Here is a 144,179-nt window from a genome sequence, read left to right on the forward strand (position 1 = left end):
GAGATGGGAATCCTCTAGATTTAACATCTTTTCCAGGTAACATTGAATCACCTCCTCCATAACTACGTTCAGTGGGAAGAACAATGGAATCAGCCATAGTCCTGGCTGCCTTATTCATAGATGAGGAAAAGATTGAAGCTCTGTTGTTTGCTTTCTCAGTATTTTTACCAATGAAGGGAAGATCATCATCAGGAATGACATTGAACTCAGCCAAAGGAATAATGTTGTTCTGCAAATGAAGTATATCTGCCAAGTTTGGTTTACGTTTATTTGCATCCAATTTGGCTGATATAGTGGCTTTTGCTTCTTCGGGTACATCATTATTATAATAAGCAAACGATACACCTTTCCTGTTGAATTGGTTTTTATAATGTATAGGATAGGTGATCACAGCAGGATCAGTGGAATCAGTGAATATCTTGCTCCCTCCCATTCTTATCATTAGTTCTGGGTCTGAATCAAACAGGTACTCCATTCTTTTGCCTTCAGGGATAATGTTGATGGTGTTATCACCAATTGGAGAAGTATTTTCCACAATTGTTTCACCTAGAAACTCAGGTAAAAAAATCCAACTTGAATCAGTAAGAGAATGAATCATGGATCTGGGAACCTTAGTATTAAAATTGACAGAAGACCTTTTGAGAACAGTAGCATCATTGTCAAAATTAAGGTTTTTATCTTTGGGAATGAAGCCTTGGTATTTTTTGGTAGTTTTGATAACAGTTAGAGATCCTTGGGATGCATGTTCAGAGGCTGCAGCACTGGCATGGGGTGAATGAGAGTCAAATACTTTGGAGTCTTTCCTAAGTGTGGTTTTTCTTGTAAGGGGACCATTTCCATCCCTCACTAGTTCAAAGGCATAGTTATCTGCAACATACTCAAGGGCATTGTCAACGGGTATAATAGTTACTATGTCCTCATCACTTGGAATATTTTCCCTTGCCAAAAAGGTGTCATGTAATTTTTCTGAAATGTCTTCTGTAATAAGAACTACTTCCGTGGATATATCTTTCCCTATTGAAGTCTCATCTCCAAATTTATTATTATTATTAGTAGTAGTAGTATTAATAGTGTTTTTCATGTCTTTTTTTGAAAGAATGGTAGTAGGTGAGATAATGATTTTGTCAGATGGAGTATTTCTTTCTCCAGGTGGAATACTATTATTAGTCTTTGTTGTGGTATCTTTTTTCCTCTTGATAACTGGATCAAGTTCAGAATACTTAGATGAACTCATGAATGTTGTGAAATCAGAAGGAATAATTGACTTCCATGGCGGTAGGTCATATGTCCCAATGGGAGTGTTTGTGATGATCCTTTCTCCAGTAGCAACTTCAAGCGAAGAGCTTTTATCATTAGACCTAGATACTTCTGGAAGGGTTAATGTACCAACTGTAATGATTCCTTTTAAATCGTGGTGTGCTTGAGGTTTAGTAGAAGTAGCATCATATTTAACAGTGAAAGAATTATCTTTCAATGTACTTGCATCTTTTGGAAAAAAATTGTCTGCTTTAGAAATATGTACTTCCTCTTCCACATTGTTGTTACTCATTGACAGAGTATTAAACCCAGTTACTGAGGGAAGGATTTTCCTCATAGCTGAATTGAGAATGGTTGCATTTGCAATGTGACTTAAATCAAATTTAGTGGCTGGATCTTCTTGATCAGAAAAAATATCTATTTTTCTTCTTTGAGAGACCATATGTTGAGAGACTTTTGTAGGAGAAAAGGCATTCATGATTGTTCTCTGAGGCTCAGAATATATTTTATCTGTCTCAGTTTTAGAGACATCAGTAGTTTCTGTATTTACTGAGGGCAGTGAATCAAACTCATTGTTTGTGGGATTGTCTGAAAAAGTAGTAGAACTAATGGGAAGTTTTGTTGAGGTTAAGGAGTTGGGCTTGGGATCAGTTTTATTTTTAGTGGAACTATCACCATCATTAACAGAATTAGCGTATTCAATCATTGTCTTAAACATGTTTGACAATGCAATTGAAGAATTAACCAAGGAGTTATTTGTCACTGGGTCAGAGATTTCAAGATTTTCAGTTGAGGCATTAGGATTGAACATGGACTTTTCTTGGATTTGTAGAGCTAGGAATCCCCTGGACCCAATATTGTCTTCTGGCGGCATAGAGTTACCTCTTTCATAACTACTCTCAGTGGAGGGAGTAGTGGTGTCATCCACAATGTTCACTGTATTCCTAGATAAAGAAGAGATTGAAGCCTTTTTGTTTAAAGTTTTAGTATCTTCATTGATGAAAGAAAGTTTGCCCTTAGGGATGACATTAAACTCAGTCAAAGGAATAATGCTATCCCATGAGTATTGCATCTCTGCCATATTAGTTTTACCTTTAACATTGTCTGCTTGGGATGATAAGATGTTTTCTGCTTTACCTTGGGCATCAGTGTTATACATAGCAGATGAAACGACTTTCCTGAAGAACTGACTCTTATTTTTTAATGGAGAGGTGATAACAATGGGATCTGTAGGTTCATCTGGGAACATCCTTCCCTCTACCATGATTACTGTTTTTTCTGGGTCTGGAATAAGGGTGTATTCCATCATTTTGTCTTCAGGGAAAACAGTGATGGTGTCATCTCCTCTTAAAGTGTCCCTTTTAAGAGTTGCTTTACCTAGAAATTTGTGAGTACTTTCACTTGTGTGAGTTAGGGGGTGAGTCACAGATTTGGGAGCCTGAGAATTTGAGTTGTCAATGGAACTTTTTAGAAAAACAGCATCAATGTCAGAACTGGTATATTTTTCTCTAGATACCAAATTTTGTAATATTTCTTTAGTTTTAACCTCATTTGGGGCTCCTTGAAATAAATGTTTAGAGACATCAGCACTGGAGTAGAGTTGATGAAGCCCAACTATTTTGGGGTCATAAGTGAAAGTAGTTTTTTTCATAATAGGATTGTATTTTTCTTCCTGTGGTTCTAGGATATATTCATTTGTGACATACTTAAGAGCTCTGTTGTCAGGCACAGTGTTTATCACATCCTCAATATTTGGAATATTTTCACCATCTGAAGTAATGTCAGAAATATTTTCTGTAAAAGGAACTATTTCATATTCAGTGATTATATCTTTCTGTAGGGAATTTCCGTGCACAAATCTTTTATGAAAAACAGTATTCAACATGTCTTTTGTTGAAGTATTAATATTAGGTGAAATGATGGCTTTGTGAGATGGAGTATTTCTTTCCTCAAATGGAATATTATTATACATGTTTGTTGTAGTATCACTTTTCATTTTGGCAACTGGGTCAAGTTCAGAACTCACAGACATTATGAAATCAGGAGAAAGGATTGATTTCCGTAGTGGCACATAGGATCCAGTGGGAGCATTATGAAGCAAACCTGCTGTGCCTGCATCTCCATCAGGAGGAGTGGAGTTTTTATACTTAGGCTTTAAAGTCTTTTCCAGAAACATGGTGGAATCAGCTGAAAGGATTCTTTTTAAATTGGGTGGAGCTTGAGGTCTAGCAGGAATATTAAATTTACCAAAGAAAGGATTATCTTTCAATATCCTTGAATCTCCTAAAACAAAATTGCCTGCTTCATAACTATTGAGTTTCTCCTCCTTGTTATTAGTCTTGGAGAGACCGTTGGGCTCAAGGGTTGGGGGAAGTGTTGTTTCCAAAGTTGGAATGAGAACTGTTGCATTTATAATGTGATTTAAATCCAATTTAGCACCTGTGTCTTCCTTAGCAGAGAGTTTAGGCATTTTTTTGATTTCAGAAGGGAAGGAGTTTATTTCTGTAGGCAAAGGAATTTGCATCATTGTACCCAGTGGTTGAGCATCTGTGTTAATTTTGGAAATGTTGGCAGTTTCTCTCTCCATAGTGGATGCTGAATCAGCCTCATCATCTGTGGAATTCCTGATAAAAGTTACTGAATCAATAGAAGGAATATTTGTGTCCAATGAGTGGGACTGAAGTTCCATTTGGATTTTAATGTCCTGATTTTTTGAAATATCAGTTCCATGAATGAAGTCAAGGTATTCAGTCCCTGTCTCTGAGTCTACTGATACTGGCTGTGAGGGTTCAGACAATAAGTTATCACTCATTAGCACAAAATTGTTGGTTAAAACTTTAGGCATAAGAATGATACTTTCAGTTGTTAGTAGAAATGGAAATTCTCTAGACCTAACATTATTTTCATTAGGTTGTATAGAATCACCCCCTTCATAACTGTCCTTAAAGGAAAGATAAGTGGTATCAGCAACAGTGTGAGTTGTCCTCACAGGTAGAGAAGAAATTGAAGCCCCGTTTATTTTATTCCCAGAATTTTCATCAACAAAGGGAAGTTCATTGTTATCAAGGTTGACATTGAACGTAATTGAAGGAGCAGTGGCATTCTGTGAATGATAGCTCTCTGCCTTGAAATTTTTATCTTGATTATATTCTGATTTGGGTGACATTGCAGGTTCCCTTTGGTAATAAAGAGCACTGAATGTGACATATCTCCTATAGAGTTGGTCTTTGTTTATTACCGGTATTTTGCTAATGGTGAGATCAGTCATTTCATCTGTGAACATTCTGCTTTGTCCTGTAGTTTCCATTGATTCTGGATCTGGAGCACTGATATGCTGAATCCGTTTGCCTTCTGGAAGAGTGATGATGATGTCATTTCCACTTAGGGTGTCCTTTTCCAGAGCTAAGTCATCTGGTGGAAGCTTGAGGGAAAATTTTCTATTTCCATCTGTGGGTAAAGGAGTCATAGTTCTAGGTGACTTGCTTTTGAATTTGGCAGAATAATCTTTGAGAAAGGTGTCATCTTTGTCAGAGTCAGGGTTTCCTTTTCTGGAGATCAATATTTGGTATTTTTGTTTAGTTTTGGGTTCTACAGGATTTTCATTCAGGAGACTCTCAGTGACATGTGCAGTGGGGAAGAGAGCATGAGATCCATATCTATGGAGCCCTTGAACAGAGGTAGGTGTCTTTGTTGTGGAGCTCTCTCCTTTTTCTCCAACATAAAAGGTATTTTTCTCCAATATGTATTTAAAGGTATTGTCATCAAGCCTAGTGGTCTTTAGATTCCTATTATTTACATTGTTTTCCTCTGCCAGAAAAACCACATCTGACTCTGCTGAAAAGTCATTTGTAAAAGGAATGACTTCATATTGAGTTACATTATCATTTTCTGTAGAATCTACGTGCCTTTTTTCATTTATAATGTTTCTTATATCATTAGTAGAGATAATATTGTGAGACAAAGTGATTTCTTTGTCAGGTAGAACAATGATATCTCTAGCTATAATAGATTCATCAGTCACTTTTATGTTTCTCTCTCCTTTAACAAGCACTGGATTAGATGCAGAATTATTGATTTTAATAAAATCAGCAATAAAATCAGTAGAAGGAAGAGTTGGTTTCACGGATAGATGTGATTTATTATGAGAGTTTGTGATAGACCTCTTTAAGTTATCATTACCAAGAGAAAATGAACCCCTAGCCCTGGCCTTTGTCTGCTTTGTTGTGCTCATTGTGGAAGCAGGGTAAAACATTTCTTTTAAAGTTCCAGGTGCTTTCTGTTCAGCAGAAGCAACAAGAGGCTTAAGAATGAAAGGATTAGTGTTCGCTGAATTTACATGTTTTAAGATTATTGGAATTTTGGCTTCAGAAATATAGGATTCATCCCCTACAATAGCCTTATCTTTCCTGAGGAATGTATTAGCCCCAGTTCCTGAGGTAGTGATTTCTTTTGCAAACGGATTGATAACTGCTTTATTTATATGGTGATTTATAGCATAGTCAGGACTTTCATTTATCTGCTCTTTTTTGTGGACTACAGGTTGAAGAACTGTATTAGGCACAGAGGCTATGACGCCAGTTTTATCATAAATGCTCTCATTTTCAGTGATGGGTATGCCCATGGCTACATTTATAGGGTTATCTGAAAAAGTAGTAGGATCTTCCAGAAGAACAGAGGAGACCATGGAGAAGGGCTGAGGGTTACTTTGCACCTTGGTGATTTCCCAGTTTTGGTCAGTGATAATAAAGTGTTCACCCAATGGCTTTAAGGACACTGATTTATTAGGTAAAGAGTCATCATTTTGACTAAGAGCATCCGCAATTCTAGGTCTTTTCTGATTAGGAATTAATAGAGATTTTAATTTTATGGACACAACATCATCTATCTCAGGTATGGTAGAGTCACTATTTTCATTGCTCTCTTTAGAGTCAAAGGCAGGAGCATTAGGTGAAATTGTGGTAACATTTATTGACATTTCGGTGTCCCTAACAGGATTAGGAGAAACTATTGAGGCTTTTTTGATTATACCCTTAGTAACTTCACCAACATAGGAGATATTCTTTGCTTGGGAGGCAATATCCTGAGCCAAGGGGTAAATGTGATCCTGTGAAGGCATCACTTCAGCTAAGTCCAATTTGTTTTCACTGACATTTGAATTTTCTGATTTGATGGTGTCTGCCAACTCTGGGGCAGCTGTGTTACCAACTTTGGATGAAATGCCATTGCTGTAGGAATGACCTTGACTTTTTATGGGGTAAGTGATCATAGCATGATCTGTGGGCACAGTGCCAAATGCAGTTCTCTCTCTCATAGTAACAATTGTTTCTGTGTATGGTACAAAGAAATACTCATTTTTTTTATTTTCTAAGCCAGAAACTTCAGGGAGAATGATGATGGTATCATCTTCACTTAGAGTTTTTTCTGCAGATGATTTTTCTTGAAACTCAGAGGGAAAAGTCTCAGTAGCATCAATTAGGGAGGGTGCCATGGTTTTCAGATGTTGAGTGTTGAAGTTTTTGAAAGAAGTGGCAACAATACCAGAGTCAGAATTTTCTTCTTTGAGAATAATAGTTTGATATTTTTCTTCAGTTTCAAACTCAGGGTGAGTTATTCTATACAGAAGACTCTTTGAGGCCCCACCTTCCGGGGAGGTTGTATGAGATACAAATCCATTTGGTCCGTGTATAAATGGAATAGGTTTTTTAATAGAACTATTCTCTTCCTTCTCTAGTTTAAAGCGATGCTCATTTGAAATATATTCATAATCACTTTTATCAGGTTCAATGATGATCAAGTCCATAGCATCTAGATTATTTTCCTTTGCCAGAGTAGTCTCAGGCCTAAGAATAAAGGAATCATCTCTTAATGTATTTGCATATCCCAGTGATAGAGGAGTACCTGTTCCAGATATATGGTAATAATTTTTCATGTTTGAGTCTTTAGAGGAGATAGGAATGAAGACGGTCACAGGTATAATGCTTGTGTGAGAATTTGTTGTGTTACCTGTGGCAGTTTGGTCTTTTTCTGTTCCTGGATCAGTTTGCTCATCAGTATAGGATGCATAATTTTTGTTGGAGGTTTCTTTACCTAATAACACAGTGTCTTCCAGAGCAGGGTTTAGATTATCTTTCATTGGAGTTCTAAACTCTGGTGTTGTAAAGGTCGATCTTCTTTCAGGGGAAAAGAAGCCTTTGGGGACATTTTCTTTCATCATTGGATAAAGAATATCACCACCAAAGAATGTGCCATGTTCAGCACTACTGTTAGTGTTTCTTATAATTGCTTTTCCTTGAGACTGAGGAGTAAATTTTCTAAGTAGAGTATTTGAGACTTTAGTCATATAGGTTGATGCAGGATTCTCAAATTCAAGTTGGTCAGCTGTGGTTTTGGTTGTTCCTTTGAATCTGGTGGAATTATATACATCAGAGTTAAGAGAATAATGTTTAGATGTCAAGTTGTTGCCTTTAGGAACATTATCACCTGCAATAGGTGTAACATAATTATTATCCCTCACATTTTCTTCTTTAAGTATATCTTCTTCCTTTGCCATAATACCTATGTCTTTTTGGGGGTATGCTTCATAGTTCACTATTATATCTTCCTTAAAAGTGTCCTTAGATTCATACTGTTCACTGTAAACCATGGTGTCAACATCTTGAGAAGTGTCAATGACAGCTATTGTCAAAGCTGCAGGGGTGGACTTATTATGAAAAGTCTTTGGTACTATGGTATCTGCTGAGGAGATCTTTTTTATAGGGTTTGTTGCTTGAGGATGATTGAAAGGGGCAACAGACTGCATAGAAGCAGAGGAACTAGCTACTAATAAAGTTCCATCATCTCTGTACACACTGGGACCTCTTCTGGACGTGGTAAAGTCATCTCCTGGTTTATTAGGTTGATTGTTAAGAGTATTAACTTCGTTCATGGTCAGAATGCCTTTCCTTATTGGCGAGGTGGCAGCTATTGAAGCCAAGTCTGTCACAGCTTCAGTATTTTTATCCTCTTTGGAAATATCATCAACTATAGTAGGACTGCCAAGAGAGTTATTTGTTATTTCAGTCCCAAACATTTTGCCTTTATTGAGCAGTTTCTTAGCATTGCTTGATGTTATGGCAGCAAGGGTTTGATAGCCATCTCTATAATCACTAAGGTCTGCATTGTGCATTGTGAAGACTGACAGTTTATGTTTCTTAATGTTCTGAGAAACATTTGGGTTCTCTTTGGTGATATGGAGAGGATTATCAGTGATTATATTGTAGTATAAGTTAGAGAATGTAGGGTGATCTCTTCTACTTTGAGGGATAGAATTGCTAGATGGAAGGAATTCAGTGCCATCTGCTGCTTCCACATTCTGTTTCATAGCTGCACTTTCCCCCACACCATTAGTTATTGTTTTGGTGGCTATAGTATTAAAATGTATTTTGCCATTTCCAGGCTTAGTGACCTCATATAGAACATCAACATTTTCTTCCCCAGGAGTGGTAAGGTCTCCGTCACTTATTGTTACCTCAGCAGTAGGTATACTACTACTTAATGTGGAAAGGGACTTTGTGCTCTCCATAGCCACAAATCCATTCCTTTCAAAGCCACTGTTTTCTGATTCAGAGTACTTGAAATTATTTGAAGGTGGAAGGTCTTCTTTTATCTGAAAAATGCCATCTTCTTCCATTGAAGATTTTACTTCCACATAGGGAATTGATTCCTCTTCATTATCCCTTTCTTTGTCTAGCAAATGTCTAAATCTTTGTTTCGGTATAAGAAAACCAGCTATTTTTGTACGCAAGGAGTTAATGGCTATGGTGGGCCTTCCTTCTGGTATGCTGGCCTTCTTAATCATCAATTCAGAGCTGTCAGTCATATTTGTGGTCCTCTTACCTGCACTGGCAGTGGTACTGTTTTCATCGGTGGGAGAGGTGGAACTAGCTGTAAGGAAAGTAGACTCCAATGGAATATTCAAAGGATTTACTGGTACTTTATCAGTTTTCCACTTTTGTATAATGGCATCATTAATGAGATGAGGACTTTTAGCCACAGGATCTGATATCCAAGCAACAGCCAAGGAATCATCTTTAATGAGCAGGGAGTTTTGAGCTTGATTATTTTGGGCTTTGGGCATTAGGGTAGGTGATTCAGCTATTGATGGAAGAATGTATCCTTTGTTCATAGGAAAGTTTGTTTCAGGGTTGGGACCTGTACCACCACTGGCATGATTATTATTAGTTTGGAAACTAATTGTTTCATCCACAGAATCAGTAGATTTATCTGAAGAAGTGATACTGAGCTTTGAAGGTGAGGTCCTGTCAGCTACACTGTCTTCACTAAAATAGACAGGTCCGGTAGTTCCAGGGTGAGTGATGATAGGAGTGATATTGCTCTGAAAATTGGCTCTTTTAAACACACTAGTTCTTTCAATATCCATTTTGACTTTGGCATCATTTGCAGTAATTGAGGTGGGGGTTCTATGGTTACCTCTCTTGGTGATGAGGTTTGTGCTATCTATTGTAAAGGGCTTTATTTTATTTTTGGAAAGGGGATTGAATATTTCAGGGATGTCAGAAAGGAAGATGATTTTGTTTCTTGATGTTTGGACATAATCTGCATCAGGGTTATGAGAGTAAACTTTTCTTCTAATTTCTGTTGTGGAAGAGTCTGGATGAATAAAGATTACTTCCTCTATAACTACATCATCTTGATCCATATTTACAATTTCTTGGACCATAGGAATGACTTCCTCAATTTCATCACTGCTCACAGCCTTAAAATTATTCCTATTAGTTTTAAAATGTACACTGGCAGGAATATTAGAATGGAGCTTAATTACTGAATCAGTGACTTTAGATCCAGTTGCTCCAGCAATATTGTTATTGTTAGGTGTTGTGATGTTTTCCACCTGTACAGTGTGTCTGCCTCTTATTATTGTATCTTTCTTCAAAGGCCAGGTTATTTTAAAGTTAATGTTGGTGTTCGTTGTTGGCTCCATGGAGTTAGGATTAGTGTAATGCTTTGTAGAAGTGATGCCATTTGTTTTGGAAATAATTGAATCCACTGGTTGCATAGAATTTTTAGCTACCTCCAACATTGTCTTGGTATCATAGAAATTACCGATAGCATTATTGCTTTCCTTATACGTTCTATAATTAAGAGAATTTGTAGTATTAATGGGATTGATATTGGAAGTCGCTTCATCAGTGTCAGTGGCAGTCATGCTAGGTTTGGTATCAGCCTTGTTGTAAGTAATCAGAATAGGAAAAGATTCAAAATCATTGCCATTTTTTGCAAGAGAAATGCTAGGTGTTTGAGCATTAGCTATAGTTCTATGATGATTCTTCTTGTCTCTGGCATCAAGTACAATAGAATGGTCTTTCTGTGGAACATCTGGAGTACTGCTCACAGTTTTGCCATATTTTTCCAGATAAGTAGTGTCAATTATAATTACGTTTTCATCCTCCATGTCAGGAACATCAAACAGAGTTGTGTAATCTTCTAGAATGTCTATGGCACCAATGGTGGCTGTATCACTTTCTTTCATAAGAACGGTAGCACCAGTAAAGGATACACTCTGTGGCCATGCTTCTTCCTCATGAGAAGTGGTGTAAGTTCCAAGGAGGTTGTTTGCATCTGTTGTGACAGTGGTGCTTTCACCTGCAGAGGCACTGAACTCATTCTTAGCATTTTGTATATGTGCAGTAGGATTAGGGACAAAGAATGGTTTAGATCTTCCAGTGGGTGGGAAGAAGCGTTCAAGACTCCGAGTTGTTTTGGAGTCTGTCTGAAAGTGGGGAATAGCAATGGAATCAGACTTATACTGGTGGGTGGTTATGGACACAGGGGCCGAGATGTTATTTTCCCCAGAAACAGCCATCCTGCTCTGTGTTATTGTGGAGTTGGGGGCAAATCTGGAATTTGTGATGCTGACAGCAGAAGTATCCTGCACAGCAGCAGATGAAGGTGAAGCATTGCTCCCTGGAGCCTCTGCCTGAGTAGAGTTGCCTCCTATACCCTCAACATTAACAAAATTAGCTGAAGTCTGGTTAGTTGAAGGGTTACTTGGTATATCGTCCCCAAATGGGGGAAAGTTATATATCCTAGCTTGAAGAGTCTCTGAGTGGTTTCTCTTTGAAAGAGATCCAGAGTGCCTTGTTACTGTGTCAGTAGACTCAGAGTAGCTATTTGGATCATCTGTAGGTGCAGAATTATTTTTTGTTCTGAGGATGGATGAGAGTTGACTTGCTCTGTGGCTCTCTGATGCAGACAAAGGTGGATTGGCAGACAAATGATTTGTGTGATTGTATGTTTCCTCATTCCCATAATACTAAAGGGAAAGAAGTATAACATTTTGGTGAGGTTCCTCTTGCTGATTATATTTTACTAAAAACCTGAAGTCAGTAGTCACAGTGCTAAATTGATCAAATAAAGCAACATTCTGTAGGTCTCTGCTTTCTTTTTTATCCCTTAGTTGTTAGTTTAATCAAATCAGAAATATACAATATCAATGTAAAAAGGAACAGCTAGCATATTAGGGTTAAGTAGCCTCTGCAAATATAACAAATATAAATCCAGGTGTCCCATAGCAAACTTTCAGTATAGAATCTCTTAAAGTATGAAAAGTATAGAGAAGCCCTTTAAATTATATACTATCATGCATTATAGTTTCTGTTATCTTTACTTCATTATGTATGTTATTTATTTTAAGGGAAGGAAGTTTATAAATAGAAAATAGAACATTAAAAATACAATGATGTTTTGTTTAGCAAAATATTCTTTCTTGCATTAAACATAAGCTAATGATATCAATCCATGTTTTCCCTCCATCTAATTTTTAGTTTCATAAGGATACTGTTATTCAAAATACTGAAACTTACCATGAAGCAAGCCACAGAATTCAAGATGGTCACAATTAAGACTAGAATCTTCATCTTGTCCTGCTATTCCCTGCAACTAAGTGCAAGATTGTCCTATGTTACATTAGCTCATTGACAACTTGAATGACAATTTAAGAAACATCAAAAATAATCTCTGTTATATTCTAATATTATTAGTTAATTAAATAAACATTAACTAAATGATGGCTTGCCAATAAGATAGACAATGCCCAGCTAATTCTAGTGCATTATCAGAAATGACAATATGTGGGATAGAATACTGTTTGCTAAGGTCAATTTTAACCAATCAGTGAGAATAGGAAGAATTTTGGCTCTTTTTTTTTATAACTTACAGAGAATCAAGGAGTAAATATTTAAATAGCAAGTACATTTTGGACAGAGTTAGTTATTCAGTGGGGACTTCATCATACAAATTCATCCTTATTCTCATGATGATATCTATTTGTTGCATTTTTTCAGGACTATTTAGACAAAAGTTAATTTATTGAATCTTTCTTCAACCAGAGTTTAAAATTTATCTAAGTAGATCCCTTTACATAAGAGTTTAAAGAAAGTGTAGGTATTTGAGGAAAGAATGGCTCCAAACCTTCTGATTTATTCAAGTATTACCTTGCAAAGGAGTTTTTCCTGTCAGCCGCCTTCTAGCTTTGACTCTTGATCAAATCAGCCTGGCTCAGCAGTGCACGAAGATCAACTCCATGATGAAAACGTCTAAATCTCAGACAGAAACACAAGCTCCTCTTTCTTCCTCCTTCTTTATTTCAATGGGGAAGAGAAAAAGCTTTTTATATAAGGGATTTCTTCTGACCTAATCCCAGAACAAAAGAAAAGAGAGGAGGTGTCTGTTGGCTTTTGTGCATGTATCTCTCAGGCACAAAGTGAACCTATTAGCTTATCTACAAATTGAAAGGGCCAAGGCTCATATTTTAAATATTATGAAGTCTTTTATTTATTTTTTTTTATTTTTATTTTTTTTATTTATATATGAAATTTATTGTCAAATTGGTTTCCATACAACACCCAGTGCTCATCCCAAAAGGTGCCCTCCTCAATACCCATCACCCACCCTCTCCTCCCTCCCACCCCCCATCAACCCTCAGTTTGCTCTCAGTTCTCAACAGTCTCTTATGCTTTGGCTCTCTCCCACTCTAACCTCTTTTTTTTTCCTTCCCCTCCCCCATGGGTTCCTGTTAAGTTTCTCAGGATCCACATAAGAGTGAAACCATATGGTATCTGTCTTTCTCTGTATGGCTTATTTATGAAGTCTTTTAAAAATTAACTCTCTAGGGAAACAAACCACAATTAAGCTCTTAATGATAGAGAACAAACTGTAGGTTGATGGAGGTGGGTGGGACATGGGCTAGATGGGCGATGGGCACAACGAGGGCACTTATGATGAGCACTGGGTGTTGTATGTAAGTGATGAATCACTGAATTCTACTCCTGAAACCAATATTTCACTGTATGTTAACTAAAATTTAAATAAAAAAAGAAATTATAGAATAAAAAAATAGTAAAAAAAAATGGCACTAGCATCTAGTGCCATTTCCTCCTTTTTCCTGTTTTGTTTTTTTTTTAAACATTGCTCCTTCTTCTGCTTCCACAGCAAAATTTTGCTTCACTATAATCGCATTTAACATGTATTGTCACTAGTTAGTTTACATTAGTGACAAAAACCCCATGAGGCTGTGGTTTTTGTAAGGACAGAATTGTGTTTGGTTGAGTGTTTGAAAAATATGTTTCTAGGAGAAGAAGAAATTAAAAAAAAAATAACATGCCCAGTATAATCTTGTTTTTTCTTTTCTACATGATTTATATAGATACAGTGCTGATCCCTCAGGCATCAAATTCCTGGCTGATATAGCTGTTAACTCCAGTTTCTGAAGCTAATTGTCCATTTACATGGAATCCACCAAAATCCATCATCCCTGCTGTGTCACTTGCTGAGGTGATTCATTGGTATATATTCTAAAACCTCCATAAAAATCTGAACTTAAGTTGTTACTGACTTTCAGTTTATGCTATGCAAGGCATACATAGAACTTTTATGAGGCACAGAGACTCAGTCTAAACTTAATTGGCTTGCTATTTCTTCTCATTTGAAGACATCTCAAAAATTTACTTACCGGCAATTACATTTTTCATTTTTTTAATCCTACATTCTTTCATATCACATAACCCTAAAATTCTGTAATGGTTGTGATGTATGGATGTTACTAAGTAGAAAGACAAAGTTGAGCTTTTTGTACTTTTGTTTTTCCTTTAGGCTTCCTCTATTGTCCCTATTCTCTGGCTCATCTTAATACTTTTCTGTAGCTGACATTCTTTTATTATGCATTGGAACAAATACTGAATCCCCAAGTTATATCCCAGATTGTCACTGGATTGTTCTTTTAATCAGGCAGAGTATTGATGTACAAAGCCTCTATGTGCACCATAATTACCTTCAGATCAAAAGCAATGTGTCATGAGTTGAACAATTATAATGTTATCACTTTAGTAGCTTGGAAATACCATTCCCATGACATTAAATATTGCTCTTTATGGCACTTGAAGTAATTGTTGGAAAGCCAGTGCAGTAATATGTACTTAAAGATGGAATGTTTATTCAATTAGAGATAATATTTGCAGGTCTTTTTATTTCAAGTAGGCTGCCAGACTCAGATTCAGAATCTCTGGCTGGCACTAATTCATCTTTATAAAATCTAAGGTAGCAAAGATTTCTGCATCATGGTTTTCAAAGTTGAACCTGGGACGATAAAATCAAGGCTTTGTTAAGAAACTTCATCCTTAAAATTCTTCTTTTCCTCCTCCCCCTCTTCCTCCTTCTTCTTCTCCTCCTCCCTCCTCCTCCTCCCCCTCCTCCCTCTCCTCCTCCTCCTCTTCCTCCTCCTCCTCCTCCTTCTTCTTCTTCTTCTTCTTCTTCTTCTTCTTCTTTCTTCTTTCTTCTTTCTTCTTCTTCCTCTTCTTCCTCCTCCTTCTTCTTCTTCTTCTTCTTCTTCTTCTTCTTCTTCTTCTTCTTTCTTCTTCTTCCTCTTCCTCCTCCTCCTCCTCTTCTCCTCCTCCTCTTCTCCTCCTCCACCTCCTCTTTCTTCTTTCTTCTTCTCCTTCTCCTCCTCCTCTGTCTCCTTCTCCTTCTCCCTCTCCTCCTCCTCCTCCTCCTCCTCCTTCTTCTCTTTCTCCTTCTCCTTCTTCTTCTCTGTCCAAGAAGTTCTAATCCATTGCTACCCTTCATTGAGGTGAATAGTTCATTTATTTTTCCACATACTTTCTAGTTTATGATCTACTCACTAATTCTGGAAGTTGTCGTCTATAATGCATAAGTAGGCTAACACCAGTGCTTTTCCATACACTACAATAGTTATATTGAAGGAGGAACCACAGATTAGAAAACAGGTTATTGACATCCACATGCAGTTATCATTCTTACATGGCAAAAGTGAAACCTACAGGCATGGCTCTAATTAATTTTTATAAAATGCTTGTTTTATTTTATTGAATCATCAAGCTTATTGGTACCATATATTTAATGGATGAGGATACATATCAATTCAACAAGTATTATTTAGTGTCTGAAAGGCACTGGTGGAAAAACAGAAGTAGAAGATATAACACTGATTCTCAAAGAATTTATAATATATTCTAGGAGGAAAGGAATATACAGATAACCATGTTTCTTGCCATTTATTTATTTATTTATTTATTTATTTATTTATTGAAACATTAATTGAATGCTTACTTATTTAAGGTTCAGCTTGAGGCTCTGAGTGACATGATGGGGAATAAGATAAGCAAAATCTGGTCTATGAGTCACATAATCAAAGGACTATAATTTTGGGGTTTTACCAGAGAAGAAGTGATTGTTTGAAAGGCTCTTAGCTTTGAAGTTTGGGTGTTTGAGACTGGAGTTGGGGTCAGGGGGACTTATTATGTGTAGGAAAAAGTATGAAAAATGGCACAGAAATGAGAATGCTCACACACAACTGGGGTTAAAAAGAGAGAATGTCTGATCTCCCATACTTCTTCCTAGCATCCATGGCCTGGGACAAGAGTCAGATCATCAGAGACCTACAGGCAGTCCTGGGAACTCTGTAGTGAATAAGTCTTCCCTTTTCCGTGTCACTACACTCATGGTGCTCAAGGGCAATAACACAGGCCTTCAAATGTCAATATATAGGAGTGAATTCAAGGCTCCAAGACTTCAACCCCTTCCTGGTCCCAAACTCAACACCGATCATGAAACTAATCTTATTTTGTCCTTTATCCCTTGTGATATCCCAAACCTAGCTTCCCCAGTCTGAAGACACAATTTTACCTGTCACTATTTTAAGTCTTGCCTCTTTGCTTTTCCATATCCCAGTACCTTTGAACCTGGAGGTGAATTAAGAATCTTCCTTGTTCCTTATTGATGCTTCAGACCATTTGCATCTCTCTTCAAACTTTTACCAGCTTAGACTCTTGCATCATTATATATCTTCCACTACATATCCAGTTAGTTATCTAGGGATGCTCAAATCACTCTCCCGCTTCGTGTAAAGACTTTGTATTCATTATGGTTCTCCAGAGAAAGAGAACCGATGGATATATGTATGTGTATACACACACACACACACACACACACACACACACACATATGTATAGATACATGTACATATACATATATATATACATATGTATGTATATGTATATGTACATGTATCTATACATATATATGTGTACATGTGTGTGTGTGTGTGTATGTGTATACACACACACACATACACCCACATAAATATATGGAGATATTTATTATGAGAAATTGGTTCAAATGATTATGGATGCTGAAAAGTCTCATGATTTGCTATTTGCAAGCTGGTGATTCATGAAAGCCAGTGGTGTAATTCCAGTCCAGTTAATAGTATATATCCTGGTTCAAGGGCAGAAGAAAATGTCCCAACTGTATCCAGTCGTAGGAAGCAAAAGGGAGCAAATTCGTTCTTCCATAACCTGTTTTCTTCTATTCAAGCCTTCAAAGGATTGGATGAACCCATCCTTTGGATTGGATGAACCTTACTGAGTTCATTGATTCAAATGCTACTCTCATTCAGACACAACCTCACAGACAAAACCAAAAATAATATTTAATTTGGGCACCCCTTATCCCAATCAAGCTGACACAAAAAATTAACTATCACAGATTTCATCTCTTGGTTTACTGTAACTTTTTTTATGCTGTAACTTTTTTTCATACCACTGCTTTGTCAATTCATGGTGATTTCAATGACATAGAAGGTCCTTTCAATATTTTGTTCTCTCAGTTCCTTGAGTCCTTTTTTCCTATATGCTTACTGTTTACTTTTTTTTTTAAACTATTCATTCTCATGGCCATAACTAAAACATACCATTACTAATAATTCCTGTGACAAACAGCTCACTTTCTAATCTCTATCTGGTGCCCTGATTCTAACATTTCTGTAACCTCATGGATTCCTACAGTCTGTGAATCCTACCAGCTTTTAACACTTGGTTATTCCCCAAGTTCTCACTGTTCTCCTTATCCAGTTCACATTTTATAAACAATTACTATAATCTCTCCCTTCTGCATAAATCAAATCCTTTGTCTTTTTCTTGCTTTATTGTACTTGCTTGGAAAGCATCAATTTAGAGTAAACGTAACTCTCCATCCACTTTATTCCTGTGCCCAGAGAAAACAATACTTGATTATGACTTCTAAGTGCTTGTTAATGCTAACTGGTAATCAGAATGGTCAGTTTGAATTCATTCACCTTCTCAATCTTCTTTTTTTTTTTCTTTTCAAATAGTTAAATTCTAGTTAGTTGGCATACAATGAATGCAATGTTGTTTTCAGGTGTGGAATTCAGTGATTCATCACTTACAGCATTCAGTGTTCATCATAAAAGTGCCCTCCTTAATACTCATCACCCATCTAGTGCATCCTCCACCCACCTTCCTCTATCAACCCTAAGTTTGTTCTTTATGTTTAAGATTCTCTCATGGTTTGTTTCCCTCTCATTTCCCCCCTCCCATATGTTCATCTGTTTTGTTTCTTCAATTCCACATGTGAGTGAAATCATATGGTATTTGTCTTTCTCTGACTGACTTATTTCAGTTAGCCTAATACACTCTAGCTCCATCCATGTCATTGCAAATGGCAAGATTTCATTCTTTCTGGCCACTGAGTAATATTCCATTATATATAAATATCCCACCTCTTCTTTATCCATTCATTAGTAGATGGACATTTGGGCTCTTTCCATAGTGTGGTTATTGTTGATGCTGCTGCTATAAATATCAGGGTGCACATACCCCTCCAAATCTGTATTTTTGTATCCTTTGTGTAAATACCTAATAGTGCAATTGCTGGATCATAGGTTGGTTCTATTTTTAACGTTTTGAGGAACCTCCATACAGTTCTCCAGAGTGGCTGCACCAGTTTGCATTCCCACCAATGGTGCAAGAGGGTTTCCCTTTCTCTGCATCCTCACCAACACTTGTTTCCTGAGATGTTAATTTTAGCCATGCTAACAGGTATGAGCTGGTATCTCATGGTGGCATTGATTCATATTTCCCTGATGATGAGTGATGCTGAGACTTTATTCACGTGACTGGCAGCCATCTAGATGTCTTCTTTGGAAAAGTGTCTATTCATGTCCTCTGCCCATTTCTTCATTGGATTATTTGGTTTTTTGGATGCTGAGATTTGTAAGTTATTTATAGATTTTGGATCCTAACCTCTTATCAGATATGTCATTTGCAAATATCTTCTCCCAGTGTGTAAGCTGCTTTTTAGTTTTATTAATTGTTTCCTTTGCTGTGCAGAAGCCTTTATTTTGATGAAGTCCCAATAGTTCATTTTTGCTTTTATTTCCCTTGGCTCTTGAGATGTGTCTAGTATGAACTCGCTATCGCCAAGGTCAAAGTTGTTGCTGCCTGTGTTATACTCTAGAATTTTAATGGTTTCCTGTCTCATCTTAGGCCTTTCATCCATTTTGAATTTATTTTTATATATTGTGTAAGATAATGGTCCAGTTTCATTCTTCTGCATCTTGCTGTCTGGTTTTCCCAACACTGTTTGTTGAAAAGACTGTCTTTTTTCCATTGGATATTCTTTCCTGCTTTGTCAAAGATTAGTTGACCGTATAGTTTGGGTCTATTACTGGGTTTTCTATTCTGTTCCACTGACCTATGTGTCTGTTTTTGTCTCAGTACCATACTGTCTTGATGACTATAGCTTTGTAATATAGTTTGAAATCTGGAATCAAGATGCTTCCAGTTTTGTTTTTCCTTTTCAGGGTTGCTTTGGCTACTTGGGGTCTTTTCTGGTTCCATAAAAATTTTAGGATTGTTTGTTCTAGCTCTGTGAAACATGATGGTGGTATTTTGATGGGGATTGCATTAAATGTGTAGATAGCTATGGGTAATATAGACACTTTAATAATGTTTGTTCTTCCAATCCATGAACTTTTCCATTTCTTTGTATCTTCTTCAATTTCTTTCACATATGTTTTATAGTTTACAGAGTACAGATCTTTTACCTCTTTGGTTAGGCTTATTCCTAGGTATCTAATTGTTTTTGGTGCAGTTGCAAATGGGATCGATTCCTTGATTTCTTTTTATTTTATTTTTTTAATGTTTATTTATTTTTTGAATGAAAGAGAGAGATACAGAGAGACAGTGAATCCCAAGTAGACTCCGTGCTGTCAGAGCAGAGCCTGACCTGGGGCTTGAACTCATGAACTGTGGGATCATGACCTGAGCTGAAATCAAGAGTTGGACACTTAACTGACTGAGCCACCCAGGCACCCCTCAAATTAATATCTCCAGGTCAAACATCTAACCTAAATTCTAGACTATTATATCCTACTTCTTATATGACAGAGCCAATTAGATGCCGTGTCCAAACAAAACTTCTAATATACTCAAAATACCACCCAATAAAAAAGCTCCTATAGTTTCTCCATCTTGTTTGTTGACAACTGTTAAGAAACTGAGTTGAGCATCCCTAAAATTTATATGTGAAGCCCTAATTCCTAATGTGACTATGTTTGCAGATAGTGTCTTTAAGAGATAATTAAAGTTAATTGGAGACATAAGGGTGAAGCCCTAATCTCGGTCTGGTGACCTTATAAGAAGGAAAAAAATTTTTTTTTCCTCCATGTGCATGGTAAGAGGTGAAGCCATGTAAAGACATAATGAGAAGGTGGCCATCTACAAGATAGAGTTCTCACCAGAAATTGAATTGGCTGGCAACTTGATCTTAGATTTCTAGACTCCAGAACAGTGAGAACACAAATTTCTATTGTTTAAGCTACCCACTCTATAGTATTTTGTTATAGTAGCCTGAACAAACTAATATAGCAAGTCAATAATTCCAGTTGTTCAGAAATTTTGGAGTCTTCCTTGACTATTCATTCTATTTTATACCCCAAATCCAATTCTTAGGCAAATATGGGTGGCTCTGTCTCCAAAATATACCTGGAATCTGGTGACTTTTCTCCAGCAACACCACTACCATCTTGGTCCAAATTTCAATCAGTTCTCACTTTGCTGCTTTTTAACTAGTTTTCTGCTTCCACTTTCTCTTATATAGTGTTTCTTTTAAGTATTAGTCAGATTATGCTACTCTTCTGTTCAAAGCCTCCAGTCATTTTTGATCTTACTACAAATAAATCTAAACTCTTAAAGGCCCTAGAGAATATTATGCCCCATTACCACTCAGAACTCATTTTCTGCTTTCCCTATTTCTCACTCTGTCCAGCCGTGTTACCTTGTTGTGGTACCTAGAATATTTCAGTCATTATTGGCCTTAATGATGAGAAGGAGGAATGAGAATAATTAGAAACAGGAAGACTAATTTTCAGATCATTAATCATGACAGAGGTCATGAGTCTCTGTAAAGGGCAAGAAAAGAAAATATCACTTATTTATTTTTTTTTTAAATTTTTTTTTCAACTCTTTTAAATTTATTTTTGGGACAGAGAGAGACAGAGGATGAACGGGGGAGGGGCAGAGAGAGAGGGAGACACAGAATCGGAAACAGGCTCCAGGCTCTGAGCCATCAGCCCAGAGCCTGACGTGGGGCTCGAACTCACGGACCGCAAGATCGTGACCTGGCTGAAGTCGGACGCTTAACCAACTGCGCCACCCAGGCGCCCCGAAAATATCACTTATTTAAAAAAAAATAACAAAATAATTGGGAGAGAATCAACAGAATACAGTGGGGATTAAGAGGAGTTGAGGATAATATTGAGATTTGTAGCTTGGGTAACCAGATGCATAACAGATCATGGTAGAGATGGACCATAGGACAGAAAGGTGTGAGAGGCAAAGATAACATGTTCCTTTCCAATGTGTAGTATTTGAGATAGATCTGGATAGATACTTTCAGTTCATAAAGCAATTGGAAGTGGGGATTTAGAACTAAAGAATGAATTGATGGGGCACCTGGGTGGCTCAGTTGTTTGTCAGACTTCAGTTAAGGTCATGATCTCACTGTTTGTGGGTTTCTGTCAGCATAGAGCCCACTTCAGATCCTCTGTCCCCCTCTCTCTGTGCCCCTCCCCTGCTCATGCACTCTCACACTCTCCCTTTTTCAAAAATAAATAAACATGTTTTAAAAAAAAGAATGAATTGATAAAGGAGATTAAGAATACACTTATCTTGGAGAGAGGGAAGATGGCGGCGTAGGAGGACGCTGGGCTTACCGCGCGTCCTGCTGATCACTTAGATTCCACCTACACCTGCCTAAATAACCCAGAAAACCACCAGAGGATTACCAGAACGGAGTCGCCGGAGCCAAGCGCAGACGAGAGGCCCACGGAAGAGGGTAGGAAGGGCGGCGAGGCGGTGCTCGCTCCACGGACTGGCGGGAGGGAGCCGGGGTGGAGGGGCGGCTCGCCGGCCAAGCAGAGCCCCCGAGTCTGGCTTGCAAAAAGCGGAGGGGCCTGACGGACTGTGTTCCGACAGCAAGCGCGACTTAGCGTCTGGGAGGTCATAAGTGAACAGCTCTGCTCAGAGAGCGGGAAGGCTGGAGGACAAAGGGAAGGAGAGCTGCTGAGCCCCCGGACGACAGAGCTCAGTTTGGTGGGGAACAAAGGCGCTCGCCAGCGCCATCTCCCCCGCCCATCCCCCAGCCAAAATCCCAAAGAGAACCAGTTCCTGCCAGGGAACTTGCTCGCTCCCCGCAAACACCCAACTCTGCGCTTCTGCGGAGCCAAACCTCCGGCAGCGGATCTGACTCCCTCCTGCTGCCACAGGGCCTCTCCTGAAGAGGATCACCTAAGGAGAAGCAAGCTAAGCCTGCCCCTCCTGCCCCCGTGCACCTTGCCTACCCACCCCAGCTAAGACGCCAGATCCCCAGCATCACAAGCCTGGCAGTGTGCAAGTAGCCCAGACAGGCCACCCCACCCCACAGTGAATCCCGCCCATAGGAGAGGGGAAGAGAAGGCACGCACCAGTCTGACTGTGGACACAGCGGTGGGCTGGGGACAGACATCAGGTCTGACTGCGGCTCCGCCCACCAACTCCAGTTATACACCACAGCACAGGGGAAGTGCCCTGCAGGTCCTCACCACGCCAGGGACTATCCAAAATGACCAAGCGGAAGAATTCTCCTCAGAAGAATCTCCAGGAAATAACAACAGCTAATGAGCTGATCAAAAAGGATTTAAATAATATAACAGAAAGTGAATTTAGAATAATAGTCATCAAATTAATCGCTGGGCTTGAAAACAGTATAGCGGACAGCAGAGAATCTCTTGCTACAGAGATCAAGGGACTAAGGAACAGTCACGAGGAGCTGAAAAACGCTTTAAACGAAATGCATAACAAAATGGAAACCACCACGGCTCGGATTGAAGAGGCAGAGGAGAGAATAGGTGAACTAGAAGATAAAGTTATGGAAAAAGAGGAAGCTGAGAAAAAGAGAGATAAAAAAATCCAGGAGTATGAGCGGAAAATTAGAGAACTAAGTGATACACTAAAAAGAAATAATCTACGCATAATTGGTATCCCAGAGGAGGAAGAGAGAGGGAAAGGTGCTGAAGGGGTACTTGAAGAAATAATAGCTGAGAACTTCCCTGAACTGGGGAAGGAAAAAGGCATTGAAATCCAAGAGGCACAGAGAACTCCCTTCAGACGTAACTTGAATCGATCTTCTGCACGACATATCATAGTGAAACTGGCAAAATACAAGGATAAAGAGAAAATTCTGAAAGCAGCAAGGGGTAAACGTGCCCTCACATATAAAGGGAGACCTATAAGACTCGTGACTGATCTCTCTTTTGAAACTTGGCAGGCCAGAAAGAATTGGCACGAGATTTTCAGTGTGCTACACAGAAAAAATATGCAGCCGAGAATCCTTTATCGAGCAAGTCTGTCATTTAGAATAGAAGGAGAGATAAAGGTCTTCCCAAACAAACAAAGACTGAAGGAATTTGTCACCACTAAACCAGCCCTACAAGAGATCCTAAGGGGGACCCTGTGAGACAAAGTACCAGAGACATCACTACAAGCATAAAACATACAGACATCACAATGACTCTAAACCCATACCTTTCTATAATAACACTGAATGTAAATGGATTAAATGCGCCAACCAAAAGACATAGGGTATCAGAATGGATAAAAAAACAAGACCCATCTATTTGCTGTCTACAAGAGACTCATTTTAGACCTGAGGACACCTTTAGATTGAGAGTGAGGGGATGGAGATCTATTTACCATGCTACTGGAAGCCAAAAGAAAGCTGGAGTAGCCATACTTATATCAGACAAACTAGACTTTAAATTAAAGTCTGTAACAAGAGATGAAGAAGGACATTATATAATAGTGACAGGGTCTATCCATCAGGAAGAGCTAACAATTATAAATGTCTATGCGCCGAATACCGGAGCGCCCAAATATATAAAACAATTACTCATAAACATAAGCAACCTTATTGAGAAGAATGTGGTCATTGCAGGGGACTTTAACACCCCACTTACAGAAATGGATAGATCATCTAGACACACGGTCAATAAAGAAACAAGGGCCCTGAATGAGACATTGGATCAGATGGACTTGACAGATATATTTAGAACTCTGCATCCCAAAGCAACAGAATATACTTTCTTCTCGAGTGCACGTGGAACATTCTCCAAGATAGATCATATACTGGGTCACAAAACAGCCCTTCATAAGTTTACAAGAATTGAAATCATACCATGCATACTTTCAGACCACAATGCTATGAAGCTTGAAATCAACCACAGAAAAAAGTCTGGAAAACCTCCAAAAGCATGGAGGTTAAAGAACACCCTACTAACGAATGAGTGGGTCAACCAGGCAATTAGAGAAGAAATTAAAAAATATATGGAAACAAACGAAAATGAAAATACAACAATCCAAATGCTTTGGGACGCAGCAAAGGCAGTCCTGAGAGGAAAATACATTGCAATCCAGGCCTATCTCAAGAAACAAGAAAAATCCCAAATACAAAATCTAACAGCACACCTAAAGGAAATAGAAGCAGAACAGCAAAGGCAGCCTAATCCCAGCAGAAGAAGAGAAATAATAAAGATCAGAGCAGAAATAAACAATATAGAATCTAAAAAAAACTGTAGAGCAGATCAACGAAACCAAGAGTTGGTTTTTTGAAAAAATAAACAAAATTGACAAACCTCTAGCCAGGCTTCTCAAAAAGAAAAGGGAGATGACCCAAATAGATAAAATCATGAATGAAAATGGAATTATTACAACCAATCCCTCAGAGATACAAACAATTATCAGGGAATACTATGAAAAATTATATGCCAACAATTTGGACAACCTGGAAGAAATGGACAAATTCCTGAACACCCACACTCTTCCAAAACTCAATCAGGAGGAAATAGAAAGCTTGAACAGACCCATAACCAGCGAAGAAATTGAATCGGTTATCAAAAATCTCCCAACAAATAAGAGTCCAGGACCAGATGGCTTCCCAGGGGAGTTCTACCAGACGTTTAAAGCAGAGATAATACCTATCCTTCTCAAGCTATTCCAAGAAATAGAAAGGGAAGGAAAACTTCCAGACTCATTCTATGAAGCCAGTATTACTTTGATTCCTAAACCAGACAGAGACCCAGTAAAAAAAGAGAACTACAGGCCAATATCCCTGATGAATATGGATGCAAAAATTCTCAATAAGATACTAGCAAATCGAATTCAACGGCATATAAAAAGAATTATTCACCATGATCAAGTGGGATTCATTCCTGGGATGCAGGGCTGGTTCAACATTCGCAAATCAATCAACGTGATACATCACATTAACAAAAAAAAAAGAGAAAAACCATATCATCCTGTCAATCGATGCAGAAAAGGCCTTTGACAAAATCCAGCACCCTTTCTTAATAAAAACCCTTGAGAAAGTCGGGATAGAAGGAACATACTTAAAGATCATAAAAGCCATTTATGAAAAGCCCACAGCTAACATCATCCTCAACGGGGAAAAACTGAGAGCTTTTTGCCTGAGATCAGGAACACGACAGGGATGCCCACTCTCACCGCTGTTGTTTAACATAGTGCTGGAAGTTCTAGCATCAGCAATCAGACAACAAAAGGAAATCAAAGGCGTCAAAATTGGCAAAGATGAAGTCAAGCTTTCGCTCTTTGCAGATGACATGATATTATACATGGAAAATCCGATAGACTCCACCAAAAGTCTGCTAGAACTGATACATGAATTCAGCAAAGTTGCAGGATACAAAATCAATGTACAGAAATCAGTTGCATTCTTATACACTAACAATGAAGCAACAGAAAGACAAATAAAGAAACTGATCCCATTCACAATTGCACCAAGAAGCATAAAATACCTAGGAATAAATCTAACCAAAGATGTAAAGGATCTGTATGCTGAAAACTATAGAAAACTTATGAAGGTAATTGAAGAAGATTTAAAGAAATGGAAAGACATTCCCTGCTCATGGATTGGAAGAATAAATATTATCAAAATGTCAATACTACCCAAAGCTATCTACACATTCAATGCAATCCCAATCAAAATTGCACCAGCATTCTTCTCGAAACTAGAACAAGCAATCCTAAAATTCCTATGGAACCACAAAAGGCCCCGAATAGCCAAAGTAATTTTGAAGAAGACCAAAACAGGAGGCATCACAATCCCAGACTTTAGCCTCTACTACAAAGCTGTCATCATCAAGACAGCATGGTATTGGCACAAAAACAGACACATAGACCAATGGCATAGAATAGAAACCCCAGAACTAGACCCACAAACGTATGGCCAACTCATCTTTGACAAAGCAGGAAAGAACATCCAATGGAAAAAAGACAGTCTCTTTAACAAATAGTGCTGGGAGAACTGGACAGCAACATGCAGAAGGTTGAAACTAGACCACTTTCTCACACCATTCACAAAAATAAACTCAAAATGGATAAAGGACCTGAATGTGAGACAGGAAACCATCAAAACCTTAGAGGAGAAAGCAGGAAAAGACCTCTCTGACCTCAGCCGTAGCAATCTCTTACTCGACACATCCCCAAAGGCAAGGGAATTAAAAGCAAAAGTGAATTCCTGGGACCTTATGAAGATAAAAAGCTTCTGCACAGCAAAGGAAACAACCAACAAAACTAAAAGGCAACCAAAGGAATGGGAAAAGATATTTGCAAATGACATATCGGACAAAGGGCTAGTATCCAAAATCTATAAAGAGCTCACCAAACTCCACACCCGAAAAGCAAATAACCCAGTGAAGAAATGGGCAGAAAACATGAATAGACACTTCTCTAAAGAAGACATCCGGATGGCCAACAGGCACATGAAAAGATGTTCAGCGTCGCTCCTCATCAGGGAAATACAAATCAAAACCACACTCAGATATCACCTCACGCCAGTCAGAGTGGCCAAAATGAACAAATCAGGAGACTATAGATGCTGGCGAGGATGTGGAGAAACGGGAACCCTCATGCACTGTTGGTGGGAATGCAAATTGGTGCAGCCGCTCTGGAAAGCAGTGTGGAGGTTCCTCAGAAAATTAAAAATAGACCTACCCTATGACCCAGCAATAGCACTGCTAGGAATTTATCCAAGGGACACAGGAGTACTGATGCATAGGGGCACTTGTACCCCAATGTTCATAGCAGCACTCTCAACAATAGCCAAATTATGGAAAGAGCCTAAATGTCCATCAACTGATGAATGGATAAAGAAATTGTGGTTTATATACACAATGGAGTACTACGTGGCAATGAGAAAAAATGAAATATGGCCTTTTGTAGCCACGTGGATGGAACTGGAGAGTGTGATGCTAAGTGAAATAAGCCATACAGAGAAAGACAGATACCATATGGTTTCACTCTTATGTGGATCCTGAGAAACTTAAGAGAAACCCATGGGGGAGGGGAAAAAAAAAAAAAAAGAGGTTAGAGTGGGAGAGAGCCAAAGCATAAGAGACTGTTGAGAACTGAGAACAAACTAAGGGTTGATGGGGGGTGGGAGGGAGGAGAGGGTGGGTGATGGGTATTGAGGAGGGCACCTTTTGGGATGAGCACTGGGTGTTGTATGGAAACCAATTTGACAATAAATTTCATATTAAAAAAAAAAAAGAATACACTTATCTTGAGTACTGAGAAATGTATAGAACTGTTGAATCATTATATTGCACACTTGAAACTAATGTAATGCTATGTTAATTATACTTGAAATTAAAAAAAAAAGAATGAAAAGATGTATATCAGAATGACGGTTGCTTTTTGTCAAGGGCAGTGACTGGAAGGAGGCACATGCAGTCTTCTGGTGTGCTTGTCAGGTTCTATTTCTTCATGTGGGTGGTAGCTTGTTACATGGTATGCTCCCTTGGAAATATTAATTGGATTGGGCACTTTGATTGTACTTCCCCCCTTTTTAAATATCCATGTCATCAAGGGCTAGATGTGAATTTCTGTAATTTCGAAATGGATGTTACAAGACACTTCTTTTCATGTGTGTTTTAAATGGAAATTTAACACAAACAATTCTTCTCTTATACTGAATAAATTCCGGGATCAGATTTGCTCCTTTCAGTGCCCTGGGTATTAATGTTTATACTCTCAAAGATTATTATCTAAGTTTGTCAGATTTTCAGGAAATAGAAATTCTAAGTAATATTTTCTTAATGCCATTTTTTGAGGTACTTTCTCTTATATTCAGCTGTCTTTTTTTTAGTCCTTTAGTGGGATGAAAATATTTGAGTATCCAGTGTAATCATCTGAACCATCTTGCCATGGACCATGTATTAAAAATACCTTAATTTATACACTTATTTCTTTCAGGGAGGATCCAACTTCTTCACATGCATTGAGTCAGCTTTTCTATGCCAAAGATGTTATCTGCAATTAAATTACTTGTGTGTTAATCTTCATTTATTTTATATAAATGTCGATGTATTTTATAAATGCTAGATCCACTTCTTTCTAGTTCTTTGACCTTGAACAAAACACTTAAACTCTCCAAGCCTCAATTTCCTCATATATAAAAAGGGCCTAACAGTAGAACCAACTTCATAGTGTTGTGATTAAGATCTATTGAAATTTGATGAATATGTAAAATGCTTTGCACATATTAGTGCTCAGTGATTGTCAACTATTATTGTTATTGTTTTGGAAAGTAAATATTAACCTGGAGAGTATTTAGATACACAGACAAGCTAGGCAATATTAAAACTTCCAGGATAGCCATTATTCCTGTGATGTTGATTTATTTGTGAAGAGGGTGTCTCTGAGTCAGGCCTGGTCTAATGGATTCACTAGAGCGATTAATGTAGATGGTCCTTAATTTATGATGGCTCGATCATGATAGCGCAAAAGTGATACACATTCAGTAGAAACTGTACTTGAATTTCGAATTTTGATCTTTTCCTGGGCTAGAGATGCTCTCCCTTGATGCTGGGCAGTGGCAGGGGCTGCAGCTCTGAGTCAGCCATGCAGTCACAAGGGTAAACAACCAACACACAACCATTGTATACACATACAACCATTCTGTTTTTCACTTTTGTATTCAATAAATTACAGGATCTTTTCAACATTTTTGTATTAGATAGGCTTCGTTTAGATGCTTTGGCTCACCTGTAGGCTAATGTAAGTGTTCTGAGCATGTTTAAGGTCATTTAGGCTAAGCTCTGATGTTTGGTGGGGTCAGTGTATTAAATGAATTTTCAACTTATGATATTTTAAATTTATGATGGTTTTTATCAGGACATAACTCTATCATAAGTTGAGGAAGATCTGTAATAAGATGCTGCTCAAGGGGAAGATTAGCTGAAGATTTATGCATATTCTTTGTGTGATAAAAATGTCAACATGTTTGTTATTTTAAGAAAAAGGTGAATGAAATGACTGGTTCTCAGTCCTTATACCTTTGATTATTGCCTCTGTTCCTATGTCTTTGTTATGTTATTGGAAGGAAAATAGGCAATCTCAATCTACATCCATTATCTCTTAAATTCTCTTTAGTCTTTTAGACTCAAGTGTGTATAGCACATTGTTTCTCAATTGCCTCTACCAGTGTTCAAAATGTTTTGAATCCATTTAAAGGATGTGGCTTTCTGAGAGTCCCAGGTTTATGTAGAGAGACTCAGTTCCAACTGTTTGGAGTGGGCTCAATGCCCATTCTTTTGTCTTCATCTAAGTTTTAAAATTGAAGCCCTTGAATTACCAAGACCAGCCGCATCCTTGAGGGTGACCTTAGAGTCCATGTACAGCTCCTCCCTGGATTATATTTTCATTTTGTTTTTGCATTATAGGAGTTTTCCTTGCTATTACTTTCTTTCAAAGTCAGCTATACATTCAAAATTATATTTATTATACTTAATTCAGAATTTCTCAGCCTCAAAAATTTAATATATATTTTTCATGGTGTTAAAAGTAGACATAATATGAAAGTCATTTCAGATTATGTTAGTGAGCCTGACCCTGTTTTTCATTTCTTTTATGTTTTTGTGGAGCTTGAACGATGGAAGTTTTCACCCAAACTTTGTTTATAGTTTCTGCATTCCACGTTTACCTTATCAAAGCAAAAATTGCAGGATAAAGTTAAACAGGCAAGGAAGACTTCATTCAAGACTATTTCAGTAGCCAACTCTGCAGAAACAAAGGTGAGAGGTATTTTAGAGCTAGGGTGAGCTAGTGGAAAAGTACCTGGAAGATGTTATGGGGATGTGGATTGATGGAAGGTGTAGAGTAAATTATGTAATTCTGGAGCCTGCAAATGTTTTACTGTGATTTAGACAGTATGTGCTTGCTAATTGGTGCTTATCTAAATAAGCTCCTACCCTCCTGCAGAGACTGGGAAAGGGGGCACTATCTTCCTTGGCTCCCAGGTCCTTAGGAAAGATATTTCTAGGTTGTAAAATTAGAAAAGAGGCTTTTAAAAATATTTACATCTCAAAAAACTAGAGAAAGAATTTACAATTGCAAGTGTTCTAAATAAGTATTCTAAACCTCCAGGGACCTAGAGTCAGGAAGAAACCTGTCTAAAATTTAGTCACACTGAGGAGAATTTTAAGGTCTTGCTCAACCTTATATTTTTCTTTTCTTTCTTTCTTTCTTTCTTTCTTTCTTTCTTTCTTTCTTTCTTTCTTTCTTTCTTTCTTTCTTTCTTTCCTTCCTTCCTTCCTTCCTTCCTTCCTTCCTTCCTTCCTTCCTTCCCTTTCTTTCTTTCTTTCTTTCTTTCTTTCTTTCTTTCTTTCTTTCTTTCTTTCTTCTTTCTTTTTTTCTTGAGAGAGCGAGATAGAGCATGAGCAGGGGAGGGGCAGAGAGGGAGGAAGACAGAATCTGAAGCAGGCTCCAGGCTCTGAGCTCTCAGCACAGAGATTGATGTGGAGCTCAAACTCTTGAACTGCGAGATCATAACCTGAGCTGAAGTCAGCTGCTTAACAGACTGAACCACTCAGGTGCCCAGGTCAACCTTATATTTAAGTATTGCTCATAATTGGAATCCCTTTTAGGGGGACAGGCATATTAATCTTTTCATTCATTTCCAAACAGATGAGAGTGATACAAATACGCACAGGGAACAAATGATTTTCAAAATGATTTATTGAACAAAAGCTGAAAAATTAAAACTGAACACACATAAGAAGTGAGAGAATGAAAGTAGAATTTCTAGAGTTGTCTTATTTCTGAAGTGAGATGGCAGTCATTTCTTGAGGCAATATTGGCAGAGGTTAAGGTGAGAAGTTTAATATTTAGGAAAGTTATGACCTAGGAAAAATGTTGAGAAATATAAAATTAATTTCTACAGTCCTATAAATATCACCTAGTCAGTTTAAAATTACTATTTTCCATTAATTATTTGAAATAAATTCCAGTCTATATACCCTCCCTTGCCCCAGCACCGCTCTCTTATTTTTATGATAGTTCATGATTCTATTGTAAAGTAAAACATATCTAGTTAGATGTCCTGTGTTTAAAGCATAGCTACCTGCTGTACTCAAGCCCTAGTTCATCATTATTACAACCTAGAATGGTTTTATCCGACTTTAAAAAAACTTAAAAAAAAACCCCAAAAAACAAAACAAAATAAAAAATAAAAAATCCTTGTAAAAAATTTTGATATTATGTGTTCTAGCAATACTTTCTCTGAAATCATCTTAGACCTGCTCCTTGTATTTTAGAGTTTTAGATCATGGTTCTAATCGCATGGTTCATTGTGTTGTATTGTTCTTTTTTTTATTTAAAATTTTTTTTAACATTTATTTATTTTTGAGACAGCGAGAGACAGAGCATGAAGAGGGGAGGGTCAGAGAGAGGGAGACACAGAATCTGAAACAGGCTCCAGGCTCTGAGCTGTCAGCACAGAACCCGATGCGGAGCTTGAACTCATGCACCGTGAGATCATGACCTGAGCTGAAGTCGGCCGCTCAACCGACTGAGCCACCCAGGCACCCCTTGTTGTATTGTTTTTAATGTTTATTTATTTTGAGAGGGAGAGAGGGTGGGGGAGGGGCAGAGACAGAGGGAGAGAGAGAATCCCAAGTAGGTTCCATGGAGGGAGGGCTTGATCTCACAACTGGACATTATGACCTCAGTGGAATCAAGAGTCAGACACTTAACTGACTGAGCCACTTAGGTGTTCTTATTGTGTTGTATTTTGATAAAAGTTTACTTTATACATTTTTCTAATTTTGTTTTGTTCTCCATGGATTTTTCTTATTAATAGTAGTAGTATTCCCCCATTTCCATCTAAGCTTAACTGAGGTGGCAATTTTGCTATAGTCAAGTTCAACTATTTACAGTAAATTGATTGTGATACTCATTCTTGTGTGTGAGCTTGTATACTTCCCAGTTTCCCTTTATGAAATACTGTCTGCGTGTTTTTACGTTCATAACCTCATCAGACTCCTCACCTCCCAAGAATTTTCTTTAAAAAATGTATAGTTTCTAGGTTAGTGGAACTCAGCAATCTTCATTTTGGAAAAGAAACCAAGTGACTGCGATTTAACTATCTACTAAACTGTCTTCTGGGCTTACTGTTCTAGAATTGTAAGCTTTCTGACAGTTGGCTTAAGTATGAAGACACTTGGATTTTAGTCCTGGTTTTGCCACCATGTATTCTGAATTTGAGCAAATTCCATATCTCTATATCCTATATACAAAATAAGAGACTGCTTTCTCTCATAGAATTGCAAAGAATAAAAATGTATGCATATCAAGAGTAACTAGTTATTAAAGTAAGGTGTTTAGAGAAATATAGAGCACTATTGAATTTCTTCATCTAATTCTTTGCATGCATGATTTACCTGTTTTCAAGATGCTCGAGATGCACCACTGCATTGCTCTTACTATGGGGAAGTAGTGTCAAGGCCAGTTGTAGGTATACTGCTTGTGGTCACAGTAGCAGGTGATGATTGTGTGCTGCTGTCAACAACAGAGGTGGTTCCAGCTGAGCCTGTATTTGTGGGGACTGTAGTTGCGAGACTGGTGGTTGTCACTGGGGCAGTACTAATGGCATTAGTTTCAGGTGTGGTAGTTGCTGCTACTGTTGTGATAGCTGGAGCTGTGGAAATCCCTTCTGGAGGTGGGGTGGTAGCATCTGCTGCAAGTGTGGAAACCTCAGGAGGGTCTGTGGATTCTGCAGAAGGAGTCGCGGCAGCATCGGTACTTGTTGCGGCGAGAGTAGTATCATCTGGTGTGGCAGCAGTGACCTCATCAGTGGAGACAGCTGTTTCGGGTTCTGTGGTGGCAGAGTCCAATTCGGTGGTTAAATCTTCAGGTACAGTGGTGGAGGTGACACCTGATGGAGTTGTAGTGACAGTGATACCTAAAGTTTCTGTAGTGTCCTCATCCACTGGAGTTGTAGCCTCACTGGCTGAAGAACCAGGGTCAGCAGGGAGGGTGGTGGCTGGTATGCTTGTACTGGCAGTAGTGGTAGCCTCTGAGGCTGACGGTGTAGTTGCAGCCCTGGTGGAGCTTGCAGCTGTTGCAGTGGTAGCTGTCATAGGAATTGTGGTTGCAGATGATGTAGCCATTGCAGTAGTAGCAACAGAGGTAGTGCCTACTTCTAAGGTTGTGGAGTCAGCAGAACGGGTTGTGGCACCTTCAGTTGAAGTGGTAGCAGCTTCCGTGGTTGTATTATTTGCCAACTCAGGGGTGGTCTCATCCCCTGGGGTTGTAGCATCGGAGGTCCAGACGGTGGTTTCACTGTTGGCCAGTGCACCAGATTCAGTAGTAGAAGCAGCACTTGGGACAGCTGTGGTGGCACCAGAAGGAGGTGTGGTACCATCAATGGAAGGTGAGGTAGTGACACTTGTGGTGGCATCAGCCCCTGGAGTTATGGAGACTACTGTGGCTGTGCTGGTAACTACTCCAGATATTATGGTTGTAGCTGAATCAGTTGTACTCACGGCTGGAGGTGTGGAATCTACTGCTGAGGTTGGAGGGTTAGTTGTGGAGGTCGTGGCATCAGCAGGTGCAGTTGTGGCAGCTTCAGTGGTTGTGTCATTGGTCGGTTCAGTGGTAGCCTCTTCCCCTAGAGTTGTAGTTCTAGAAGCCTGGGTGGTAGTTTGACCCAGACTGGTCAGCACAACTGGTTCAACAGTGGAGGCTGAAGTCACAGGGGTTGAAGTGGCAACACCTGCTACCGTTGTGCCGGCAGCTGCAGCTGTATCATTAGTGGCTGAAGTTGTGACTGCACCACGGGTGGTCGTATCCAGTGATGGGGTTGAAGAGGCCGCTGCTGTGGTGGTGGTCATTGTCCCCACAGATTTTGGGTTTGAGGATCCTGCGGTTGTAGTAGCAGTGATTGACGAGTCTGTTTCTGAGATTGTGGAGGAGTCTGTTGCACCAGTTGTTACCCCATTGAGTGAAGTTGTGGTGGCAGCTACGGTGGTTGTGTCATCGGCTGTTTCAGTGGTGTCCTCATTTGCTGGGGAAGTAGCTTCAGTGGTTGTGTCACTGGTTGTTTCAGCGGTAGTCTCATCCGTTGGTGTGATGGCAGAACTCGATGCAGCTGTGGTGGTGGTACCAGGTGCACTGGTGGTTGCAGAACTTGGTGCACCTGTGGTTGTGGCACCACGTGTAGCTGGGGTTGTGACAGAACTAGAAGCAGTGGTCGAAGTTCTGGATATTTCCATGGTAGCAGAAGCAAGAGTTGTGGTAGCACTGGCTGATAATGAAGTAGCACCAGGGCTAGTGGCCCCAGTCTCCGGGGTTGTGAGGGCTGTTGCACCTGTGGCTCCAACATATGTGGGAGTTGAGGCTGCAGCAGTGGTGACAACAGTAGTAGCAAGGACTGTGTTTGCCGAAGTCGTAGAGGCAGCTGGAGTGGTGGAATCATAAATCATTGGGAGAGTGGTGTCATCTGTTGTGGTTGCTTCATCTTCTGAGCTGTTTGTGGTGAAATCAGGTGCAGTGGTGGAAGCAGAGGTTAAGAGGGCTGTGGAGTCAGCCCCTGGGTTTATGGAGGTGGCAGCACTGGAAGCAGCAGACGCTTGGGACGTGGATTCCACTGAAGGTGTCTTGGAGGTGACCACAGATGCTGGGGCAGTTGTAGTGGAGGCAGCACCAGTTGCAGAGTTCATGGTTGGTGTCACTTGGACTGTGGTGGCAGCCCCTGGGGGTAGAGTTTCAGGTGCTCTGGTGGTTGCATTTGATGCATTAGTTGCAGTGGCAGATGGACTAGTTGGGGCAACTGATATAGATGTTGTGCTATGGGACATGGTACTAGCAATGGTGGCTAAATTACTAATAGTTCCAGCTGCTGCAGTGATTGCATTGGTCGGGCCATCAGTTGTGATGTCTTCTGTTCCTGTTGGCCTTGTTGGAGGCCGTGGTTTACCGGGTGGCTTATGAGGCAAATGAGGGTGGTGATGCTGCTGGTGGTGTGTATGAGGATGTTGTCCACTTGGCCATGGTCTTGGTGGCAGTGGACAGAATTGATGAACCTTCAGTGGACACTTACGTGGTCGATTTGGTTGTAGACAGGGAAGTTTATATTGATGAAGTTTAGATGGAGCATGTATCGGGAACGGTTTTGTGACTTTGTTGTGTGGACGCTTTTTCTGTGGAGTTTGAACAATTTTAGATCCTTTAGGTTTAGATGATTTCAACCTTTTTTTGGCAAGTATAGATTTCCCTTTCTTTGGTCGTTTTACAGTTTTGCCTGCTGAGAAAGGTGGTCTTTTTTTTCTTTGAAGGGATTTAAGTTGATTTACACCTTTCTTACAGGGCTTAAAGGGTCTCTTTTTGGATTTACTTAGCCTTTTCTGTGCTGCTAGAGATGTGGGCTGCCTTTTTTTAGATGGTTTTATAGATTTATTTGCAGGAACTGTTTTTGCAGTCTTTTTACCTGCTGTGGGCTGTTTCTGTGTAGATTTCTTTTGAATTTTCTTCTTGGCTAGAGATCTTTTTGGTCCTGCTCGAGCAGATTTAGACCCATTGAGATTTCTGGCAGCTAGTTTAGATTTTTTTAGGTTTTTCTTTTTGGCCAGAGTTGTTTTGAGGGCTGGAGATTTGCCTTCCTTTGTTTGATTTGACTGCTTCCTGGCAGTTTTAGACAAGGAGCTTTTCAATATCTTTGGTCTTTTCTTTGAGGCTGGTTGTGTTTTTAGTACTGATTTAAGTGCTTTAGGCTGATTCACTTGTTTTTTGGCAGGTGTGGTAAAGTTTTTGGATTTCTTTGACACTTTATTTTTGGCTATAGATATTTTCTTTTTTGTTGCAACTTTTCTTGGCTGATTGAGCTTTTCCTTGGCAGATGTAGATGCTGTCTTTTTAGATGTAGTTGGATTTTTCTTTTTGACTTTTAAAACTGCTCTTGTTGCTGTTGCCTTAGCTGGCCCTTTTTTGACTGGAGTTAACAGTTTGGTTTTTTGATTCTTTAGAGTTTTCTTTTTGGCTAAACTTTTTTGGGGGGCTGCTTTAACTACTTTCGCCCGATTCTGTTTTTTCTTGACAGGCGATGACAGAGTCTTGTGAGATGTACTTGGTCTTTTCTTCGGAGCTGAAGAAGTTTGGGGGGAACCTCTTATTGCTGTGGATCTAGATTGTGTTTTGGATACAGACAAGTTTGGTTTATAAATATTTTGAGATTTCTTCTCAGTTAGATATGTTTTTGGAGCTGATTTGGTTGTGCGCAGTTTTAACGGTTTCTTAGTAGGCGTAGACTGGATACTCTTGGATTTTTGTGGACTTTTCTTCGAAGCTGAACTTCTTTTTGATGCTGCCTGAGGTACTTTTGGCAAATTCAACTGCTTCTTGGCAGACGTGGGCAGAGGTTTTTTAGGTGCATTTTGACTTTTCTTAACAGCTAAAGATGGTTTTGGTGCTGCTGGAGTCCGTTTTGACTGTTTCTTGGCAGTTGTCTTCCGACTTTTTTTAGGTTGTTTTAGAGTTTTACTTGTACTGCGTGGAGCATTTCGTCCTGTTAAACCAGATGAAAGGGGGGGCCCTTTCTTGGCAGAGGCTAACGTATTTTTCTTAGACCTGACTTGTAGACTTTCCCTTTCTGATGGCAGGGTAGGTTTTTTCTTTTTACTTGATGTCCTAGAATTTAAAGATAATTGGCTGGCTGCTTTGTTAGGCAGTGCAGGTGAACCAGAGGCATGAGAACGGGTTTGAGGTTTCCTAATGACTTGGGTAGATGGAGGTCTGTTTTGTGATGTCCTGGCAGGGGAACTTTGCACTGGCTGACGGTTAATTGTTTTCCTTGTTGCCTGGCGCTGTGATTGCTGACTCTCACTGAACTGCAGCAGGAGAGAATAGAAGATATCACCAAGTGAAGCATTCAGTCAATTATTGTTTTGTATTTTCACTTCAGTTCTGGAAACTGGTCTGCTCTTTAGTTTGGAAAGTCCTTTGGTTTCAAGTGTAATATAAATTTACAATTAACTGCACTATAATTTAAAAGAACAAGGCACAATATGTGGATGATTAGAGAAAGTACTGGGTGTTACTTTCAATGCTTAGAGTATTTTCTAAGAAAATCCAACAAAATACAGAAATCTAATTTGGGGAAATCCAGTTCATTGGTTTTATAAAATACCCCATTAAATCTATGAAAACTTGTTTTTCACTTAAAAACTGCAGGATGAAATCATTGTCATCTCCTTTAGGAATTAACAAAAAAATCACATAGTTACCATGTAAACATGTTACATGAATCTCAATGAAAGTATTACATCTAAACCTTAGTTTAGAAATTATATAAAAGAGAAGTATTTGATGTTGAATTCAGAAAGTTGGATATTGAAAAACTGCAACAACAACAACACCCCCCCCCCCCCCCAACCATGAGTTTCTCTTGTTTGTAAAAGCTTTGTCTGAGGCATTAAATGTTCTGGGAAGAATAGGACAAGGAAATAATAATAATGACAGAAAAGGAAAGGATTCTTGAATGAAGCATTGCTGGTTAAATAGCATGAAACAGACACTTGAAGACTGCCTGTAGTTCTAAAAATAGTGGATACTGTGCTCTGAGCAAAGAGAGAGATAAGCATATAGTAAATAGTATATGATTAAATCAGAAGAGCAGAAGAAGGTATTAAAAACAAAACAAAACAAAACAAAACAAAAAAACTCTGCCAGAGCTATAAAAGGGAAAAGCAAAAGCCCACAAAGTTCAAAAGACCAAGGCTCACTCAGAAAAGTACATAAAAACCATGTGCACAAGTCATGTTTCAGATGAGTCAAATATGTATGACAATTGTTTATTTTAGATGCCAATAGAAGAGACTATCTTCTTTTTCACTGTGTTTATGCCTTATGTGGAAGAATATACTACAGCGTTTGATTGTGAGAATATAATAATAGATCCAGAGGCTGAGTGACAAACAAGTTAGAGAGAAGCTTGCCCTCATGTTTCATCTTCACAGGGTTATCTCCTTGTAATGGAAGTAGTGGGTGAACATGCACGGGAAGGAGAAGTGGGAGTCTTGGTAATTTCATTGCAAGGTTAGTTGTAGTGCTCCAAATTTATTTGGGGATTTTCTCATGTTTATCCTCCTCAACTAATAGTCATTCTCTTCTGCTTCTCTCCCTCTTTTTCTCTTTTTTCCCTTCCACATCTCCCTTTGCTTTGTTTCTTCTCCTCAAGTTCCAGGTGATTTTGAATAAACACATTTTTATGAATGTTAGAAGTAGAAGGTAATTGTTTCCGTTTCTTTCCATCTCATGTGACTGTATCTTGATTTTAGAAATACAATCCCATAATCTCACTCTGATCCCTATCTCAGTGTTAATGTAGCTTTCAATTTTAGGTAGTTCTTATTTCAAGTGTATAGAATCTTACCGGGAAACAAATGGCAAAGACCAGGATGAGCCCCGTCAGGATTAAACCCTTCATGTTGTCCTTTTAACCCCTATAATGAAGAAACAAGAGAAAAGATTTGCGATGTGCTTGACAATGAAAGAATAGGTTTTACCAAACTGCCCAGTGATATAAAATTAAAATTTTAGTAGCAAGTTTAAGAGCTAAGGAATTTTTTTTCCTAAAATTAAACTTCAAATGTGGATGTTAAGTGAAAAGATACCTATATATTTTTTGAAAACACTATCATTATTTGAAACCACTAAAAATCAGGTTTCTCCATTTGGTTTGCCAATAGGATTATTATTTTCCTTTAAATTCTCATCTAAAAGGAGACCTTCATCTTCTATCAGAAATTATATTAAGCAATCCCTCATCTATCCATTATCCACTTACTGCATGTGTATTTACTCTCCCCCCCCATAGCCCCCCCTCCACACACACACTACTTTCTCGCCTCTCCCAACTCCCATCACCGTCATTTAGGAAAATCATAGCAGTTGTGACATAAAGAGAGTTCCAGGAAGATACATTGTATGCTCTTAAGTTGAGTGGCCAACTTTATTGAACTCAGATCCTATATGTATGATGGATAACACGGTGCACTATGTAATATATTGCAAGGACAGTTTCCACAAAATCCTGAGATTCTCTGATGCTATTTGACTTTTGCCTTCCTCCTCCCTCTAATTTTTATTTTTTAGTCTACAAGATCCTTTACCTGAAAATGTTTTATAAATTTTTTTATGCACTTTGCCTATCGATAATTCATTTTTATTTAAAAAAAATTTTTTCATGTTTATTCATTTTTGAGACAGAGAGAGACAGAGCATGAATGGGGGAGGGTCAGAGAGAGGGAGACACAGAATCTGAAACAGGCTCCAGGCTCTGAGCTGTCAGCACAGAGCCCAATGCGGGGCTCGAACTCACGGGCTGCGAGATCATGACCTGAGCCGAAGTCAGCCGCTTAACCGACTGAGCCACCCAGGCGCCCCTCAATAATTCATTTTTAGATGAGGGGTATCTCATCACAGTTAAAGTTATTGAATATATCAAATCTATTTCTTACCTGCATTAATCTAATTTTTAAGAACCTCATGTTGTTTTTCCTAATATAAGATGGTTTTATGGGTGGAAAGTGTATGATGTTTCCATGATGCCAGTATATAGGCAAAAAGACTTGTAATTCCAGAATGTTGTGAAAGGAAAATGGAAAATAAAGGCAGCCTGTATGTAACTTAGGGAAGCTCAGTATAAATGAACTGGTCTCTGGTAGCATATGGCTTATGATAATGTGATGGGGGCACCCTCAGCTTTAGTGGCTGTCAGTGCCAACTGGTCACCTTTTAGAATCATCATCAGAAAACTCTGAAACTACTTGGTGTTTTAGTCTGAGTCTGAACTGAATCAGTCTCCATCAACATCTTCCCCCATAAAACAGTCTCTTCCATGTGTCCCCATTTCAGTGAATGACACAGTATTCACCCAGTAGTTGTGTAAGCCAGAATCCTGAGTCAGGCTTGACTCTGCCTCTCATTCTCCGGTGTCCATCCATCACTAAATCCTCTCTATGTTTTACTTCCTGGACAGTTTTGAATCAATTTGCTTCTCTTCATCTTCACCAACAGCATCCTAGCCAAGTTAGCATCATATCTCACTTGAGCCTCTCCTTAGCAAATATTACCTATTAAGTAGCTGGCACTGTTCTAGGATATGCAGAGATAGGGGAGATGGGTTCAATATCTTTGACTTGTTAGAGGTTTCATTTTCATGATTATCAAAATAGTCCCTTAACTGACCCACAGCCTTGCTTTTAATTGACTAAAGTCACTCTGATTTTTATAAAATACAAATCTGATTATTCTAGTTTCCTCATTAAAACCTTTCACTGGTTTTCCGCTGATCTTTATCTTAAAGCCCTCCCTCCAAATTCTTCAAGTGGCTCACAAGGCCCATGGCAGCCCCACTTCTCCTTGATCTTCAGTCACATCTCTTTTAGTGTCACTCACATTGTATGTGTGTGTGTGTGTGTGTGTGTGAGAGAGAGAGAGAGAGAGAGAGAAAGAGAGAGAGAGAGAGAGAGAGAGAGAGAGAGAGAGACTGTTTTCTTCCTCGAAGGTCCTTACAAATTCTGTTACACAATTCAATGCAAAAGGCTTTTTATTCCCACCTGCCTACTGGAACAACTTCAGTCAAGTTAGCTAATGATGTGTTTATTGCCAATCTAATTCTTGTCTTACAGGATGGAATTCTCCTCAGTGTTTGACAAGTCTTTCCCTCTTCTCTGGGTTTCTGTGGAACCAACTTATCCTTCCTGTGTCTCTGAAGGGTTTTTTTTTTTGTTTGTTTGTTTGTTTTTTTTTAGGTTCATTCATGGATTTTCTTTCTTCTCTACTTACCCAATTATGGTTCTGACATTCACCCTATTTTTCTCTCATTCTATAGCAACATCTCTGCCTTTCCTTGGTGGCTTTCTTTCCTATGCTGGCTTCTAAGTTTATTGATCAAGATTCATATATCCAACTCTTTCATGGACATCTCCATTTGGTTGTACCATTGCACCTTTAGCCCAGCCTGTCCAAAATTGGATTTATTAGTTCCCCCAGCCTCTTCTCTTGTCATTTGCAACTATGTGGATGGAACTGGAGGGTATTATGCTAAGTAAAATTAATCAGAGAAAGACAAAAATCATATGACTTCACTCATATGAGGACTTTAAGAGACAAAACAGATGAACATAAGGGAAGGGAAACAAAAATAATATAAAAACAGGGAGGGGGACAAAACAGAAGAGACTCATAAATATGGAGAACAAACTGAGGGTTACGGGAGGGGTTGTGGGAGGGGGGATGGGTTAAATGGGTAAGGGGCACTAAGGAATCTACTCCTGAAATCACTGTTGCACTATATGCTAACTAATTTGGATGTAAATTAAAAAAAAAAAAATGAAGCCTTAAAAAAAAAGAGAAAAGAAACCACATGTTAATAGAAAAAGTAGATTCTAGAGTAAGAGTGCCCTAGCAGCATTGTCATTTATCCACACAATTACCTTGAGAGGGGTGTCTCCTTTGGATCTTGGTCAGGACTTGCTTCTTCTTAACTCAGCAGTGCCTCTAAGACTTGATACCTACAGATGTCAAGAGAACTTATTGAATGATTCTTCCACCTAATAAGGCAGCCATGCCTTCCCTTTGTACCTCCTACTTTTTGCCTATTGGTTGTAGTAGAGAGTGGGGGCTAGGAAAAAAATGTGTATATGCGATTATTTCAATTTAATCTTGAAACATTTTCCCTTTGGATTTTCTGACTCAGGCACGTTGAGAACTCTATCTTATCTTTTACTTGGAAAAGGTAATGATAAAATCTGATAGTTAACAAAATTTGTAAATCAACACTACAGCTTATATGTATATCACTTATTTTAAGAAAACCATGGTTTGGTTTCTTATTTGCAGCTATAGAATAATTTGTATATTGTCTGATGTTCCCCAATTTTTGGAATTTGAACAACTTTATTTTTGCAGTTTGTTTCCATATTCCAAAGTTTAATAGACTCAAAGACATGAATGTCTGAGAGAATGTAATAGGAGGTTATAAATAATCTTTCCTCCATTGAATTAAAACACAGTTATTTAACACTTAAAGTGCCTGCATTAAGGAAAATTTGTGAAATATGTCTACCTTGCTGCACTCCCGTTGTACTCCCTCATGATCCTTTTAACTTAGAATCTCCCAGATTTTGAAAATCACATGTTCAGTTATCTAATAATCTACTTTGTAAATACTTTTTTAATTGTCATGACCATGCAATGGAAGAAATATACATAATTTTCCTTAAGCATACTTTTGTTAATTTTATACTGATTTATTTACCATGTTTACATATTCATCTGTATTAAGCCACATACCAGAACAAATGGCAAATACATTAATTCTGAAGAAATGTAGCTGTGAGAAATCACTAGTGTATTTAAGAAAAAAATGGAAAGAAGTTTCTAAAGGCAATTCTAGAATGGTACAAAGAGCACTAAACTTGAAATCAAGAGGTTTAGATTTAACTCCTAGCTCAGTCATTTTATTTCTGTGTGACCTTGGTAAACTTATTTGCAAATGCCATTTTCATATCTATAAAATGGGAATCCTGTTCTATTTACCTGAGTGTGTTGTTATTAGAATTAAATTAGAATATTTATTTACCTTGTAAACTCTTTAGCACTATGTGACAATTGTTTGTAATATAATTTATTTATGTATTAAATTTTAATGTATTATTTACAGATGTATCTAACATAACTTTTAATCTCAGCATTACTAGATTTGAAATGACAACTTTGATTTATTTATTCATTCAACAGGTATTTATTGGACATCCACTCCATAGAAAGCATTGTGGACTCAATAGGAACAAGAGAGACCTGGTTCTTGCCTTGAGGGTCTAGGGATTTATTGGAAAGAAATATTATACAAACAGAAAAGAGTGACTTTGATCTATTGATATCTGGTTAACAGAGAAAGTACACTTCCACTTAGCCATTTCTTTTGGACAAACTTTCTTCATTCATCTTTTCTTCTAAGAACCTTGTGTAGGCCAGAAGTCAGGGTTTGGCTGCACTTGAATGACTGGGTGCCTGCGTGATAATCAGTATCATAATAAGAGCTGTGCAATAACAATATACAATATTGTCTTTTCTGAGAATTGAGGTAATCACTTTAAAGTTAATAATATTATGTATACTTAATACTGATACACTAATTTGACTCAGAATAAGGTTGACCTCCTTTCTCTTTTAAGTTTGTCATTACTTTGGAGCATTATTCATAACACTCTCCTTTAGGAAGTCAGTACTATTTTAGGAGTTCCAATTTATGGTTTTTATTTTAAATGAATATTGGAATATGGTAGAAAGGACTTTGGAAGGTAAGAACTTTGGTCTGCATATTCCCTAAATTTGAGTTTATACTTAATTTTGTAAGGACAGTTCACATACGGAAATTGCATCATGTAACATTATAAACTCTATGTTATATAAAAATTATTCATGCTTTCTTCAGTGTGAACTGAAAGATATTTTAGAAAAGTAGGCCAACCTTCTTGTAATCATGAATACAATGCACAGTTATTAACATATTATTGATATGGAAGAGATTATTAATCACTTATTTATTAATCATTTATTTATTAACACCAATCATGATTAAGTAAATATAAAATATCTGGATATATTCTTATCAAAATCATTGGTATTAGCATGACCTTAGACATTTTTCTATCAGGTTGTTTTGAAAAAAGTAGGAGAATAATCGCTGACGTGTGGTTCATATGCAATTCTTACAGAAGGGAGTTTCGGACCAACTTGGCTATCTGTTCTAGTTAACAGTGAGTGTGAAGTAGGCCTAGTTGAGACTGGAGAAGAGTGTGTCTCATTTATGAGAATGAGGAGTAGCCACTTCTTAGTTCCATTGATACTCAAAGGACGGGTCAGGGCTTAGAAGAAGAACTTGCACCACAACATATTGCGTTTGTCAGCAATAAAGTCTTGCTGCTAAATGAATGAATGAAAACATGAATCAATCAATTAATATAAAGGAAGCTGGAAAATGTGTGCATTGACAACATTGATTTAAGTCCTTCACTCTTAACTGATCTGTAACAGTTTGTGGATTAGCAGCCAGTTTGCAGACCACACTTTGAGTAGCACTGCTGTGGTTGACAGTTGTCACACGAGAGTGCCTGCCCACACTACCAGATCATTCATGTTTTGGAGGAAAATTTGGACTTTCATATGAGTTATATATTTTTTTTAATGTTTTGCTTATTGGTAACATTCAGTTGTTAAAAGTACTCTTTAAATCAGAAAAAAATGAGAGAGTAAAAAATTCAACCCATTCTTTAACATCCAGCTCAGATACCACCTTTTTCCTACACTTTTCTATTTTTCCTCTATTACTGCCTTGGTCTGTAAGAATTCTCTACTATTTTGGATTGTGCCATCATTAGTTATACATATGCTATGTGCCCACCTTTTGTCTTAGCTCCCTTAGACCATTGTCATTATTTGGGGCTTTTTTTATTGTCTCAAAGCACTTAGCACAGAGATTTGTTTTGCTATTTGTAGATGCTCAAACTACGAGGTTGACTGTGTTAATTTAATATATTTAATTATCATAAAAACTCTTTACGTAGTAAAGAGTCTTGGACAAAATTTTAGGTGTATAAAAATTCATAAATGTCTAGGAATGAGAAGATCAGTTAGCAGAAATCTTTTAGACGTATGCATTTATGGAGCTAGTGAGCAGATCCAAATTTAAGCCTGTGCTTAGTAGATCCTTATGATATTTCTCATGTACATGTAAACTATCTTCAAAGGCTGTAAAAAGAAGGGACATCTTATCTACTAATTTGGTTTGCTTTTATAAACCAATCCAGATTATGACGGTGTTCCCATCCAACATCATGAGTACACTGATTTAAACATTTTCTGTGGGATAGTCGTGAGGAAGAATGTTTTAAGATAAAAATTGATAAACTTAAAATATGCTTGGCCTGAGGAGAAAAGTAGTCTTCGTTTATTTTTTCTTTCAGTTCTAAATTCCTGTCGCATATATGCTATTGATTCCACATTGTATAAAGGAAGAAAGCACTTATGGTGGGAAATGGAAAGAATAAATATGAGGCAGCCTTTCTCATGAGCTATAGTTTGACAGGCAAATTCTCCTAACCCCTCACCTCCTCTCTTTCTCTCTCTTGCACACAGACACATACAGACCCAATAAAAGTAGATCAATCCCCTACTTATTTCTCAGAGGATATAGAGGGGCTTTAATGAAGTGGTCATAGAGAGAAGGGACAGGGGCAGAATTTCTCAGTTCAGTTCTCCTTGGATCCCAGTCTATGAGTGTGTGGTTATAGTGATGCCAGTGACATTTTCCACGCAAGACAGCTTCTTGTTGGATTTAAAAAACTCTTTTTGCCTTCCAGTGCTTTATAGGTCAGGAATAATTTAGTCTTTTCTATATAAGGAGGTATCTACAGACCTCTGGAACCCTTTTGGTATGCACCAGGGTCAACTTTTCATTCAGGGAATGAAAGCTTGTTGGTTTTCTGGGTTTTCTGAATAATATCTCTGCCTCCAGTTTTACAGTATCCTAGAAATCTCATATCCCCTATAAGGGATTTGTATTATTCTATAGGTAACACCTGTAAGTGTTCATTTCCTTTCAAAAAAGTTAATAAATTATTATTTTAAGCTATAAATGACAAATTTGGGGGATAATATAGTCAAAGTCAGTGAATGAGAGATTTCGTTGCTTAAGAGGGAAATTAAGAGGAGTTAGGGATTCTTGCTTTTAAGACATCAAGGACAATAAAAGACAAATTTCTTCTTTTATGTCAAGTATTGAGGGCTATGAAATGAATTCAGTCATCATGGTAAAATACAATGACAGTTATTGGGGCACCTGGCTGACTCAGTCAGTAGAGCATGTGACTCTTTATTTCGGGATTGTGAGTTCAAGCCTCACATTGGGTGTAGAGATTACTTTGAAAAAAACTTTAAAAAAACGCAATGACAATTCTTATGGTATTTCAAATATGTGAAATGATTTGTTGGTGCTAGATGAAGAAAGGTTAAAATCTACAGGATAGTATGCTTAAAGAATTGTATTTTCACTGTTCAAATCTTCAGTATTTCATACCTTTGATTATTCGTTGGGGTATTAAGTCAGTATTCAGGGGGCATGTGTAGTAGCTATCCCTTGTAGGTTCTACGGAGTGTTGTCAGTTGTAGGTTCTGAGGTATTTTATTTAGGAGAAGTGGCCGCTGGAGTTGAAATGAGTAACAGGGCATGTGGCATTAGATTCTGGAGTTGCTGTGGAATCTTCTGCAAGCTCTGGGATATATATTCAAGGGCTGAACCATATTATTCAGTGCCATAGCAATCCCTTCAGGGTTGGTGGCATCTTTGGGCAAAGTGTCAGCAGTTGTTTTGGTAGCAGTGGTGGCATCAGGGGGAGCAGAAGTGCTAACAGTCACAAGAAGAGTAGTGCTGAGGTTGGACGCGTTCACCCCTGGAGCAGCTGCGGTGGTTTTAAGAGCCTCTGCAGTGGCTGCAGGGTCAGTTACAGTATGACTTGCCCTGTTGGTGCTCACCACAGTGGCTGTGGGACTAGTCATGGGAGCAGTCGCAGCAGTACCACTGTTAGTAGAGGTGGTGTCAACTGCAGAAGTGGTTGCCATAGCAGTAGTGTTAGTGATGGTAGTAGCTGTGTCATCTTCAAGGATAGTGTCTCTTGTCTGGTGGTGGTGGTGGTACCAGCAAACTAAGTGATGATTTTACATGCAGAGGTAGTAGTAGCAGCAGATGAGAAGGGAGTAGTAAGGGCTTTTTCATTGGGTGTAATTTGAGCTATGCTAGCAGTAATGTCATGAGTACCTCCATTGGCTATTGTGGTGATATCTGCAAAGACAGTAGTTGATGCTGCTTGTGATGCAGGAGCTGCTTCTACAGAATTATCGGAGGGCTGCTTTTTTGGTTGACTTGACAAGGTTTATGAGGTTCAGATGTATGAATTTCAAGTTAAGATGGAGGACATTTTATTACACAAGGTAGTGATGAATGAGGTTTGCATACATGGCACTTGGGAGCATGTAGTCATGCTGGATCAGATGGAGATTGGTTAATGGGATGCAAGGGTCTCATCTTCTTTGGTTTGTTTTTGGAAGCTAGATGGTGGTTTCTGGAAGAATTACATCCTTAGGAGTTGTCTGTGGACTTAGCAATTCCTCTTGAAGCAGATCTGGAGACTGATAAATTGGTTGGTGGAGACCTCTTGTAAGAAACTCTCTTTATCTAACTATTGGAAACTTTAGACTTCAGCCATTTAGACTTAGGAACCAGATGGCTCCTTACTGCACCTTGGGAAGACGACACCTGTTTAAGTGCAAGTATTGCAGCTGGAACCTTCTATTTTCCTGTCTTTACAGGTGATTTTTGTGTAGTATTGGCAACTGAAGACCCTTTTCCTGTATTGTGGGAAGATAATGTCTGCTTGGGTATAGCCTTGGAAATTTTTGACCATTTCTGTTTCGGATTAGTAGTTTTCATCCTTTTTATAGCAGTTTTGGAGGATGATGACTGTTTGAACTCAGTCTTGTCAGCTGAAATCAATTTGTGTGCAGACTTGTGGATTAAGTTCTCTTTTTTGAAGTTGGTTTTAATTATGGCTATTTTTGTACATTGTTCCTAGGTAGAAATCACTTTTTGGTAGAGGTGGGCCTTTTTGTTGCATCTTGGGAAGATAATGAGTGCTTGGATGTTAACTTAGAAGTTGAAGATTTTTCAAACTTAGATACTAGGGATTGGTTTGGTGTTGCAGACTTTTGAATCTGGAGTTCTCTCTTATCCAGCAAGAGAGCGGACAAAGAATTGAATATGAGAGAGGCTAATGTCTGAGAGGAGAAAAGAGCCCTGAGTAAGGCTCCTTGCTCCACATTTATTAGGATCAGAAGGCTTACAAACATAATGGGCATGCAGAAAGAGATAATGAAACAATGATCATTAACTCAAGTGTGTGAGAAGAAGGGGGTTTCAAAGATACGTTGTGTTAGGGGTTTTGGGTCAATGCAAAACAAAATCCTGGCACTAAGCAGATGGCTGTTAACAGCAGGCACCAGGTGCTGTGTCTGTTTATCTTAACTTGCCTAGGAGATAAAACAGATAAGCATGCTACCTCGGGGTCAACAAGGCACTTTTCTTTTGCAAATTATCTCTGGGCAATTTCACCTTGCTGCTGTGGTCTGTTGCCCTGTTTTTCTGTTCTTGGACGCTTTCATCCTGTGGAAGCAGCTTTTTGCTTTTGTCCTTTGCCGGGGGTGCTTTCACCCTGTTTACTTATTGTCAGATACTTTTGTCGTAAGCCTTGTTAACCCATTGGTGCGAGTCCAAGGAATTCCTAAACTTATTCCCCACAGTTTGGTAAAACTGATAAAGATGATTTTGGTTGAGTCTCAATAAGTGAAGCCTGGCTCAAAGACTGTGTTGATGTCTGGGCTTGGGCTTGTCTTAGTGCAAGGGGGGCATGTGAGGACTTGGTTTTTCTGGTTTTGGTAGGTGAATTCAGCCTCAATAGCTTTTGTCTTGACTGGTCATGAGTTTTAAGACATTCAGCTGTCTGCAAATACAAAAGGATACAAATAAAAATATATGTGTGGCATCAAGTCACATGGGTCATATTTAAAAATATTCACTAGTAAAAACAAAAAAGTAACCATTTTTAACTTTTTTCATATTTTATTTTTTTAAGTCTACTTTTTGGAGCAGTTTTAGGTTTAGAGCAAAGTTGAGTAGCTGGCACTGAGATTTTCTATATACTCCCTGCTTCTACATATGCAGTTTCTTCCACTTTTAGTATCCACACCAGAGTAGTACCTATAATAATCAGTGAACTTAACATATACATATCATTATTCAAAGTCCATAGGTTACATTAGATCTCAGTCTTAATGTTGTACATTCTGTGGGTCTTGATAAATGTATAATAGCATGTATTCACCAGTATAGTATCTTATAGAATGGTTCACTACCCTAAAAATTCTTTGTACTTTACCTATTCATTCTTCCTAACTCCTAGTGACCATTGATTTTTTTTTTTTTACTATTTTCATAGTTTTGCTTTTTCCAGAATGTGATATAGTTGGAACTATGCATTTAAGTTTTCTCCATAATTTTCATGGTTTGATAGTTCATTTTTCTTTAGTACCAAATAATATTTCATTATTTGAGTATACCACAGTTTATTCACTCACCACTGAAGGATATCTTGGTTGTTTCCAAGTTTTGGCAGTTATGAATAGAACTTCTATAAACATCCATGTGCACGTTTTTGTGTGGACATGTTTCTGATTTTTTTTTTAAATTTATAATCTGCTATGTGACTATATAGAAAGGGATATAATAATCAGAGTTCATGGTAAATTTTTTTTAAAACAACAAAGCTTTCCTTATCCTGGTTATAAGCACAGTGATATTTTACTCTAAGATTTTTTTTTGTATATGATTGATATGAACCTCTTTATCTTTTTTTAAGTGAAAAAAAAAAATTACTTGTTGAAGAGCATTGAAAACTTACCAATAAGAATGTAGTAAGGTTCAAGGTGATCATAGATAAGAGGAAGATCTTCATCTTTTCTTCATGGACTTCAGAAAAAAGAAAGAGAAAAGAAAAGAAAAAAGAAAATAATCCATATTAATAGTGCATATCGTGTAAATTATTTTAGTAAGTCACGATATTAAGACTTCTCAATGACCAGTACTTTCACTAAATAATTTGCTGGTTACCCACAGACTTTCTGCACCCTTTATAATTTCTAATAACATAAGCATAATTAGAGTAATTGGAGTTAACAGTGTAATTCTTCTTTAAATATAAGAAAAAGTCCATTATTTAAGTAAAAAATATTTTTAAATTATTTTTAAATTATTTATGCTTTCATAGAGTCCTGAAGGGTTGAAGAAAATATTGAAGTTTGCACCCATTCTATCACCAGGGAGTATTTTAGGCAGAATGAAGCATTCCTATTATAGCAATTTTTACTTAACAAAGACAAGCTTGTTTTATGATTTTTACTTAAATTATGCTTGTTTTATCAAAGATTGCTATTTGGCCATAGAACTTGCACAATTCATAGGAATAAGCTTTGATTAAACTGCAGAGAAAGTGAAACTCTGGTCTTTGAGGATATATGATGAGTTGCCATAGTAATTAGTATAATAATGCTAGAAACAAATTCAGTTTGTCTAAGTCAACAGATCATTCCAGTGATAATTTAACTGTTACACTTATGTCCAAACTGTGGAAAGCCGAGAGCCTAATAAAGAATCTATGTCCCAAACTCTTACCTGTGTAGATACCTTAGAAGAAGGTTTCTCCTCCTTGTTCTGGTCAGATTTTTAACTTCTGTTAACCAAGCTGACTCTTTTCCAGTAAACAGACTCTGTCTCCAAATGAAAACTAGTAAGCACCCTCTGAATAAATAAACCTTTCATCCCTGGATGTCCCTCCTACTTATTCCCTACTGTGGAGAGACTGAAATAACTTGAATATGAATATTGTTGGCAAGAGTTAATACTGATTAAAAGAAAGTCAAATCTGCTGGCAAAATCAGCTGCTTGCATGGATTCTTTTTGTGGAAATATGTTTCACTGATAAATTTTAGAAAAAAAGAATAATTTTATTATAGAGTTTTATTATTTGTGCTATTACTTGAAATCATTAGTTTAAAATTTATTGTCTAATGGCATGAGATATTTCAAGGTTTTATTCATTAAGGTCCTATTTTAGCCTCCCCAAAATGACTGTAGACATTTTGTTATAAATTATTTTAAAGAATGATTTTTAGATATGGAAAAAACTATGTTAATGCCAAATATTAATTTTATAGGAATGTATCAGAGTTTAATCTTGCCTTCAAGAGTTTCTGGGATTTTTCAGTATATTCCAATAAAATATGTATATAAAAAGTATACAGTTGATCTTTTAAGTCTGCTTTTGTTCATCAGCCTGACTATTAGCTTTATAGCCATGATTTCAATAATATGGGCATCTGGCCACTACTAAAGTATATCATGTTAGGAAGATTAGGAAGAGAATATGCCATAATCTCCTTCTTTTAAATAGTGTGCTAAAATTAAGATAATGCATAATATTGATATCACAGTTTAGTTATCATTCTGTTGACATTCAGCTTTCTTTCCTTGAAAATTGAGAGTAAGTTATAAAAACATCCTCTCTGTATACTTTTATATTGCTGTGATTGCTGACAATTATTTGTAGTAATTTTCTTTTGATTTAAAATTGGTTTAACAATAATCACTGATTTTGGTAGTTTGATTTGTGATCACTAACTGCTAAGGTCAGAATTTATTTTTTTCCTAGATTTTGGTAAGAGAAATCTAGGTTATTTAATCTTATTATATGGGTATTCAACTTCAGTCATTAATCCACTATTCTTCTGTTTACTCATTTGTTTAACAAATATTTATTTGGTTCCTACACTGTATCAGGCCTAACCTTGGACAGACAATAGTGAGCAGGATATAAGACTATAGTTCCTATGTTTATAGGGCTTGTAGGCCGGCAAGAAAGATAGACAGGCAGGTGTAACAGAGTTTGAGGAGTAGTAAAGGAGAAAGAACTGGCAGAGGCAGGATGCTATGCAAGCACATTAGTGGATCATTTGATCTTGGAAGTTCAGGAAAGGTTTTCTTAAGAATGTGATATTTTAGGGGCGCCTGGGTGGCTCAGTCGGTTAAGCGTCCGACTTCAGCTCAGGTCACGATCTCGCGGTCCATGAGTTCGAGCCCCGTGTTGGGCTCTGGGCTGATGGCTCAGAGCCTGGAGCCTGCTTCCGATTCTGTGTCTCCCTCTCTCTCTGCCCCTGCCCCGTTCATGCTCTCTCTGTCTCAAAAAAAAAAAATAAATAAATAAAATAAAATAAAAATTTAAAGAATGTGATATTTTAGTCAAGGAGTATGTGTATGTATGGGCATAAGTTACACTAGGTACCTTGTACCTAGTAGGTGATAAATTTTTTTAATTAATAAAATAAATTCTGCCTCTTCCACATTTGCACTTTGTTTTTCAAGAAATTAATAATGTTATTAATGGTCATAGCAAATGAGGCCCAGCTATGCCATGCTTCTGACCATCCCTCTCTTCCAAACTCTAGAATTTGAGCGAGAGAGCAGGTAAAAGGCTAAAAATCATTCCTAATAATAGCACATCTGTTGAGGGTTTCGGCAAAAGATTAGATGGGTGACCAGTAAGCCCTTTGTAAGGGTTGAGTGATTTGTATTTTCTCTGGCAGGATGTGTTAAATATGGAGCAAGCAAATAAGCAATCCACTTATTTTTGCAATATTTGTTTAAGAAAAAACCCTTATTTTTGGACTTTGAATATTTACCAATGTTTGTATACTGGAAGATGTCAACTCTAGAAGCTTCCTGTGTGTGTGTATGTGTGCACGTGTGCACACACGTGCATGTTTATATTTGGACAGATGTGACACTGTAGCTTCTAGTCTGGAAGAATCTAGTCTAGTTTCCATCAACTTCATAATTTTCCTATGTATCTGTGTTAGCAGTAGTGGTCATCTATAGTCTGCCTGTGCCCAGAAATTGCTCCTGGGAATGATCTTATCATTAACGATACATTGGAACACTTAAATTTAATGTTAACTCTAGAGTTTCTAGGGCTCTCAAGAGTCACTTTTGTGGTCCCTGGGACTGGATTACCATGGCTTAGCTTTTTCCTGATCCCAATGACTTAGTTGTAAGTTTAGATGTTCCAGTGTCATCCTGGAGAAGATGTTCTTAATCAGTGTTAGACCATGTACCACTTTGAGAATTAGATGATATTTTGAACTTTGCCCCAGAGAAAGTTTGTTTACTCAAACTCACACTAAATTTGCCTTGGACTTTCAAGGTTTCAAAGATCCCTGAGGTATATCCACAGACTCCTCAATTAAGAGATCTGCTTGCATTCAAATGGCTTTATTGTGCAAGAAACAAAAAATTAAATGAGACATGGATGTAAAATGTAAGGGGAGAAGAGAAAGGAGCCAAATCCATTGAAATCACTTTCTCTTTCTTGAATGAAGGTGGATGGGTGACCAAAGAAGAGTTTGGAGTAGTCATTTGGTTTCGGCAAGACCTATAAAAAATGATGACAGATTAGGAATTTAATGTATAATGTGTTAACAGTTTTCATGTACACTATTATTTAACTTAAATGATTTATCTCTTATGTCTGTATCCAAGGATTTTATCAAATTAAAAATTTAAATATAAATATTTAAATATAAATATTTAAAATTGGCTTATAGTAACTGAGAATAATTGACTTCACTGAATATTTACACCAAGACAATGTCCTTTACATGCTTCTTTATAAGTGATATTATACACTGGTTGTAGCTTAGAAATCTAGGTTCATGAGTTTTGAACAAATGTAACTATTGAAATAATGATTATTCCATTAAAAATATAATCATGTAACATCTTTTGAATCAATAAAATATGTAACTGTGTACTACTTGCTTTCATGTTGTCTCCATTAATTTTCTCATTGTGTTTTCTAAATTTTAACAAGTCAAAAATTTATCCAGCATCTTATATTCTTTTTCTTACCATATGTCCTATTAAATAGCAACCAAATATTAAAATTTACACATACACTGATCTAAGGAAACCATAATGTATTTTCTGTTTTTCTGCACATTAGACAGCCTGTATGGAAATAGATGGCATAGTAATTAAGCTTTATCGTCTGAAATCAGACAGTTTTGGTTTGGTTTCCGGTTTTGAACTTTTGAGCTATGGTAATTTAGTTAAGATCCATAGGCCTGTTTGTATTTATTTTTTATTTATTTTTTTATTTATTTATTTTTTTTTCCAACGTTTTTATTTATTTTTGGGACAGAGAGAGACAGAGCATGAACGGGGGAGGGGCAGAGAGAGAGGGAGACACAGAATCGGAAACAGGCTCCAGGCTCTGAGCCATCAGCCCAGAGCCCGACGCGGGGCTCGAACCCACGGACAGCGAGATCGTGACCTGGATGAAGTCGGACGCTTAACCGACTGCGACACCCAGGCGCCCCTGTTTGTATTTATTTTTGTGTGTGTGAATTCAACATAATATAATCTGTCCCATATGGTTGCTATAGGAATAATCAGAGGTAATTATATAAAGTAATTACCATTTAGTAAGGACAAGATGTTGGTTAAAAATAAATTTTATTATTTATTATTTTTATTTTTTTCTAATGTATTATGTTTTGTAGACTGACCAGTTTTTACAATCTTTTCACAATATGCATTGCCACTTGAGTCTCATAGAAACCACAATTAAGAGAAAGTGAAAGTTCAGAGAGAGTAGTGACCTGCCCAAATTCACACAGATGGAAGAAACAGCCCTCTGTGGTCTAATGCTATTCCAGTTGTAACACAGATTACTGTGTTGTATTTTAGATTACATAACATATAGGCAGTGTGATGTACTGAAAATATTTATTGCAAAAAAACTCCAAATTTCACAATTTTCTCCCCAAATTATTTAAACTCTTTGGTTATTTTCTATTTTATTGATCTTTCCCTTTAACTTCTTCCCATAAGTTGCAAGTTATTTTAGGCTCACCCTTATTATTGGATCCAAATAATAAATGGGAATATTGGCATCACATTTAAGATTCTGAAAATATTCTTTTAGTATGTATGTGCTTTTTAAATTAAGAATTACAATTCTTTCATGGGTTTATCTTACAATATGAGAAATTTCGGGTGCCTAACTTCATGGGTCCTTTCTGAAATGATGTCTGAAATAAAGGAATGTATGGGAAATGTATTTCCTTTTATTCAATTTAGGGCAAAATTAGAGTGGAAGAACATGATCACATGTTTAAAATATATTTAAACTCACATTCTGTATAAATGTTCTAAGAAAATTTATGTCTGAGATAAGAAAAATCACAAGTTTTTACTTCATGTGTGAACAGAAATAAAGTAAAACTAATCGATTCTAGTCGTGTTCCAATTGTTGAAATTAAGTTTGATAATAAAAGCTCAAATTTTTCTTCATTTTGTAAAATAAGATATTTCATTTCTTACTGAAACAGAATCTACTATATCGATGGTATGGCACCACCAAAGTAAAATGATAATGAACCCGTTTTGACTGCTCCTGTAACAGACTTAATTTGTCTATTGTACTATCTTAGATGTTATGATTGTACTGATGAATCCATGGATCTTGTCTGTATTATTTTTAAAAAATTTTTATTAAATATTTTTTTAAAGTTTATTTATTTATTTTGAGAGAGAGAGGGCGAGTGAGCGAGTGGGAGAGGGACAGACAGGGAGAGAGAGAATCCCAAGCAGGGTCTGCACAGACAGAGCAGAACCCAATGCAGAGGCTCAAACCCCTGAACCCGTGAGTTCGTGACTTGAGCCGAAATCAAGAGTCAGAAATTTAATCTTGTCTTTATTATTTATTTTTGTCTTTTGCTCATTTACCTGTGATGTCATCTTCTTTGACGTTTCCTTAGAGTTTTTAGACCATGGTTGAAGCCACTGGAACTGTGGTAGTTTCAGGTGTGCTTGTGATGGTGAATTCTGAGGATGCTTCTGTAGTGACTACAGTGTTCACTATTGGTTCAGTGGTAGGAGTAAGTGTAGGCTCAGTAGTAGCAATGGTATTGATGGTAGGGTTGCCTGCCTTATCCTGAATTTTCTTTGGGGGAATGGCAATAAATGATGCAGGTAGGTGTGGGTGACGTACCACAGTGGGTGTGTAGGTGTTTGGCAGGACTTGCCACTGAGGAATTTGGACATGTGGCCTAACTGCAACTGGTTTTGCATAATATGGATAGGGCATATATTGATTATTAACTGGTACAGCTGGTTTATGTGGGTAGTAACTGGGCTCATAGTGAGGATAGTTACTCAGTACATAATGAACTGGGATATACTTGGCAGTTTTCTGATTAAGCAATCTTTCATCATTTTCACGGCACTGCAAAAAGAATACATTGTGCAGATGGTATAATTGTAGGCTGGAATCTTAAATTAGAACTTTTTGAAGTAATATATTTTAGTATTTGACATTGAAGAAATACAATATTGGAAGCAGTGAACTCAACAACCATATTATTTTACAAGATACGGATTTGTACACTTCTCTTCCATTTCTTGATTTTCAACAAATATTAAAAATAATATTAGTTTCAAACAGATTAGATGAAGTAATCCATAATGTAAACCACATTGCCAGTTCTTGGCATATATGAATAGTGCTCAATAAATGTTGGGCATTATAATAAGTACAATACCTAGAAAAGTCTCATAGAGAGCTTTGACATATTATGCACAAACATAGCACATGCAAAGAAATATATGTGCACATATAGCTTTTAAAATATGTGTATATCTGTGTTCTTACCACATATTTGTAATTGTTTACAAATTTTATTTATCTAGAGATTAGGTTGAGGGCACATTTTTTTTTCTAAACTAATTATAGCAGAATAGTAAAACAATGTGATGTGGGAGGATTCCTGGATTTATACTTTGGATTCTTTATTCTTTTATTCTTTATTACTTTGGATTTTATTCACTAAAGATCACTTAGGGAATTTTCTGTTTTTATTTGCCTCTCTTCTATTGGTTATGTGAATTTATAAAAATATGTCATTAAATCTTCCCATGTAAATAAAAACAAATCAACAAATTACACTCCAAAGCAACTATTTCTCATGAAAGGAGACATATCTAAATGTGTTCATTCAAACATATTTGGAAAACAAAAAGAGGAAGTAAATGCAAGTGTATGAGAGGTATTCAAAGATGGGTCAGAGAAGATCCTTCCCCCAGTCTTTAGTCAGGAGAGATATTAAACTTTACATTTGTTTTCCTTTTCTCCCCAATATTAAATTCTGAGCTAATTTTCTCATGCTGCAAAATATACATGAAAACCAAAAATACGTGACTCGGGTCATAAAAAGAATCCAAGATTTTCAGGTGAATATTGAGGTTGATTCATACGATTGTTTGCTGAAGTGATTTTTTTTGGTAAAGATTATCATTTTATGGGGTTTATTTATTAATTTTTAGACAGAAGGCATTTAAGTACCATTGAACTGTGCATAATATTATACTTTAGAGTTCATGTCTCTACAAGAAATAATTAAAAGAAACTTACAGTTGGTTGTTCTTGGTTTTGCACCTGTGCACCCTGCTGCAGTTCACAAAAATGAGAAATAAGTTTAAAAAAGCAAGGCAAAGTCCAGATTTTTTGTGGTTTAAAAATCTTTTGTACTAAAGACAAAACATTGTTTCTCTGTTTTTGCTTTAATATTGTAAAATGTTGTAATGCATTCTCCATGGTTGTTTAATCTATAGGGTCTGTGAGCCACTCAGGAAGTGATAGCAATAAGCTAATTAAAATCTTTAAAAATCACCACCTGGGGAGAAAATTTTAAGGTTGAAAATAGTATGATCATCTGACTCCCATGCCAACAAATATACATATTTGTTTAAATGGAAAATATGAATAACCTGTATTCAATTTGTATTGAATTTACATTGTGTTTTTGGTTTCTTTTTTTGTTTGATTTTTGAACGTACATTATTATAAATAAGAGGGGCATTGAGCATAGTTTTTTCTGCTCTCCTACTAAGATAATTTATGAGGTTTATTTCGATTAAAGAACGGCCTCTTGTATAACATTAATATATAATGTTATATAAAAAATATTGTTTTTTAAATCAACTTTCATTTGTTTTTATAATACTTTTCTTAATTCTGGATTGCAACATGCATAGGGAATCAGGAGTGAAAAAACAATTTCCATAGGCATATATATAGAGCTTTAAAAACTCACAAAGTTTATATAAACTTTTGAGATGAGGTTATAAGATTAAACATTTTTAAAAATGATAGATCTAGTTTAGGACAGTTCACACATATCCTTTGGATATAAAAAGACTCTTTTGGATGATGTTGGTACAGAAAATTAGAAATTTGATAAAATAATAAAACTCACGTATGTTGAGATAGAGATTTCTTTGCTCTAAATGCATTAAATTACTAAACTTACTAAATTACTAAATTAAAACTTAAAAGGTAATATGAATATTGTAGAAAGTTTGCATATACCCCCAAATTGAGATAATCTAGACATCTTCATATTATATCAATCTGTACATATGTTCCTAGTATATGTTCCTGTTAGTACACATATTGTATCTTGCTTTTTTTCAAGAAGCAATATCTCATCTTTTTTTTCCCATTTATCATATAGTTTTTATACTCAAATATCTATATTCGAAAAATAAATGATAAATGATTCTGTCATGAAATGTTTATTCTTTATTGTTAACCGTTAAGGCTTCTTTCAAAAAATGTTTTATTAATAGATAGATGAGTAACATCTGTATATCACTGTCCTTTTTAATAGTTTTCATAGATGCCTTAAAATAGTTTTAAAAAATATAACTTTTGGGGGTGACAAAAATCCTTTAATGGGAATTATCGGATTGCTGTACAGAAAAGTTGTGCCAACTTATAATTCCACCAGTAGGCTATAAGATTGTGCAATTCATCACATAATGTTAATAATAAACATTATCCTAACTATATTTGGAGAGAAGGGACAAATTAACATGTATAAGATACTATCACAAAATATGTATAGTTTTGATTGTTCACAAGATTGAATGGTAAAATCTATAAACTTTCATTCTTTTTGAATTATTTATTCATGTCCCTGGGGCTTGAAGCCTTTGTGAAAATGGGAAGAAGTGTTTGGGAGCTACAGTAAGCTCAAGTAGCTCAGGAAGAGGTTGCTATAGACCAGGCAGTTGTGGATCATGTGATACTGCGATTTATAATAAAAAATATATATTTGGTCTTCATTCCAGGTTCTGGCACAGTGCTGCTCCTAAAACCCTTGTGATTTCCTAAGTGATGGGCATGGGGTTGGGAAGAAGGTGTCTTTCATTATGTTAATGAAGTGGACCCCACCTAAGGATGGAGACTGGTTGCCAGAGAAACCAACCTTTTTTTTTTTTCAATGTTTATTTATTTTGAGAGAGAGAGAGAGAGAGAGAGAGCTCCAGCAGGGGAGGGGCAGGGAGAGAGGGGAACAGAAAATCCTAACTAGGCTCTGCTCTGGGAGCGCGGAATCTGACAGGGGGCTTAAACCTAGGAAACAGGAGATCAGACCTGAGCTGAAACCAAGAGTGGGATGCTTAACTCAGTGAGCTATCCAGGTGCCTCATGAGAAACTAACCTTTTGGTTTGAAGGTTGGGGCTTTCAATCCCACTCTGTAATCCTTTAGGGAGGGGAAAGGGATTGGAGGTTGAGTCAGCAGACAACAACCAATAATTTAGGCAGTCATCCCTATGTAAGGAAGCCTCCATCAAACCCCAAAAGGATGGGTTCAGACAGCTTCTGGGTTGGTAAGCACATGGAAATTCAGGGAAAGTGACTTTCTTGGAGAGGGCATAAGACCTCTGTACCCCTTCTTACATACCTTACCCTATGTATCTCTTCATCTGACTGTTCCTGAGTACATCCTTTTATGATAAACCAGTAATCTAGTAAGTAAAACATTTCCTGAATTCTGTGAGCTGCTCTAGCTGATTAACCAAATCCAAGGAGGGGAATGTGGGAAACTCCCATTGATAGCCAGTCTTCAGAACTACAGGCAACAGCCTGGGCTTGTGACTAGTGTCTGAAGTGAGAGCAGCGGGACAGTCTGAACCCTCAACCTGTGGAATTTGACACTGTCTCTGGGTAGATGGTTTCAGAATGGAGTTGGAATCTCTGACACACTGCTGGTGTCCAATAATTTCTTGGTGTTGTGTGAGAACTCCCGCTCCCAAACACATGTTGGCAATGTGTCCAGGAACCTAAAATAATAATTTTCTTATTTCAGTTTTAATCCTGATTATTCAGAGAGAAAACCTAAGTTCAAAATGTGCTGGTGGGCAAAGTAAAATGGAATTTCAAGGAATAAATGAAGTAAAATAAATGTAAAAGTCATAATAATTCAAAATTTTAAGGAGTTTGACTCTAAGAATTTACCTAATAGAATTATTTAATAAATATTAGCTTAAAAGGAAGTCTAAATTGAATAATACATGAATTATGAAACAAAGACTAGTACCTTCCAAAATTTATAATCTAAGAGATGGTCATCTAACATCATCTTATGTTTGTTTTCTTGTTCTTGCTATGGGCAAATAAGTGCCTGGGATCCCTGGATAATCTCTCTTTCTTGGATCTCTCTCTCTCTCAAAAAAAACAACACACTAAAATTTTTTTAAAAAGTTAAATAAAAAGAATTTATGATTCTGGGTTATGACTTACATATTTATTCTTTAGGAATTATTTTTAGAACATTTTATAACTTAAAAATATTTCCAGAATTGTTCTCTCTTTACCTCCCCAATGTATTTTCTGTATAGTATGAGAATTTTAAGGGTTTTTCATACATGTTAAAGTGTGATTTCTTAATTCCTGGGAGCTAAAATCATATCCAGAAGAACATGACTCTAATTTTATAATATAAAATCAATAAAACTTTAAGAAAATATAGCAAGTATGCAGTTACTTTGTTACATGAAATATAACTTCACTTTCCACAATAGAACTTTCAAATAAAATTTTCTTAAAATCTTAATACAAATTGATTAGATGAAATCAACTCACCAAAAATGGCAAGGTTAATGCAAGGATATTCACAACTAGGAAAAAAGTCTTCATCATTGCACCTGAAAGTAAATTAAAAAAAATTAAATTAAGAGGATCTGTTATAATTTAGGACTGATTTGGGACAATATTTGCTTGCTTTGTTTTCTTTTTGGTTTAAGGAAAAAACCAGATTTATGGGTAGATTTAGCCAGTGTAGAAAATATTTTATTGTATATTTAAAAAACAACAAACTTGAAATTAACAGGGTGAGTCTGATACAGGCTTTGCCAACAACTAGCATCAGTTTTAGGAAGAGAGTTACAACATACACAAATCAGTGTAAGAGGAAAGAAAGAAAGTGGAAAGTTCCACAAGTGTTTCTCTACAGATAGAGGGTTTTGGTTAAGAGAATCATCAAATTCTTTGTGTAGAAGATGACATATACATAGGACTTGTCCATGGAGAAGGATAGGGACAAAAACTTTTCAAGTAGAGGAGAAAGCCTTGGGAACACCCATGGACACTTTGAAGGGAGTGGTATTTTATAAGAAGGGAAAGATAAAGTTGAAAAGAAAGTTTAGGGCAGCAAAGGAGAGGTCTTGAATGCCAGGTGAAAGAGTTAGGCATGGCTTTGTAAACAACAGAAACTAGTTGAGAGGTTTTAGACTGGAGATGTTGGGACTATACATTCCTTTGGAAGACTGAGTTCAAGTCCAGTCCCTATCTACTTGAGTAACTTTAGCCAAGTAATTTCTCTTGCCTAGACCTTATCTTTCTAATCTATAAACTGAAGGTTTGAACTAAGTGATTTCTAAAATTCTATTAATTCCATGATTGATCTAATGGAAATAGGTAAGATGGAGGGAAGGGGTGGGGCCTGAGACTGCATTCTTTATAATATACTTCGGTAGTAATCATAAATGATATTATTAACTTGATTGTTTTAATAAGAAATATAAATATCATAATTACAGTGGTTTTGAATATTTAAAAAAGTAAATTAGTTTTATCCTTCTAATGGAATATAGGGTTGTCACACCTACTTATTTGACCCTTTTTTTTTTAAAGTTTATTTATTTATTTTGAGAGAGAGAGAGACAGAGAGTGAGCAGGGGAGAGGCAGAGAGAGGGGGAGAGAGGATCTCAAGCAGACCCTGTGCTATTAGTGTAGAGCCTGACACGGGGCTTGATCCCATGAACTGTGATATCATAACATGAGCCGAAATCAAGAGTCAGATGCCTAACCAACTGAGCCACCCAGGCCCCCTATTTGACTCTTTTTTAATAAATTGTCTTTTTAGAAAGATACATATAACACTTCAGACTTTTAATATTTAAGTGCATATCACGTTTGTGAAGTAAATACTAACTACATCCTGTTGTAGCTATTGTTTTTGCCATATGTGTAATAAAATTGAGTCCTACCAACAGTTGTACAAAAGAGGTTCACAGAGTTAAAGCCCAGGGTTGGGAAGGGGAATCACATCAGACTCTATTTGCTTCCATTCCCAGGTAATAATGATTTGGAAGACTGTCTACTAAACTGACTTCAAAACTGCTGATAGGGTATGAGTGGATAGAAAAGAACTCCTATGGAATCAAATCTGAACAACCTGCAGCAAACTCAGATTTCATTGAGAGAGGTGGAGTTCCTTATTAATTATTTACATGCCAATTAATTTTTTAATTAAAATATATTTGACATACAACACTGTATAAATTTACCATATTGTAATATGGTTGCCATTGTAGTGATAATTAACACTTCTATCACATCACATAATTACTATTTTTTTTTGTTTTGGTTGGAATAATTAAGATCCAGTCTTGACAAGTATCATGAATATAGACAACAATATTGTATTGTAATCACCAGGTAACTTAAAATTATAGACTGAGCAGTAAATTTTTATGATGAATAAGACTCCAGTTAAGTTCTCACAAAATTATAACACACACATGCACACACGCACACAAAAATTCTGTAAAGTGATAGTAATTCTTCCATTTTTAGCATAAATAGATATCAGAGAGATAAGCCCATACTTTTCCTTATCAGATGCTTAAACCAATGAGTACTTGAAATTGCCTTCATCACTTTGTAAGACAGAAATAATTTGTGACATAGAATTATTTAGCTTTCATGGGAATACAAAAGGCATGTTTTAAAACAATAGTTATACTATAACAAATAAAATTAAGACCTTTAGATATAAATATATTTGAAATTAATTAAGGGATCAATCGAGATTATTATTACACGTCCATCTTGCTGAGAAGTTATCCCTTCACATTTGTCTGTAGGTTCTTTGTCTTGAATACTTTCTTTTTTATTTTGGTTATTATTTTTCTAAGTTTCAATGATTTTTTAAAAAGTTTTTATTTAAATTCCAGTTAGTTAACATACAGTGTAATATTAGTTTCAGGTGTACAATATAGTGACTCAACACTTACATATAACATCCAGTGCTCATCACAAGTGCACTCCTTAATCCCCATTACCTATTTCACCCATCTCCCTGCCTGCCCATCTTCTCTCTTGTAATCATAAATTTGTTCTCTATAGTTAAGAGTCTGTTTCTTGGTTTAGCTCTCTATCTTCTTCTCTAGAATTTACATTGTCTTTAGTAGTTTATCATATCAAACCTTGGCCTTTAACCCAAAGTGAAGTTAAAAGAAAATTGGATCATAACACCATTCAGAATCTACGGTTTAGGTTAGAAACTAATATCAAAATGAAGCCAAGACATATTCAAACTTAACAATAAAAGCTAAAAGGAAGAATATGTGCTTCTAAAATAACTTTGGTGGTATTATTTCTATTGTAAAAAGAAGTCGGCCTCTCTGGATATTTCAGTATGATTACCTTTCCTTGTGTCTGTCAGGTCTTGCTTGGCAGTAGGTTGAGGTGGCCTTTCAACTGTAGAGAAGACCCAAGGTAAATAACTGAAGACTTATTAAAGGGTATTAGTCGCTTGTGTCATGTGATTTATTTTCCTCCTACATTTCGCCGAATAGGAAGATGACAAAAAGGAAAGATTTGATGACAGCCAGGTCATCTTTGCGGCAATCTTTGTGAAATGCAGAAGGGGAAATAGAGTTGTCATTCATAAAGCTTGAAAAAAGACTATTCACACTTTTTAGAGAATGAATTTGTATGTTTTGTAAACAGATGAGTTCTAAAAAACATTAATTGCATTCTTAATTAACTAATCCTACCTCTTTGAATTTAAAGCTGTTGTAAAAATGAAAAATAGCTACCCATAACACTGTCGTATTTTAAGGATTTTTAAATTTAAGAACCTGGATATCAAGTGATACTACATATATTATTAAGTCTACTTGGTCTTCTTCAAAACTATTGATTTTTAAAAATTAGAAAGATGATCATTTATTGCACACCCAAGAGCAAATTTTTAAAAGTTAAATCTAAATGTGAAATATTTTAATCAATATAAAATAGTCATTTGCATTTGAGCTACAAAATAGAGTTTTCACTAAGCTCATGTACATTCAATACACATTTGTTCATTGATTAAGCTCTTATGAATGAAATTTTAGTTTAGATTTTTAGTTTTCAGGAATATAGGTGACTCTGTATAAACAAAATTAAATTATTGAATTGAGGATAATTGTTCTGTCTCAGAGATAGCTCATTCTGACATAAAAGTAAGTTTTAAAAAATCACCAATATGGGGGCCATTTTGGTAAAATACAGCTAACCAAATAATTTGCCTAGCCAATTCAGAAAAGGATATTTTATTTTGTTTATGCTTCTCTGGGGAAAAATGTTAATTGTGACTTCACTTTAGCTGTGAGGTCCTGGCAAGACTGAAGTATTTACAGGAATCAGTGTAAGACTGCCAGAATATGAGAAATAATGTGAGCATTGTAGTATTCCTATATTCTTGTCTTTTTCTTAGAACTATTTCATGCCTTAGAAAGTTAGGAACAATGTTCTGAATCATAGAATGAATGCTTATTGAGTTTGAACAGAGTGAATTGAGATTTTCCATTTCTCAAAATAGTTGGCTTTTGCTGTTTGAAGAAAAATGGCAGAGATTCAAAACTGCTAAAACAAGCTGCTAGAATAATAAGACCAATCATTCTATATGGTCTGTTTAGTCTCACCTTTTTTCTTTGGTTGTGAGGGTCAAGTGATAGTTGGAAGATTATGGACTGGTCAATGGGGATTGACCAATTATGAAGGTATTCCTTTCTACATGGTAATTTCTCAGTCCTTGATTTAGAGCCATAAAATGATACTTATTTTCAGTTGAGCCTTTATTTACTTAATTCACAATTACAATAATTTATTTATTTATTTATTTATTTAATTTATTATTACTGTTATTATTATTCACCAAAGGCTCAGAACACTTTTAATAACATTGTTTTAGTGGGAAAATATATTTCAGTAATTATATTTCCCCTCAGAATGCTAGGAATCTTTATCCATACCAAGAGAAAACCATTTCTACAGTGGGGTCACCCATCTACCTCAAACACTACTCTGATTTTTTTGAAAAACTGGATATTATTTGTTGAGTACTTAAATTAGCGCAGGTACTGTTCCAGGCCTTAGGGATAAATTAGTAACCAAAGCAGGCAAACATCCTTGCCATTGTGGAGCTCATAATCTAACATTGATTTGAATACTAGTGACACTGAATATTCCCCATATATATATTGACCTAAGGAATCTAAGAGAACCAGAGTTTCTAATGACTGGTATAGATGAACTAGGTGAACTCTACATTGGAGCTATTCAGATACCTTGATGTTTTTCAAAGAAAAACAAAAAGGAAGGTCAGAACTCCCATGATATGAAATCTCTCAGGAAATTGGGATAGTGATGAACAAGATCTTAAAACATAGAGAGTTTGCTATCTGGAATTGGTTCTCTAACCTCAATCTAGTCATAAATTCATTTTAGGGGTCATAGTCTACTCCTGAAACATCCCCAGAGTATGGGAGGAAGACCAACAGGGCTTCTTAGTCAAGCTACAGCTTCTTTCTGTTTAGGTCCTGATAATCAGCATCTGTATAACCATTAACACAGGGAAGCTCAGTAAGAGGCTATTGTGGATTCATAAGTTCAGGTTTCAAGCACTATGAAATAATCATTTTGTGATCAGTGATATGATTATTGACACAAATGCATGCTTTTATCCATAACAACTTCTTGTTCTGTTAGCATTTCTCACATCTGATATGTACTTTATCTCTATTTTCTTTTCTTTTGGTGGTACTCACATGCATGTGGGTTTTTTTTTTCTGTCTCATTTTATTTCTCAGCTACTTCATTACTACCAGGCTGATCTCAATACTGTATCATGTGCTTCAAGTACAACGTTTGTGACAGTAGTGGCAATGTAAATAACTAACATAATTTTCTACACGATTAATTCTTAAGATATCATAAAGTTAACATTTTAATGCAGAAGCTTGTATGCTTTTGAAACCTTTGCAATGCATGAAAATTCTTGGAAAGTAGCATTAAATGCTCCTAAATTTTTTAAACATTAACAAAACAGAATATCACGATTTTTCTCTCCTGTAGAAAATTTATTTAAATAAACTGTGCACAATATATAGTTCTTATTGAAAACAAGGCACTATAGGGCACCTGGGTGGCTCAGTCAGTTGAGCATCTGACTTCGGCTCAGGTCATGAGCTCATGGTTTGTGGGTTCAAGCCCCATGTCAGGCTCTGCACTGACCATGTGGAGCCTGCTTCGGATTCTCTCTCTCTGTCTCTCTCTACCCCTACTCTCTCTGCCCCTCTGCCATTTGCATTCTCTCAAAATAAATAAATAAACTTCTAAAATTAAGAAAAAACAAAAAAACCCCAAAAAACCAAGGCACTATGTTTGGAGAGTATAGTAGGCAGTCACGGTCTCTGCTTGCAGAGAACATATGAAGACATAACGCTTTCTGTTGGATGTAGATAAGGAGACTCTTTTGAGGCCTGAGAATACATTTGATGTCATCTAGAGCCCATCTAGTTGTTATGACTTTAGTATTAGTGCACGTATAAATTTATGCTTTAGCAACTTTTAGAATCCCAAAGTTTCTGGGTCCACTATAATAACACATTAAGAAATACAAGGAGTAATCAAGAAAGCTTTCAATTTTTGTAAAGGATCCGATATGTATCAATTTTGTAAAGGATCCAATATGATCCTAGCACTTTCTGTAACTCTGTTCTTTATTTACTCCAATAGATCTTTTATTCCTCTCATACCATTCAAAATATCCAGGTCAACTATGACATCCATGTGGTCAAATCCAGTGCTACTGTTTAGATCCTTCTCTTCATCAATCTCAGCAGCCTTTAGCATGCTGATTCGTCTTTCTGACTTGTAATGATTTATTCTTTTGGTTTTTCCTCTCAAACCATTGGCTGCTCTTCATTTCTCTTTTGGTTCCTCTTTTTCTCAAACTCTCAATTTGGGAAAACGTTCATGGATTCTTCCTGGGTTTACCACCCTTTTACCTTTTTTCCCTCTCTATCTTTTGTATCATTATACAATACAGTAGTTGACCTACTCCATTCCTATAGCTTTAAATATGATACACATACTCTTAACTTCATTGAACTACATATTCATGTATCTAGCAGTTGTGTTAGTATTCCCGTTTGTATGTGAAGGGGACAACCCACATTTATGAATAAAGCAGAATATTTGATTTTTAGACACATCTCTTTTCTCAACTCTCCTAGTGTTTCCCCTTTTTAATAAATGAAACCATGGTGCTCTCTGTGGATGAAGACAAAAATCTGTGAGTCATTTTTTTTTCCCATCCTCAACAGTCCATTAGAATTATAAGCTCTATCTTTGACGATATACCTGGAATCTGCCAGCACTTTCTAGTCTTAACATTTATTGCTCCAGTCAATCCCAGCTACTGACATCACACACTTGACCATCTCAGTACTTTCTGGTCTCCCTACTTTTACTCTTGTCACCTTGTAAACATTCCTTACACAGTTATAAAAATGTTATTTTTTGAACATATACCTGATATGATTATTCTCCTGCTTAAAATCTTGCAATGACCTCCTCTAGCACTTAAAATAAATTCCAAGCATTTTCTCAGAGCCTATTAATTTCTATAATTTATTATCTCTCTATCCCTCATATCTTATATTCCACCACTTTTTCTCTCACTCTGTGCCAGCCTCAATAAACTTTCTGTTTCTAGAAGGTGCCATACTCTTTCCCAAATCACTTTTTACTTGTGTTCATAGTCTCTGAAATATTCTTACCCAAATTCTCCTCAAATAGTGTCTTCTTTATATCAGAGATGTTTCTTGCCACATTTTCTAAATAGCCCTTTCCTTTTCATCATCATTCTATTATTTTATCTTATTTTTTCCATAACACATTATGAAATGATTTTCAAAATTTATATATGTCCATTCACTATTCTCTGTCTTCTTTCACTAGAATCTAAGTTCCCCACTGCATAGAATTATGTCAAACACATTTTAGACATTCAAATGTTTGTTGCACAAATTATCTGGATACTTGTTTATGTTGCAAATTATTATGTCACTGCACACTTCTGAGCCATAAGTTTCAGGGGAGTAGTGTCCCTGGAAATCTGCACAGGAAATATGCACCTAGGGATGGCTGGGTGGCTTGGTTGGTTAAGCATCCAACTCTTGACTTCCGCTTGGGTCAAAATCTCATGGTTCATGAGTTTGAGCCCTCCATCAGGCTCTGTCTGTACTTGGGATTCTGTCTCCCTCTCTCTCTGCCCCTCCCCTGCTTGCTCTTTCTCTCTCAAAAAATAAATAAAAGTAAACTTAGAAAGTTAAAAAAAAAGAAATAAGCACCTAAATAGTTTTTTATATACTTGAAAGTTTGGGATTCACTACTTTCTTCTGGATGAAATCAGAACCTGTTCATGAAGAACTCCAGAAGCAGACAGGCATATTCTCTGTTATCCCTGGGATTCGGATTTCCTACACTGAAGAGCTAGTGGATAAGAAATAGGTTTTCTGGGATTTTCCTGTAAGAGCATTAAAACCGACTTCCCTTTGATTGTCGGTGGAGCTGGGCTTTCACTGGGCTCTCACTTGGAGTGATTGCTGCTAGATATCCTGGTTGTATTTCCTTCCCCTACTGAAGTCTTGGATAGTTGAGAGAAGTAATATGCATCTTAAGCTGTTGGAGGGAGAAGTCCTTCAGCTGATGGTGCCTCACTTTCACCTTATTTTATTGCAGCTAATTTCTTTCATCTGCCTTGGTTTGACCAAACTTCAGCCATAAGTTTATCCACAGGAATAACTCTGCAAGGTATTATTGAATTCACATAGAATTCTGGAGAAATACTGCCTCCTGGATGTCTTAGTCATTTACATAAGGAGATGACTCATCAGGTGATATTTGTTCTCTATATCTATATGAAAAATTAACAGAAATGTTATGTACTGAACAAGAACATAGTAAGATATTTACCACCTTCTCTTTTGTTTCTCAGATCAGAGGTTATCCCTAAAGTTAAGAGAACTTTATATATTCACTTTTTATCCATTAGAAACAGGTTATAAATTATTTTAGTCCCATCTTTTGTTCTTTTTTACTTTGCCCAATGAAGCGAAATGTCATTATAAATACTCATTTGGGTACAGAGTTTATCCATTCAGTAGACATCTGTTTAAACATTTAATTTGTACTTACTTGTCAATTACTGTTTTTTATCCATTAAGGTTCAGCTCCAAGTCACCTGTGGGACCTTTCCTAATTTGTGTAAGTAAGTCTATTTTCCCTTATACTTTAAAGGTTTATTTATTTAGTTTGAGATAGAGAGAGTGTGCATGAGCAGGGAAGGGCCAGAGAGAGAGGGAGAGTGAGATTCTCAAGCAGGCTCCGTTCTGTCAGTGTAGAGCCCAATGTGGGGCTTGAACACATGAGCCATGAGATCATGACCTGAGCTGAAACCAAGAGTTGGACACTTAACCGACTGAGCCACCCAGGCACCCCTTCCCTTCTGCTTTAAAAACAAACAAATCCCTCTCCTCCCAAAAAGCCTCTGTGAATACTTTATTGGAACACTTATTACATTTATTGAAATTGTATACATGTTACTCTATTCTCACTAGACTATAAGCTACTTAAAGAAGAAAAAAGGTCCTTTTGTCCAAATCTCTAGCATTTAGCACAATTTTTGACACAAAATGAATATTGAGTTTTTAGTGAATGAATGAAATATGAAAGATTATATGGGTAAATGTGAGTCTTCTTCTCAAGGAGAATAATGGAGATAAATTCAGCTTTTTGTTTACTTTTCCATAAAAGCCTTTTTCAATAGTTGGTATATAAACTCCATGTGAATGTGGTAAATAGTGTCTCTACAGCTGATTACGTTTTAAAATAATAGTGTGTTCAGGGGCACACTAATTTTATCATCTATTTTAGATGAGATGGTAAACATGCTATAATAAGGTCAGTTTAGTTTGGGAAGCATAGTTAAGCAAAAGATGTGTTAAACTGGCATTTCCAAGAATGTTATATATGTTTGCTATAAATTTTCAAGAGATATTTTGAGTTTGAGGGTGAATATTTAATTTGAGTCCACCTGGTAAGATTCATGCTTCAAGATACACACTTTGGGAGGGGCGCCTGGGTGGCGCAGTCGGTTAAGCGTCCGACTTCAGCCAGGTCACGATCTCGCGGTCCGCGAGTTCGAGCCCCGCGTCGGGCTCTGGGCTGATGGCTCAGAGCCTGGAGCCTGTTTCCGATTCTGTGTCTCCCTCTCTCTCTCTGCCCCTCCCCCGTTCATGCTCTGTCTCTCTCTGTCCCAAAAATAAATAAATGTTGAAAAAAAATTAAAAAAAAAAAAAGATACACACTTTGGGAGACAATGTTCTTGTGAATCCTATTCCCATAAACCAACATTAGATTACAAAATAAAATGGAGATTTGATTGACACTCTCTTTGAGAAATTATCTCCCTAGTCATCACAGTCAAAAGTGTCAGGACCAGGAATGATGTTGCCCAAATCCCCTGGGGGACTAGCTGATTAATTTTAATAGAATGCATTTGCTTCACAAATATAGTAGTTAAAAGTAAATGATAGTTTCTTCGTTTTTCTCCCCCCAGGGAGTTACAGTGATATAATTTGAAGTGAGTAAAATAAAACTTCCAATCTGAGAGTTAAGGACATATATCAAAGCTTAAACAAAGAAAACAGAGGAAAGAGAGTAAACTAGAAAGTTGGCCTTCCCAAACTTCAGAGCAGCCAAGCTTTGCCTTTGGCCCCTCTTCAGGACTTTGATTTCCTACCTTCTTCATTTTCCTCTATCTTGGTTTCCTTTGACTGTCTTTCCTCAGTCATGCAATCACCTCCAATCTGTCAGCTGTAAGATTGTGAAACAATTGCTATAAAATTAATTTACCAAGTTATATTGAGGACAGTCTAGTCTTCTTGCTCTCCCTCCCATAGTTTTAAATGGGATCACTGACTTTAATACCAAAGAATGATCACTGACTTTAATACCAAAGGGCGAATATTTAATGTTTGAGGAAGCTCTGATCCTTGAAAATGACCAAGGGAGACAGCAGTTTCCCTGTTCAAGTCATGCTGAGAGGCTCATTAGGCTGACCTTGATTTGTAGCCAGCTAGTGGGTCATGGCAGAATTTCCCTCATTGATGTTGGAGGGGTTAGCCATGAACACTTTTAACTTGGAGTGGAGAAATGTAATCTTTGTCCAAAGAGAATTTTTCTTATTTCCTGATAATTGACCTATGGGGACAAAGGTTGCCATTGTGACACAATGAAAGGCTCATTGTGCAAGTAGAATCTTGTTGGATGCTGTTTTGTCATTTACTGCAGGAGAGTTTATTTTCATCACCACCTGCTACCTTTTCCTCTTTCAGGGATTTGTTTCTAGAATGCTCATCATGAGATTTATGGAAGGTGATGATCAGGACATGTTGTTCTATAATAAAGTTTGCAAACTCTTTGCTATGTGCATTTCATTTCTATGAAAGGGAATATATACTTGGTTAACTAAAAGCCTCTGAACTTGGTTTTTCCATAACTGACACAAATGTTAAATCCTTTGAGATATATCATCTATCTATCTATCTATCTATCTATCTATCTATCTATCATCTATCTTTCTATCTATTCTATTGTATCCAACTTGTATTGTCTTGTGACAAAAAATTTTATTTATGACTTCACATTTTATGGCAGTTTCTATGGCAAAGTATGGATAGACACAAATTTACCCATTTTTTTGGGCTAATGCTATAGTTGATTAAGAGAAAACTGTTACCATTGATATATTGATTTTAAGAAGTTTTTTTTTTCAAAAATAGGAATACTCTGCTAATTTATGTATTGATATAGGTCAGAGATATGAAAAAGCTGTTTTGTTTAACATTAAGAATTTGGAAGTTTTCTTAATACTTTTTATTTCTCAAATATTCACTGAGTACTCTGCTAAGTGCTGGGGAATACTTATATTATTGTGTTACTGCAGGAACTTACAGTCTTCTCAAGAAAGATACAGAAATGTAAATGAATGATTTTTTAGAAATTAAAGTATAATAAGATTTTTTTTTTTTTTAAAGTGGAAGTAAAATGTAGCGGAGAAAGGTCAGAGTGGTGAGTTATTCTGTTTGGAGAGATAGGAGAAAGCTTTTCATGACGGTCATGATACTGGATTTAGATCTTGAGAGATAAAGTGGATTTAAACAGTGAACCTGAGAAATGGACGTTGCATGAAGCTAGAGCACCTAAGCAGAGGCACAGGGTGTGAGAGTGAAAGCCAGTTGTGGGGAATGGCAATACTGTGGCAGAACACCTGGGCTGGGAGACAGATGGGCTCATGGCATGGTAATTCAAAAGGAAGCTCAAAAAAAAAAAAAAAAAAAAAAAAAAAAAGGAACCTCAAGGTTACTTTGTAGAAAGCCTTGAATGCCATGTAGGGGGAAATGGATTTCTACTGCAGCTACTATGAAGCCTTCCAAGGCATTTTAGAGGTCGGAGATATAAATCAGTGTATGTTTTGAAAGATAACTCTGGTGGCAGTGTGACATCTAGATTAGCAGAGAAGGAAATGGGTGGTAGTTGCATTTATCAGCAAGGGTTTGATTTTTCCTCCTGAAATAAACTGAAAACAGACAGACTTTGGTACTGCCATTGTAGAGTCCTAGACTCAGGATTTATTTTAGTATATATGCTGCTGGCAAAAACATAGGAGCTGAATAGGCTTGGTTTGTATTTCTTTTCTGCCATGGGCTAAGTCTATGTGTAGTTCCATAGGACTTTCATAGTCTTTAGTTTCCCCACATATGAATTGTGATTACTGAACAGAGATTAGGTGATAATTTGCTGATCTAATGATTCAGAAAAACACTTTGTAACCTGCAAGCATGGTATCAATCTAGCTTTAGGATCTTACTCATCAGTTTTTTGAAGTTAGATAAAGTACTTGATTGTTTTGATATCCCTTACCAACATATCAAGTTTATATCCTACAGTATATAAATTACAGACTCAGTTGAGAAATTGAGGCACAATTACTCAAATATTTTTTGAATTAAATTAAATCAACGTCTGGCTCTTGTTAATACAATTGGTGCAACTATACAGCAGAAGATGGTGGATAGACTTTTACTCAAGGTACTTCCAGGACTGGTTGATGTTGGTCACCTCACTCCCCATACTTTTTATAGAATGGTTAGTCATCAACAAATCTATATTAAAATCTGTTAAAAATTATTTTGCATTCCTACCAGCAAAGCACATTTACAAAATAGGAAACCAAGATCTTCTATTTACTAAAGAGGGACACAAAAGATATCTGTGAGAGAATACTGATGCTACTTCAGTTATATTTATTTTTATTTTATTAGCAGGAATATTGACTCTTGAGGGAAGTGGCTCACATTCAACTTTGTAGAGACCTGAAATAAATGATAAGTGCTCAGTTATTAATCCAGATGGGTAATTTGCTTGTGAACTTATAATTTTTTTACTGTTTAATTACAAAGATTGCTTTATTTATTTAAAAAAAATTTTTTTAACGTTTATTTATTTTTGAGACAGAGACAGACAGATAATGAACGGGGGAGGGGCAGAGAGAGAGGGAGACACAGAATCGGAAACAGGCTCCAGGCTCTGAGCCATTAGCCCAGAGCCCGACGGGGGGCTGGAACCCACAGATCGGACCGCAAGATGGTGACCTGAGCTGAAGTCAGGCGCTTAACTGACTGAGCCACCCAGGCACCCCACAAAGGTTGTTTTAAAAGTAAATCTAGTCCAACGACTGGGAAACTTTATGTTCAAGAAGGCTTGAGTAGATGCAGGAAATAAGGCAGAGGCCTTTAATGGTAGGTAATAGCTGAAAGTTTTTGTTTCCTAAAACAGTCCTCTTGGTCCTAGTGTAATCTTTAGTCTGCATTCCTTCAGTTAAACCAGTAACTTTGGTTTTGATATGATGAGATGATAGGGGCCCCTTTTGTACATGGGATATTCAGCCTTAAGGATTTTATTATGATATGACCATCAGAAACTAGTTTGAAGTTTTAATATTAATTAGAAAAATACATGATTTTCTAAGGAATAGTCTGAAGTCTGTCTTAGACCCTACATCCACAAGTTCATCTGTTGTGATATGCACTTTAGTTGAAGTTTTGCCTCCTTTAGACCCCTGATTTAGTCCAAATATGCACAAATGTTGATAGTAGAAAATATTTAAAAAGTTAGAAATATGTTAGTAAGAAAGGAAAGGGTTTGTTTCTATTATATCATAGCAAAGGAGGTATTTAAACTGCTGTGCTACTGTGATCATGGAAAGACACAGGAATTTACTGCTGAGTGGAGACTAACGATGTCTACCAAAGAAAAAGATGGAAACAAATTGTAACTTAATGGGGATAAGTGGGAACATTGCAATATATTTTTCATGGAATGGTACATTATAATTCACAAATAACTTAAAAAACACATGCTTTGTATTATGTGTACTTACCACCTATTTCATTTTAAATTGCAGTGGGACTTTTTTTTTCTTATTTACTGGCCACTAGAAGGTGTAGTTGTAGGGTCAGACAGAGGTATTGGAATAGGAAAATTATATGGATACCATGGATATCCTCGATACAGGAATGGTACATAATATGGGCCCAATGGATTTGGGAAAGGGGGTCCATAAAACTGTGAAGGTGATTCATTGCTCTGAGTGACCTGTTGAAAGAAAGAAATTAAAAAGACTTGTTTTACTTTTCATGCTGGAGAGAGATAAAATAGCCTTTTAACATGTGGGCCTTCATTTTTAAGTAGGGAGTTTAGAAGTTCTAGGATCATTTACCTTTTCTCTGTGTACTATGAACAGGGATTTAATTAATTTACATTATTTTAGAAAATTTAAGGAAATTACTTAAAGATAACTATATCTTCATACCTTTCTGCACATGGACAAATTTTTCTGATAATCACTTTTAACTAGAAGGCCAAGAGGGAGGGGGATTAATGAGGGAACATCAGATTTCTCCCTTTGCTGTATACTAGATCTTTACCCAAACTTTGTGTAGGCCCTGTATCCTCTTTATCTTTCTTTCTTTTTCTTTTTTCTGTCTCTTATCTTCTATTTATATCCCTATCAATTTCTGTATCTTTAACACTGTTTGTATCTTTGGCCTCAAAACCAAACTTCCTTTCAGATAATAAAATTTTTATGAGTATAAGCAGATCCTTAAATAAGAAACTTCCTCTTCAACTTTTATTTTTCTTTTCTTAAAAAAATTTGATTAACTATTTAGACAAAATAATCCTTCAGTGAATTTGTCACTGGCAAGATCATCAAACTGGTCCACATCTCCTAATTCTCAAGTTTTAATTGTTATTATTATTATTATTTTACCTTTTGTGGAATGAACTTTGTAGAGTTAAGCAGAGTGGAGACATGAATAATTAACAGCCTCTATTAGTCTAGATAATTCTAACAAAAATGTCATAACCGAGTATATCTCAGAGTGATTCAAGTTTCATTTTGGTTCCCACTGTTACATGAGATGCTGATATAATTCCCTTCATACAAGCAAGATCAAATTTTTGAAGTCTGTTCTGTTGACTGCTTTATATAAACTCTTTAAGGTTTTATTTAGAGTTTGAGAAGGTTAGATAAAGGAACTTTAACCACAGTTATGGATATGTCGCATGGACATCTTACATGTTAAAAAGAGGATATGTAACTTACACTTGGTTGTTCTCTTTCCGGGTCTTGAGTGACCTAAAACTCAAATAGTGAAATTAGTTCAACTCATGTTCATGAAACACACAAACTGAGAAATATATACATATGTGTGAAGGAAATAATTTCTCTACTACTTAATATTATTTTACACTATCCAGTTTTTAAAAATCTAGGATTTGAGCAGCCAGAAAACATTATAGTAACCCTTTTCCTGGAAAGTGTTAATATGTATTCTAAATGATTAAAATTCACCACTGTATCAATGCTATGTGGATTGAACGAACTAAGCACTGAACAATATATGATTTACATCATGTTAAAGGGGCAGATATCAGGCATGTTTATAAAATAGGAATACAGTGTGTGTGGGGAAAATTCCCAGGATTCTCGAATTAGAACAAAAAAAATCAAATTCATAAATACTCTGAAATATTGACCGTAAATACTCTGGAATATAGAAACGGATACTTACCGGGAAACCAGAAGTTACTGCCAAAATGGCTGTGATCAGAAGGAGAATTTTCATCTTATTCAGAAATATCCTAGAAATCAGGAGAAAGATCAAATGTTAGCATAAATTAAGAAAATCCAGTTGTAGTACAGATTATGTTACTAACAACTCTGACTTTAGGCAAGTCACTTAATCTTAGGGCATCAATCTATTTGTTAATGGAGCACATTGTTTTTTTAGGTAAAATCAAAGGTACTTTGCAACTTTACAACTATGTTACCTCAGTTCTTTTACAAATCAACTTTCACATATCATTTCAGAATAACACCTCTCCATATATGGTAATAAAGGTAGTTTCTGGAATAAAATACAGCCTTAGTTTATATAGAGAGAATGGTAGTGTGGGGGTAAGCAGTTATTTACTGATCTCAGGATGTTCAAAACATGGTAATAATGTCTATAAATTAGTTTCAGTGAAAGGATGATTCGAATTGGTTCTCAGGAAACCCCGAAAATTCCACACTATTTAGAAGGACATATTTTTGGGGGCGCCTGGGTGGCTCAGTCGGTTAAGCGGCTGACTTCGGCTCAGGTCATCATCTCAAGGTCTGTGAGTTCGAGCCCCGTGTCAGTCTCTGTGCTGACAGCTCAGAGCCTGGAGTCTGTTTCATATTCTGTGTCTCCTTCTCTCTGACCCTCACCAGTTCATGCTCTGTCTCTCTCTGTCTCAAAAATAAATAAATGTTAAAAAAAAAAAAAAGGACATATTTTTGACATACGGGAAAGGACATTTCCAAAGCATTTCATTTTATATTTTAATTTCAATTGTAGACTCTATCTTATCATATATGTTGTTATAATGCATTAGTTATAATTGCTAATAATTTGTATAAAACTGAGCTAAATTAAGTATTTAATTAATTTATTTATGCAATTATAGGCCAACACATTACAAAGTTTCTGAAGATTTTTTAAAGTTTTACATTCAGGAAAATGTCAATTGTCCATATCATTATTATTATTTGGGGATGGCTTTGGGTAATTAATGGAGATTCTAGGGGTATTTTATCACCTCTTGATGCTTCCTAAATTTCTATGAGATGGAAAAATAAAATGTAAAAGAAAAAATGTACTCACATTTGGAACTCTGTCTTTATTTTTGATCATATTGTTCAAAATTCAAATTGGGATTTGGAAAAATACCAGAAGATGTTGTTGTAATAAGACAGGCATTTAAAATTGCAGTGAAGTTTAGAATTCTATGGGAGGACTTGCAGAATAGGCAATTTTACACACACACACACACACACACACACACACACACACACACTTCTCACAGACATAAATAAACACACACAGAGCATAACTTCTAAGCTGCAAAGCATTGTACTGGGTACTGTTGGGTATAATGATAAAGCATGATACCCAAAATCACTAATTACTAAGTTTACAAATTCAAGCAACCATTGTATGACAGTCTCAATAATTTTAATTTTGGCATTTTACAGGATATGTCTATCTGTCTACTGTTTATCATCTATTTGTATCTATCTATCTATCTATCTATCTATCTATCTATCTATCTATCTACCATCTATCATCTATCTATCTACCTATCTATCATTATCTATATCTACCATCTATCATCTATCTATCTACCTATCTATCATTTTCTATCTATCTACCATCTATCATCTGTCTATCTATCTACATATCTAACATCTGTCTATCTATCTATCATCTATCTATCTGTCTATCTATCTATCTACCTATCTATCTATCATCTATCTACCTTAGTTTATCATATTTAAGACCTCTCTTACCTCAGACTTCTCAGCCAGTTCCTTCTCGTGGATGCTGTTGTAAGCAATTAGAAGTGACTGGCCCTGGATTATTACAGCTATTTTATAGACTCAGAAGTGAATGGTATGGAAAAGTTTGTGGCTTGAAAGCCTCTCCCTGGGATCAGTTATTGCTGAGTTGAATCATCAACTATCACAATGTGTTGAAATTGGGGAATAGCCAATGTTTGTGGTTTCATTGAAACTGAGTGACTACCAAATACATCTATTTGTGATCAAATTTTCTGTCTTGTATATATAAAGCTTATAATATCATATAAGGTTGCCCCATGCTCTTATTTTTTTAAAACTTAATTTCCATAATTAAAAATATTTTCTAAGCATCTTATCAGTATTGATTATAATCTACTGGAAAGCATGTTTGGTAGTGTTGTAATTTAAGAAAATAAAGACTATTAAAAATGTTAAAGAGATTAAAAACTTTTGCATGATTCTTTCAGCTCTGATTTTAGTGATCAGAGTTAGAGCTTCACATATCAATGGACCATATCTGGGAGGATCAAAGCATCATGGTTACCTTATGAAATACTATATTCTCTTTTTCAATTAAAGGTGCACTTAACACAATAGAAAGGATATAACAGTCAAATGTGGGACTGAACACTAGAGCCCTCAAAAACTTCAAGAATTACCTTAAATATGTATGCATATTGCATGTCTGTAGTCAAGAGTTATAAAACTTGGGCTTTTTTACCATTTATTTGAGAGTCCTCAAGAATATTGCATCCTTTCAGTTCAATTTCTATGTCAGCAGAGTTTATATGATCCAAATTTTAGTAATGCATCAAAATCTGTCCTTTCTCTTTTATCCTTTATGTGAATTAGTTCTCAGGAGAACTCAGAAAAAAAGTAACATTTAAGTGCTCAAGTGCAAACCTAACTGCTTTATATGTATTGTCACGTAATCCTCAAAACAACCAACCTTCAGAGCCCAGCATTATTGTTCACATGATCCCCATTACAGAGAAAGAGAAGTAGAGAATGCTAATTACTATATATTATACTGTGGCGGAGATGGTACTGAACATCAGTAATTTGGGTCCAAGCCCACCCTCTTAACTAATGCTTTATACTGTCATGTGGCAGAAGTACAGAAAAATCACTGAAAACCCAGAGAAACATTAAACTTTCTTATAACTGAACGTTCTAGCTTATCTCACTTATTTAAAGCAAACTGCCTCAATCAGAAATCTAATTTATAAAACCTAGCATGTTGCTGTACATCAACTTAATTTGGGCCAATCTGAGGTCAGAGTGGATTACCCAAGGACTAATGGGTGTATCTGTATGTATATGTGTGTGCATATGTATGTGTGTGTGTTTGTACATGTGTGTATAACATACTGTTCATTTCCTTGTCTTACAATCTGTGTTTCAGTTTCTTACATGAAATCGTTCTAACAAAAGTTTCCAGTTACCACTTTTTAAATTAATTAATTAATGTTTATTTACTTTTGAGAGAAAGAGAGAGAGACAGAGTGCAAGCAGGGGAGGGGCAGAGAGAGACACGCACACAGAATCTGAAGCAGCCTCCAGGCTCTGAGCTGTCAGCACAGAGCCGGATGTGGGGCTTGCACTCATGAACTGCAAGATCATGACCTGAGCCAAAGTCAGAGGCTTAACTGATTGAGCCACCCGGGTGCCCTGCCAGTTACCACTTATTGTGAAAACCATAGATGTTTTTCTGTCCTCATGTTATATTATATCGTTTGGTATTTAAATAGTGGTGACTACTCCATCTGGAAACCCTTTTTTTCTCTCCTTTAGCTTCTTAAAGCCACTCTCTTCTGTTCTTTTTCAACTTTTCTAACAGTAACCTAAAGTCTTATTCACTGATTCTTTTCCCTCAACTTATTGTAGTTGACCTCTTATCTTAGTCCACTCTTATTATGAATCATATAATCGACTTCTGAGTCCCTAACCTATACCTTTAGTCCAGAGTCTTGTCCTGTAGAATGGAATATCTAACTGCATATTTCATTTAGATATATGATGGATATGATTCAAAACTAAACTTACTATTTTTTCCTTGAAAATCTGCTTCTCACTTTTATTTAATCCCTCAGCTAATGGTCATACATCACTCATTCTTCCAAGCCAGAAATCTGAAACTCACCTGTACTTTCCTTGTCCCTTCATTCTGGTAATTACATTTTCCTTTATACACTTGGATAATCATTTTCTTGCATTCTCATTGCCATTTCCTTAGTTTAGTTTCTCATTCTCTTCTGGACCATTATAATAGCCTCTTAATCAGATTCTCTACTCTAATACTCTGTCTCTAATCCACCTTCCTCAGTAATGCTATAGTGATTCTACTAAGTTGGCTTTCAAATGTTTTTAAATTCACCCATGGTTAAAAGAATGTATTATATGTCATAACTTAGTACATAGACACACACACACAGAATTGAAACAAGATTAAAAAATAGTAGCTTTACTTATTAAGCTTTTTAAAATGCACAATACTTTTTCCATCTTTGTTGAAATATATTTGACCTATAACATTGAGTAAGCTTAAGGTATACAATATGATGATTTGATATATGTATATATTGAGAAATGATTACTATGATAAGGTTAGTTAACACATCCATTACCTTACATAGTTACCTTGGGAACATGTGTATGTTGTGAAGATCTACTCTTAGCAAATTTCAAGTATACCATACTAATACAGTATTAGTAACTATAGTCACAGTGCTGTATATTAGGTCCCTGGAAGTTACTCATCTTATAAACCCACCACTCCCCAGCCCCTGGCAACCACCAATATACTCTATGTTTCTGGGAATTTGGTTTCTTTACATATAAGCAAGATCATGAAGTATTTGTCTTGCTGATGAGCACTTTTCTTATGAGTGGTTTTGCTTACTCAATCTTTGGTTTTTATTTGTGTTGGCCAACAGGTAGTCCTGATTACTAGCCAGCTGTATAAGGCTGCGGATGTCCTGTTATTGAAATTCTAGTTATCAGGAGGCAGCAGGGATAAGGAAGATGTCAGCCATGGAAACTCCTACACTAAATAAGGTAGTGAAAGCTCTAGATTTGACAGATATGTGTTTAGATTTTTAGATCTTATTCCTTATTAGCTGTGGATGGGAAAGCCACACTTTTGAGTCTGAATGTTTTTATCTTTAGTGTGAATATAAAAATAATTATCCTGGAACTGGCAAATAAGTGAAATGAAATGTAGAAAAGCACTCATCATGGGATCTGACTTCATAAACGATGGTTTCATGAGCATCGGAGCTGAAGCTTTGAGTAAGTCAGGCCTCTTCCTGCTACATATCCTCAGGGATCCTTAGGTAATTATGTTCTCCAGCTAATCTAAAGATATAGGAAAACATATTATATAGTAATTGGAACCAGATAGGGGCTTAATATGTTAGTTAAATCTGAATATAAGTAGTGGAATTTTGAAACCAAGTATTATCAGGAGGGAATAATTACTCTTTCTGGTTGGTGATCTAACTTCATCCTCCACACCAACCCAGCAAGCTCTAACAAGCTGTAATTCTGGCCTCTATTACTTTCATGTGTTAAATCTTTTTTTTTTTTTTAATTTTTTTTTTAATGTTTATTTATTTCTGAGACAGAGAGAGGCAGAGCATGAATGGGGGAGGGACAGAGAGAGAGGGAGACACAGAATTGGAAGCAGGCTCCAGGCTCTGAGCCATCAGCCCAGAGCCTGACGCGGGGCTCGAACTCATGAACCGCGAGATCGTGACCTGAGCCGAAGTCGGACGCTCAACCGACTGAGCCACCCAGGCGCCCCTCATGTGTTAAATCTTAATTCAAATGATTAGAATATAATAAACAGAAAACACCTTTGCCTAAAAGAACAAAAATTATATATTTATATAATATATATAAATTTTATTTTATATATTTTATATAAAAAGTTTATATATTATATATATTATAAAATATATACATATTTTATAATATATATATATAGAAATCCACTCTGCAAAGTCTTCAGCATGTGGTTGTCCTTCAAAGAGCAAGTGCAACCAGGATGTTCTGCCCAGGAAGAGGTTGTGAGTGACCTTCAGAAGCTGGACAGGCTATCATAGGAAAGAGAGCATAAGTTTATTTTTTGGGTACTCAGATGGAAGAAGAAAATTAATATATAAGATATTAATATGAAAACATCCAAAATGTCCATTGATGGATGAATAGATTAAGATGTGAGATACACGCACAAAAACTCACACAATGAAATTCTACTTGGCTATAAAAAAAAAAAGAAACCTTGTATAAAATCTTGTGCTTTACAACAGCATGGATGGACCTTGACGGCGTTACGCTAACACAAGTCAGGCAGAGAAAGACAAACACCATGTGATTTCACGTATATGTGGAATCTAAAAAGCAAATCAAGCGAACAAACAAAACAAAAGAAAGCCAAACTCACAGAAACAGAGAACAGATTGGTGGTTGCCAGAGAGAGGGAGGATTGGAGGGTGGGCGAAATGGGAGAAGGGGATCAAGAGGTACAAACTTCTAGTCATAAAATAAATAAGAAATGGAAATGTAATATACAGCACTATAATCACTAATACTGTATGGTATATTTCATAACTTAATATGGTGATTAGTAGACTTATTGTAATTATTTTACAGTGTATACAAATACTGAATCATTGGATTTACACCTGAAACTACTATGTCAATTATACTTCAAAAAAGATATTAAAAATAATCTATAAGGAAAAACTTTTTTAAAAGTTAAAGACCTATCTCTGCAGGTATTCAGGGAGATGTTGAGTGACTATAAGCTGTGGTGTAGTAGAAGGGGATTTTGGAATGGTTCAATGACCTCTCTACGCCTTTTCAATTATAATATTCTCAGACTGGATGGTAAATGGGGATGAGTACCTAAAGGAACAGTTTTAGCAGTTAATGCAATAAAAAAAAGCCCAAAGGTTTATTTTCATTAAAGGATTAGAATTAGTGGTAGGGATATGCACATTTTAAGCCATACTCTGGGAAGGCTTATCAGTGGATTAACTCAATAAAACAGCAGAAATACCTTGTTCCACATCTTGTGGCTGGCAAAGTTTGTAGAAATTCAATACATACACATTCCTTAGACATTTCTACTATTTTGGTCATTGAAAACGATGAGAAATGATCTAACCTGTTCAGTACTCAGGAGGAATTTTTTTATTTAAAAAAGTTTGTGATCTCTTCTGAGAGAATGGATAAAGATAAATCTCTGAATTATCTTCAAAGTCCCTGTAAATATTATACATTAAACTAGAAGTGACCTTAGTTGTTGTAGACTCTGGGTCTGGAGTTCTCTCTTGCCCAGCAAGAGAGCGGATGCTGGATTGAAGTGTGACAGAGGCTAATGTCTAGGAGGAGACAAGAGCCCCGAGTAAGGGTCCTTGCTCTGTTTTTATTAGGATCAGAAGGCTTACAACATGATGAGAGTGCACAAAGAGACAATGAAACCATGAACATTAACTCCTGGGCATGGGGGAAAAGGGGTTTTGAAGATATGTGGTGTTAGGGGTTTGGGTCAATACCAAACAAAATTCTGGTGCTGGGTAGAAGGTTTTTTACAGCAGACATGAGGCTCCACCTCTGTTTACCTGAGCTGGCCTAGGGAACAAGAAAGACAGAGCATGCTACCTCAGGGTCAACAAGGCACCTTTCTTTTGCTAAATAGACCCGCTTGGGCAACTTGGCCCGGTTTACCTGTTTTTGTCCTTCCTTCCAGTGAAAGCAGCTTTTTGCTATTGTATTAAATTGGAGGGGGCTTGAATACCGCCCTGAATACCTAATCTTGTTTACCTAATCTTGGATGTTTTTCATCCTGAGGTATCCTATTCCTATACCTTTGTCTTATACTGGGTGCTTTTGCCCTGTTTACCTAATCTTATTTACCTAATCTTGTTTACCCAAACTTGGGTGTGTTAATCCTATGACTTTCTAATTCTTTATGCCTTGTTTACCCATTGGTGCAAGCTCAGAGAATTCCTAAATTTATTCCCCACACTTAGTGACTGTGGATTCCTGCAAAAGAATTCAAATCCTATATGTCCAGGTTGTAGAATCTGAGTGGTTGTCAATTCCACAATCTCCCTGGCACACCTAACTTCCATTTGTTAGGTGGTCATAGATTTCTCATGCCTGGAGTCAGCACCAGCAAGTGCCAGAGTCATAGGCAGACAGCCCCATGACCACCATACTATTCCCTAGAATGGGCTTGGCTTACCATGGCACTAATTATGTGCTTAAAAAATAGTTATTGAGTGAACAAACTAGGCTCATCAGAAGTTGCTTTGTATATTTCTTGGTGTTCTTTATCAGTCATACCATAGCTCAAAACCAAAAGGCCAATAACTGAGAAGCTCCATTTATTAACTGTCCCCATACTCACAAGGCACGGTTTTATCAGAATATTTTGAGTTTTATACCAAATTCTATTGATAGTTTGATATTTTTCACATGGCTCAAAGTATGGAAATTACCATACATATATATTTCAAAAAGTGTTTGTAGCCCATTCCAGAAACTTCCCTTTCTTTCTAGAAGATATGTAACTTATTTTCTCAAAATCAAACTAATATTGGTTAAATACAAAATATAAAGATTAATGACCTCCTTCTATGTACTATATTTTCTAAAATGTTTGAATAGAACCTAAATATTTTGATACAAGATCATGACTTATGGTGCTGCTACCCTGTGTGTGTTACACAGAGCTCTGTAGATACTCCCTATGGTTCCTCCTAAATAGACGTTTTCCCCTGATGCATGTTCTTCATGCAGAGATTAAGAAAGTGGCCTGTAGTCTCATGAATCCAGGATCTGAATCATGCCTCTCCACTTACTCAACTTGGATAAGTCTCTTTGCCTTTTATAACCACCCATTTATTCAGCATTAAAGGAAAAATAACAGTTTTCCTGTTTGCCTCCTAGCTTTAACAATTTAAATAAAGCTGATGTTTTCTATATGCCAGTGGATTGAAATCAAATTTTGAACTTGAACTGCTAGTCTCCTTCAGGTATGAATCTGATCTCCATAGTACTCTAGAATTTCAAGTTTCCCCCCTTGATTTTTATGTCTGAATTATCAAATTATAAGAAGCTTTTTTGTATTTAATAGAGATTAGAGTTATACTAAGTCCTACAGGATCTAGTATACTTACAAAATGTTCTATTAGTTTACATTATTTAAGGTAAAAAATGCTTATGTGCTAGAAGCTGATGAATGCTTTACATGAAATATATTATATTCACAATAGCTCTATGGGATAAACTATGTAATTTATGTCTATTTTTACAGATAAGGAAAATGCAGCTTGGATAGCTTTGGATTTCAGAAAAAGAAAAAACAAAAAGAAAGGTACCTGAGATCACAAATCTAGTAAACTGTGTAACTGGAATGAATGCAAGATTTTTTCCTAACTGTAATACACGTAACATGAAAAGAATTAGGGAAAAATCCACATAGTGAATTACAAGGGGGCTATAGAGATTTTAAATAGTTGTATAATCTGTTATTTTAAAAACTTTATATCAGAAGAGGTTACATTGCAACCCCTTTTGGACATAAGGCTACAATCTATAACAAAGATAGTCTTCTAATTTTGTATATATTAATATATTAAATATTAACATTAAAAATAATAAAATTAAAATAGTTACTATATATTCAAAAAGATAATACTTTTTTGATTTGGGCAAGGGAAGTTTTGGATTAGTCACAAAAATATTTTTATAATAATTGGACATCTTAGAAGGCAAATATTAAAAGCTGTTTTTAAGATATGTCAAACAGAATTGTTAATGGCAATTGATATTCAAAGTGTATTGGTGACATTTTTGTGTCTTATTATTTGAGATAATTGGTAAACAATGCTGCTCAGCTGTTAGCCCTTGCCATTTAAGTTATGAAATTATCAATGGAGATTCAGGTTGTGTTAAAACTTGGTTATAGTCATTAATTTATGAGTTTATTAATCATTTATTGTGCTGTAACTAGAAGTCAGGTACTGTGGAAGTCACTCTATAGTACTCAGTAGTGAAGACACTGTTCATGCCTTACTAGAGCTTACAGCCTGTTAGACAAAATACAAGTAACAACAGTATTTATAAGTGAAACGACTACTTATGGGTACTGTAGAAATACAAAACAGACACCCTAGTATAATATAATGGATCCATGAGAAAATATACCAGAAAATGTAAAGACCTAAGAAGTGATATAATATTAGTCAAATGAAGAGAAGGAGTAATGTTCCAGGCAGAGGGAACAGTGTGAAATTTCAGGTATCAGGGGTTCATGGCATATTTTATGAAATGTAAAGGAGTTTACTTTGGTTGGAATGTAATGATCAAGGGGTTTATAACTGATGTATTAGTGGACCAAGTAATATGAACCATTGAAGCCAATTCAAAGAGTTTGGTGTTTAAGCAGAGACCAATGGGAAGGTGTTGCATGGTTTTAAGCATGGCGGTAACATCAAGGTTCCATTTTTGGATGATCACTCTCTTTGAGGGGGAACAAATATGGAGGTGGTAATATATTAATCCTCATAAGAGATGAGTATTGCCTTCAGGAGGATAGAGACAGTAAAGATAAAGATATTCCAAAGGTATTTATGAGAGAAAATCTTCAGAATATAGCTTTTCACCTTCTGTTAGTGACAGAAAAGTTTATATTGAAATAAACCTCCTGCCAGTAACAATTATATAAACTCTGGACATAATATAAAAAACAATGTTTGGAAAGCATTGGTGAATGACCAAAAGCAGGCAGAAACTTAAGGAAATTAGGCTCTTGCAAGAAAGATTAAATCTGCATTTATAGAATTTTTCCCTTTTAAACACTCTTCATCTGCAGGATGTGGGGGTGGCGGCATCCTCAGTAAGGAAATCACAGTTTTTGAGATATCAGAGGAAGGAGTTTTGGGATGCCAGAGTGGGGAAGTCCCATAATGGAGGGAATGTCTGAGGTGGAAGCCTCAAAATATGTGTATAAAGTGTTCCCAAATTCTTGGGTAACCACTAAAATATGCCTGTGCAAAGCAAGATTTCAAGGATCCCAGGGAAAAACAGTATCTGGAAAGTTGAAGAGGGGAGTAGAGATTTCAGTAGCTTCCTATTGCTGTGGAGACTGAGTTAGGAATTAGAGTTCCATTAACTCTGAGGAGCTTGATAAATATAAGTCTTCTATTCAAGTACCAGAAGGTGAACCCTTGTGGTACTGGAACACTTCTGGCCATGTTAACAGGGCTCAGTTTTGCTCTGGCACTGAGGATAAAAGTGAAATGAATATATGAATAAGTTAAAAAAAAAAGGCTTCATAAGACCAGTGTGATCCTCTACTATATTAACTATTTGAGCACAAAATACAACATTCTTCAGAGGAAGGTAACAGAATGCAGAGTCCCTACGATATAAATCATTTACAAAGACAGCATGCAAAAAAAAATTACTAAATATGCAAAAAAATCCAAAGTGTATCAGTCAAGATTTTCCAGAGAAATAGAACCATAATATCCATTTTCTGTTACTACAGTTGATAATCAACAGAGATTTGATCTGCATGGGTCCATTTAAATGTGGATTTTTTTTTATAGTAAAGTGCTATAAATGTATTTTCTCTTCCTTACAGTATTCTTAATAACATTTTCTTTTCTGTCATTTACTTTATTGTAAGAATACAACTATAATACATATAACATACAACAGATGCCTTATGTTATCAGTATAGCTTCTGGTCAACAATGGGCTACTAAATAGTTAAGTTTTTGGGAAACCAAAGTTATATATAGGTTTCTGACTATGTGGGAGGTTGGCACCCCAACCCTCATGATGTTCAAGGGCCAACTGTATATCTATGTCTGTATATGTTTATTGAGGTTTATTTTGAGGTATTGGTTCATGTGATATGGAGGCTGAGAAGGCCCACAGTCTGCCATCTGCAAGCTGGAGACCCAGGATTGCTGGTGGTGTAATTCAGCTTCAGTCCAGAGGTCTGAGAACCAGGAGAATCTATCGTAGAAGTCCAGTTCAAGAATCAGAGAAAATGAAATTAGATGCCCCAGCTCAAGGGATAAGTCAGAAAAAAGGGGCAAATTCCTCCTTCCGTCTTTTGTTTTATTCAGGCCGTTAGTGACTTGGATGTCACCTACCTACATTGGGCAAGGCAATCTACTGCACTGCGTCCACCAATTTAAATGTTAATCTCACACAAAAACACCTTCACAGACACATGCAGAAATAATGTTTAATTTGAGTGCTCTGTGGAATGTCGAAATGACACATAAATTACCCACTCTACAAGAAAATGTTACCCACACTCAGAAGTAAAATCAATCAATAAAAACAGACCCACAGACAGTCAAGGAATTGAAATAAACTGATTGGGATTTAAAAATAGCTAGGATTGGAGAGAGGGAAGATGGCGGCGTAGGAGGACGCTGGGCTCACCGCGCGTCCTGCTGATCACTTAGATTCCACCTACACCTGCCTAAATAACCCAGAAAACCGCCAGAGGATTAGCAGAACGGAGTCGCCAGAGCCAAGCGCAGACGAGAGGCCCACGGAAGAGGGTAGGAAGGGCGGCGAGGCGGTGCGCGCTCCACGGACTGGCGGGAGGGAGCCGGGGCGGAGGGGCGGCTCGCCGGCCAAGCAGAGCCCCCGAGTCTGGCTTGCAAAAAGCGGAGGGGCATGACGGACTGTGTTCCGACAGCAAGCGCGACTTAGCCTCTGGGAGGTCATAAGTTAACAGCTCTGCTCAGAAAGCGGGAAGGCTGGAGGACAAAGGGAAGGAGAGCTGCTGAGCCCCCTGACGACAGAGCTCAGTTTGGTGGGGAACAAAGGCGCTCGCCAGCGCCATCTCCCCGCCCATCCCCCAGCCAAAATCCCAAAGAGAACCAGTTCCTGCCAGGGAACTTGCTCGCTCAGCGCAAACACCCAATTCTGCGCTTCTGCGGAGCCAAACCTCTGGCAGCGGATCTGACTCCCTCCTGCTGCCACAGGGCCCCTCCTGAAGTGGATCACCTAAGGAGAAGCAAGCTAAGCCTGCCCCTCCTGCCCCCGTGCACCTTGCCTACCCACCCCAGCTAAGACGCCAGATCCCCAGCATCACAAGCCTGGCAGTGTGCAAGTAGCCCAGACAGGCCACCCCACCCCACAGTGAATCCCGCCCCTAGGAGAGGGGAAGAGAAGGTACACACCAGTCTGACTGTGGCCCCAGCGGTGGGCTGGGGGCAGACATCAGGTCTGACTGCGGCTCCGCCCACCAACTCCAGCTATACACCACAGCACAGGGGAAGAGCCCTGCAGGTCCTCACCACGCCAGAGACTATCCAAAATGACCAAGCGGAAGAATTCCCCTCAGAAGAATCTCCAGGAAATAACAACAGCTAATGAGCTGATCAAAAAGGATTTAAATAATATAACAGAAAGTGAATTTAGAATAATAGTCATAAAATTAATCGCTGGGCTTGAAAACAGTATAGCTGACAGCAGAGAATCTCTTGCTACAGAGATCAAGGGACTAAGGAACAGTCACGAGGAGCTGAAAAACGCTTTAAACGAAATGCATAACAAAATGGACCACCACGGCTCGGATTGAAGAGGCAGAGGAGAGAATAGGTGAACTAGAAGATAAAGTTATGGAAAAAGAGGAAGCTGAGAAAAAGAGAGATAAAAAAATCCAGGAGTATGAGGGGAAAATTAGAGAACTAAGTGATACACTAAAAAGAAATAATATACGCATAATTGGTATCCCAGAGGAGGAAGAGAGAGGGAAAGGTGCTGAAGGGGTACTTGAAGAAATAATAGCTGAGAACTTCCCTGAAGTGGGGAAGGAAAAAGGCATTGAAATCCAAGAGGCACAGAGAACTCCCTTCAGACGTAACTTGAATCGATCTTCCGCACGACATATCATAGTGAAACTGGCAAAATACAAGGATAAAGAGAAAATTCTGAAAGCAGCAAGGGGTAAACGTGCCCTCACATATAAAGGGAGACCTATAAGACTCGTGACTGATCTCTCTTTTGAAACTTGGCAGGCCAGAAAGAATTGGCACGAGATTTTCAGTGTGCTACACAGAAAAAATACGCAGCCGAGAATCCTTTATCCAGCAAGTCTGTCATTTAGAATAGAAGGAGAGATAAAGGTCTTCCCAAACAAACAAAAACTGAAGGAATTTGTCACCACTCAACCAGCCCTACAAGAAATCCTAAGGGGGACCCTGTGAGACAAAGTACCAGAGACATCACTACAAGCATAAAACATACAGACATCACAATGACTCTAAACCCGTATCTTTCTATAATAACACTGAATGTAAATGGATTAAATGCACCAACCAAAAGACATAGGGTATCAGAATGGATAAAAAAACAAGACCCATCTATTTGCTGTCTACAAGAGACTCATTTTAGACCTGAGGACACCTTTAGATTGAGAGTGAGGGGATGGAGAACTATTTATCATGTTACTGGAAGCCAAAAGAAAGCTGGAGTAGCCATACTTATATCAGACAAACTAGACTTTAAATTAAAGGCTGTAACAAGAGATGAAGAAGGACATTATATAATAGTGACAGGGTCTATCCATCAGGAAGAGCTAACAATTATAAATGTCTATGCGCCGAATACCAGAGCGCCCAAATATATAAAACAATTACTCATAAACATAAGCAACCTTATTGATAAGAATGTGGTAATTGCAGGGGACTTTAACACACCACTTACAGAAATGGATAGATCATCTAGACACACAGTCAATAAAGAAACAAGGGCCCTGAATGAGACATTGGATCAGATGGACTTGACAGATATATTTAGAACTCTGCATCCCAAAGCAACAGAATAGACTTTCTTCTCGAGTGCACATGGAACATTCTCCAAGATAGATCATATACTGGGTCACAAAACAGCCCTTCATAAGTTTACAAGAATTGAAATCATACCATGCATACTTTCAGACCACAATGCTATGAAGCTTGAAATCAACCACAGAAAAAAGTCTGGAAAACCTCCAAAAGCATGGAGGTTAAAGAACACCCTACTAACGAATGAGTGGGTCAACCAGGCAATTAGAGAAGAAATTAAAAAATATATGGAAACAAATGAAAATGAAAATACAACAATCCAAACGGTTTGGGACGCAGCGAAGGCAGTCCCGAGAGGAAAATACATTGCAATCCAGGCCTATCTCAAGAAACAAGAAAAATCCCAAATACAAAATCTAACAGCACACCTAAAGGAACTAGAAGCAGAACAGCAAAGGCAGCCTAAACCCAGCAGAAGAAGAGAAATAATAAAGATCAGAGCAGAAATAAACAATATAGAATCTAAAAAAACTGTAGAGCAGATCAACGAAACCAAGAGTTGGTTTTTTGAAAAAATAAACAAAATTGACAAACCTCTAGCCAGGCTTCTCAAAAAGAAAAGGGAGATGACCCAAATAGATAAAATCATGAATGAAAATGGAATGATTACAACCAATCCCTCAGAGATACAAACAATTATCAGGGAATACTATGAAAAATTATATGCCAACAAATTGGACAACCTGGAAGAAATGGACAAATTCCTGAACACCCACACTCTTCCAAAACTCAATCAGGAGGAAGTAGAAAGCTTGAACAGACCCATAACCAGCGAAGAAATTGAATCGGTTATCAAAAATCTCCCAACAAATAAGAGTCCAGGACCAGATGGCTTCCCAGGGGAGTTCTACCAGACGTTTAAAGCAGAGATAATACCTATCCTTCTCAAGCTATTCCAAGAAATAGAACGGGAAGGAAAACTTCCAGACTCATTCCATGAAGCCAGTATTACTTTGATTCCTAAACCAGACAGAGACCCAGTAAAAAAAGAGAACTACAGGCCAATATCCCTGATGAATATGGATGCAAAAATTCTCAATAAGATACTAGCAAATCGAATTCAACGGCATATAAAAAGAATGATTCACCATGATCAAGTGGGATTCATTCCTGGGATGCAGGGCTGGTTCAACATTCGCAAATCAATCAACCTGATACATCACATTAACAAAAAAAAAGAGAAAAACCATATGATCCTGTCAATCGATGCAGAAAAGGCCTTTGACAAAATCCAGCACCCTTTCTTAATAAAAACCCTTGAGAAAGTCGGGATAGAAGGAACATACTTAAAGATCATAAAAGCCATTTATGAAAAGCCCACAGCTAACATCATCCTCAACGGGGAAAAACTGAGAGCTTTTTCCCTGAGATCAGGAACATGACAGGGATGCCCACTCTCACTGCTGTTGTTTAACATAGTGCTGGAAGTTCTAGCATCAGCAATCAGACAACAAAAGGAAATCAAAGGCATCAAAATTGGCAAAGATGAAGTGAAGCTTTCGCTTTTTGCAGATGACATGATATTATACATGGAAAATCCGATAGACTCCACCAAAAGTCTGCTAGAACTGATACATGAATTCAGCAAAGTTGCAGGATACAAAATCAATGTACAGAAATCAGTTGCATTCTTATACACTAACAATGAAGCAACAGAAAGACAAATAAAGAAACTGATCCCATTCACAATTGCACCAAGAAGCATAAAATACCTAGGAATAAATCTAACCAAAGATGTAAAGGATCTGTATGCTGAAAACTATAGAAAGCTTATGAAGGTAATTGAAGAAGATTTAAAGACATGGAAAGACATTCCCTGCTCATGGATTGGAAGAATAAATATTGTCAAAATGTCAATACTACCCAAAGCTATCTACACATTCAATGCAATCCCAATCAAAATTGCACCAGCATTCTTCTCGAAACTAGAACAAGCAATCCTAAAATTCATATGGAACCACAAAAGGCCCCGAATAGCCAAAGTAATTTTGAAGAAGAAGACCAAAGCAGGAGGCATCACAATCCCAGACTTTAGCCTCTACTACAAAGCTGTCATCATCAAGACAGCATGGTATTGGCACAAAAACAGACACATAGACCAATGGAATAGAATAGAAACCCCAGAACTAGACCCACAAACGTATGGCCAACTCATCTTTGACAAAGCAGGAAAGAACATCCAATGGAAAAAAGACAGTCTCTTTAACAAATGGTGCTGGGAGAAGTGGACAGCAACATGCAGAAGGTTGAAACTAGACCACTTTCTCACACCATTCACAAAAATAAACTCAAAATGGATAAAGGACCTGAATGTGAGACAGGAAACCATCAAAACCCTCGAGGAGAAAGCAGGAAAAGACCTCTCTGACCTCAGCCGTAGCAATCTCTTCCTCGACACATCCCCAAAGGCAAGGGAATTAAAAGCAAAAGTGAATTACTGGGACCTTATGAAGATAAAAAGCTTCTGCACAGCAAAGGAAACAACCAACAAAACTAAAAGGCAACCAACGGAATGGGAAAAGATATTTGCAAATGACATATCGGACAAAGGGCTAGTATCCAAAATGTATAAAGAGCTCACCAAACTCCACACCCGAAAAGCAAATAACCCAGTGAAGAAATGGGCAGAAAACATGAATAGACACTTCTCTAAAGAAGACATCCGGATGGCCAACAGGCACATGAAAAGATGTTCAGCGTCGCTCCTTATCAGGGAAATACAAATCAAAACCACACTCAGATATCACCTCACGCCAGTCAGAGTGGCCAAAATGAACAAATCAGGAGACTATAGATGCTGGAGAGGATGTGGAGAAACGGGAACCCTCTTGCACTGTTGGTGGGAATGCAAATTGGTGCAGCCGCTCTGGAAAGCAGTGTGGAGGTTCCTCAGAAAATTAAAAATAGACCTACCCTATGACCCAGCAATAGCACTGCTAGGAATTTATCCAAGGGACACAGGAATACTGATGCATAGGGGCACTTGTACCCCAATGTTCATAGCAGCACTCTCAACAATAGCCAAATTATGGAAAGAGCCTAAATGTCCATCAACTGATGAATGGATAAAGAAATTGTGGTTTATATACACTATGGAATACTACGTGGCAATGAGAAAAAATGAAATATGGCCTTTTGTAGCAACGTGGATGGAACTGGAGAGTGTGATGCTAAGTGAAATAAGCCATACAGAGAAAGACAGATACCATATGGTTTCACTCTTATGTGGATCCTGAGAAACTTAACAGGAACCCATGGGGGAGGGGAAGGAAAAAAAAAAAAAAAAAAAGAGGTTAGAGTGGGAGAGAGCCAAAGCATAAGAGACTGTTGAGAACTGAGAACAAACTAAGGGTTGATGGGGGGTGGGAGGGAGGAGAGGGTGGGTGATGGGTATTGAGGAGGGCACCTTTTGGGATGAGCACTGGGTGTTGTATGGAAACCAATTTGACAATAAATTTCATATATAAATAAAAAAAAATAGCTAGGATTAGGGGTACCTGAGTGGATTAGTCAGTTGAGCATCTGACTCTTGATATCAGCTCAGGTCTTAATCCTAACGTAGAGTTCAGGCCCTGCACTGGTTTCTGCACTAGGCATAAAAATAACTAGGATTAAACATGTTAGAGAATTTATAGGAATATGATTAAAATATTGACTGAAAAGTTTGATAATTTTTGGAAAAATAAGAAAATTGCTAAAAAATCAAATAGTAATCCAAGAACTTCAAAATTTAAAAACTTGAATTAAAATTCATTGCATGATATTAAGAGCAGAAGCAGATTGGCTATAATCGAAGAAAGGACTAATGAATTTGAAAGTCAGTAGAAATTTTCCAAACTGAACAACTGAGAAAACTAAAATTAGCAAAGGCTCAATGCTCTGGGGAATAATATTAAGCAACCTAATGTGTATGTTATTGCAGTTCTAGAATGAGAGAAGAGAGAAAATGGAACAGAAAAATGGTCAAAGAAATATTGAGAAGGTTTTTCCAAATTTGATAAAAAACCAACACACCAATCTAGGAAACTCAGTGCACAGCAAGTTAGATTAATACAAAGATAACTACATTTAAGTCTGTTATAGTCAACCACTAATACCAAAGATACAGAGAGAGTCTGTTAAGCAGCTTAAGGAAAGAAAGATACATTGCATATAGGGAAATGTCAACATTAATGATAGCTGATTTTTCACCTGAACCAATGGGAACTAAAAGATAATGTAACAATGTCTTTAAAGTGTGAAAAGGAAAAAATATCAGCTTAGAATTCTACATCCAGAAAAGATAATCTATAACAATGTAGACATAATAAAGGAATTTTGAGGTTTAAGTGAAATTATACCAGATGAAAATTCACACCTATAGGAAAGAAGTAAGGAAGAGCACTGAAACTGCTAAACTGTGTAAGTAAATGTAGGTGTTTTCTTTTCCTTCTTAAAATCCTTTAAGAATTAATATTGGGGCACCTGGGTGGCTCAGTTGGTTAAGCATCTGACTTTGGCTCAGGTCATCATCTCACTGTTCTTGAGTTCGAGCTCTGCATCGGGCTCTGTGCTCTCAGCGCAGAGCTCATTATGGATCTTCCATCTCTCTCTCTCTGCCCTTACCCTGATCGTCCTCTCTCTCTCTCAAAAAAAATTAAAAGAACATTAAAAAAAGAATTAATAGACAAATGTGGAAGTAAAATATGTGAAAGTATTAGCACAAAGGACAATAGTATATAATATGGTATTATACAATTGTAATATAATTTTGTTACAGGAAAAGAGGTAGGATATTAATTCTACATGGCCCATGACAAATTAAGGATGTGTAAAATAATCCTCAGAGAAAACACTAAGTGATATAAATTTATTAGCTAAAAAGCCAATAATGGAGATAGAAAGGAAAAATAGTAATACAGGTTTAATCCAAAACAGGGAGGGGAAACAAAGCACACAGGAGAGAACAGAAAACAAGTGAATAGACTTAAACCCAATCATATCAACAAATACACGAAATTTGAATGGACTAAATATTCCAATTAAAAGACAAATTTTGAGGCTGGATAAATAAAGTAAGAACCAACTAACTATATGACATTTATAAGACACATTCTTTAAATATAAAGACAAAGTTGAAAGTAAAGGAATGGTAAAAGATATATCATGTAAATACTGAGCATAAGCTCGTATGTCTTCATTAATATTAGGCAAAGTGAGAGTCAAAATATGGTGTATTATTGGAGATAATTAGGGTCATGTCAAAATTAAAAGATATCTCCTTAAGAAAATAGGAGTCCCAGATGTGTATGCACCTAAAATCAGAGCTTCAAAATCTATGAAATAAAAATTGACAGAAGTAGGGAAGAATAAACAAATCAGCACTTGCACTTGAAGAGTTTCACATCTGTTTTAATTCTTTTCCTATATTCAAAATATAGGAAATTTAAATGAAATAACCAAATTGATCTAATGCATGTAGAAGATGGGACCCAGCAACTGCAATATAAGCATTATTTTTAAGTGCACAGAAAATATTCACCAAGACAGACTATAGTCTGAGGCACAGACTAGTAACAATAAATTTCAGAGGAGTAAAATGATATAAAATGTTCTGGCAGAATGGGACAGCTGTCAGATATGTCTGACGTTCTGTTCTGAGAAGCAGTGGGCCAAGGACCGCTTTACACCTAAGATGACTAAGGAACTTCCAGAGGTGGGTGTCCAAGTCAAACTTAAGGCAGCCCCACTGAGCAACCAAGACTGTCAGCTGTACCCAACCCAGTCTCAGAAGCAGCAAGGACCTCTGGTGGTTTCCAGCCAGAACTGAGCAGGCATTCTTAGCTGAGACACTAAGAGATGGTTAAAGCAGTATTGGGACATCCAGGTAGCTGTTTTCCAAGAGAAAAACTGGGTTAGAACTGATGCAGTCATGGTCAGGAATGAAGAAATAAAGAATGGGGTGTTTGGAGGTCGCTTAATTATTTGGAATGTGTTAAGAGAAATAGTTTTCCTTAAAAATTTCACATGATAAACACATTGCAGAAAATTTTGAAAAAGTAAAAGCACAGTACCTTGATGTTCTTACCTTGACACTTTGTGTTACTTTGCCATCATTATTATGCGTGATTTGGGGGTAGTTTTATTCACAGTTAATTTATGTTGAGTTTCAAATTAATATTATATGAACATACTTCATTATACATGACTGCTAAATACCCTGTTAATGAATGTTTTGTAGTTCCCTTTTGTGAGAAGACTTCTTTTTTTGTTGTTTTGTTTTTTTTTCTGGTAGTTTGGTAAAGCTTCAGTAAATTGCTGTGTATAACAGATAGGATATTTTTCTTATATACGCATGTGTGCAATAAATTGAATCAAGGAATATAAACTTAATTTTATAAATTCCCTGTTGCTTTGAGAAAATGGAATGCTCATTACAATACACTTTTACCTACACTGGCTGTTTTAATTATGTATCATTTGTGCCTACTGAGTTATAAATATACATCATATTCATTATCAAATAAGATGTGAGATACTTTCCCATGCTTATTTACTAATTATTCCTTTTTTGTTTTGTCTTTTTCTCCCTTTTTTGTTTTCAACAATGGATTTGAATCAGCTGACAATATAATAAAAAATATTATCCATGAAAAAGAATATATTTTCTGATTTCAATGTGCTTAATTTAAAGTTAATAATAATAACATATGTTGAAATACTCAACCATTTAGATATATATCAATTCATTTCTCAATAATGCATGAGTTAAAAAAGAAAGCAATGATTAGAATTTTATATCTTTAAAATGTTTATATAAGAATAGTGTGGAGGTTCCTCAAAAGATTAAAAATAGACCTACCCTATGACCCAGCAATAGCACTGCTAGGAATTTACCCAAGAGATACAGGAGTGCTGATGCATAGGGGCACTTGTACCCCAATGTTTATAGCAGCACTCTCAACAATAGCCAAATTATGGAAAAAGCCTAAATGTCCATCAACTGATGAATGGATATTTATATAAACAATGGAATACTACGTGGCAATGAGAAAGAATGAAATATGGCCCTTTGTAGCAATGTGGATGGAACTGGAGAGTGTTATGTTAAGTGAAATAAGTCATACAGAGAAAGACAGACACCATATGTTTTCACTCTTATGTGGATCCTGAGAAACTTAACAGAAGTCTATGAGGGAGGGGAAGAAAAAAAAAAAGAGGTTAGAGAGGGAGACAGCCAAAGCATAAGAGACTCTTAAAAACTGAGAACAAACTGAGGGTTGATGGGGGGTGGGAGGGAGGGGAGGGTGGGTGATGGGTATTGAGGAGGGCACCTGTTGGGATGAGCACTGGGCATTGTATGGAAACCAATGTGGCAATAAATTTCATATTAAAGTAAAATAAAATAAAATGTTTATATAAGAATAAAAGAAATGTTTAGTATCAGTGATCTAAGCTAGAGGTTGGCAAATTCTAGCCTGAGAGTCAAATGTAGACCATGCTTATTTTTGTAAATAAAGTTTAATAGGAACACAACTATATCCATTCATTGACATAATGTCTAAAACCAATGTAAGAAGAAACAAAAATTGAGACAACCTGTATTTAATAAAGTATAATTAAAATATTCCCTCCAAGAAAGCTCTGGGCCCAAGTGACTTTACTGGTGAGTGCTATCAAACATTTAAAGAAGAAATAATATTAGTAGCACACAGACTCACTTAGGAAGATCAGAGCATTTCTCAACTCATGTTATAAAACCAGAAAAACCCCAATATAAAAACTTCCAAGGATATTATAAGAAAAGAAAATCGCCGACTAATAGCATTCATGAACACAGATGTTAAAATCATTCATATAATATTAATGAATCAAACCCAGTGATGAGTGGAAAAAGCCCTCGTAAAGGCCTGAGAAAAAAGGGAAAACATTTTAGATTTCTTTCTAAAGCAGCATGGCTGTATATAAACTTTGTTTAAACCAAAAGCCTGATTTATGTCCCACCAAGCATACATTGCACACCTGTTTCGTAAATAAGCAGCCTAAAGGAACCATCTTGTCTTTAAGATATTGATCCATGTTCCTGCTCCTTGCATTTCTTGAAGTTAAATACTTATTATTCTTACCTATATGTTAGTCTATAATCTTTTGAACTTCTACAAGATGTAAGAAAGTATATAGCCCTGTAAAAACTGTTCGTTCTCTGAACACTTTCTTCCCTATGAACAGCATGTTTCCTGGGTAGTTGTCCTAACTTAGGCTCAGATAAAGCTCTCTTACTTTAGGATTCTAAAGGTTTATGCATTTTGCGTTGATATCAGCAATATTTTAAAAAGATAATGCATTACAACAAATTGGCATTTATTTTTTTAAGCTTGGAAGTTGATTCAACATTAAAAAATGAAACAATGTAATTCACTACATAACCAAATCAAAGGGAAAATTCATATTATTATTTCAGTGAACACAGAGAAGTCATGTGACAGAAGTCAGCTAAAGATTCATTAAAAAAAAAATTCTCACCAATCTAGAAATAAACGGGATTTTCACAATCTGATAAAGGTAATTTGTGGGAAGTGCACAGATGACATCATACTTAGTTGTGAAATAATAAATGCTTTCTTCCTAAAAAAGGGACAGTGGAAACATGCCCATTTTTATTCCTTCTAATCACCATTACAGTGGATACCCTAGTCAGTTTAACAGGGTAAGAAAATGAATTACAAACATATAAATTGAATAGAAACAAGTGAAATTATTTTTATTTCCAGAAAATATTATTTTTTAGGTAGAAATGATATGGAATCCCCAAGTACCTATGGAAACTAATAAATGTATTTAGTGAGATCTTATCATACAAGTACAATGTATAAAAATCAACTGTATTTCTATATACTAAAAATGGAAAGTGAAATTTAAAAACATAAAATACTTAGAAATAAATTTAACAAATTTTGCAAGACCTCTACATTGAAAGCCACAATATACTTAAGAGATAAACTTAAAAAGGGTCCTAGGTAGTTCAGTAAGGTAAGCATCTGACTCTTGATTTCTGCTCCGGTCATGATCTCATGGTTCATGAGTTCAAGCCCTGCATTGGGCTCTGTGCTGACAGTGCAGAGTCCGTTTGGGATTCTTTCTCTCTCCCTCCCTTTCTTCCCCTCTCATGTTCTCTCTCACTCTCTCTCTCAAAATAAATAAATAAACTTAAAAAAAGATACAAACTAAAAAAGACCTAAGTAAATATATATCATGTTCATGAATTGAAAGACTCAATATTGTTAAGATATCAAGTCTTTACTAATTGATCTAGAAGTTAAGTACCATCCCATTAAAACTTGAGGAGAGTAGAAATTGGCAAACTGATTCTAAAATTTATACAGAAATGCAAAAGATATAAAGTTATAGTAACCAAGACCATGTGGTATTGATGCAAAAGTAGAAAAACACTTAAATGGAATAGATTATAATCCAAAGATAGATGCAAATAAAGTCAATTGATTTTCAATAAAGATTCCAAGGCAACTCAATTAGAAAATGATAGTCTTTTAAACAAATGATGCTAGTGTAACATAAACTAGGTATCTGTGTGGAAAAAAATTTTTCTTGCCCTATCTTCAGACTGTACATAAAAATTAATAGCTATGGAACTAAATAATGTAAAAGCTAAATCATTAAAAAAATCTTTAAGAAAACATAGGAACATATATTCATTACTTTGGAGTAGGTGAAGATTTTTTTAATAGGACACAAGAGGTACTAATCTTCCAAAAAATGACAAATCGAACTACATCAAAATAAAAAAAAAAGTAATTTTAAGAAACTCCATTAAGAAGTGAACAAGATACACAATGGGAAAAGTATTCAAAATACATTTATTTGACCCATAATTTATTAAAAACTCTTACAATTCAATCATAAATGACAGAAGATTTGACTATAGTTTTTGGAAATGAAGATATATAAATGTCCAGTAAGCATAGAAAAACTGTATTAGTCATCAGGCAAACACAAATTAAAACCATGAGATGCTGCTTTATGCTTGTTAGAATAGGTAATGTTAAAAAGACAATTTTGAACTATTTCATATATTTGACTAGCTATACACTAAACTAATAGATTAGGCTGAGATATAGGTGTAGGAGTCAGTGGTTATTTATAAATGCTTTCTAAAGTGAAAAAAATAATCACAACAATGTCCATGCAGCAATTTTTGAGAAAGAGAAGGGGATGGAGGTCAAACTTTTGAAGGTTAACCTTTGAAGGGAGAGCAACTCATGAAATTGGTTAAAACACACACACACACACACACACACACACACACACACACACACACACAAATGATGATTGTAAATGTTGGCCAGAGGTAGAAGGAACTGGAATTCTGATACATTGCTGATCAGACTATAAAATGGTACAGCCACATTGGAAAATACTTATCAGTTACTTATAACATACACTTACCCTATGATTTTGCTCTCCTTCTTGGTATTTACCAAAGAGAAAGAAAATGTATGTTCATGTTAGAATTTGTGTAAGAACATTCATAGCAGCTTTATTTGTAATAGTAATTGGAAACAACCCAATGTTCTTCAGTAGGAGAATCAATAAAGAACCTGCTGCATTCATACAATGTAATGCACAGCTGAAGCAATAACATGGATGAATGACAAAAGCATTATATTGAGTAAAGATTTCAGATACAAAAGAATATCTAGTATATGATTCAATTTATATACAGTTCCAGAATAGGCAAATATAGATAGATAGATAGATAGATAGATAGAAAACAAATTTTAAAGTAGTAGCCTAGCATGAGAGTGGGAGACTAGATTGACTGGAAAAGAGCAGGAAGGACTTTGTAGGGGTGATAGAAATGTTCTGTGTCTTGATAGGGGTGGTGGCTACAAGGTACATACATTTATGTATGTACATATAAATATATGTGTCTGTCTGGGAATAAAACTCATCAAACCCACATACTTAAAATCTATGCATTTAAAAGTGATACTAGACTATGATGATAGATTGGACATGGGTTATGGGTATAACGTTGAAAGTGAGGTCACGTATGAATTTTCTATTTCAGTCTTGAACTAATGCTGCTGTAGTACATTTAGATAGGAAGCAACCAGTGAAAAAAGGAGAAAGTTGGTAGGGAAAGTTTTGATGAACATTGGAAACCATTCCCTATGAATTCATGGTATGATATGTGTTAAAAAAAAAAAAGACCTCAAGACCGTAAAAATGTTTCTCTTAATTTAATAGAAGTGTGATGTCCCCTCACCCCCCCCCAAATATTTAAAGCAAGCAAGAAAACAAACAAACAAGACCATTGTGAATTATAAAATCTAAGTAGAACTGATTTTGGGCAAATTATTCTGTGTAGAATTTTTCTGTTCAAATCAGTACAAAGTGAATTGGTTGAGCTGCTTTCTCTGCTTCACTTTTTTTTCACTGGCCTGGGATGGGGAGATTGGGATAGTAGGGTTTAAACAAACAAACAAACAAGCAAGCAAACAAAGTATAGTTTTTTGCTTGTATTCTGGTGATACTTCCATTAACTATAACTTCTTCTTTGATAACAAAAAGGTATAGTTTAAAGCTCTTTTATGCAGTACTTTGAAAATGTAGAATATTTTATTGATAGCAAGTCTATTATTCAGATTCTCAAACATAGTTTTTGCTCATGAATACCTTAACATGACTTAACATCTTCCTGAAACAGATTGGATACTGAACAGTCACAGATTAGGGAATTTATTTTTTTTTTTAATTTTTTTTTCAACGTTTATTTATTTTTTTGGGACAGAGTAGGGAATTTATTTTTTAAGCTAAGTCACTAAATTGGATCTGTTAAAGCTATCCAGAGTAATAAGGTGCTGTTAATATTTCCTAGAATAAATAAATAATTTCAGCATACTTAGCTTAATGTTAATGTCTTTATAAAAACATTCTCAGAGTAACTTAATGTTTAACATTGTATGATTTTATTTATGCAATACTTATCCATTGTATGCTTCCATCTGTTAATATTGTATTTATGTAATCCTCATATTTTTCACAATATTTATTACTGCAATCCCTGATTTGCAAATTCTTGACTTGATTTTCGTTTGATGCTTAGAGTTTTGCCATTTTCCCTGAATTCTGCTTCTCCTCACCGTGCCCTTGAACACAGTAGCTATTTGTGCTTATCTCTCCTCTTTAGTCTCTGACCATCTCCTTCCTCCTCCTCCTTAATGAGAAGTTGAATGTGTGCTATGTTCCATAATGTTTTCTAAATAAACAGCATGAATTACCTCATGTAATTTTTTCAGTGACCTTGTGAACTCTTGGAATTTGGGGACACAATGTTCCTAAGTGCTGAATACTGCTTTTATCAGACATCTGGATGTGTGAATCTCTAGGTCATGTCCAACATCAAGAGGTCAGTCATTTACCTAGAATTACATTCATTCAATTCACTAATTTAGGGGAAAAGGATGAAATATAAGAGGAAAGTAGAGTAGGTGATTATTGGGTTGCTCTTCCATAGGTAAGTAGCAGTTTCCAGAGTCATAATGATACTAAATTCTGGAAAAGGTATGACTCTGGGAATTTTTATCGGGTTTAAAGCCTAGGATACTAATCAAATTTGTTTGAAACCACCTAACACATAATAATCATTCATTCATTCACTCATTTATACATTCAAATTTCTTTCTGTGTGCATATACTCACACACATCAACACACACCTACATACAAATATGTAAAGCATATTAAGTGTCAGTTCTCCTGTTTTCTCAGAATTTCAGCTGAAGCTCCAAAGCTGAGAAAATAAGTAAGAAGTCCTCCCATAATCACAGGTGAAAGGGGGAAAATTAACATTTTCTGAGTACAGTAAAACCTTGGATTGTAACTTGTTCTTCAAGTATTCTGCAAGACTAGAAAACATTTCTAATAAATTTTGACTTGATAAACGAGCGATGTCTTGCAATACTATTAGCACGTGACAGCTAACCTCACATGGTCACAACTGAGCCAATGGTTCTTGAAATTCGCTTTGATATACAAGTGCTTTGGATTATAAGCATGCTTCTGGAACAAATTATGCACACCAACCAAAGTTTTATAACGTATTTTGTATGGCCAGCTATCTTAATTATGTTATTTCATGTACTTCCTTCAGAAGTTCTGAAAGATAAGTATTGTTATCTATGTTTTACACCTGAGAAAACAAATTTCAGGTTAAGTGACTTGCCAAAGACTCAAAACTACATTGAGAGCCAGATCTGATGAAATCCAAAATCTGTGCTCTAGTTTTTACAGGATGTTGCCTCCTCAAAGCCGCCATACGTCTTCCTAGGGATCTACCCTTTTAGGTGATGACATCCACCTGTCTATGTAGCTGTGTCTTACTGGGAGTGTGCACTTCATGATATCTGCCACTAAATAATTTTGATTCTAAGCTGAAGTGCATCAGAAGGAGTCTAGCTGAATGGGCCTGGGGGTAATAATGAGATGATATGTCAAAGATAGGTACACACTTTAAGTCGTTAGTCACAATCACCACACTCACAAATCCAATGACAGTGTATCTTTATTCTCATTTTCCAGAGCTATTCTTTATCAATGCAATCAATGATCTAGTTGATTCAGTGATACTAGCTTCATTCTCATTTTTGTGACTTTCTAGATTATGCAATGATAGGATATTTGAAAAGAAATATAATTTTGTAAAGACGGGACTTATTAAATGATTGTATTATTTTCTATGACTTACTTAAAGAGTGCAATGCTATTTGTAAGTAAAAAGAAATTCAAGAGAAGAGTATTTCATATATTTCAAAGAACTGGTATTAGCATTGAGAAAGCAAATAGCCTAAAGTGATATCCGAGGCACCGCCACTTCTTTTTCTCTGAAAAATAAGATAGGAGTATATTTTAATACCAGAGTGCTGATGCATAGGGACACTTGTACCCCAATGTTTACAGCAGCACTTTCAACAATAGCCATATTATGGAAAGAGCCTAAATGTCCATCAACTGATGAATGGATAAAGAAGATGTGGTTTATATATACAATGGAATACTACTTGGCAATGAGAAAGAATGAAATCTGGCAGTTTGTAGCAACGTGGATGGAACTGAAGAGTATTATGCTAAGTGAAATAAGTCAGTCAGAGGAAGAGAGATACCATATGTTTTTACTCATATGTGGATCTTGAGAAACTTTAACAGAAGACCATGGGGGAGGGGAAGGGGAAAAAAGTTACACAGAGGGATGGAGGCAAACCATAAGAGACTCTTAAATACTGAGACAAACTAAGGATTGATGGGGAGTGGGGAGAGGGGAAAATGGGTGATGGGCATTGAGGAGCGCACCTGTTGGGATGAGCACTGGGTGTTGTATGGAAACCAATTTGACAATAAATTGTATAAAAAGGGAGTATATTTTAATACCAATAGACTGTTTTATGTAATATTTTCTAGATATTTTCCAAAATGCTTAACAAAAAGTTAGAAAACTTAACCTCTGGCACTGTTGTCACCTAGAGTAAAGGTCACACTATACTGAAATCCTTTAGTATTTCTGATTAAATAACTTGAATTGAGTTGCATTGTACAAAATGTCACATTATAAAAGTGACTTTTCTAAAGAGGTGCTAAACTATTCAATTCTGGTTGGATTTTTGTAGATTTTTTTTCAACTGAAGAATGCTGAGTATTCATTTTCATAGAAGGAGGAATCAGAAAAGACTCTTAGCAGGGAGGAGATTTCAAAAAAACCTTTGCCTTTTACTTTTCCCTTGAGGCCAGATTGTTTGCTTTTTAGTGTCTGCTCCTTACTTCTTGGTGCCATTCCAGCTTGCCCTTCTATCAAACACTCATGAGCCTCGGCCAACCAAGCCCATTGGGACAGGTAATTAATTAAGGTTATATTTGATAGAAAAGTCATGGAATGGAATTTTTAATTTCCATGTGATTGTGCAATTTTTTTTTTAACCCTTGGAGACTTTATTTCATTCCAAGCCAACACAGATGTATTGGCAAAGTTACTTCTACCTTGCAAAGCAGAGTGATGATTTAGGAGAACTGATTCTATATTGTGTTTGCAGAATGTCTTTTACACATTTACTACCTATGTTTTCAGAGTTAATACCAAACATATGGCATAGGCATACATGATTCTCAAAAATTTATTTTTATTTTAAAAAACATTGCTAAAGTCCCCCAAATTATTAGCTTTGTAGGACTGTCTAAACACTAACTTCCCCCCTTTTGATAAGACCTCTTCATTAGTTCCCCTGACAGTTTTTTGTTTCTCTTTTAATTTAGGGTAAGTCATGGTATTTAATGCATGCCTCTTGGCAAATACTTACCAAAAACTCTGAACGATTAGGACACCATCTTATGGTTCCTTTTGGTAATCAGTATTGGCCTAGTGAGAAAAGGACATTCACAAGAAGTTCTTATTAAATAAAAATTAAATTGTATTCTAATTAATTGATTATGAATAATCAATTATTGGCCTCCCTATTCAAGGTAAAGACCACATATTTTACTATATCATTACCTCTCTCATTATTTCCATGACTAAGTTCTATAAACATTAACTTTATATTTTCTATTAGATAACAATTTCTTACATAAAATGGATCTTTGTTTACCTTCTTTTCCATCACCTGGGGGGTAATAGTTGGGTCTATAGCAGGAGCAAAATAATTTGTAGTGCTGGGTTTTTGTGAAGTAGAAGGAATGAAAAGTCCTCTGTTGGCATGCTTAAAGTTTATCATTTCTTTTTGTGCTCCTGCTGGCTATGAAGAATTAGAAAGAAAACTAAGTGGTTACCGGTTCAAGTATGAGGTCAAAATTGGGAAGAATATAAAGCAATAGGATTGAGATGCAAGGCAAAGAATTTTCTTGAGAAGTAAATGACTTCACTGGTTTCCTAGGTTATAATCTATCATAGAAACACTATAAATAAATACCAGCAAACATGGATGTCTCTTGATACCTGATTTTAAATGAGTGTACCTAGGAGTGTATCTTATATAGAGTAGTAAATATTTGGTAATCTGCATAAATTGAATCTTGATTGGCATAAGATTATGGGTGGAAAGAGGAATAATTGTTGATGGAAAAATAATAATAAAATTTTCATTAAAATGCACAATAGTGCGGGAACCTGTAGGTTGTCAGTTGCTGATTTCTGGTAGGTAGCATAGTGTGGTGAGGAATCTTACCATCACAACAGTTTCAGAAGCTGTGTCTGTGAAGGGATCTAAGGCTAGTTGCTGCTGGACTCCCGGTATAACCTGAAAAATTGGAAAGTTTTTAAAAAGCCTAAATTTTTCATCTATAAAATAGTGGTTTTACATTCAAGGCAATTAGCACACGTCTCAACTTCTTTAATTTCAGTTTCTTAAAAACAAACATAATCATTTAGATTCGAGAAAGAGAAAAGTAACTCGTGACATGGGACATACAACTCTGCTTGTGTTGTTAGGAGCTTGCTGGACATTCTCTGCTGGGCCCTGGTGTTCTGTTGAATATTAACAACCCTGCAGAATACCAACATCAGACAAGGTCATGTCTGAACATGATGAAGTACAACGAAAACAAGATCACTCTGTAATCTTGTGTAAAGCAAGGTCACCATGCTAGCCACAAAAATACCAGGTATCCTCATATCCTGGATAATCTGAGAAACTCTTCTTTTTTTATGAATCATAGCCTTTGCCTTGCTCTGTTGTTCTTATCTTCTAGGTAAGAATTGTTTAATTAACCAGTTGTAGAATTATCAATCATTTCCTGAGAATACCAAATTCAGAGTGAACCATTACTTCCTGAAGTCTCCCCAAAATCACCTGACAGAAGCCTAGAAGAGTCGCCTTCCTATTAAGACACCCACAGGGATGCCTGAGTGATTCAGTTGGTTAAGTGTCCAACTTTTGATCTCAGCTCAGGTCATGATCTCATGGTTTATGGCATGGATCCCCATGTAGGGCTCTGCACTGACAGCACAGAGCTTGGGGTTCTCTCCCCCTCCCTCTCTGCCCCATCCTGCTCATGTGCTCTCTTTCTCTCTCTCAAAATAAAGAAATAAACTTAAAAAAAGATTTATTAAGAAAAAAAGACACCCAGAGTTCCCCATGTGTGTCCTCCGCTGTTGCAATGAGTAGATAAATCTAATTTTGTTCAACTATGGTGGTGTTCCTGATGGGTTTCGGATGAAGGGCACTGATGGATTTAATAGGTCATGAAGCAAGTCATTTGAAAAGTTAGTTTTGTTTTTAATGAAAAATATGCATTACTTACAGGTTCTACTTGTACTGGAATATATCCAAATTGGGTATAGAATGGCATCTGTCAGATTTTTGGAAAATGTGTTAGATTTGTTGTATGATTTTGTCATAATTTTATAATAAATGACTTAAAATTATATATAATATTGTATTATATTATAATTATATTAAATACTTTTTTAATAAAAGTTCATATCTTCTAGGTGATAAAAATTATTGATAAATTACCAAGCATCTTTTTAATACTGTATTATTTCTAGCTTAAAATTTCCCCTTTCTCTCTAAATTAACACGTCTCAGAATTACTACCACAAGTCTCTTAAAGCATAATTTTCAGTTTTCTCTAATTTGGTTTTAGAGTGGTGATAAGCTACTAAAAATTTCCCCCATTCTAACTAAAAGAAATCTAGTTATGTATGTGATTAGAATTCCAAAATGTATTGGAATTCCAATTCCAAAATTAGAATTCCAAAAATGTATTGCAGGGCCACAAAGCTCAATATAAAGTATCTAATTGTATCTAGTGATCCTAGGTGCCGTCTGTCATGGGGGATATTTATTTATTTATTTTTTAATAATAGCCACATGTAAATATGACAAGAGGTATACTGGTAACTTTTAAAAAATTAGAAGATTTTTTCAAGATGATGTAACCTTTGGTCTCTGATTTTACTGAAGTCCACTCACTGACTTCGTTCTTTTTAAAATTCAGCTTTGAGCACTTCCATCTTAGTGATATGTTAGGAGAACGCACTATATCTTTTTGTCACCATCAGTCTAGGCTGTTGACTTTTGCAGTAAATATACTCAGATATTCTCTTCTCTGAAAATTTACTATAACTTCTCTATTCTCAGGAGGAACTAGTCAGATTACAATCAGATAGTAGTTACCTGCTCCTCAAATTGCTGCTGTCCTGTTTGTGGAGGTGACTGTGTGGCTGTCTGTTGAGGTTGTTCCCAAGGTAGGAGCATGTAGACTGGATAGTACTGAAACATCTATTTGTAAACAGAAAAGTACATAAGAGCTTCCATTAGATCCACATAGGTCTTTAAAAAAAGTCTTCTAATGTCAATATTGTTTTACAGCATATATATATATATATATATATATATATATGCATAAAGTAGTCCTTCTTTAAGCACATATATGCATATATGCATAAAGTAGTCCTTCTCAGACTTTAGAAATAACTCATATTACACATGATGCTGGACTTTAAGATTGCACTTAATAGAAGACCATGGGGGAGGGAAAGGAAAAAGAAAGTTAGAGAGGGAGAGACCCAAACCATAAGAGACTCTTGAAAACTGAGAACAAACTGAGGGTTGATGGGAGGTTGGAGGGAGGGGAGGGTTGCTGATGGGCATTGAGGAGGGCACCTGTGGGGATGAGCACTGGATGTTGTATGGAAACCAATTTGACAATAAATTTCATATTAAAAAAAAAAAAAAGACTGCTTGGTCAAACACATTAAGGAAGTAGTAAAATAACAAGATTTTCAAAAATGGCACCTTGGACCTTACATAAAAACTGTAGATTTTATATACAGACATCATGTACAAATTACTTTGCGAATATCTAAGAAGAGAATTGTTTAGCAGCATTTTCCATATTTTTTGAGAATCATTATTCCGCAGGATATGGTATTAGAAGTTCAATAATAAGGAACGAATTCTCAAGAATGTTTTGCCTTTAATAATTGCCATTTTGAGACAATCCCTATGCATTTTTAGAATATTGGACAACCCAGAAATAGACAAGGAAATGCTTTAACTGCAACTTTAACATGCCACACATTATCATGTATTGGCTTCCATTTATATCTTTGTGTGTCTACACATGCATATGTGTTTACAGAAAATGGGGACCTTAGTATGTACATAGAGTTTAGTATGCTGTTTTGTTTCCTTGCATAACTAAATAAGAGACAATAATAGATATAAGAGTTAAAAAACAACAACAAGTGTAGTTTGAGAAGTACATTTTATGCAGTGGTTCTTACTTCTGGCTATGAGTTAAAATCACCTATTTAGCATTTTAACAGATAATCATACTTGGGATCTACTCATCAGGTCTTGATTCATTAGGTGTGGGCAGGGTCCGGGCATTTGTAATTTTGAAAATTACAGAGGGTGGAGAGCCACTGGTTTAATGGTTAAAAGAAGGATGAAGAATTATATTCCCTGAAGAATTATATTCCCAGTCATCTATTTACTTCCATTAGGATTGGGAATTTAATCTCACTAAGACTTAGTTTCCTGATCCTTAAAATGAAGCAGTTTCACTTACCAAGTATAGAATGAGGTAATGTCTAGAAGTAACTTTTATTTTATGATGAGGGTGGGACAAAATTACATAATTATGATTACATGGGAGCCAAGTGGTGTAACTTTTGATGAAATGGTCAGTTTTGTGCTGGTGAATAATTTATCTATGTCCCTATTTCTTTGAACCTAGTTTATTAAAAAATTAATTAAACTAATCTTAAGAGGGTTTTTCATATTACTGTAATGATTATACTAGTTGCCATTCATTTTTTAAGATCTCTTATTTAATAGAAATCACCATTTGATTGTAATATGAAGTTAAATTGAAAATACACACAAGAACCTGGAAATATTTTGAGCAGAGTGCCATACTGCCAAATAACATGGTAAGCGTTTTTTATCTCTTCATCATATCATAATTTATCAATTTAACACATCTACCTCTAAAACAAAATTCAGGGTTGGAAAAAGTCAGCCTACAGTATTTTTTTAGTTCCCAAATGCCAGTACAAATGCCATGCAGAGGGAACGTGACTTACGGCTTGGTGAGCTCCTTTATTCCCAATACACTAATGCCCTGGAAACTCAGGAATCTCCTTAGCTGTTCTTCCTTCAGGAGTTATTATGTAAGCCTAAAATTAACAAACTGATGCAATCCCAGCAATGGTGGCACTAGATAGAGATAATTGTATAAGTTTCATAGCCCTGCTATAAGAGTCAGAGCTACAAATATAAAAGAAAGCATTAGGTGGAGAGTATATATAGCCATCTGTCTGTAGGAGTGACAGTATTCCATTTATTTACCTGTGCTTGCTCTTGAGGCATTTTGAAGGAGAACACATAGGGCATAACCTGCCGAAAAAAAGGTATAAAAAATGATACTTGACTTTTAAAAATATATTTTAAAAATATTTTTTAATGTTTATTTTTGAAAGAGACAGACAGAGTGCAAGCGGGGGAGGGGGAGAGAGAGAGAGGGAGACACAGAATCCAAAGCAAGCTCCAGGCTCTGAGCTATCAGCACAGAGCCTGATGGGTGCGAACTCACAAACCAGGAGATCATGACCTGAGCAGAAGTTGGATGCTTAACTGACTGAGCTAACCAGGTGCCCTTAAAGATATATTTTTTAGATGTTTACTTATTTATTTTGAGAGAGAGAGAGAAAGAGAGAGAGAGAGAGGATGCACACTTGTGAGCGGACACACATGAGCAGAGGAGGGGCATAGAGAGAGAGATTGAGAGAGAATCCCAAGCAGGCTCTGTGCTGTAGTGTAGAGCCAGATGCAGGACTCAATCCCACAAACCATGAGATCATGACCTGAGCCAGAATCAAGATTTAGATGTTTGAGGCTCCTGGGTAGCTAAGTCGGTTAGGTGGCCAACTTTGGCTTAGGTCATAATCTCACGCTTGGTGAGTTCGAGGCCTGCATCAGGCTCTGTGCTGACTGAAACTCAGAGCTTGCAGTCTGCTCTGGACTCTGTGTCTCTCTCTTTCTCTGCCCTATCCTGTTCACACTGTCTCTCTCTTTCTCTCTCAAAATGAATAAAACATTAAACAAAGTCAGATGCTTAACCAACTGAGTCACCCAGGCACCCATGTACTCGACTTTTTAACATAAAATTCCGGAGCTGTTTTTCTTAGACCTAGCCACTACATGTGTAATTTATATACAAGACTTCTGTGACAACAAAAGGGTATCTATTATGTGTATGTCATTAATGAAAATTGTTTCTTTTTTAAAGATGAAATTTCTCTAATTATCTTTTCTAAGCCTTGTTTTATCACTTTTGATTTGTGACTGTGATATAATAGCTGATTTAAATAGCTTTTTTTCATGTGAGAAATCAGAAAAGATAGGGAAGTACTTCCAGTGATGGTAGAGCAAATTATGAGAAAGAATTCTCTCTCAGTAACCCCTGTCTTATTTTAAAGAACTCCTGTCTTGTTTTTTGTTTGTTTGTTTGGATTTTGTTTTTAAGAGATAGAGAATGAGCAGGGGAGAGAGAGAGATCATGACCTGAGCTGGAATCAAGAGTCAGACGTTTAATTGTCTGAGCCACACAGGCTCCCTGCTCCTGTCTTATTGTAAAGCTGGTTCATAATTCATTTTCACATTCAAAGTGAGTTACCTCTCCAAAGAATAAGATGGGAGAGGCTCTACTTACATGATTAGAGCCCTGTTGGGTCTGTGGTGATGTTTGAGGCTGTGAGGGGTCCAGCTGTCCCACCTGAGTTCCCTGGGCAAAACTGACCCATCCTGGGAAAGGTGTCTGATTTGGGAACAGTCCAGCCAACCGGTCAAAAGCTGATAAAGAGAATTGGGAGAGCCCTGGAATTTGAGCTTGCTGCTGCTGTTGTAGAATCCCAGAGAAAGGAGGAATCCATGAATTAAATGGGCCCTGGGAGGACATGAAAGAAAGGAAGAATTTCTCTTTCATTTCAGAAAGAATTTAAAATCAGTCCTGAGCAAGAAAAGGACAAAATGTAAACGATTTCTGCAATTCTACTGCAGCATTATAAAAAAGGACAGCATTTTAGGACATTATGAGCTGTGCAAATAGCATGACCAATGCTAAATTCCCAGAGATCATAAAAAATATGGGGCAGAGTGAGGTGGATGAAGGGTATGGTTTCTGCAGTTGCCAGACTGGTTGTAAATCTTCTTCTTCTTCAACTGAGTATGACTTTGTGTAAATAGTTAATTTAACTATCTCATAGTTGTGAGAATTTGTGTCTGGCATGTGTCAAATTCTCAGTAAATAAATCTTAATCAGATTACAGCTTTTACTTTTGTCTTCAAACAAAGGTCATTAGAATATATGGGATGAATCCATAACCTTAATAAGTGAGATTTCAGAAATGAAATCAGAAAACATTTTGTCCTCATACAAACTACTGTAAAAAAATAAGTCATAGGCAAATCTTCTTAGAATAATCATAGAGGTACCTGAAACTGTAGTGGCTGAAGCTGAGCAGTATTAAGATTCAGAAGTAACTAGAAAAGGAAAGATAATATGAAAACCAGATTATTACACATGCTAAAACGATTAAGAACGATGTTTACTACAAATAAAGAACAAGTCAGAGCTGACTGATCCGTTTCCTGCTAGTGGTGTTTTCTCACTAAGCTTATGCTAAATTACTGTGATTAGAGATTAGGATTTAACCACCTCTCCCCTGCTGTGTATAAACTTGCAAAACTTCAGCCCATTCCAGTGGGTTAGCCACTCACTTTATGCTCTTAAACACCTATACACATCTGTATTAGGTGCTATTAGAATAAAAATATATATAAGATACTGTCTCTGCCTTTAAAGAGTTTACTGTCAAACAGGGGAGCAAAATGATATTCTAGAAATAACCTGGTACACCCAATAAACATCAGTATTGGAAATATATTTGGATGTAAGAGCTAATGGATAGGCATGCAGGGTAAATTAATGAAGGCTTTTATCTCTACTCTACTGGGTTTCCATAGAAACAAACAAACAAAATGGAGAGATTGTTGTAAGTATTTCAACTAACCTCATTGCTGTTGCTTGCAGACATAAGGCGCTGTGGGATAAGCTAAAAAATAAACAACAAACAAATGGTGAAAGAAGGATTTGTTAAAGGTTCCCCACAATGGTTTTAGTTATACCATAAGATCACTTACTGGGGCTGACATTGTGGCTCCCAGAAGCCCAAGAAGAATTATAGTTTTCATTTTCAGATGAAATAGCTAGAAAATAAGTTGTAAAATTGACCTTTAAAGAGAACCTCTGTGTAAAAATCATGATAACAATAATTTGTTAGTATTGTTCCATCAGAGGAGTGGTTGGGTGAATTCAATAGTATTTACTTATATATTAGGATTTAAAATAAAAAAGGCATACTTATAAATATCTATAACAGAACTTATTCTTTTTCTCAGAGCAGCTCTTTATAAAAACCAGAATTGTTTGTTTCTCCTCTTAGCTTGACCAAATAGTTCATTTGGTGGCATGTGATGTAGTTGAATGAGTTAAAGAACAAGGTGGCCTCCTCCCTTGTGATGTTTTGTACTTAAGGGGATGGGTCCTTCTGATCATGAGAGGCCCACACTAGGTCTTTATGATAAAGACAATTTTAATGTCTGTTTAATGTAGTAGTAAAAATACTACAATAAAGCTCTGACAATAGCAGTCTAATAACAGATAAAAGTTCATTTAAAAATCTAATGGCATTAAAGTACCTTAAAACTAGGCAATTGAGTCAATATTTTTCTAATTTGGGGAAAGATTATCAAATAAAACTGTAATATTGATTTATAGTGTAACTCATGGAAGCATATTATATCTTGTCCTCCAGATATAAAAACTCCTGCCCTAATTCAAATTACTGACCTACATAAGCATTTGGGGTGACCCTGGTAGTTTATTCTACAGGGGTTGACTGATTTGGGCCCTTAAAATTATGAAAGCAAATATTTTGGTATCTTACCTTAATCCTTTGCCTAAGAAGAGAAATCTAAACCCATGCAAGATCTGTGTTCTTTTTATCTTTCAGCTCTGCTGCTTGAAGCTTCTCTTAAATTTAAAAACCCATCTTTAGAAAAGAATGACCAATCATTTTTTAAAGGGACTAGTGATTTAGTGGGTTTCAGACAATGGCTTAGCTAATAACCACTTTCCTAATCATCAAGGTAGTACATGGGATTCCCACACTTTTAGTAATGTCCTTAAATTATCCTCTGACAAATGTTTCCCTGTGATCATTCCTAGCTTCTGCTTTGGTTATGACTACATCTTCTAGAATAATTTCATTCTGCTCCATTTATCATCTTAAAATGAATACAGTAATAGAGTAGCCTTTAGGCCTTTATTCAAGGATTAATGGGTGATTAATTTTTATTTCAAGAGTAAAATACAGAATTACTAGATGTAAGAGGTCTAAAAGATAAAAATCCAAAACCTACTTAGAGGCAGTTAAGATTCTCTGGTTCTTCAGTGTTGGACTGAGTAAATATGAACTAATTTTATTTAGGTTCAACCTTGAAAATATCAGTATATCTCCATTTACCTACAGAATGAAATCCTAAAATCATTACTAATTTCTATGTATCTATGACATATCTATGACCCATGTGATCATGTTTCTTGGAATAAGTAATTGAATAAATATGAAGCATGATGGCCTACCTTTTAAAAATAAATGGTGAATGTTTTGTGTTTTAAAACATCCCTTTTGCTAAATATGATTTTAGCATTCAAAATACAACTATTATGATCCACACTTCATTGTTACTTAAATTTTCTTCATAATGTGTTTTGCATTTGTCTTGTTTTTCTTTGCTGTTAGTATTGACCCTCTTCTAGTAGACAGTCCAAGATCATAAGCGTTGCCATAATGTATTATCAGTTAATTTCCATTGGAAGAGTTCTTTTGCTAACTTAATCTTGAATAACTAATGGTAGCTATCATGCAGGAAAACAACATTATTACCTGTCAATGAATTTGTCTTTCTTAGCAGGATTAGACACTTCTTGAACTTGCATGGTTCATTAATACTGAAAAATATGCCATTTTTTATAGAGCCAAAAAAAAAAAGAAAAGCTACAAGGGAAAAAAATAGTAAAGATAACAAGACCCCTTCCTTTACTAAAGCAGAGAAGCCACAACTAGGATTTTCTATCTGTTAGAAAGGAACTTTCCCAAGATTTACAAAAGTTTCCTTTTAGATTAGCCAAATATTTAGGCTGCCCCAGATGTTGATGCAGATTTAACTAGAGCTTGGTGGTTAATGTAACCAGTTGTTGCCTGGAAAATCCAGTATTTGGGTGGGTGGGTGAACTAGATAGATGGCTCTAAATTGTCTGATGACATACTTCCAATTAATGACCTTGGTCTATTCTGAATATTGTCAAATTAAATTTAGTACACCATTAAGGTCTCAGTCTCAGAGGTTTTCTGTTGCATTGTTGGGGTCTTAGGCAGCTAACACTACTACCGAGCCGGAAAGTTGTCAGGGCCCAGCACTGGAAAAGTTAGGGACTGTATCACAGAGCCAAAATATAGTCAATGTAAAAATCAGCTTGATGATGAATAGTTTCAACTAGCTACATTCCTTAAATGTGAAGGCAGTTGGAAGGAAATTTCTGTTATTGTTTTCTTTTTGTTTTTATTTTCCATACTTGAGTATTCTAAAGCAAAGCAGTTGAAACTCTCCAGTTATACAACAAATTGAAGTAGAAAAGAGCAGGTTATGCTTTCCTACCTGATACCTCCCTATGTCATTGGTGGCAAAGTTATCTCTGGGCAGGAGGGAAAGTAGCAAGGGGTTCTCATTTAATTCTTACCACACCATAGTGTGGATATTGTCTGTGTCTCTTTTTTACATTCAGCTATGTTGAACTTACTCATTTTTTTTGGTCCATTCACCCAGTAGCTATTCCATTGACTTTGTGAAATAAATAGGTTCTTTTATTCAAAGAAGAAAAAGGTGATACACATCCAGAGCAATGTCAGTCTTTATGGATTAAGGTACAGGGACCTTAAGTTGAGGAAACCTTACAATGGGGATATCCTGAGCCAGAGACTGTGACTGTGACTTCATTACTTTGTTTTGGTTTGATGACCAGAACACCAGGTAGCCCTTTATTCAAATAAAAGTACAAAAACACACATCAGTGCCAAGTACATATGACTGTTGGATTATGTACCATTAAAATGATCCGTACCCTTACTCTGTTCCAATAACGTAGATGGTGAAGCACAAATAACAATGGCTTATATATTAGTCCTTTCAAAATGTTATCTCTGCTTTCCTTTCCCTTCAAGCAACCTGAAAAATCAGTTAAGAGGTTGACAGAGAACCACGGTGAAGTAAATCAGTATTCTGCACATCAAGAGAATAGAGTTTGAATTTTAGCACTGCTTATAATAAAATAATTTTCTGGTATTTGAGTTATAGTTTTCTAGGAGCTTCTAATGACATATCAAGGTAAACAGGATACTTATATCATTGCCACATTTCAGTGAGAAAGCTGAGGCACAAGGTTCAGCAACTTCATTCATTCATTTATTCATACAACACACATTTATGTATAACTTCTATATCCATGTCCTTATTGGGTTTTGAGAACTTAGTACTAATAAAACAGACATGATTTCTGCTTCATGGAAATTGTTAGTTTTCTACTATCAAAGGATTACCAGAATAATGGCCAGTATACTGGTTTTTTGATTATTAATCAAGTAGTCTTTCCAAATCACCAAGCTGCCTAACCAGGGAGAAGAGAGACAGCACAATTCCAAAGATAATTAACAACAACAATAACAAAATAATAAATGATAAAAGTGAGTATTTTCATTTATTGCCAGAGTTGAATAATGAATCTCAGTTCAATCAAGGTAACTGGTGACTCTAACAATTACTTCATTATTAATTTGTACAATAAATACAGAGGATAAGCAAGCTGTCAATCATATCTTTTCTATTACATAGTAGAGTGCTTACTTTTAACTTCTATGAGACTTTACTGAAGTGCCCCCTTCTGTTTAATGGTGTACATTACTGGATATTAATCATCACCTGCCCACTATGCCAATACATTCTAGCTTAATGGCTTTGGCTTGATAATATGAGTCTAAATTTATTATATTTCAGATTTATAGGTACATGCATGTGAATTATGTCTATAAAATATAATTTCCAGGATTAACTTGTTCAGGAATAGAGATATTAAGAAAAATAAGGTTATATATACCTCCTCTTTTCACAAAAGGGCCCAGGAGGTTCAGAGTAATTGAGAAGCCACTATACAATTAAGTTTGGGCTACAAAACTATCAACTGACTGTGAGTCCATAAAGTGTAGCCTGTAGAGCATTCTGTGGGAGGCACATTGTCTCAAACACACCCCATCTTGGTTTGGGCATAATCAACACTCACCTTTTCTGAAAAGCACTTCTTTTGTCCTCTAACCTGAAATGGTTTCTTTTTCTGCTGAACTACTATCATATTTATTTGTGTCCTTTGCTCTTTGTAAATTTCAGACAACTACTTTCATGACCCATGTGTCTGTTTCTTCTTTTTGTCTGGCACTAAACTGGTTTCTGTATGATAACTTCCCAGAAACAAACTCCATTTTAATAAAAATATTGTAGTTCTAGTAACTTGATTTAAGATTAGGGTCTTTGGGTGATTTCTGGCTTCCCCCCCCCCCTGACATCTAGCCAAGGCCACACTGGGGTCATGGGGCTTCTTGTGAATGTTGTGGTCAAGGGCAGTAGTCAGACCAGTCTGACTTAATTCTCCCTCAGAATTGTGTTGATTGTCTTCTTTTTCTATTTTGTTACATTAAGAGTGTATCTCCTTAGCAAGATTTTATGCTTTCTGACAGCACTGGTATTTTATGGCTCCAAATTTTGCTGTCTTGTCTTCCTTTTTTCTTCTTCACTTCCTTTCTCCTTGACTTCTTCTATATATTTACTCATTTCTTCTTTTTTCTCCTACTCCATTTATTTCCTTTTCTTCCACCTTTCCTGGTTTACAAACTGTCCAGTGATCTGACTCTTGCCTTGTTCCCCTACTTGACTGCTTCTCACTTCAGTCCTTGTTCACCAACTCCAGCAATGCTAGTTTTCTCTCTGAAGTTTGAACATGTAAAATCTATTCCTGCCTCAAGGCCTTAGTTGTTTTCTACACCCAGAATGCTGTCTCTTTGATCACTGAGGAGCCAGAGTCTTCTTATCATTCAGTTTAGGAGTCATCCCACAAAAGGATGTTCCCAGACTACCCAATCTAGAGAAGTCACTCTGTCATATCACCCTACTTAAATTCTCTGCAAAGGCTGTATCACTGTTTCATAACTGATAATTTACTTATTTATTTATTCTTTTTAGTAGTATTAATAATTATTTGTTTTTATTTTTTACCTTCCATTACTAGAATATAATTCCATTACAGCAGAATCTTTTTTTTTTTTTTTTTAACTTCTTTATCTCAGTGCCTAGAGTAGTGTCGGGCCCATAATAAATACTCAAGTATTTGTTGAACGATTGTATGAAAATTCTTATGACTTGGAAATTCCAAAGATACACTTTTACAGAGTGAGATTAAATGTTACTTACAGCACTGACAGATATGGAAAGTCATTGAAGTGTTTGATGAGGAGACATTACATTGTTTAATAAATTACTCTTCTTTCTAGAAATTTATTCTGTTATATATGCATATTATAATACAACAAAATTATTAATGCAGTGTCTTTCATATTCCAAACAAAAATTATACCTCTAGCTTGGTTTAAACACTTTTCTAATATAGAGTCTGTTACCTCATTTCTGGTGAACTTACATGAAGAGTTTGGTAGAAAGGAGTGGTCATTTGTAATTATGTGTTTCTCTATTAGTAATGTCTTAGTCCACACCTTAGCAATTTTAGAAGTGTCTGCTTTTTTTTTTTTTCCTGCTTGCTATTTGAACACCAAAAGGAGAACTGATATTTGTTGTTTGGAAAATGGCTCAGTGTCAAGTCTGATTGTAGAATTAAGGAAAGAAATGGGAGCTAAATTGTTAGACAGAAGGATTAGAAGTAGGAAAAAATCAGTATAAAGTTTATGAAAAATAATGTTATAAATGGGAATTGTATGCTGGAGGTCACTCAACATAATAGACTCAGATTATGAAGACGAATATAGCTAAAAGTGCTGCTAGATATTATTCTGTCATTCTCCTCCACCTTGGAAATAATTTTGTCTGAATTACCAGTGTTGGGTCAGTTGGTCACCCGTATTCACCTTACCCTGTCCTTTGGAATTATTGATGAAAAAAACTCTTCTTTAGTTTCTAACTTTTCTTTTTCAGAATTGTATTTGTCTCTGTAGTGGATGCTGTGATGTCCCAACCAGAGCCCCGTTCTGAAATGAAGGATTTATTGCCCTAGCTTCTGGGAGTGCTAACAGCAGTCAGCCTCTTCAAGATTTGCCTCTCCTGCCTCCCTCAAGGGCTTCTCTCTTCCCAGGCCAACAAACACCCTGTAACTAGTCCACTAAAGCCTCCAGGCCTCTTACCACCCAGATCCAGAATTCTGTATTGGGATTGACTAAAGCCTTTGTTGACACAGCAGCTGATCCTGCTTCCTTCCCCTCTATTCCATGGATGTTTAGTCTGAAGACTCTTAATAATTTTCCTGCATGTTAATCTCTACCTCGTACTGCTGTGGGGATCTCAACCTGAGACAGTCACCAAGTTGTTAATCATGGAAATATTACCTTTCAGTGACATGTTCTAAAGATTTGATCATATTTCCTCAAGTGTTAATTTCTCATCACGTTAGCCAGTTCTGAATCACTAGAGAGAATAGATTATTGGTATTGAGAAGTAGCCTCTAATGTGCTACTCTCATTTATCATGTGTTGAATCGTGAATGTCATTATTTCTGTGCCTTAGGCCATGGTCTGATATACAGAACTAAGCTTTTCATTAGACTTTTACTGTTATATATTTTACTGTATATTGAATAAGAACAAATATTATCTGAAATAATGGCCATAAAATGGTTAAATGGGAAAACTCCAAGGCCCTATATATGGGGTCCATGATGGGAAATTATTGCTGGTTATTCTTTTCATATAATGATTTCCAAAACTTGCCCCCCACTGCATCATTGCAAAGTATTTCTGACCAAGCTTGAGAGAGAGAGAGAGAGAGAGAGAGAGAGAGAGAGAACAGAGATCTCACTAGGGCCAGAAGCACCCAGCAGCTTTGCAATGTTCACACCAGAAAGTTTAGGACGGCATACATTTGTGGAGTAAGTCAGGACTAAGATAAACTAGGGCTGTGGATATTTAATTTCCAAAAACTTTTACAAAACTTCACAGTTTATTGTATTTATTTATTACCAATTTTCAACTCATCTCCATCTCAAAGAACTTCAAATACAGCTCAAGATTAAGACTCTGGAGCCATTTTGCCTGGCTCCACTTTTAACTGCCATCTGTAAGCACTTGAACTATGGTCAAGTTTGAAACCTCTCTGAGGCTGGGTTTACCTTTCTGTAAAATGGGGATAACCTCATTGGGTTCATAAGATAATTATACTCTGTTCATATAAAAAGTATCTGATGTTAGTTACATTGGGATTAGATCCTAAGCATCTTGAGTGTCCCCAGGGCCTAGCACAAGATTGACTCAGAATATTTATTTGTTAAATGTATGAAAGAATGAAGCATAATACAGAAATATCTTTTCTTACAGAGACCAGCATGGTAAATTGAATAGCACTTGATGTAGAAGAATAGAAACAAAACGCAAAAAGCCAGCGTGATGTTAGAAATAGAGGATCCTGGGTGCTCGGATGGCTCAGTTGGTTAGGCGTCCGACTTGTGCTCAGGTCATGTTCTTGCAGCCTGTGAGTTTGATCCCCACATCTGGCTCTCTGCTGTCAGCATGGAGCCCACTTTGGAACCTCTGTCTCCTGTTCTCTCTGCTCCTTCCCTGCTCGTGCATGTGTGCTCTCTCTCTCTCTCTCAAGAAATAAACATTAAAAAATTTAAAAAAGAATAAATAGAATATCCACAGAACACTTGGGTAAAAAGGTAGGCCCCTGAAACAAACTAACATATATATTATCGATCAACTAGTCTGTTAATTAAAAATATTCTTGAAAAAATTTCCAAAATACAAATTTCAACATTTTATTAAGGAAAATTCACTTGTTTTTACCAACTCCTCTTTCCCTCAAATTCTATTCTTTCTTTTAAAGTGGTGTGCTGGTAAACTGGAGCTCTGACAGCAAACAAACAGCAAACCTCTTTTTTGTTGTATTATCTAATTTCCATACTGTAAATACTCCCACCAGGGTCCATTTCAAATTACTGACTGTTTAGCAAACTAGCTTTTAAAATTCTTAGTATTAAAGTTTGAATCTCAAAATGCAATAAAAGTCAAGTCCAACAAATTAATGCCTTCGCATAATGGATTGTGCTTGAATCACCCAAATAATGAAGTTTTGTTGCCCTAGTCAGAAGTATTTCACATGGTATATCTCATATAGCTGTCAATTTATGCTAAGGATATAGGTGTTTAGAGATATGTGAAACTAACATTTGTTTACTGCACTATATCATGTTCTCAGCTATGTTTTCTAAATGCATTTTTTCAACTGATCCTCATACGAATCTGCATAGTATTTTCATTATCATTTTATTTACATGGAACCTGAGATTCAGAGAAATTAAATAATTTGCCTAAGGTGGTTTAGTTGTTTAGTGATAAAACTCTGATTTGAACCCAGGTCTTTTCACAAAGTAAATACTTATTTCTACACTGTTCTCTAAGTGTTTGTATGGGACAAAGATAGTGGATAATTTTTTCCCAGGTACTTTTGAGGTACATTAAATAAACATCATTATTTTCTTGCTTAAAATTTCTTTCTCATGGTTTGTTGAGGATTCGCACATTTCCTGAAAGTATAATCTCTGACATATATTCTGTTATAGTCAGTGTTTCCCAATTTCTGGATTTTTGGACGCTTGCATTAGATCATTTGAGAATTTTCTAAGACAGACACTAAGGCAGAAATCTTATTTCTGTCTTTTTAGTAGTCTTAAGAAACTCCTTACTGATATAAGGAAATATGTCCAGGATTATTGTTCTAAAAACAGCTTAAGGGCCCTCAGCTGAGATGATAAACCATGAAGATCTCCTAAGAACAGTGCTTATTGTTCTGGTCACATTTCAATGAAGGAAGTTTAATTTTCTCTATTCCTTTTCCAAGAAGGTCTTCCACCTGCAAAAACAATGACTTAAAACAGCAGAAGCCAAGAACTAATAAATCAGTGCCACAGACAAATTTCCTCATCAGGACTGCTTCCAGGAATTTAGAAACTGTGGAAATACCAATATTGTGTCTTCATAAAATATCTGCTTAATTGGATATTTTAGATTCAGCAGCCAGAACCATTTATTTTTATTTTTTATTTTTTAAAAAAAATTTTTTTTCAACGTTTATTTTATTTTTGGGACAGAGAGAGACAGAGCATGAACGGGGGAGGGGCAGAGAGAGAGGGAGACACAGAATCGGAAACAGGCTCCAGGCTCTGAGCCATCAGCCCAGAGCCTGACGCGGGGCTCGAACTCCCGGACTGCGAGATCGTGACCTGGCTGAAGTCGGACGCTTAACCGACTGCGCCACCCAGGCGCCCCTCAGAACCATTTATAAATTACTAGTCAATTTCTATTTTTGCCAAATAAGAATTGCATGGGATTTCTGATAGGTGGTAATATTACTTACAAAGAGTTCTGCTTTCCTTCTGAAATTACGTTCATGACTACATTAGATGCCTCATCAAATTTGTAAATGTATGTACTGTTACCTTTCATAGCTTATTCTTGCTCTTGTATTCTCTGGTTTTCCATGTATAGATGTGTCTACCAAACATGTAAACATTTTACTTGCACACTTCTATCTATAAAGCATCACATTTGGTATCTGTTTCTGAATGATGATATAATTAGAACAAAAATACTGCTTATTAATATTTGAATTGTGCCAGGTGTTATACTAAGCACTTCATATAAATCAACTCAATTGTATTAATCCTCCCACAACCTTGAGTTTTAGATATTGATATTCTAATTTTATAGTAAAAAACATAGAAATCCCTGAGATTCAGAAATCTTCCCAGAGGTATGTGGTTAGTGGGGCTCTGAGGGGCAGAATCTGAAGTCTGTACAATTCCAAAATCATCTTCTTAACAACCATACTATACGGAAGCACATAATTTATTAAAGACCTATTCCATAACCTTCAAGGTTTGCATTTTCATATATGTGCAAATTTTAGGAAATCACTTAGTTAATCAAATAGTGTTTTGGCATGGATCCGGTGGGTGTGAACCTATATTTCTACAAATGTACTTTTCTTCTTTTCTATGCTGTTATAAACTCCATAGAGAATTTAAGATATTTATTATTTTATATATTTTTGATATTTTGACAATATTTTGTAATATTAGGACAATAGTATTTTTATTAAATTGTCCCTTTCTTCTATGATACCTATTTTACATTATTGTGGAAAATATCCTTTTGTTATGCTGTAACTTACCAGTCAAAAATGAAAAAAGTAGTGTTTTGGAGAAAAATTAATTAAAAATGCTATAAAATGAGTTCTAGGCCCTGAAGGTATGAACGAATGAAAGAAGTATTACTGAGAAAGATTCATGAAATTGGCAACTAATCTCTATAAAGGTGACTAAAGTAGCCCATGGATAAACATTGTGTAATGATTTACAAAATGTCTGAGTTTGGGTTATATGTCTAAGCCTGGACTTTGAATAAGTGTTAGGTTGGGTTGAAATGACTCTTAAAAACCAACGTCAGTGAAGCAATTTGTGGGAAGTCATTTCGATGTAGCATGGCCTGTTTGGTTGCTAGTACAGCAGAACTACTTGGACCCTCTTTCTTCAGTAATTACTCATCCTAATTATTCTGGAAGGTAAAATTTACTGAGTAGTCATGTTATTATGTGGCCCAATGAAGTATCCTCATTGGGTTTTCTCATTGCTGAAACAAGCAATTTGCTTTTCTTAGGAATTTCACATAAACTCTAAGTCTAGAATCACCACTGAAAGCTAGAATAAACAAGTAAAATCTCTATCCAAGAAGACTTTTTGAAGACGCTTTTAATATTTCTCTGTACATCTATATCTGTAAAGGACTAAGAGAATCAGTTTATGTTGGATGGTGGAATGAAGTTCTTGGCTGTGTGTTTCGTAGGTGCTTCAGAGAACTGACTTAGATTCAGAGATTAGATAAGCCTTTGGATAAAATTTCTTTTGGCACAGGTGGATACAATTAGAGTCCAGAAAGGAATAATTGTGAAGACCTAGCCTAGGGCCAGTGATGTGCACCCACAAGGCTGTGTTTTAGAAATCTCTGGCAGTTCCATTAGGATATTAGGAAATTGTTGGTAGGAGAAGTTCCTAGAAAGCCAATGCATTGCTTTTTCTCCTTTAAATGTCAAAAGTACCAAAGAATTCAAGGACATATACTACCCAGTGATATGTGCTAGTTGGGGGAGGTGGGATGGTCCCCCAACTAGCACATATTTCTGGATATGTAACTTCCATGCAGCACTAGGCCCAACATAGGTCAACTTCGGCAAAACAGCAACAGCTATTTGTGAAGTACAATTTCATCAAAATTTGTGAGTTCCAAACTATCGCCTGTATAAGTGATAAAGCCTGAAGTTTATAACCGACCAATGTTCTTTGGATAAAAATATGGTAAAGAGAAGATCTCTGATAAAACACATGGTAGGATAATTTATTAGAATAAATAGATGAGTGCAATAAATTTATTCACTACATTCATTGGATAAACGACATTGTTGATAGCATGGCTTCATCATCAAAAAGTGTTGAGTTTGAAGTCCATTTTAGGCATTTACCAGCCATATGATTTTGGGCAACTTAACTAACTTCTATGAACCTGTTCTCTTCTCTGTAAAATGGGACAAATTACATGCTTATCTACAGGGTATTGATGGAAAGTAAATGCTGCTAAATGTGAAAATGCATTGGTCACCATAATAATAATTTTGAATAAACCATATTAGGGGAAACTTGACACATTTGATTTTCTAGGGAGAAGTGTCTAAGAGGCAAAGTTAGTTTAAAAAAAGTGTCCCAATCTGACTCACATATATGTGACTATCTAATTTAAAATTATCATGTTGCAATTTAAAATAATAAAAGAAAAAGTTACTTGGATAAAAGGTTAGCTTTATCAGTGAGGAATAAAAAAGCGACTGGCCATATGACTATCCCGTGCTGTCCTACATTTTTTTCTCAAACTTTTGCTGGTTTATTGATAATTTAATATTCATGATATACTCTCTTTGCTAAATCTTGGTATCCCCTATTAAAATGCAAATGACTTTATCCCTTCAACCAAACATTATTCATTATTAGCAATGATCCAGAGATATTTTACTCAGAACGCTTATAGTCTAAAATATGAGAATTTTCTGTAAATGAATGGGTGAGATACTGTTTGATGAGAATTGAATAGAGGTAAGGTCATGGCACATATGGATTAAGGATAGAGTGAACTGTTTATAGGGAAGAGAAACCCTGAGCTTGGCCCTGAAAGAGGAGTAGGAATTCACAGGGAAGACATATGTGGAATGAAAATTTGAAGCAAAGTATAAATTATGTGCAAATGCCTGGGGCATGACATAAAAAGTTGGTACTTATGGAGGTATAACTATTCAAGATAATTGGAATACAGATTCCTATGGGAAATTGTTGGAATGCAGTTTGGAAGATAGAAGCCACATCATACAGGGCTTTCTTTTTTTTTTTTTTTTTTTTATATTAAAGCACTTTGTGAATTTTATTTTTTAAATTTTTTTTTTTTTTTTTAAGTAATCTCTACACCCAAGGTGGAGCTTAAACTCACAAGCCTGAGATCAGTAGTCCCATGCTCTACCGACTAAACCAGCCAGGCACACTACAGTTTGTAAATTTTAAAGTGTTACTCAGCCATCATGTTTAGGTTATTATTTTTTTTTAAGGTTTTTCTTCCTTTTTTTTTTTTTATTTATATATGAAATTTATTGTCAAATTGGTTTCCATACAACACCCAGTGCTCATCCCAAAAGGTGCCCTCCTCAATACCCATCACCCACCCTCTCCTCCCTCCCACCCCCCATCAACCCTCAGTTTGTTCTCAGTTCTCAACAGTCTCTTATGCTTTGGCTCTCTCCCACTCTAACCTCTTTTTTTTTTTTTTCCTTCCCCTCCCCCATGGGTTCCTGTTAAGTTTCTCAGGATCCACATAAGAGTGAAACCATATGGTATCTGTCTTTCTCTGTATGGCTTATTTCACTTAGCATCACACTCTCCAGTTCCATCCACGTTGCTACAAAAGGCCATATTTCATTTTTTCTCATTGCCACGTAGTATTCCATAGTGTATATAAACCACAATTTCTTTATCCATTCATCAGTTGATGGACACTTAGGCTCTTTCCATAATTTGGCTATTGTTGAGAGTGCTGCTATGAACATTGGGGTACAAGTGCCCCTATGCATCAGTACTCCTGTGTCCCTTGGATAAATTCCTAGCAGTGCTATTGCTGGGTCATAGGGTAGGTCTATTTTTAATTTTCTGAGGAACCTCCACACTGCTTTCCAGAGCGGCTGCACCAATTTGCATTCCCACCAACAGTGCATGAGGGTTCCCGTTTCTCCACATCCTCTCCAGCATCTATAGTCTCCTGATTTGTTCATTGTGGCCACTCATACAGGGCTTTCTAAGACAGCAAATGTGCTTAGATTTTATCCCGTTGACAGCTGGCCTTTATCAATTAAGCAAAGGATGCATGTATTAGTCATCCTTCTTTCTGGTCACATGTAAAGTTCTACCTTCTAGCCCTTTAAATTAGTGACTTGCTTTGGCCTATTACATATGAGCAGGAAATAGTATGTGTCACTTCTGGCTAGAAGCTTTCAAATAATTCACCACTCTTTCTCCTGGGCCACTGGCAATGTTACAGATGCTAGGTTTTCTATCAACATTCATTTCTTCAACCTGGATCCCCCTGATGAGAACAATATGGAGAAAAACTTTAAATTGACCCACAGTAAATATGTAGTGTAAAGGAGAAATAAATCTTATAGTTTCAAGCCACTGAGGTTTTGGGATTGTTTGTTACACAGCATAAATTAGCTTATACTTATTATTACACTGCAACATTACCTCACCATGACCCCTCCTTATACTTCATCTGAATAAATTTTTCCCATAATCCAACTAATGCTTTTTCCTAGGATTTCTCATCTATCTGTTTTTCTAATAGGGTCACCATTCTAGCTCTGTGATACATTACTTGCATGACTTCAAGTGAGCTACCTAACCTTCCCAGGCCCTAGTTTTCTGCTCTGTAAAATAAGACTAATAATATTTGCCTGTGGGTCTGTTGTGTTGGAGGAGGTCATTGAGAGGACATGACTGTTGACTGATCTGAGGCTGGACCAGGGCAACTGGATGCTTTTTGCCTCCTTCTCTGATCTTGGAATGTATATTCTGTCCACCACTGGAGACAGTGGAGACATTTTCAAGGATACCACTTGAGAGAGCAGTGTGTTGTTAAGATCATATAGATGGCTTATGTGACTGAACCCAGTTAAGTTCATATAGATTTTTAAGATTCTGGAAGGCTAGGGCAAAGATTTAATCATCTTGTGGCTACCCAAGATGAGCCTTGTATGTGAATTCCCTTGCTTCTTATAACTGCTACCTGTTAGTCTGGAGTGACCTGCCTCTTTCTTCCATCTGTTTTCCCTTGCCCTCCATGTACAGGGTCTAGTTTCAGATTTTATTCAGGAAGTGCCTGAGGTTTAGAACCAACATATTGTGAGAATTAAAACATGTTATAGGAAGTACTTGATCATTGTCTTGAATATAATGGGTAATCATTAAATAGAAACTGTAATCATTATTACTAATATTGGTAATATTTCCACTTCATTTATCTCAAACTCTCAACTCCTGGTGCTCAATGTGTTTAGTAGGTTATCAATTCAGTGACCAATCACGGCCTCCGTTTGAACTTCAAGTCCTATAACTATTACTGATGCCTCAGCAATTTTTGAGGTTCACTGATCTAGAGATAGTTGTGATGTTATCAGTTCTCTATGATTTTTAATTGCAACTTCACTACCAAGTTGGTTCCTATTTATGAATATATACTTATATATATTTCATCAATTATTTTACTTTAGGATGCACAATCCTCAGTGTCCATGAACTATTCATACAGCCAGTCAGCGTTACAAATGTATGACTCTATTTGTATATAGATGGGGTAGATAGTAGAATATACATCATCTGATTGCCTTGGTAAGAATAAGCTGCAGGTAGTAGGCTGAGAGGTCCCTAAGTGAAATGATGCTCAAGAAAAGTGTGTGTGTGTGTGGGGGGGGGGGGTTTGACAGAGAGAGAGAGAGAGAGAGAGAGAGAGAGAGAGAGAGAGAGAGAATATATGGTTGGTGATGTAATTTTGTTGCAAGATTACGTTCTGCTTTTGTTGCAAGATTTCCTGTCTGCTTTTGGACAGTCAAATCATTAACATAGATTGATTAAAATGTAAAGAAAATTACTGAAAAAAGTGTGAAATCAGAGACTTGGACACCTGAGTCCTACTAGCTCCTGGTGAATGTGATTATCTTTAGATGCTTTACCTAAATGATTCTGTGGCTAATTAAAGAAACTAAAATTTTATCTTAAGTGCCAGTCACAACTGTGTACAGTTACTGAGAATGTCTTACTGGGATTTTAAGGCTAAGTCAATTAGAAATGATTTCAATGGGCACAGGAGGGGCCCCAGGACATGATAAAATGCTCTGTGAGCCGTAAAGCAGGGTAGGCATTCAGCAACGCGTGCAGAATCTGTTTGTGCATGACTACATGGGGGTTCTCTCCTCATCAAGTACACATATGTTTAGTGTTTTGTTTTTTTCTTCAGTGTCATTCTTTTTTCCCTAATAGAAACTATAAACTGTACTTTATCATGACACATTCTAAATTTTCCTCCATGCCATGTAAAATAAATTCCAAGTAACTGCAGATAACTAAACTTAATTTTAGCCAACTGAATATGTTAAAGAATATGAAAGGCTACAGATGCTAAGGCTGAGGGACAAATTGCACTGAATAGATTTGTGGTGAGAGTACTCATTTTTTAATCATCAATGTGGATGCATACCTGGCATTTTTCTGTAAGTGAAATAAGGAGTTGTAAAATGCTGAAAAATTCAGACTGCTGTCAGAAAGGCGCTGTATCTGTTCAAATCTAGTATGTGATACATAGGCGCCATTTATTTGGCTTTTACTGTTTAATAAGTAATGGCAATACAGAGAACCATTTTAAAGGAAAGATAAGGTAGTGGTATCCTTTGCAGTGGGAATCAGAATCTACACAAGATTTTTTTTTAATGTGACAGACTTTTGAATGTTAAATGCTAGAGGAAATTCAGTGCCAACTCAGAAGCTTATAAAATGGTTCCTTAACCCCTGTGACAACATTAGGAGGTATATCCAGCTTCCGTAAGAATTCCCCTAAGGAGAGCATAGACGAAGGTCATTTATGGCAACAAAAGACAAATTCACTCAAAGCATATACCAGGGATTAAAGTTTAGTACAAGGAAAATAAATGTGACAACGGAATCAATAAAGACATTCACAAACAAGAACAGAGACACGCTGTTTGGCAGCCAGAGAAAAGCCAAAGGAAACAAAGACATGAAGAAAAATAAAGACGTCTAAATTTACCCTAAATAAACTCAATGACTTTTTCAAAGTGTTCCGTGCATAATGCTGATATTTGGTTCCCTAAATCTTAAAAGGACAGACCAGAGGCCAGTCACCTGTGTACATACCCAAAGGCATAATTGAACAGTATTTTTGCCAGTTGTCTCTGTGGTTTGGCAATTTCAAAGGGCTGATTTTTTTTCCCATCCATTTCATTCACCTGCTTATCACTTGCTCACTGATGCCAGAATTTTCCCTAAAATTGTGTGATTTCATCTTTATTACAACTTTTAAAGTCTGCTTAAATGTTGTCTTTTACATTAGAGTTTTAAGCTCTGTTTACATGCTGTCTTTTCATTTGCCTAAATGAGTAAGTGCTGAGAACTTAGACTCTCAGAAGGTTGGAGATAGAACTACAGGCAGTCCCCAGAAAGAAGTGGTTGGAAAAGGTCACTCATGCTGTTATGACATCTGGAGAGACCAAGGTTAGGTAGGAATAGACGAGGAAGAAAGTGAGCATATATATTGGGGCAGAAAGGATCAGGTTTATGAGCCTGGGGGGCATGAAAAATTTTTGGACCATTGCATAATTATTCCTGGAAGTGGTATCCTTGAAAATTGTCCTTTGTGTATTGTCATTTTCTCGACCCTTCAGATGGCTGGGGTTAAAGAACAATTCTCCTGAGATAAGCAAAATTTTATTCTAAATTAGACAAATAAATGCCAAGTATTTATATTATTGTTAGATTTGTGATATTTGAGGCACTTGGAGGATTAATAGGGAATTCCAGGGAGACAAGTGAGATACTTAAAAGTCTAGCAAATTGATTTCTGCATGTAGGGTAAAGGACTGAGATCTTTTGGTTCATGTAAAATAGGACTAGCAAGTACCATACGTGTCTGAAATTATATCGCATGAAGTTACAAAGTGGTGTCTTGTACCTCTTCCCTGTATCACCCTTCTTCTGGTGCTTAAAGTAGGAATGCTGCTTTGATATTTTTCTAGAGTCACCATTGGATGCTTTGTTTTCTTTCTTCTGGAGAAATTTGTGATAGAAATATAGCTTACAGTGAGTCTGCAGGGATTGAAATTAGACAATACAAAAAATATTTTAATGTGAAAATTCCTTTGCACCTATGAATCTTTAATAGCAAAAGAGTTGGAGGGCTTTACAGGTATCATATTTGAATCCCTTCTTCATGTGCATCATCCTGCTTTCCTATTGCATATCTCAGAATGAATCAACTCCTTTCCATAATTATTTGGTGATTTAAGCAGCAATTACAACGTACTAATCAATTTTGCTCCTGTGCTTTGCTATCAGGCATCAATTATTTACTTGCAGAAAGACTGTCACCTAACTTTACTGCAGATTTCCACCCCCCCCCCAGCTTTACTGAGGTAAGACTGACAAATAAAAAGTATACATATTTAACATATACAATGCAATGGTTTCATATACATTGTGAGATGATGATCACCATTAAGCTAATTAACATAACATCACTTCACATACCATTTGTGTGTGTGTGTGTGTGTGTGTGTGTGTGTGTGGCTAGAAAACTTGAGATTTAGACTCCTAGCAAATTTCCAGTATACAATGCATTGCTATTAACTGTAATCAGTCACCATGCAGTACATATCCAAAATTTATTCCTCTTATAACTGAAAGTTTGTACCCTTTGACCAACATCTCCCCATTTTCCCCACCCCTAGCCAGGTAACCATCATTCTACTCTCTGTGAGTTTGACTTTGTAAGATTCCACATGTAAGTGAGATGATGAAATCTTTGTCTTTCTGTGTCTGGTTTATTTCATGTGGCATAATGTCCTCCAGGTTTATCCATGTTGTCACAAATGGTAGGATTTCCTCCTTTTTAAGGTTACACAGCCAATGGTTATACATAAAGACCTCAGTATCACTAATTATTAGGGAAATGCAAATCAAAAGCACAATAAGATATCACCTCACACCTGTTAGAATGGCCATTATCAGAAAATCAAAAGATAACAAGTGTTGGCTTGGATGTGGAGAAAAAAAAAAACCCTGTGCACTGTTGGTGAAAATGTAAATCCGTGTAGTCATTATGGAAAACAGTGTGAAGGTCCCTCAAAAAATTGGAAGTAGAACTGCCATATAATCCAGAAATTTCATTTCTGGGTATATATCCAAAGGACACAAAATTAGTATCTCAAAGAGTTATCTGCACCCCCATCCTCATTGAAGCATTATTCACAGTAGTCAAGATATGGAAATGGATAATTTTACTGCAATTTAAGAATCGAGAGTGGTCATGGGGCACCTGGGCAGCTTATTTGGTTAAGTGTCTGTCTTTGGCTCAGGTCATGGTCTCACCGTTCCCGAGTTCAAGCCCCGTATTGAGCTCTGTGCTGACAGCTCAGATCCTGGAGCCTGTTTCAGATTCTCTGTCTCCCTCAGTCTCTGCTCCTCCCCGCTCATTCTCTGTCTCTCTTTCTCTCTCAAAAGTAAATAAACATCAAAAAAGGTTTTTTTTTTTAAATAAAAAAAATTGACAGTGGCCAGATTTTCACAAGAAACTATGATATTTCACAATAATTTCAGGCCTTGATTCTTTTCATTGTGGCAAAATTGTTATTTTCACCTTCTTTTGATTCTTTGTTTGAGAAAGTTGAGGTTGAATCAACCAAAGCTGTATAAAAAAGGACAAAATACTTGGAGCAAATATAGTCAGTTGTGTGTGTGTGTGTGTGTGTGTGTGTGTGTGTGCGCACATACGAGAGTGTTAGAAAAATCAAATGGAAATAGGCCTTTTTTCATAGATCATTCTGTAAGCAATTCTGCCTTACCTGGATCCAGAGACTAGGATAATAATAGCACATAACTTTTGTCCACTCTGTTTAAGTAATTAAGAGATTAAGTAGAAGGACTGTAAACAGAAGCTAGTTTTTTTTCTTCTTCTCTAAAGGTATTATCCAATTATAGATAAACAATTACATAATTTTTCAATGTGTATATATACTAGATATTGCATGGGACATACTTCTTAAAATATATCATTTGAAATTCAAATTTACTGGATATCTTGTTTCTCATTTATTTATTTTTGCTAAATCTGACAACCCTACACATGAGGAAACATCCAGAGGAGACGAGGGTTCAAACTGTGCAGAAAATGAGCATTCCAGGCAAAGGGAACGGTAGGTGCAAAAGCTATGAGTTGAGAGCAATATCCATGGTGTTCAAAGAATAGCAAGAAGGCCAATGTGATTGAGTAAATGAAGCCAAGGGAAGATATAGTCAGAGGGTTGAGAGGAACTGACATTTGAAGGGACTTTGACTTTTATTTGGATATGGGAATTTCTTAGAAGGCTTTGTGCAGAGTGACAGGACATGGCTAGTATTCTGAAAAGATCACTGTGGCAACTATGTTGAGAATAGGTCCTAAAGGGGAAGGATGAGCAAGCAGTGCAGTACTGGGGCTACTGTGAAACTTAGATGAGAAATGATAGTGATTGTGACTAAAGTCCTTGTAGTGTATATTATGACAGGTGACTGGATTTTGGGTATTTTGAAGATGTGATTTACTCATGATCTCATATGTGACAAAAAGAAGAGTAAAGGATGACTAGAGTAATACTGTTCTTATTTACTGAGATATAGAAGGTCATGTATAGAGCAGTTTGTGTGTCTTTGTAAGACCTGAGGGGAACACCTGAGATTTTTTTTTCCAACAATAAGATCTCGTTGTAGTAATACAGTGAGCTTCAAAATTACAAGTTGTGTACATTTTTTTGTATGGATGTGACACTCCAATGAAATATTTGAAAATAAATAAACACCCAACAGCAACAAGAAAAACTCAAAATGTTAAAATATGTAAGTCCTGCAAATAAGATCTGAGACTTTATTAAATATCTAACAACTAAGTATGAATGCTTATAAACCAGCAACAAAACTGAATGCAAATTCAGAAAAAAAATCACAGGGCAGTGTTTTAACATATCACCGACTTTATGTCTCTAGATTAAACTAACAACAACTGGGATGTGGGAAGAATAGGTAAGATCTGGTGACTGGTGAGATAAAGGAGGAAGGGAATGTGAAGTCAAACTCCTGTCTTACTTTGAGCCACTTCAAAGATGGCCCTGCCCTTCCCTGAGATGTGAAATGTAGCTTAGGCATAAAGGAGTAGGGAGAGAGTCACCACTGATAGCTTCCTCCCCACCTGCTACTTCCTGTCCTCTTTCAGGGGAGGATGGTTTAGGAAAAAAAAAGAACAAATTCAAATGAAATAATTTATACAGTTTATTTATGAACTGTATTTATCATCCAGAAAGTTTATTGTTTCACATATTTTCAATTCTAACAATTATCTTTATAGGTATAGAGTTTTTCCTTAAAAGAGAACAGAAGAAAACCCATATATGTAATCATTATATTTGCAATTAAGCTGACTGAAAAAGAGAAAGCAAGAGAGACATATTTTGATATAGAATCAGAAATAAACTTTTAAAGAAGAAATATTTTATTTAGATTTTATTTCTTCATCTCTGAAAAAAAGAATAATGTTAAGTTGGTATTTACGCCATATATAAAGTCTCAAAAACGGAATTGGAGTTTCTCTGACTTTATAATTTCAACATTTTCTTTTTTCTTGTAAGTTAATGTTTCTTACATAAACCCCTGAGAGTCAATAGCCTTTTAAAATAACAGAATTGTGATAGGCTTAGGCATTGGAAAAAATTCAGAACTTTGTTTGTATTTTAGTGATTCATATCTGGATATGCAGCATGTGTGGTTTCTGATTATCTGATCAACACTATCTACTCATATTGTCGTTGGAAACTTATACTTGATGAACTTTCTCTACTTCATATTGAGATTCTTTTCTAAGAAGCTTTAAAAAAACTATTACGAATGAATAGTAATCATATTCTTTTTTTTTTAATTTTTTTTAACGTTTATTTATTTTTGAGACAGAGAGAGAGACAGAGCATGAACGGGGGAGGGGCAGAGAGAGAGGGAGACACAGAATCTGAAACAGGCTCCAGGCTCTGAGCCATCAGCCCAGAGCCCAACGCGGGGCTCGCGAGATCGTGACCTGAGCTGAAGTCGGACGCTTTAACCGACTGAGCCACCCAGGCACCCCAATAGTAATCATATTCATTTTCCTTAACTAAGTATAGATTCTGTCTTAAATTGTTCAATATTACCTTTTGTAATACAGTAAGAATAATCAAAAGAAAAAAGATTATAGCGATTGTCATGAGTTAATGACTTTCAGGGTTTTAAATCACTGGAGCAATGTATATAGTTAGAACTCTCATCACTGCTTTCAATCTGTGTTTGAAGTATACTTCAAGTTACTGATTCCTACCCAGTAGAGATTTTCATTTGCCAACAAAGACGCATAAAGCTTTGCTGTTTTCCTGCAATGAATAATTGTAAGTAAATATAAACTGTTTGTAGAGGGATGAAGGAACAGGACATAGAATTAGAATGGCCAGATTGCCTCTGTGTTCTTATTGATAACCTTGCTGCACAAGTGTGGACTCTGGACCAGCAGCATCAGCATTGCCTTGGATCCTGTTAGAAATGTAGAAAGTCAGGTTCCACTGCGGACCCACTGAATCAGAACCTACAAGATCCCTGGGTGATGTTTATGCCAACTGGAAAAGCACTGGAGAGGGAGCGGCAGAGGGAGGGTAAGGGGGAACAAACGGAAGAGAAGAGGGATAGGGTAGGGGGAGGAAGGGAAGGAAAGAGATCTGGGTGGTTGAGATTGGGATGGGGATTGAGGAAGGATTTGTAGAGAGGAGGAGGGAAAAAGGAAGGGTTATAGATGTTTTAGCTCTGTGTAGTTTTAGTATATATTTTACAACTGTGGTTCTGAGACAGAGGCAAGTATGAGGAGCAGGTATTGGGTTTTTATAATGTGTATGAGCCTCAGATGGTTACTCTTCCCTTTTATTCTAAATTTATTTATTTATTTTTAGTAATCTGTACATGCAGGGTGGGGCTCTAACCCACGACCCTGAGATCAAGACTTGTATGCTCTTCTGACTGAGCTAGCCAGGTGCCTCTGGTTACTCTTCCTTTAAGTTGATAACTAATATTTTTAAATATTATAGTAATAATTTCCTTGGATTAATTTAAAGAATAACTTTAATTTTGCAAATGTGGACTGGTTCTTTCCAGATGTAATGAATTAAAAATTTCTCCACGTATTCATGGAGTGAGTCCATAATCATTTGTCTTCTATAGTTTATGTCCTCAACATCCTATTCTCTTCCTTTATTTTAGTAAAAATATCTCAAAAGCTGTCATTAATGACTGACCCAGTGGTCTTTTCTGAATGTAAAACTTCGTCTTTTAAACTGTTTTAATCCCATCATCCCATCATCATGTATGATTTATGGAAGTGCCATAGTTTTCTCTTTTATAGATATTTTCTAAACTTCTATGACCAAAAGAAGAATTTTTATGGTGAGAAAAATGTGGTTTATTTATAGTACTGAATCAAAGAATTTCAACTAGTCACTCTTTGATAACATATTTTGAGTCCTGTGATATCTTCATATTTCATATTAAGGATAAATATAGCTTGCCAGGAGCTGAATCTTTCTAAAATAGAGATACCGTCATAACATTTCACTTTATGAAAGTCCTTAATAACTTTTTTTTCCCTGAAGGAAACATTTCAAGGCATGTCGTGGTCATCCTGGCCTCCTCTACTCTGGTTCTTGTCAGTCTTGGACCCTTTCCTTTCTGTGCTCATGTGAACCACCTGCCCTGGTGAACCATAGCCCTACCCAGATAGCTAGATGTGTGCTTTGAGCCAAAGAAGCCACTCAGGAAGTGAATCATTGAGAGAATGAGTGGGAAGTTAACAGGCATACAAGATGAGGAAATGCTACCTAGGGAAGTAGACATGAACAAAGGCAGAGAGGAAGGTAAGCTAAATTTCTGTCAAGTGTTTATTGTCCCTCACCTGATTGTGAGGTCCTCAAGCCAGAACCATGTCTTATTCATCTTTTTAGTCTGGTCACCCACTTTTCAGAAGCATGTTCAAACAAAGTGGGTTGAGTGATGCATTTTGAGGGAAAAAGTGAAAAGTTCCAACTTCACAGTTGCTTATCATACTTTGAAAATGTAGGTAAATAAGCAATGTTTGCTTGAGACCCAAAAATTCTGAGTTTCATCTTTTTAAACCTGTTAGAAAATAGCAGGGGTATTAGGTTGGGTTAAGAATTTTTGGGGGTGCCTGGGTGGCTCAGTCGGTTAGGTGTCTGACTTCGGTTCAGGTCATGATCTCACAGTTCGTGCGTTCGGGCCCCACATTGGGCTCTGTGCTGAATGCTTGCTCAGAGCCTGGAACCTGCTTTGGATTCTGTGTCTTCTCTCTCTGCCCCTCCTCCACTCATGCTCTGTCTCATTCTGTCTCTCAAAAATAAATAAATGTAAATTAAAAAAATTTAAAAAAAAGAATTTTTCAGGAAAAGTCAGATTTTTTTTTAATGTTGCACATACTAATAGGGTTTATTCTAATCATAATTTTCCAGATTTCACTGCAGGCTCATTTTGTTTTTATGCTGGGAACCCAGCATTTCATTATTTGCAATATCTATATATTCAATGAAGTACTTTAAAAGTTTTAAATCAGGTCTTTAAAATATGATCAACTCTATTGAAATTTTTCAACAATATGTTTATATTAATGCAAATCCAGTTTTTAAATTTATTACTTAGTATTGTAATAAATAATTTTAATTTATTATAGTGTTCCCAGTTTGGAATATTTATCTTATTTATAATGTTAAACATGGGTTTGGGTATAAAGTAATGATCTTGCTTATGTTTCATTGAGTTTCTCAAGAAGAAAACATTGTTTATATAAATGAGTAAATTGATATAATGAAATCAGACACTACAGAGAACTTTTGCAGTCTTAGGGAAAAGATGGAAAGCAATGATAGTTCCAGGCATTTCCACAACATCCAGCCACAGAAAGAAAATAAGCATTTTAGAATTACTTTCTTAGATTATTAAAGTTAACATAATTGCACTGAAGAATTTGGATCGTTTTAGTTGCAAAATCATGTTTTTTTTTTATTTAAAAATTTTTTTTTCTTAACGTTTATTCATTTTTGAGACAGAGAGAGACAGAGCGTGAATGGGGGAAGAAGGTCAGAGAGAGAGGAAGACACAGAATCTGAAACAGGGTCCAGGCTCTGAGCGGTCAGCACAGAGCCCGACGCGGGGCTCGAACTCACGGACCGCTAGATCATGACCTGAGCTGAAGTCAGACGCCCAACCGACTGAGCCACCCAGGCGCCCCGCAAAATTATGTTTTAAAAAGCTAGAGACTGAAAAAGCAAAATATGTATCAGTGTCTTAAAACTGCATGTTATATCTTCAAGAGAGAAACTTGGAAAGCAACACATTTTAAATTTACTGAAAAACATTTCTATTCTGCTCTCTGCTGACACTCAGAATGAATGGAAAAATCGTTAAAAGAAAACTGAATGCATTTTATATTTGATAGTAAAAGAATTCTTGGTTTGGTCTCATTTAAAAGGCATTTGGCAGAGGGTTTAGTAGCTGGGACACTGATCTGTGGCCTGTGTAGAAAACAAAGTAGAGTGATACTGAATGAGGTGTAGAACAAGACCATGCCGCGATGAAATGATATGTTATTAGTATGTGGATTCTGTCTTTTCTTAGCAATATCAAAATTGTACCAATCTGTTTTTCTCTCAGAATAGCCAGCATCATAGCACCTATTAATTCATATGCAACGGTTTTGTGTCACGTCTAGAATTCATAAATAATTTTTTTAAAGTGTTGGGGCATCTGGATGTCTCAGTCGGTTGAGCATCTAACTCTTAATTTCGGCTCAGGTCATGATTCCAGGGTCATGAGATTGAGCCTTGCATTGGGCTCCATGCTGAGCATAAAGCCTACTTGGGATTATCTCTCTTTCTCTCTCTTTTTCTCTCTCTTCCCCTCTCTGCCCCTCTCCCTTGCTCATGCTTTCTCTCTAAAATAAAGTAAATAAAAAATAAAAGTGTAGTGTAGCATGAAATACAATAAATATTATTTAATATAAATATTATTTCCTGTACACATATTCTATATAACATGAGATGTAATAAAGTTTTCCATTATAATGTTTCCATTATTGCATCATACATGATTTGTTGGCAAATATTATATTTAAAATACTTCACTTTGGTAATCTAATTCAAATCTTCAGTAGATGCTTTAGGAAAAGATTGATCATTTTCTTTTTTTAAAATTTTTTTTTTTTTTTTCAACGTTTATTTATTTTTGGGAGACAGAGAGACAGAGCATGAACGGGCGAGGGGCAGAGAGAGAGGGAGACACAGAATCGGAAACAGGCTCCAGGCTCTGAGCCATCAGCCCAGAGCCCAACGCGGGGCTCGAACTCACGGACCGCGAGATCGTGACCTGGCTGAAGTCGGACGCTTAACCGACTGCGCCACCCAGGCGCCCCAAGATTGATCATTTTCAAGGGTGAAATTTAGTACAGTGTAGTACCAGAATGTCATTCTATATTAAGCCTCCCTCATATACTCAAATAATTAAAAAAAATTTTTTTTTTAACTTTTATTCAGTTTTGAGAGACAGCGAGAGACACAGTGAGAATGGGAGAGGGGCAGAGAGAGAGGGAGACACAGAATCCCAAGCAGGCTCCAGGCTCTGAGTTATTAGCTCAGAGCCTGACACGGGGTTCAAACTCACGAATGGTGAGATCATGACATGAACCGAAGTCGGACGCTAAATTGACTAAGCCACCCAAGCGTCCCCCAAATAATTTAAAAAATAAACATAAAGCCACAATGCCTGGTATATATTAGTACCTCAATAAATTGTTAATTGATAAACATAGTCTTTCAGTGGTTTTAATCTGTGTGTGTTTGTTTTTTTTTTTACTTTAAATTCCAGAAAAATACAGAGTTGAGAGAGAGAGGGATTATTCTTTTCCAGACAGTCTCTAAGCATTAAAATTCTAGTTTTCCTTTGAGTTTATTATACAGAAGTTTTAAGTTCTGTTAAGTGACTTTTTTTATATTTGAAATTATGTTGGCAAACTGTTAATAATTTCTCAGCTTGTTAAACACAATAATATATGTCAATGTAGTTAGTAAAAAATAATAGCAAATTACTTCAATCTGAGAAATACAGTAAAACCTTGGATTGTGAACAGTAAAAACTTGTTCTTCCAGTGTTCCGCCAGGTGAGCAAACATTGCTAATAAATTTTAACTTGATAAAAAGCGAGGTCTTGCAATACAAGTAGTACTTGATGCCAAATGGCACATGATCATAGTTGAGCCAATGGTTCTTGAAATTTGCTCTGATATACAAATGCTTTGGATTACAAGCTAGTTTCCGGAATGAATTACGCTCACAAACAAAGGTTTTAAGTGTATCAAAAGTTATAGTAATTGATGCTGAAAGGAATATGCAGTAAGTTTTTTATTTTCAAGAATGTACTCAGATTACTATGTTAATGTACCATTTTAACAAGCTGTCCTTGCACTCTCATAAAAGGCAAATATAGAGCTTTATAGCACCAATTTGTTTTCAAGAACACTTCCACGTATTTCCAGATCCTAAGTGCTTGTAGCCTGAAGTTCCATGATTAATTTGGAAAGTTGTTTACATTACCTACTGAAGTTGAGCGTGTACATACTTTACGACCAAGCGATTTCATCTCCAATATAAATGCACTGATACGTTCAGCAAAAGACATGTACAAGGATGTTCATAAAAGCATTACTCACATAAATGTAAAATTGGACAGCACAAATGTGGATACATAACTTGTGGTATTTTTACACAATGGAATATTACACAGCAATGAAAATAAATTATTGTTAAATGCAAAAGTGTGCCTGAATCATATAAAATGAAGGAACCAGATGTACAACTGTATTTACAGTATTTTTCTATTTATGTAGAGTTAAAAAATCATATTAGATGTCAGAATAATATTTCTTCTCTGTTTATTATTTAAAGACTCCTAGATATGGGGCACCTTGGTGGCTCAGTCAGTTAAGCATCCAACTTTGGCTCAGGTCATGATCTCATAGTTCATGGGTTTGAGCCCTACATGGGGCTCTGTGCTGACAGCTCAGAGCCTGGAGCCTGCTTCAGATTCTCTCTCCCTCTCTCTCTTTCTTTCTCTCTCTCTCTCTCCCCCCCTCTCCCACCCATGCTCTGTCTCTGTCTTTCAAAAGTGAATAAACATTAAAAAATTTTTAAAAAAGCTTCTAGATTTTATGTGAAAGCATCAAATATAATGCCTGGAAAACAGTAGGCAAATAACATTTTTTAAAAAGGTCTCTTCCTATGGGAGAGCAGAAGTGCAATTTGGTGCTAAACTGTATCTGTAAACATTCTCTATTATATTGTAGACAAGTCATAAGTTTAGACCAGAAATGACTATTTTTCCATACTCAATTGATTTTATTTACTCAGCAAAGAAATATTTTGGAGGAAAAATCCCACTGATATTTAAAATGACACAGCAATAACAGGAATTAGTATGTGCTTACTAGATTACAGATATATTACATAATGTCATATGACATACACAATACTATTAGTTGAGAAAATAGTTGAGAAATCAATACTAGTTGAGAAAATCAACACCAGAGAAATTTAATAATTTGCTTTGAGTTACAATGTTTTTATTTACTGAACCTGGGATTTGAACCTATTTTATCTGATTCCAGCATCCATACCATATAATCATTAAACCAATACACTGCGCACAAATATTTACACATATTTAATCTGAGTTTATTAAATATTTAAAAGCAAAACAACTTAGAACCTATTTTTATATAATCAGAAATAAGTCATAAGTTACCTTGTATCTGTTAATGGTGAGCCTAAATCCGAAGTATATCGGATTACCAGAACATCAGGGAGAGTCTGTTTTATAGTCAGGTGTTCAATACGATTATCACTCTGATCATGTTCATTTTTATTTAAGTACTAAGGAAATGATAGAAAGAAGTATAATATCTATGCTGATGAGTAGAATAACATTCTTTCACATGTTTTGCTGATTTTAATTCTAGATCCTCAAATAAATTCTATCTTTGCTCATTGGTGATACTGGTACCAATGCCCTCTGCTATGAAGGCTGAAAGGTTACCCTTATCAACCCTTTAGAGATTTGTTGTGGATAATGGGCAGGCAGGATAAAAACTCCCACCCTATTCTTTCCTCCATTGAATTTTCTTGGCAGATATATTGGAAACCAATTGGCTATGAATGTAAGACCTTATTTCTGGACTCTCAATTCTAGTCTGTTAGTCTATCTGTTTATCTTTATGTCAGTGCCATGCTGTGTTGATTAGCTTTGTAGTAAACTTTGGAATTGGGAAGTGTGAGCTAACTGTTCTTTCACAAGATTGTTTTAGCTATTCAAGATCCCTTGCATTTACACATGAATTTTAGAATCGTCTTGCCAATTTTTCCAAAAAGGACAATTTTTCTGGGATTATGAGAATAATTACACTGAATCTATACATCAATTTCAGGAGTGTTACCATCTTAAAATATTGTCATCTGATCCATGAACATGGGATATCTTTTCATTTATTTAGGTCTTTAAATTGTTATTTCAATGATGTCATCCTTAGGAATGATAAACTTGATATCTAGGTTTCATTCAGATCAAGAGATAAAATAAAATGCATAGAAGAGATTTGGAACACAGTGGATTTGCTGGTGACTGACCATGAGTTTCATAGGGTATACTGGA

General features: G+C 36.3%; 3 protein-coding genes and 2 pseudogenes across 4 annotated transcripts; all 5 read right to left on the reverse strand.

Moving 5' to 3' along the window:
• Window positions 1-46,760: 46,760 nt before the first annotated feature.
• On the reverse strand, window positions 46,761-47,484 carry LOC147581944 (uncharacterized; annotated as a pseudogene).
• Window positions 47,485-47,661: 177 nt separating this feature from the next.
• Window positions 47,662-50,089, reverse strand: LOC147581945 (uncharacterized; annotated as a pseudogene).
• Window positions 50,090-56,011: 5,922 nt separating this feature from the next.
• CSN3 (casein kappa) lies at window positions 56,012-61,232 on the reverse strand. 2 transcript variants are annotated; one of them, XM_025922436.2, is made up of 3 exons: window positions 61,176-61,232; window positions 57,659-57,691; window positions 56,012-56,473 (listed from the first exon to the last, which is right to left on the reverse strand). In XM_025922436.2, exons 1-3 carry the CDS (start codon window positions 61,230-61,232, stop codon window positions 56,012-56,014), a joined length of 552 nt encoding a protein of 183 aa, XP_025778221.2. The 2 variants fall into 2 exon arrangements, with proteins under 2 accessions (XP_025778221.2, XP_086559048.1); XM_086702922.1 differs by having other exon boundaries at window positions 57,659-57,694.
• A 12,769-nt stretch (window positions 61,233-74,001) lies between these two features.
• FDCSP (follicular dendritic cell secreted protein) lies at window positions 74,002-80,908 on the reverse strand. The gene is made up of 5 exons (XM_086702923.1): window positions 80,811-80,908; window positions 76,854-76,923; window positions 76,385-76,417; window positions 75,158-75,372; window positions 74,002-74,090 (listed from the first exon to the last, which is right to left on the reverse strand). The coding sequence occupies exons 1-4, from the start codon at window positions 80,831-80,833 to the stop codon at window positions 75,202-75,204; spliced, it is 297 nt and encodes a 98-aa protein (XP_086559049.1). The 5' UTR covers window positions 80,834-80,908; the 3' UTR covers window positions 74,002-74,090; window positions 75,158-75,201.
• Window positions 80,909-106,941: 26,033 nt separating this feature from the next.
• On the reverse strand, window positions 106,942-114,814 carry ODAM (odontogenic, ameloblast associated). Its single transcript, XM_086702972.1, has 10 exons — window positions 114,764-114,814; window positions 114,634-114,675; window positions 114,056-114,103; window positions 113,274-113,507; window positions 111,911-111,958; window positions 109,730-109,834; window positions 108,852-108,899; window positions 107,777-107,848; window positions 107,201-107,347; window positions 106,942-106,971 (listed from the first exon to the last, which is right to left on the reverse strand). Exons 1-10 carry the CDS (start codon window positions 114,812-114,814, stop codon window positions 106,942-106,944), a joined length of 825 nt encoding a protein of 274 aa, XP_086559098.1.
• Between the last annotated feature and the right edge of the window lie 29,365 nt (window positions 114,815-144,179).

This window comes from Puma concolor, chromosome B1 (assembly GCF_028749965.1).
Source record: "Puma concolor isolate L17-30 chromosome B1, mPumCon1.1.hap2, whole genome shotgun sequence".
Taxonomy (NCBI): domain Eukaryota; kingdom Metazoa; phylum Chordata; class Mammalia; order Carnivora; family Felidae; genus Puma; species Puma concolor.

What these genes read in the sequence shown, in the direction of transcription:
- ODAM (XM_086702972.1), bottom strand. Translation starts at nt 114,814, where the DNA reads ATGAAAACTATAATTCTTCTTGGGCTTCTGGGAGCCACAATGTCAGCC. An exon ending in TTCCAGTACAAGTAGAACCT is followed by an intron (nt 107,849 to 108,851) that starts GTAAGTAATGCA and finishes CCAATTTTTCAG; the next exon opens with GTTATACCGGGAGTCCAGCA. An exon ending in CTTCTGAAACTGTTGTGATG is followed by an intron (nt 107,348 to 107,776) that starts GTAAGATTCCTC and finishes AATTCTTCATAG; the next exon opens with CCAGCAGGAGCACAAAAAGA.
- FDCSP (XM_086702923.1), bottom strand. Translation starts at nt 80,833, where the DNA reads ATGAAGGGACAAGGAAAGTACAG. An exon ending in CAGTAACTTCTGGTTTCCCG is followed by an intron (nt 76,418 to 76,853) that starts GTAAGTATCCGT and finishes TTTGAGTTTTAG; the next exon opens with GTCACTCAAGACCCGGAAAG. An exon ending in CGGAAAGAGAACAACCAAGT is followed by an intron (nt 75,373 to 76,384) that starts GTAAGTTACATA and finishes TTCTTTCAACAG; the next exon opens with GTCACTCAGAGCAATGAATC.
- CSN3 (XM_086702922.1), bottom strand. Translation starts at nt 61,232, where the DNA reads ATGATGAAGACTTTTTTCCTAGTTGTGAATATCCTTGCATTAACCTTG. An exon ending in CATTAACCTTGCCATTTTTG is followed by an intron (nt 57,695 to 61,175) that starts GTGAGTTGATTT and finishes TGTGAACTGCAG; the next exon opens with CAGGGTGCACAGGTGCAAAA. An exon ending in AAAACCAAGAACAACCAACT is followed by an intron (nt 56,474 to 57,658) that starts GTAAGTTTCTTT and finishes TTCTTTTTGCAG; the next exon opens with TGCCGTGAAAATGATGAAAG.